This window comes from Ostrinia nubilalis, chromosome 3 (genome assembly GCF_963855985.1).
Source record: "Ostrinia nubilalis chromosome 3, ilOstNubi1.1, whole genome shotgun sequence".
Lineage (NCBI taxonomy): Eukaryota > Metazoa > Arthropoda > Insecta > Lepidoptera > Crambidae > Ostrinia > Ostrinia nubilalis.
In genome coordinates this window covers 7,565,104-7,709,282 of record NC_087090.1, presented here as the reverse complement: position 1 = coordinate 7,709,282, position 144,179 = coordinate 7,565,104, and the positions used below count along the sequence as shown (strand labels likewise).

Below are 144,179 nucleotides of genomic sequence, written 5' to 3'. Positions count from 1 at the left end.
AAAGAACTAACGGCCGCCCATGACTTCGTACGCGTGTACCCCGTCTAACCCCCTCAGGGTAGGAGTTTCGTAAAATCCGTTCTTAGCGGATATCTACACCCTATAAGGAACCTACCTGCCAAATTTCAACTTTGTAGGTGTTATAGTTTCTGACATTTTGTGATGAGTGAGTCAATCAGTGACCTTTCGCTTTTCTATAGATAAATACTAAAAAGTCATGTTATCTCTAAGTTTTGTTCACTTTTTTTGTGTGAAGTTACTGCACACTTTTAAATTAATAAAAAAATACATTATTTATGCAAAAACACTGCTTATTTTTATTCCAACATCATCCTAAATTAAAGCTCAAATTGGTCATAACTACGAAATAATTTAGATATTGGTGGAACAAGGGCATAAATGAACCCCTTCCTTGAAAAGAAAATTAATATAAAAAAAACTAAAAGCTTTTTATTCTTGCAAGCAATGCGCGTTAAAAGTATATAGTATATAGTTTATGTCATGCAAAGGTGGACCACTTTACAGCAATATTATCAGAGCTAGACCATATTAAATCCAATAAAAATCTTAAAATAGCTCTCCTGTAAAATTGCAAAAAGTGCAATTGTGCCCTTGTTCTACCGAAGGTGCGATATTGTATAATTTCAAAACCATAAATAATTCATGGTAAAAACATAGCCATAAAAATCACAAATAATAAAACAAACGTAGCGGACTGTCGTCGCCCCTCAGAGCGAGTCACCCCATTTATTAAAATTAATAAGTGGGCCCTTCGGCTGTATTAATGATCACGCTGTGTCAATATCGTAATAATATTCGCAAACAACGTTAACCAGACCATGGTTTCTTTGCCATGGGTTACGGGGAACTGATCCTGCAAGTTTGTGGGTTTCGTTAACTCAATTTGTAAAGAGTTTCTTAAACTTGCAGTGTTTTGAGCTCTTCTAGGAAAAAATGTGCAAATTAACTAAATATGACCAACTCAATTTTACTTTTCTTTTCTTGTTTTGTGAGGAGTAGATACAATAAAGCCCTATCTAATAAACCGAATTAAGTCAATGAAACGTGTGTAGGTACGTATTATAAATATGCCGAAGGTATTGGGACCAATCTCTACATCCCATCATGCGTAGCTCAATTATTAGCGTCCTTATTGTTTTTCAAAATATTTTTATCTTGGAACTGTATTAAATAATAACTTTAAACTCAACTGAAACTCAAATATAGATTCTGTGATTTATTTTATTTTATGTATTATACTTACAATCTTCTCTATACATAAGTTTCATTACATAAAAGGGAATTATAAGTTTTTGCCCATGTATTTACTTAGTCTATTTTAGGTGTTACCATTCTATTCTAAAAATAGACGTAAAAAATGTATTTCCTTATTACCTACATATTCTTATCGCAATTTCAACTACCTAACTAAATACTCATTTTACTAATTTACTGTCTGTCCATAATGATAATGTTTATTGTCCAAAAGAGCTCTCGAAAGGAGTATTCTCATTCAAGTACTTCGACGCTTTGATCTACTTATGTTTGCCCACTACAGTTAGGGCACGCAAAGGAGGGGCAATTTGTTTACTATACAAATATTTTCCATAAATGCACCGGCGTTATTTGGCTTTTCATTCATTACGACTGGTTATCCAAGTGAGAGATTTGTGGGTGGTTATGAATTTAGTATAACAGTCAGCTTTTTAAAATTTAATGAAGTTAGTTTCGAACATGCTAGTTACTCGAATCAATGTGAAGAGAAATTAAAAGAAAATTACTTGGACAATCTCGTGGAGCTTTTAAAAGGAAAAATGAAAATGAAAATTAATTATCTTTATTGCTACTACTACTATAACTAAAACTAAATGACATGTAGATAGGTAGGTAAAACGAGGAGATATACCCACACAATTTCTCTAAAGATTCTGTATCTAAGTAGGTAATCTATTTAGGTAGAGTGTATTTGGTAGGTAGATAGGTACCGTCTTTTTGTATTTATGTAATTTACATATCACATAAGAAAAAGAAACATTGTGAGTACCTGAATACAAGCAACGAACAAACTCTACATTTATAAATTACCTACTTCATGATTGACAAATTCACATAACTTTATGAATTAAATCATATGAAAAGCTCTTCTGTTCCTAAATTAAAGCACAACACAACAATCCAAATTATTTACAAAAAATATACCCGTACAAAATTAAGTTTTTTGATCGATAACCTCTATAAGCTCTCCACGGACCCCTAAAATTAATGTAGGTAAAAGTCGCACACAAAGCAGCATAACTTGTTACGTATTCTCCGGCTGCATGAGAATCGAGTTTCAGCGCGGAATGCGACGTTATTATTTTTGTGTGAATGCGCTTTTGCGGGTTAATGAGGTCCATTAAGAAGAAAGCGGGGCAACTGTGGCGGGGACCAGGCCTTGGGCTGGGAAAGATGAACGGTGTAGAAGGGAACGACTTGTCAGGGCCAATTTCCAGAATACCGTCATAAAATGCTGCCTCTATTGCTCTGTGGGCTGTGCGACGCATATTGACAACTTAGGCTCAGTTTCACCATTTTACTTTAACCGTAACTATAACCATAACCGGTCTTTGCATGTAATTTAACAGACTTCGGATGTTGCACCATGCTGGGTTGCACCATCGCTCAGTCTTAGGTGTGTAAGCATATAATATGTAGGTACTTAGTTTCCTTCAAACATATTGATTACGAAATAACTCGCGTATAGATATTTGTTTTGCACCTAGGGATAAACTGCCTACTTCTAATTTACTCCAATAACTAAACCTTAGTCTATTTTTCTACAAGGCAAAGGCAAATAAATCGTTGTAAATAATGTTCAATCTGCATTAAGGTCAGTCCTGTCCTAAATCATCTGATTTTCTGTTATTAAATGAAAACATAATTAATTTACATAAAATATAAATTATGATGATAAATAATATGCACGTCATAACTTTTTCCCGTTGCCACTGTATTACCCCTACTGTTGTAATAAGAGTATTAAAATGGATTGTCCTGAAAATAATATAAGTAGTTATTATGTATTAGAAAAACCCAGAAATGTAAAGCAAAAACGGAGAACGATCATAAATAATTTTCATCATTTTTTAAACGACATACGAGTAAGTATAGTTAGGGTACACATCATATCAGAGAAATATAGCATCTTTGAGGTTGTTTAATCTCGAAAAGCGAGGTTCAGTAGCTGAAACCGAATATGTGGCGCATGCCGCCCGCGCCGCCTCGCCTTTAGTCATGCTCGCTTGCTCGGGCGCAGCCGAACACGGCCATAAAACCATTTCAAACACCTTCCAAGCCCTAACCTTGGTTAATGAGGTAAAACATAAGTATGTGATGTGCTACAGGACATGTGATGACCTGAATTAAGTTTGACCTCTAAGTTCAAAACTATAATTTTTCAATCCAGAGATGTCCTCGTCCCATAGCCGATGCTCTGTAATTTTTTATATGCCAGTCACGGGGAAGCGTCATCTCAAACGGCCATAGCTTGAAATTTATTAGGAAATCTTAATTCGAGACTTTGTTTCGAGGAAGATATACTGTTCAACCTCCAAAGTAATCGTAATTTAAGAATCTAACGAGATGATTAGATAAAATGAATGTCTGTAATTCAATTAGTTAGACCTACTTACACCAGGAAAAATAAAGGGGTACCCACCGTTAAATTGTTCGCTTCCTCACATTTTTTCCTTGAGTTCTAACTAAATCCTATACAAAAACTATACCCTGACTAATTGTCTAAGTTTATAAAAAGTAACTATGTTTTAGTCACGCTCTTTTTACTGCTTCGATTACATAACATTTAAATGGTGTATTTATGTAAAGTATTTACATAGACAATGATAATATGTGTTTCAGGAGGTATTTTTCAACATCTATACGATCATTACAATACGTCAATCTGGCTGATTACTAATCGTCACAGATTGCGATAGATGCTGCGTTACAACAATTACTTAGCTCGACCAGCAGTTCCTACTGTTTATAACATGCTTCTTCTTAAAGTATGACGTCAAATTAGAACGTGATTAAAGAAAAACAACTGTGATTATCAGTAAACAGTAAAAACAGTCTTTCTTCTATTACACAAAAAGTCTAAATTAAATTATAAACAAACTAGCTTTCCGCCCGCGGCTTCGCCCGCGTGGAATTTTGTCTGTCACAGAAAAACTTTATCGCGCGCGTCCCTGTTTCAAAAACCGGGATAAAAACTATCCTATGTTCTTTCCCGGGACTCAAACTATCTCTATGCCAAATTTCATCAAAATCGGTTGCGAGGTTTAAGCGGGAAAGCGTAACAGACAGACAGACAGACAGACAGACAGACAGACAGAGTTACTTTCGCATTTATAATATTAGTTGGGATATTAGTTGGGATAAGCACAAGAAAATGACATATTAAGTAACCTTCAGACATAGGTACATAACAATGACTATAGCATCTAAGGCTACAACCATACGACTAAACAATATAATCAGTTTTGCTTTATTAAGCCCTCAAGAATAAGATAAATCAAAAGTAATTCACATAATTGTCGCCACCATGAACTCGAGTGGTCTTCAAATCATCAGGTCAGTATAGTATGATTATGCTATTGTCGCGCCCTTGTGCCGGATGCGCGCGCGCATCGCGTGCCGCCCGACCAGACCTATTACGCAGTATGGACAGCGGCACATCAAGTTATACACTGTGGTATCTTATTCCATTGTGATAGTTGCTATTTTGCAACAAAAATTGATAGTCTGACGAGCTGTTGACTCTACCTAAGGTTGCCAGATACATGCTCATGATAAGCAATTTAAATAAGAATACCCTATTAGATGTTGTTGTGAAAAATCACAAAGGACTTTCTGAAACTCGAACACTTGACAGACTTGACGACATGAGTGTAGAAGCGTAAAACAGTGCTTAGACCTAGACCGAGGTAATTCTAGGTTTTATTGTAATTTCCGACCTTGCCCCATAGCCTAATTAATATTCAATGCTGAATCTCAGACTGTTAATTGTGATTGTTTTGTTTCATAAATATCGATCATTACTATGTTGACGACTATTATTTCAAATTCGGTTTGGCTTGAAGGATGAATGAAACAAATTGCTCTACAATGCCATGATTTTTTCATATTTTTATATTAACTCTTTCAGTAAGCTTCTAAATCATCCCTGTGATTATCTTAAGAAGGTGCTAATGATATAAACAGCCCCTAGCCTAGTTTATACTCACGGTTGTAACTTATTTTGTGTAAATCACGAATACAACACAAATGTAGAGCCAAATTTTCTTAGCCTCGCAAAAAAAATTCAGGATGCGAAATCAACCCTACCAGGAAATCATAGCCGGTAGAAGGCTTGCAAATCAGGATGGGTCAGCTGTGGGGAAGATGAGCGCGTGCCGAAGCCCCGCAGGGCTTCGCGTGACGTCACCCGCATCTGCCCGACAGATGGCGCCGCGCCCCGCCACAGATAATATCGCACGCACGCCACTGTTGGGGACTTCAAAAACATCTATAGTCAAGATAGCCAATAAAAGTCTAATTAACAAAATTATTACCTTTTTTGTAGCAGCGCTAACCCGGTTTTAATCCTCAATATAAATTTTCGGTTATAGCTGAGCTGTGTAGTTAATCCAAAGTTAGTAGTCCTTACCAGGTGTATAAAATCTTAATGCAGAAACTAGCTGTGCCTGTGACTTCGTTAGTTCGTATGCATGAAAATCGTTTTTGAATGTGTATGATGTAGGTATTTTTCCGTTTTCGCAACTTTATAATGAGTTCTCTGCTCATGCATTCCTGCTGCTCCCATTGGTCGTAGCGTGATGGTATATCCAGGTCGTAGCGTGATGGTAATCCATATCCATTGACTTATAGAAGTAACTTCAAATATCTGTTTTAAGAAGCGTTCCTATTACAAGTCCTTTCGCTCAGTTACATTTATACAAATTAAATGAATGCACATTGCTTATTTTGTATGCACACCCCAGGTGAGTAGCTCAGCTCACCCCATTGTTTTTATGATCGGCTAAGTGGTAATTACTGTGCATCATCGCAGTAAGTGATTTTGTGTTATTGCCCGCCATATGCCGCTGCGCTGCGTTAAACCAATTATGCTTTGCGTAACTTCAGGTTAATTAACGATGATGATTATCGATTGTATCGGAAAATCATCTGAAAGGTAAGGATAGGGTTTGGAAAAATATTGCAACATGAGTTTACCTTTAGATGAATAGGTTAATTAAGCGCTTTGTCATCAATTTGCATCCATTGCGCATAAAATCTTATTATTGCGAGATGTGTTACCTTGACATTACCAGACTGAAAACACAATTTTGCAATCTTGCCCTCTGAAAATTTTAAATCCTTATTATACAAATTAAAGATTTTCACTGACGTGAACAATCGGCTTGAACTTTGATTGAAATACCTAAGTATACAAATTGAAACCCAGTAGGTAATAAGATTAAATCTTGAAATCATAAAAGTAACCAGCGTAGGTAGTCCAATTCAAGCGCAAACTAAATATACTATCAATGAGCGACCAAGGTCAAGGTTGATTTCGTATTAAAGAAAATGGAAAACCACTGAAAGAATTTCTTTTACTTATTGAGACAGAAAGAAGACAACAAAGTCAATTTAGATGAAATATGTTACAGACTCTGTGCCCGCGACTTCGTACTCGCGAAAATAGTTTGAATAATATTTCACGTTTTTGTAACATTTTTCTTTATGGCTGTAGGATAATGTTATAAACCTGAAGCCTTCCTCGATAAATGAGCTATCCAACACAAAAAGAATTTTCCAAATCAGACCAGTAGTTCCTGAGATTAGCGCGTTCAAAAAACTCTTCAGCTGTACAATATTTAATAGTATACATATTTGTTACCCAAATGTGTAATAGTGGAGTGTAGTGGCAGATACGCATGACTTACTATGTATTACATACAATAATTGTAAAATACTTTGGCACGTGCATAAAAGACACTAACAAAATATAGGTATTGTAAAAAAAATATAATTAAATGTGCCAGCTATGAGGAAGTTGTTTATAAAGTCATAAAAACGTAATTGTTAACCTCTCAACTATGCACAATGGAAAATCGATTGGATTCAATAACTAGTTTTGAATAAACTTGAAATACCATTAACGATATTTTTATATTCCTTGTATCTAGAAACTTCTTCCAAATTGAATCTGAGATATTTCGTCCTTATTTCCCTTTGTCCCTTAAAAAATTCAATTATCTTTCCTATAAAAATAAAACTAAAGTACCATTGGTAAATGAGTAGTGCCAAATTTAATGTTAATAGTCTGTTTAGATTTCTATTATAATGATATCTATTGAAGAGCTTATTGTTTCTGGCTCTACAGAAAAAGAAAGATTCTGAAATGCTATTGTCAGAAAAATATCATAAGCACACCGTCTGAAGAAAATTTGTGGCATTTGCGTCAAACTAAAGCGCTTTCGGTAAGTATATGATTGGCACTTGGCATAATAAATGCAAATAGGAGTCGTTCTCAGGCGGATTCCCGCGGCTTGCATGCACAATGCTCAATCGAGCTTCAGCGTTTCCACGCATGCGCGCTGCGCATCTATTACCTAGGTATTTCGTCCTAGTTTTGCATAATAATTGAATAATACAAAAAGTTGATGACTGGTTTTCTTTGTGTTACCTCTCTCTAGCATTTTAGAAATCTGTGGCCCTGAAAGCCTGAAAGACTTTTCCACAATATGCTTGTCTCAATAATATTATTAAAAACAGTAATAGTTAAGTACTTAATTCTAGGATAGTTCATACAAAATGACCTGTTTCTGTCACCAAAACATAATTAAAATGAAGGTGGTCAGTAGCTACATGCATAAATAAACATACAATGTATTATTTTAATGGCTTGATGATGTATTACCAAGTGCTCTATAAACGTATCGACCACGTACGAGTACAATGAGCGCTATGGATGGAGTCCAGTTCAATTTACTTAATTGCTTGTGTGTCTACATGTACAATGTCTGTACATTTAATGCAATGCAAGAGTGCCTCTATAAACACTCCTGCAGCTCTTTGTATTACAAAATAATCAATTTTGAACATACCTTTCCGTTTTACAAGACCTTTAGGACAGAAAAATAAAGGATAAGTTCACATTAAAATTAAACACAAGTAGGTAAATGTTTACTCATATGGTTTTCACTAAGTGGCGTAGCTACAGCACAGCTTAACTGAAACTCGGTCTAAGGTTTTATGGTAACAAGATGATTAGTAAAAATAATAGTAAAAATAGCGGCTATTAAGTTAAAAAGTCTTTGTGTTACAAAATACTAACGAACACTAAATGCGAATTACAGCGAAAATATGCTTTTTCCATTCGATATTCGAACGTAAACAATGATGTAAGTGCAAAAAGCGGCGTTCTCATGGAGGCACTCCGAGATTGGGCAAAAAGAATAATGTGTTGCGCGGGCACATAAAAACAATGAACTTTCACATGAGAAGCGGGCAGGTTGATTTAGCGTAGTTTATCGCGGAATCAAAGCGGCGGAGTCGGCTGCGGCGGCGTAATTCAATTTGGTAAACAATCCGTTTCCCGGTCTGCTCTACCCGGCCCGGTATGTGCACCTGTTCTTAATGTTGACGAGATAAATATTTGCGGCACGGGATTCCGTCAGTGCCCGAATATAGGGTATGCGCTAATAATATACCTAGGAATTTTGGTTCCTAGAAGTAAATTAATTGCTTGTCCCATGTACTGCATGCAAATGAGGACATGGTTTTCATGTTTTTCCTAATGAACCAAGTTTTCTAGTACAAATAGGGATACAGTAAAATTACAATGGATTGATGATCCGGTTTTCACGAAATGTATATTTCGATTATTGAAATGTTATGTAATACATATAGGGCGCTTTACCATAATGTAGAGGCTAATAATAATATCTACAGTTTGTACCATCAGCTCTAGCCGGTACCTTATTTATTCTGGGCTGGTATTAAAATGTTAAAATTGAGCAGCAAATTGTCCAATATCGTACATAGTATTTTTATCAAGGGCTATTTCATATTATAGTCCTAGACGAAAAATGTAGAGATTTCCAAAAAACAACACGGTGCGTATGTCACGCACGATTACAGACCCTTATCAAAACGCGGGCGCGTGCCTGTAACTTTTTAGCCACGAGAAAAAACAATAAGGCAATCTCTCACAAGTATCGGTTTCACCCGTCGGCAGATCAATGCGAGCCCGTGATAATTGAATCGCGAGGGTCAGCCGGCCCCCGGCTAGAGATACATTGGATTCGTATTCGCCTGGCTGGCCGAGTCAGAGGTAGCTTAAAGTCAGTTGATATTAGGGGCGATTCTTGAAGTAATTGCGTAATTTTTGTTATTCTTCTAATTAACTCATATTTATTTATTTGATCACCAACAAGGTTAGATTGTTGTGTTCACAAAAATAACTTACAAAATGACACTTGTTAAATGCAAACTTAATTAAAGGTGAAAACAACATGCATTCAAACTAAAGCAACAGCAATTAGGGGTTAAAGAACTGAAAATAATTATTATGGTGTAAAGAAGTCCCTCTATATTCCCCAACTATTTTCACGGCTTTGTGTTAAACATTTTTAATAGATGAATGGATTTACGATACCTATCTAATAAACGAAATTTTACAAAAACGTGCTTCATCCTATTTCAGATTTTCTTTCGGAGTTTGGAGATTTTGTATTTAAGTTTATTTGATGGAAAATAATTGAGGGCCCACGACGCTTCCATTGTAGGCATCTCATACCCGTAGCATAATTTAGAAACTTATGCCACGAAAAAACATAAAAACAAAATGTTCTCTCTCAGCGGGTCGGCGCAGTTTGTTTGCCGGGAGGGGGTTATTACCGAACTCCATTACACTTTTTGTGCCAAGTGTTTTGGTGGTATAACAAGGGTGAAAACGACCCTACAAAACGAATGACACGCTCTCAACAGCCTCAGTTTTTTATCGTTTGTGAGAAAAGAAAATATTTATCCTTCCGAATGATATCAAATTTTCACTAAGCTAATCTAGTCCCTGCTCACAATTTATTAGGGAAAAGGTTTGTTTATGAATATAATAATCAGACAGAGCTAAGTCATTACAGTACCTTACATTTTATTATTTCTTTATTGAACATGGGGGTGAGTTGGGTAACCCTATTGATGCTCTACCTCTGGGCTTCGGCTTGACACTTCATTTTGGGACACCCTGTATATCATAAATGATACCTTCGTTCCATTTCTTCAAAAATTTATAATTTAAATATTAAAATAATGCAATTTCTTTATCTAAAGTTATTGATAAACTCTCTTCACTAGAGTATTAGCGGTACCAAACGGATCGCAAATTGAAGTACTCTTTTAAGATAATCCGTTGATGGCGCAATGTAAATAAAAGTACCGCAGCTCGGGAGAATTTGCTCAGTGAGAGTGAGCTAATGAAGTGAAAACCGAATTGGGGTTGAACGACCTGACAACGATCCCACCTTGCGATTAACCGGCAAGAATAACTTAACGAGCCTTTATGTGAACCAGCTCCGCGAAACGGTGCGAAGCGAACACCTCTTTTACTTTTATTACGTTAACACCAACTTAAAAGGTTAGTAAGCGAGGAAGTCTGATTCTTGGTGGCCAGGTTTCACTCGAACCATTTAGACTGTCATTTGTTATCCTTTTGTCTCTCTGAAAAATGCCGCACTATGCCAAAATGAAAACAAAAATCAAAACAAATGACTACTCTTGAACAGCTTTTTATGCTCTACGTATTTGGACACGTGTATCGGGCCGGTTTTTATAATGAATCAAATCAGCACTCAAACTTATTTCGCGAGCTATTTGACTAAGTGATCGGATATTTACATGCTTTAATACATTTGAATGCAGCACGGAGAGAATGTCATCAATCTTGAAGGGGTCGTAGCGATAATGTGCGTGGCATATGGCGTCGTCTGCGCCTATAGCGGCATTATGCCCTGCCATCAGTGCCGATAGTGAGTACACATACCCTACGCATCGTTCCGGCTGGATGCCTACGAATAGCCCCGCTACCCGAGTGACCCGCACCTCATGGCCACCACTCCTAAAATCGAGATATCACGGCACAAGTGGACACTAGAGCAGCTATTGTTAACTATTGTAACAATGGTCTGATACATGCAGCACTTGTGTTGCTCTTTGCATTTGTAAGCGATCCGTTTGCAAATTACCCGCATCATATTTTGATTACTTTAAATAAGGTACCGACTCTTCTTGATTAAAAGTGGTGACTAATTTCAAGAAAATATTATAAAAGTATTTTCATAACCCTAATAATATTAATTTTCTTGCAGAGAAAAGCAGTAAGTAAGTGTATGTAAATGTAGAGCGTATTCAGATAAATATTTTACCAAATAGAGACACATTTGCGCTGTGCAAGTATGACAATACATTTGGCTTTAATATTTTAAAATGTGCGCCCATGTTAATGTTTATTGCGATATAAATATCAATGAGTGCGTGCGTACTTAGCGACATCATAGGTACAAAGGGTGGCGAGTAAGCGGCGGGAGGCCACATGTCACTCGCGTCGCGCTAATCTCCAGGATTTGCCATCCAGCCAGTGTCCCTCGTCGCCCGTCTCTTTCCCCCATTGTGCCCAACAATACATCCATCTCACCCGGCTCATTGAATATTATTGCTCTATGGGGATTTTGAAAATATGGAGCCGTTTAGCGAGAGCCGTACATTGTATCCATCGTGCGGAATTATTCAAACGCGGCCCGTTGCATTTATCACTTAATGGTATTAGCTATTAGACCGTTTAATCGCACGATTTGAGACTTTATGGCGGCTTAATGTAAATATTGCGAGATTTTAGTACAGCATCCTAGGCACTTTAGCCTTGACTGTTAGGTATCTCTTTTGAAAAAATGCATTTCTGGAAAACTCACAATTGGGAAATATGCGAAAATTGGCCTCATAGCATGCATTACATAACACAGAAAATTAAATACTTAGGTAGGGCGAGCGAGGCGGTAAGTCGCTTTAGGTTAGTTATAAAGTTGCAATGCGCGAGGCAGGCCTCTACAAAAGTATAAATGTAAACTTACCAATTATTATTTTTTTACTTTAAATTAAAAAGGAATGCGTGGTATAGTCAATGTATCACCAACATCTACCAAGGTCTGTACATTTAAATAAATAAATAAAATCAATTTGCATGTAACCTTGTGTATTGCTATTTGCGATAAACATAAAAGAAAAAATGCTCGTTTCCCTTTGATTGATTTTAATCGTATAATTCCCGACACGGTAGACAAGTCTATTGAGGCGAACCAGTCAAAGTCAATGTCTGGATAATGATTGCACGGACTGTCAGCGCACCATGCGGCATACAATACACATGGTGGCTTTAGCTATACCAACTTATATTGTGCAGTTGATGGATTTTTTATTTACAAAGTACAATGGTTGATAATCGTACGAAAAATTACGTAGTAAATGCATAGGAAATGTTGTAAAGCAAGCGCATTGTGGGGACTCCGGCTTGTCATTGCTTCCCTCGCAACCCTAAAATCGCTCCATTCTGCGCCGGACGAGCGAACAGGTTAACTTTTGTTGTTCTATAAAAGCAGTGCATTACAGCCGATTGTTGGCACAAATGTTGGAATTACAAAGCACTTTGTACGCTGACGATTACTTCGTTGTTTAATTCATTAGCGATTCCTTGTTTATTTAGAGTGGGGTCTGTTTATTTCGATAAAAGTAAACAAATTTGGCAGTTGATAGAGTTGTAATCTTGGAAAAATGAAGGCTGAAAATATTTCAGCCGAAAGTTGAAGCTATTCCTAAAACATTTTTCGAGTTCTTCCTTTTTGTTACGTTCTGACTTCTGGCTCTACAGGGTGTTAGGTAAATGGGTATATGAGCCGACACTAGCCCATGTTAACATGGTCATATAAATGGTATGGTGAAGTCAGAAAATTGATATCATCATTTTAATTTTTTTAATTTTCATACAAAATAAATTTTATAAAATCCGATTTGTATGAAAATAAAAATAATTAAAATGAAGATATCAATTTTCTGACTTCACCATACCATTTATATGACCATGTTACCATGGGCTAGTGTCGGCTCATATACCCATTTACCATCAAGTAGATACTAATAGATATTTGTTTAATAATTAGTTTCCATCTTTTGACGTCGCTTTTTAAGCAGACAGGTTTATTGGTTTGTTTAACAAATATAACCTAGGTAGAATGAAGTAGCGTCAAGCATGACTTAGACTAAAAATGTTACGTCCAAAAGTACGAACATAGTAAACGCCGCAAATCTGAAATTAAAAAGGTGCAGGTAAATCCTCTCCCCTGCCTCTTAATAAAGTCGTCTGGCTATTGACTTTCCATATCAACAAAGGAAATGTAAAAATGTTTCTTCAGCGAACGGTAAGTCAATAAGAGTTTGAGGCATTGCCCTCGAGGTGGTTTCGGGCGGAGGGAGCAGGAGGGATGTGCCTGGGGACGTGGGTACTCTTCTTGATTACAGACCCCCCTCCCACTCACCCCTCGAACCCCCCACTGCAGTACACATAAGCCTACAATGACGGCATAACTTTTGTTAATACCGTTGTCAAAAGTTCGTTCAAATTCCGATTGTTTTACGAATTTTGGCACCTGTTTGGAATAATGGATGCTGCAGTAACGGGCAAAATATTAGGTTTATATGTTATTATTGTAGGTATGTACATTAGAATAATAATATGGTTTTATGTTAACTCTTAATTATTTTATAGGTAGTGATTCTGAAAATGACGACCAATAAAAGTAACAAGCGCTATCGCTTCTTCATTAAGGACCTTCAGAAAAAAATCATTATCGTCACAATTAATGCTGAGCTAATATACGTATTACCCATAATATGTTGACATTTCTAGTCAGAGCATTGTTTGAAAAATCCCTAACAGTTTTATTATTATGTATAATGATAAAATAACATTATAATGTGACCGTGGTAATATCACAAGTCATTAATGACGCACGATCATTATGCAACAATCACTAATAAGAACAAAACATCGATGGGTTTTATAAAACACAACTAATTGAATTGCTGGATATAAGTAAACGGGTTAATTGCATGCCTGAAACTTAATAATATATTTTGTGCTTTTCAGAGGGTAAAAACCATTTTGTATTCGAAATTTAAAAATCGGAAATTGAAAACATTTTGAAACCCAGGATCTCCTGAAGTTCAGGCTGATTACAACTACGCAAACTCTACGTAGAAAATTATTCAGCACTTATTATATCCTTAATTTTTGTATGAAAATGTTCAAATCATTTTATCTTCAAAATAAGTAAACAGGGGTAAATTGGACCACCTTAATATTTTCGCTCTATCTTCAAGTTTTCCGTCGTTGCCCGAAGCAGAGCCGCGTCCGCCGTGATTCTCATCAAACATGCAGGGCGGGCCCCGCCCCTATGGGCTCGTAAAAATACATATTCTAGCAGACGGCCCTGCTTTTAATACTGGCGCGTAATGAGCAGCAGAGGTCGGGCGACGCCTTAATTCTCTTCTTAACTTCCCATTCAGGTGAATGGCTTCCCTTATTAAGTGCAGGGAGGCAATACCGCTTTACAGTTTACTGTTATGACAATTATGAATAAAGTTGCCATATCGATGGTTACTTAAGTAGAGCAGAGTAGAGACGGCGAGCAGGGACGAATATTAATTGCTTTTTTTTAAATGAAATTACAATTCGTTCTTGTTTAGACAACTTCATTGAAACCTTCAGTAAAAAACAAACACAAATTGCACGAGATATTAAATCGTGATTCAAAAAATACGATCATCGTCATAAAGTCGGAAACAAAACAAACCATTCGTATTAATAATAGTTCAGAACTCTGATTACTTAGCATGAAGTTGGGCGTACAATCAATTTGTGCGTAGTTTATAAGTCAAAAAAGCAGCCCGCTAACCGTGTATGCCGTAATTACGGCGCTCCCCTGCCTCCCCCATACTGGGGCGTATTAATAAACCGATGTTGGTTTCGAGACCGCTGCTGTTTTTGTTTACTTTTAATTTAAACTGCCTTCGAGTACCTACTTTGAACCCATTTTCAGCGTAATAGGAGCTATACATACTCCAACGACTAACTCTTTGCGCAGGATAAATATAAATGTATGTTATACACATACTAGTAAATGATATCAAGGCATTAATTCCGAAACGTGTCAGTATATTAGATTTCATAGTAGATTTACAGTGGAATCAATTAAATAATAAATAATGCAGAAATGTTTTACTACACGAAGTAGCCTTGATCTTGATACCTATTAGGTAATTAATGTTGTTGTTAAGCCACTGCTGTATTGCTGCCACAATGCATTTAGTACTTACGTAATTATTTTACAGAACCTTGTTAATGGATTGTAACCTAACAACATGCTATTTTTTACATATTCTACCGTTTTGTCGGCGTAATTAATATACATACTTCCACAAAATTACAGCTCTCTGGTGCCAATAGTTTCCAAGCAAAACCTCGGACAGACAGACAGACAGACATATCGAAACTACATATAAGGGTTCCTTGTCAGGACTACGGAACCCCATATAATCCTCGACCGAGGTCGGATAACAATACCAAATGTTATCTTTACAGGAAAATATTAATCTTATCGTCCATTAATATTTATTTATGACAAAGTAATTTGAAAAGGTATGAATATTGATGTGCCGTTCCCGAGAACGCTCTCCCAACTGAGAATATTCTCGGGAGCGCTCCCGGGAGCGTTCTCCTAAGTGAGAAAGGTTGAGAATCATGTTTATCAAATGGAAATAAACAAACTTTCTTAAGTAAATTAGTATTAAATTAAGTCGACAGATAAGTGTATATTAAACAATACACTCTATTTGCAGTGAAAGGCTATATTCCCAGTGTTCCCGAGAATATTCTCGGGAACTTTCCCGGCAATATTCTCGGCAACTGCACCTTTAATATATTTTATTTTTTTCGTCGTGAAATGTCGTTTTAATGATATGTAAGATGACAGAAATTTCTTTTTACACGTTATTAAATAATGTAACTGTCCATTTTTTCGTTTTAAACACGCTTTTATTAGGTCGTCGTGTATGTAACTAACTATGTAATGGAATCGTAGAATCTGAATTACACGTACTTCTAAGTCTTGTATCATCATGAAACTTGGCAATTATAATGTAGATTAGATGACAATATAATATTGTGGTACCAGCTGGTCTGATAATGGGACTGGAAGGTGGCCAAAGGAATTCCTAAACGAAACGGCGAAATCACATCGAGTTTGGGGTCATTGGATTTGTCTTTTCGAGATCTTTAAGTGCTAGATAATGTCCAGGTTCCTAATGATGGAGTCAGGAGGTGGCCATAGGAACTCCTAAACGAAACGGTGGAAACTCATCGAATTGGGTTCGTTGGATTTGTCTTTTTGAGCACTTTAATGCTAGATGATGTCCAGGGTCCTGATGATTTTTGGCCTTTTAGTGCTGTTAGTAATTAAAAGCGTGTTTTTAGTTTTTTAAACTATTCTTATTTGAAATTAAGGACATATTTCACAATCGCTTAGTAAGGGCCTGTTTCGCCACTTCTGGATAAGTTGTGGATAGCTTGTCTGACGGATCATTTGACACATTTTTATAGAAAATACGTGCTAGCTAGATTGATCCGACACTTACCGAATATATCCCGGACATTAGTCTGTACGAGATTAGAATGGTTCTCAAACAGCTGAAAAACAGCAAGGCACCGTAATCACGGCTGAGCTTCTGAAAGCAGGCGGAATGCCGGCACTAAAGGCTTTTCAGAAGCTGCTCGATTCCGTCATCCTCGAGGGAATAACGCCTACGGCATGGCAAAGAAGTATAATGATACTCATCTTCAAAAAAGGCGATAAGACCTTGTTGAAGAATTATAGACCAATTTCGCTTCTGAGCGATGTCTACAAGCTGTTTTCTATAGTCATTACGAATTGTCACGTTAGCAGGCTCGACGACTTTCAGCCCCCCGAACAAGCCGGTTTCCGAAAAGGCTTTAGTACTATAGATAGACCATAATAATATACGCTACGGCAGATTATATGGAAGATCAAGGAGTATAATCAGCCGCTTTGCGTTTGTGAACTATGAGAAAGCCTTCGATTCAATTGAGACATGGGCAGTGCTGCAGTCTCTCCAACTGTGCCAAATTGACTATCGATACATTAAAGTGAAAGGCTTGGACTGTCACTGTGGCGTATTTGTCCACAGTGACAGTCGGTTTCAAGACCAGGACCCGAAACCTATCCAGTTGCAGCGAGGGGTGAGACAGGGAGACGTCATCACCATCGCCCTGGAAGATGTTTTTAAGCTTCTGGGCTAGAGCGGATTCAGCATAAATATCAACGGCGAGCACATCACTCAGACAACAGACGATATCGTAGTCATGGCCGAGATCGTGGACGATCTAGGCACAATGTTCGATGGCCTCAATAGAGTCTCTCAACGAGTGGGTCTCAAAATGAACATGGACAAGATTTAAAAATCATGTCTAAAGACCGTGTTGCACTCACTCCTCTAAAAGCTGGAGACTCTACACTCGAAGTTGTTGACAATAATGTATACCTGGGACAAACAGTCCAGTTAGGTAGGTTCAACTTCGAAAAAAGGTCAATCATCGAATCCAGCTCGGCTGGGCAGCCTTCGGGAAGCTTCACGATATTTTCACACGGCGTCTCCGTCGCGTTGCCGCTCCGCTTTAAATCCGCTTTGAATCCGCTTGCAATCCGCTAGGGTGGCAAGGGCCTTAAAACTCAGAGGCACACTGATGTTCAAATACCGTAGGCGAGTCCTAAAGCCGCGGTACGCGTTCGCCACGAAAAAAATGAGCAAGACAGCAATATCACACGCACGTGTCGTGCCTTGTTTATAACGACTAGTCTTAACGCCCAGTTTCGAAACATTACAAATAATATCACATAAACAACAAAATTAAAACTAAATGTATTCTATCGAGAACACTGAGAATATTCCCGGGAGCGTTCTCGGTTCTCGAGAATATTCTCACTGGGAATATTGCCGGGAACGAGAACTTTCTCAGCGGCACATCTCTAAATGAAAGATAATGTAGAGCGCCTACTCCTTCAAAGCTTATACGCTTACAATAAACTTTACAATATACAACTAAGTATAATAGGAAATCTAGTGATATCGTCCTATCACGATAGAAAATTGCCGCCAAAAATGATTATATAACATTACATCTGACATAATCATACTGTATTACCTGTTACGCTCTAGCTAGGCTGTTCACTTACTCGTAGATTGATAGAGAGCCAATCGACCAACTAATACACGTAGAATGCACTTATTCCTAGTTCCTATTTACAACTAAGAATTAGGAATAAGGAATAAATAGGTACAGTATCTATATTTTCCGTCAGACGATCATAATATTAGTTCAAATGGGGCATTAAAGGCACATATCCTTCGCACAGAAACTTAATACATATTTGCACAACGCATTTTTTTCAATCAGAATCAAACTAACCAGTCAACACTCCGTCGAACCTCAACGCTCTCTGATTGATTAAAACGCTAACAAAGGGATAAAACTGATCAGAGGGCTCTGAGCCCAGAAGCCCTTTATGCCGTGTAATCAAAGAATTCCCTCTGCAAAACCACCCACGAAATTATGACTTTCTATATCGTATCTTTTGTCTGATGTATGAATGAATTTGGATTCGGGTGAAATGTTATGCCAGCATTTTAAAGGACGTAATTGCTTTTAGGGGTACAAAAATATTGTCTTTGAAGTCTGACGTACTACCTAAAAATAACAAAATCATTTTAAGACTGATTCGAGTTGCTTCACCAACAATAACCGGTGCATTTTGTATGGAGTATGTTTTTTGAGGTTTGTTAAAGTTAAAGTAAGTGCAACCCAGTCTAAGAGAGTGCATTCGTAGTCTTTTCATGCGTTACCTCAAATTGTTCACAATTTTGGTATACTTTCATTGAAATCTGCTGCGAAAAAAATATGTAGACCGAAAATAGCTTTTTTGGATACTATTAATCGAAAAATGTAAATCAAAAAGCGCAGCCCGCTCCCTGGGGCGAAGTCCATCATATCAGGTGGGCAAGGTAAGTCACGGTGTTAGGGCAGCCAACCGAGGGGTCGCGCCCGGCAGATGGCGCCCCCCGCTGGGCGGATGATGAGCCGAAACTGTGCCTCGTAAAGTTGCCTCTATTGTTTTAGATATTACGAATTACGATGTCTGCCTATAACCAAGTTATATAAACGAAATCTGGCCGACTGTTTGCGTTGGCTAACAATGAAAGTTATAAGTGTGTGACCCATTTTACACGATTTTGCGAAAAGCATACCACGACATTTTGTATTCTGTTTAGAATAGAACTAAGACAGGTAAAGTTTGTGAATGTGATGAGGTAAGCTAGAGTTCGCAAAACACGCTGTAAAAATATATTATAACTTATTATCTTATAAGATCATTTTTGCTACGATGTCAATTTATCTAAAGAATTGACGTTTGTTAAGGTACAGAAAAAAATAACAGGTTTTAACGCGATACGCGGATAGGTAACATTGAAATATTACCTGTATTTGCCTGACGTTTCGACCGAGTTGCACCGGCCGTGCGTTAAAACCTGTTTAAATTAAGTAATTCAATTATGCAATGCGAAAGTTTAAAATTAAATAAAATAATAACATCAAAACTCTACGAATAAAACTATCGATAAATCGGCTATAAAATTATCGAAATAAAAAGGACACTCAGCAACAAGTAAATTAAATTGCAGGTAAGTGTAACATGAACCTGCAGGCGCTATGGCACCGGAAGGAGGCGATTCTCCGCGCACGCGCCGCCACGTGACCGCTTCCGGCACTAATGCGCCGACATAATAGGAGACGTCTCCAAAACTACCGCCGTTTAGTTCAAACACTTGCACAATTTGTGGTCGGACTTTCTCACACTCTGAATTGAGTTTTAATTAAATTAGATACCTTTATTTTGATATATGCATATCAAAGCGTCAGCAGCAGGACTCATATATGCTAATTTAACTTTCTATTTAGTACTTTTCTACTTGTATTACAAAATAATAACAGGCAATGAACTTAGTGAATCTACCTGGTTTTTTTTTTTAAATTGCACCAAATACCTAATGTAGAACAAGAGAGCAGACTCTAGCCTGTAGCACAAAACAGACTTCTTGTAGCGTTTTTCTTGTAGCTAACTAGTCCAAAATTGAAATTCAAGCAATCACATATTTATTGATGAGTTATACAAGTGTAGATAATTATTTTAATAAATTCAATCCTTTTTCATCCATCTCATTTCCAGCTGTCGTAAAATTTTCTCACGGAAAATCGCTACATATTATTACAACCCATAACTTTTTTCTACTTATTTCCAACTGTTCTGCGGTAACAATACCAAAACAACATTGTTCCATGTATTACTGTGCGTCAGAGCCGCCGGCTAAACACACCCTAACTGCGTAATCATAGGCTTTCAAATAATAGAGGGCTGCCCATATAGAATTGCCATAAAACGGTAGTTATTACTTAAATAATTTCTAATATATTCGTACTTAATTATGGTGTGCATTTTGTGAGCAGTGATTGGAATTAAAATCGATAAGACAGCTGTAGAAGAAATTAAATAAGAGCAATAGATTTCGGTTAAATTTTTGAGCTGATGATGACATCAATCGCAGACCCAGTGCTTTTAAGACAAACATACATTTTAACTACGATATTTTCTCCCTTTGGTATAAGAATTATTCCTAAAATAATAATGAACAGAAAATATTCCTAGACCATTATGTGAAGGATTACTTATTTAAGCTTTCATTCAACGCCACATGTTATATTTAGAAGGCAGGTACCATCAACATTGACAACAATTTACTAAGTGCAACTTTATTGTTGTAGGTGGTGGCTGTTAGCTCTTGTCTCCGTTCCGATCGAAAAAAGCTCATCGACGCCCTGGCACTTGTAAAGAGCACTTAACTTGATTACTCGGGCCGATGTGTGTGTCCGTGAAAAAATTGAGGGTGGTATACTGAGCCACGCGCCTTCGAAACCCTAGCACGTGGCTCGTAGCGTGTAGCCAACGCGTCTACAACACTAAATGGCGATGGAACGCCTCTGCTTTTAAATCCGATAAATATGGATCAAGAACAAGCCTACACTCTATTTTAATACGAGCGTGTAACGATTACCTACACTGGTAACTGTCATTTGAAACATAAACTAACAAGTAACTAGTTGGTCCGTAAGATTCACGAAATTACCTATTATACGTGATTCACGCATTTAACCCAATAAAATATGACTACCACTACTACTGTTGGGGAGTTCGAAACTTAGAATCTCGAGTAAGTACTTAGTAGGTAACCACAAATTGGAAGAAACAGTTTGGATAGACAGATTGTAAGAAGCTGCTGGATTTTATCTAGATTCTAGAGCCACTAGATTAGAGAGATAAATGATAATGACCATATTAAACATTGTAGAGCTTGGCATTCCAAAATTCCTGAATCAAAGTAAGCTGTTGAAAATAATTTTGTTGAATATAAATATACGTACTTACCTACTTTCATTTCGTTGGAAGACTAATGCAGATAGAGCAATATTTTTTTCGTACCTACTTAGTAACCTTACATAAAGTATGTAATGTGTTTCTTTTAAAATTATACTGATCGGAAAGGAAGGTTGCCTAAACAAATAAAAAACAGTAAAGATCTTATGACTCAGCCTGTAGAAGTATATGTGCCTCGTATCATCGTATGGCAAATGTATAAGTAGAATATAAGTTGTAAATAAATAGGTACTTATTACAGGTTTTCACTTTTTGTACTATTTATTATATGATTCGCTTGATATCCCTTCACTTTTGGATTACCGGCCTTATTATTGAACTATCATGAAGTTAAAATTGTTATGAATCCATCAAGTTAAGTACAAATGTCTATTTAAATCATGTCAATGTTAAAATAGTAAAGTAAATCGTTTTACCTGTTTGTTAAACGTATTATTCAAGTTACTGTAACTATGCGGGATTATGGTTTACCCTATTCAGTAGAATACTCAAGTTAAAATACTGTATAGCATGTAAATACTTATCTACGAGTAGAACAAAACAATAATTTAATGCAGATAGAACAAAAACAATTAATTCGTTTCTTTAATCTATTTCTAAACTTGAATTTCTTACGGATTTAATGCAATGAGTAACAAAAAGTGAACTGTGAAGGCATCCGCTCTGGTTTTCAGTTATGCCTAAGATTGCTCGTATGGTAGGTAATCTTTCCGAAAGTCAGAGAAAGCCGATTTGTGCAAATATACCGTATAAAATATTTATATTACCACAAAAGGTTTAATTTATGTAAGTATAAATGGGATTGTTAAATTACTTGTTATGATCCACTTGCTCTACATGTCACAGAAATTGAAGCTAAAGCTAAACGAACTTAAAACATCATTGTATACTATTACTAGCTTTCTGCTCGCGGCTTCGTCCGGGGGTTTCCCGGAAATTATTCGAATTTTTCTCGCCGTAAAAACCATCCTTGGACTTCAAAGAACATAAAAAAAAGAATTGGTAAAATTGGTCCAGGCGTTGTTGAGTTATGCGCTAACCAACACATTTTGATTCATTTTTATAATAAAGAAGATGTAATAAGATAAAATAATACCTATTTAGATAAAAAAAAGTAGCAAGCGAGATTCTTACATATCCTAGGTATGTAGTTTCTTTTTCAGGTATGAAGTCCAACAAGAATAGAAATATTTATTTTAAAATCTCTAATTCCTTTGACAAAAAAACTTTAATGCGTAAATAAATTAGGTACCTACGAGTACAATGATTCTGTATTTATCAGTTTTTGTAGTAATGGTAATCTTACAAAGTCTAGTCCTCACTGATGTCATGTCTATGATTACATTTTGGAAATTCTAGACAAGTTTTTACACAGTAAAGTTTTTTAAACAGTTGCTATGGCACTTATAACCGTATGCAAATTTTAATCTAAGTCTTGCTTTAAAACTTGTTCATAATTTCTTAATTTTTGAGAGAGTCAACAGCGATTGTAAACAGGAGACTAGTTGTTTAGAAAGTTAACTGTTGAAAATCTATTAAATATTTGTTATTTTAGTATATCATCCTTTTTTGGTGTACTTATAGGTGCTTCCGGGAGCATATCGCCAGAAACTAAACGCAAAATCGAATCTTGCATTTTCTGTCCGAATACACCTGTAGGCCTAGGATGCGCGCCATGTAAACGTTTATCGAGGCATTTTATCGATTTTACGTGATACACCGTGATAAACCCGTACATTTGACGTCTAAAATCATCGACAAGATTTATCACGGCAGGATTCCTAGACCGTCTGGTGAGGAGGACTTTCATAGTCCTCCGTCACACTTACCTTCCAGAGCCTTGTTCCTTGCTAGCAGCGCGAGCAGCACATCGGGCGGCGGCGGGTCGAGCGCGTGCATGCCCTCCAGCGGCGAGCCCAGGCCCTCGCGGCGCTCGCACTCCTCCTCCCCGAACCCGCCTTCCATCAATCCACTAAACCCAAGCACTGTAAACATCCACCACCGCAGCCCGCGACCGCGCAGCGCATCCCGCAGCGCACACGTAAACACAGCACCTGGCCGCCGACTAGAACGCGGGCGGCACGTGGCGGCGCCGCCCTAGCCCGCCCTCGCCGCCGCTCCTCGCACCGCCCTCCTACCTCCCATTGAGAAGTCATTTTTCACCCCCCGAATCTGATAAACCCTCGGGCGACGCGCGGGGCTCCCCCGCCCCGAACTAATTTGCCCGAGTCGCACGACACACCCCCGGTGCTTACATCCATCTACAATATTACTCCAGCACGTTATCCCGTTCGCAGGGGCACTTCGTTTCTACTCATCTGGTATCGTTGCGAAGAAAGGGAATTCTGAAATTAAAGTCGCTTTCATGCTTTCTTTCGCGGAGGATTTTGTTAATGAATTCATCTCGTGCTCGTCATTTCGTTTTTATTTTAACCTTTTTCATCTGAATATAGGTATTTTAAGTTTATCTCGTGTTTTCCGTGCTTTTAATACACTTTCTTGAACACAGTTTCATTATTGTGTAGCTTTACATAAGAACTTGTTTGGTAAAATATAATTATTTATACTTTGATGTGTTCCCATTATAAAAAACTAAAGATGTCAATTTTAATCAACATGTAATCTGTCAATTTAGAACTATTTATAGTTCCAAAATACTGAACTGTCCTATCGATGACATTGACAGCGGGGCGCCACCGTCAATACCGAATCGCTGGTTCCGATTTTTGCCATGTTGGAAACCATAAAGTTGAACGATGGTAGCGCCCCCCTGTCATTGAGTTTGGCGGGACAGTTCAGCGTGGGTCATCTATACTGGAAATCGTTATATTTTTTATTTTTAAATAATTAGTATTTACAATGTCTACGTTTCAAAATATGTTTCTACGTCCTAAACCCGAAGAATGCGACCGATACAACCCTGATAATGTTTTCAGACGATTCAAAATGATAGAGTTTCCAACATCGTTTGTAGGTTTGTCGACTACGAAGGCTCTTGATGTCGAAGTTAATTTAACTGTGTCTGCTTACTTGAAGACCATGTATGATAGCAAACTGCTGGTAAATATTCGAGTGTTTTATCGTATTTAGATTATGTCAGTATTTCACAAAATGTTGAGTAATGTTTTTTGTACTTTGTGTAGAAATTCGAAGATGCCCGCGAAATATCAGCTGCTCATCGAGCATTCGATATGTCTCCAGTGGATAACCACACAGTATCAATCACTTTTAACCCGAAGAGCGAATGCATTTCGAAAGTGAAACATAACAAACAATTTGACAACAGATTTGTGTTCGACTTGCGGTTAATACAAGTGGATGGAACTCGATGCTGTAATAATGAATTTCACTCGGAAATCGGACGATACTATATCTGCGGAGAGTTCGAATATTGCAATATAACACACACCCCGTCTGTAGTAAACTTCGGTAATGTTATTATGAACACCAAGGTCACAAAGTATGTGCGCATCAGAAATGAATCTAATTTAATAGCTGCCAAAATGCAGTATGTTAGAGTGACGGGCTTTGAAGTAACGCCACAAAAGTTTTCGATACCACCGAATTCTTCTAGACGGCTGGCTATTGCAATAAAACCAACGTGCTTGAAAATCGGAAACAAATTAACATTTCAAATAAGAAACCCTCACGATATAGCAGACGAGATTACAGCTATTGATGACAATTATTTAATTTATGCAATCACACTTGAATCTAACGTTATATACCACAAAAGTCCGAAAATAGTGACTGTGGAATCTTTACACACGTTATGTGAAAAACATCCAAGATATACCTATTTGAACGAAGAACTTACTACGCACATGAAGAGAAAGGAAATTGCATGGAAATATCTAGAAATTTCTAAGTCGTTACACGCCAAAAAACCAGTCATAGAACGATTTAGTACTGGAAAAGATAAATGCACTTATGACATGCCTGTAGACATAAAAAAGGGAGATCCTAACTTTTGTAAACAAATAGCGGAGAAAATAAGTACCTACAGTCTTTTCGACGTTTTATTTTTGCCTTTTTCTGTTGATTTCGGTAGAGTCGGTTTATCGACTTATGGAGAAAAAGACCTTACGATAAAAAACAATAGTAAATACGATGTTGTTATTAATTTACTTAGAGACACTTGTGTATTATACACCGCAGAAAAAGTGTATACTTACCGAGTAAAATTAAAAGCTTTTGCAGAAACAAAAGTTACTATATTTTGCTGGGGTTTTGTTGAAGGAAACTACGAAGGAACATTTGAATATACGATTGACAATAAATATCTCCGAAAGCATCCTTATTGCCTTCAAGTTGGTAACCCAACCCTAATGGTATTGGAAAAGAGTTTGAAATTCGGTATGGTGACCACTGAAAGTTTTGTCACTTCCGTTTCAGTTCGAATATACAATTATTTCAATGTTAGTGTTGGTTTTTACTGGGACGAATTGCACCCAGACACCCCATTTGAAATAATTCCTTCTTCAGGCTTGATACCAAAACATACGTGCAAGATTTGTGATGTTATGTATGTGTGTAAAGCAACCAAAACCAAAACACATGAGGTTGATCTGATAACTGAAAGTAAAGTCCAAAAGGTCGTTCCTCTAGAATTGAGTGTTATAACCCGGAAGCTTTCAATCAAGTTTTTACAACCAGCAGTTATATTCAAAGATATCGCCTTGAATATAGAAACTATAGAAAGAGTGAAATTAGAGAATTCTTCACGAGAAATCGCGCTGTTTCATGTCGTGGAGCCACTTATTCCTGGTTTTCGGATTGAACCAATGTGTGGGACGATAAGACCGAAAATGGTGATAACATTCGAAATCATCGTAAAAATTTCATGCATATTGGAATTTTCCTTTGATATTTACGTAAAAATCAATAATAAAGAAAATGTGATTCTACCTGTAAGTGGGAATGTTGTGGAACCGAAGCTCATAATACATCCAAAGTATATTTATATGTCACGCGTCCCATGCAATATGATAACTTATATTCCAGTGACATTCCAGAATATCAGCACTCTGAAAACATTCGTGGAAGTATTAGATACAGGAGATGACAACATATTCAATGTTTACATAGCCGTAGGAAACGAGAAACAAAGAGTGTTTGAATTTGATGTTGAAGGCGGCCAATCAAAAACAGTTTTCATAAAAGTGTTTGATATTTTTCGTAGAGAATACGAAATGTACATTCCATTTAAAATCAATGGACTTTTAGGACCTCCAGACTTGAACACATGGTCAACTGAACTTCAGCACTATATTGGAGAATATGAACAGTTAGTAAACTGACATATTTTATTTTTATTTTACATAAGTTGTAGAGATTTATTGTATGTTTTGTTTATATTTCAGATGCTACGAAAATAATCCCAAGGTAAAAATTAAAACTATCAATAAGGATATTACATTTTGTCGAATGGCTGGCGTGATAACCGTACCTTGGATTCAATTTTCTCTTGAAAAATTTGAAATTGATTTTATTCCTCACTCTACCAACACAAAAGAATTCACTATGACAAACATATCCAAGTATTACTTGTATGTTACAATATTAACCTCAAAACTGGCGCCAAGTTTTACTCTAGATTTACGAACAGAAGAAAATCAATCTATCATAAATGAAACCAATATCAAATTCGAACTGGATCGCCAAAAGGAAGCTAGTTTTTCCTTAAAGTTTCATCCAAAAGGTCACGGAAAATTTGTGGCTACTGCTCTCTTATATTTGGACAAACATATGACAATACCTTACTACAACCTTACATTTGTTGGAAAACGACAAACACCTGCTTTAACTCCCAGTACTTACAGAATAGTTTTTCCACCTTATCACGTAGGGGAGAAAATAACTCGAACAATCACATTGAAATTGGAAGATAAATCGGATAAGGACTCATTCTCCTGTATTTCAAGAGAAGAAACAAACTTGAATGTGCAGTTCCTGGACTATGAAGTACAACTAGAAGGAGAACAAGTTTACACCATGATAACAGTGGAAATAGAAGTTTGCTGTCAGATAACTTACGCCAGAAATTTAACTCTGACATTTAATCATGATTGTGGCTCTGGTTGCGATGTGGAAGTATCATTCTGCTTTACGTATTGTCCTCTAACTTTGCATACAACATATTTTGTGAAGCCAACAGATAATCCTTACCCATACTTCCCTCTTAGTACACAAACTGAATTGTATGAATATTTAGAAGAATGCGCAAAGTTTTTGGAAAAGTGGATGTTTCAGCAAGGGTTTCGTAGAGATCTCTATCCAGTTATACCAGACACTTTCCATGCAATATCTTCAGCATTATCTTCGCAACCGGGAGGTACCAAATCAAAAGGCATCAATGTTTCTTATCTGAATTTTGTGAGAAGAATCGCAGGTCCCTTGATGAAGCATATTCGAAAAATATCGTAAGTTTCAGTTATATTTACTCATAACTTTTAACACAGACATACCTACCTCTTAGCTTTATATTCGTTTAACTTTCAGAGTGCATGGTATTGACGAGTCATTTAAATGTATTAAAGAAATTCATGACACCTACAGAGAAATCCTTAATTTGTTGAAATCACGTGGAGCAGATTTGTGGGTACTACAAGCAAAATTCTTGTTGAGCTATGATCAATTTGTCATTTATGCTGAGAATGTGACCCCTAAATGTAATGCTGACATCATATTGAATAAGGAACTCCTGGCTGATGTGAATTTATTTAACAGACTCAACAAACAAAGCTGGATTGATTTTATTCTCCAAAGTTATAAGGTGTTCATAATGGACAGCTGCTTCTTTGACTGCGTGTGTGTGAGTTCTCAACCTAGAGATATCATTAAAGTACTGATCGATTGGTACAATGAACAAATAGCAATACAGCATAATAAGTTACGGGGAAAAGATAAACCTGTTAAAGTAATCACTAACATCACAACGGACTTATCAGATGGCATTGCTATAGCATCATCAATTTTAAACTATTGTTCTTTTATGAGTGATCATTTTTTTATATTTTGTGAGATTTATGAAGATGACCCAAAGGGTGGTATCATTAACAATGCCTGCCTTATCATTGAAGCTATGAATTTACTAAGACTCTATTTTCCCTTACACAGTAAAGACTTTCTAGAGCCAAACTTTATTCAGATGTTATTTCTGTCTATTCATCTCTACGTGGTGCTTCCAATGTTTAAGCCAAAAGATATTATTAAATTCAATCCACCATTGTTACGAAGTTCTACGCGACAAGTAGCAATAGCACCTTCAAGTCAAGAATCGCTGATATTTACTTACATGATTCTAAACAACACGAGAAACAATTTCATAGTTGAAAAGGCTCCTTCAGGTGATAACGGAAAGAAAATGTTTTTGAGCGTAAAGTTTATCGCAAACTTTACAGACGAAGAAACATGCATTCTTCTCGTTCACGGATATAATAAAACGAGAATATTTGATACGTATATGATTTTTTTACTTCATGGTCACATTGGATCACTAAACCCAGTAAGAAAATGTAAAGTGACGGGTCCCTTGTACCGTCCAAATAAAGTGGATGTTTTGGTATCGTCACCGTTCCAAATGACGGCCTCCTATCGTGTTTATTTAACTGACAACGAACCTGTAATACCTGTGAAATTCGAAGAGGAACATAAGCCTAAATTTTATTTGAGGCGACTCAACCAAATAGATAAAGAAATCAATTTGAGTGGCTTACCGAAAGAGAGTGGACAAGAGGTAATGGAACATAAGCTTTACTTGCAGTTAATTTGCCTGAGTACTCAGATTGGGAACACCTGGATTTGGTTCAGGGGCGAGATTGGGGAGTTCTTCATCAAGGTGACGACTCAACCGCGATGGGATCTGGCTATAGACACGTTGCAAGCGCGGGTGCGCACTTGGCCTATGGACCCTTGCAGCTGCGGGGAAGCGTGTGAATGCTACAGAACGACTGTTCTTGTGATACCACATAAAAACGATCTCATGCTGAAATCATTACGTTACGCTTTACTGGAACACGCATCGGAAGTCATGATGCAAGTTTACGATCGACTCATAGGTAAAATAACTTCATATTTCATTTTATAGCATAGCAGTAGTCCTGTTATCACAAATGCGCATACTTATAGAGCATATGAAACGCGTTTACGCTCCATTTTCGGCACAATACAAGGTCTTATTGGCCCCAAAAAGATTTTTAAAAATTACAAATCAAATTTTGATTCTAATATACTTAGTGCAACTACTTCCTGCTTCATACCTGTCGCTATATCTAAACTTATAAGCTTTACTCAAGTGTAACATACTTTCCTTTCACTATATTTGGTACTTAATTGCAGAAACTGCAACTGGCAAGATAATCCTGGGCATGCTGCTAGCTGAAGGCGGCACCAACATGTCAGATGTTCAGCACATCTTGCGCACGGAGACCACGTATCGCATCACGTCGCGTGCGCTGCTCCCGCGCCTCGATCGCGTCAGGCTTGCGCAGCACACGGGGGCAATGCTAGCTTTGCCCGTCACGGTACCAACCCAAGACAAGTCGGAGAAGTACTCGGTCACATTCACCTCGGAATGCGGCATGGATATCCGGACCTATAGGATCTTGTTCATAGAGACCAGCGATGGTTGAAGTGAAATTCGAGTATAGTTTACAAACTTCCAGAATTCATAAATGTGTCGTGTTTATAATCTACTTACTTAGTATTTCGTATTTACCTATTTTAAGTTTTATAAGTAATGTTATGTACATTACTTATACATTGTTGTGATTGCCACTTTGTATCGCAAAGTTACTTTATTTATTTATGCTAATTGAATTATATCTCTGCTATTATTCTTTTTTTGAATATCAACAAAGTCCAACCTGTGCAATACAATGCGCATATTGATAATGCATTTTAAAAATAAGCAGATAAAGTCAATTTTAAAAGCGTTACTAGTATCAAAGATCGCGAAAAATTAATCGTTATCAGCCACAAAACGCAAAAGATGTCTTAAATTATCAGAGGTCCTTAACTCTACATACCATTTGAGATAAAAATGTCAAAGCAGCATACAGCTTCAGCCCGCAACCAGCAGTGTCTATATCTGAAAATGTGACTGACATTGAACTTAAGTAACGGGTGCGTAATTGTTTTGATTTTTTCGTTTTAGTAAAGTACCTTCTACAAAACAAACTACAAATCGTCGCGCTCTACGGCTCTACCTACAACGCAAATTGACCGTAGTAAGCAAAACAGAGAACAAATTACTTGAAGCCTTTGAAAAACTAATTTCTCTTGGTATATGAGATGAGCTCAATACTGTAGGAAATCTTAGAAGTGACTCCAATCTTTTTGACATTCATGATGCGAGAGATACATAGATAATAAAAAGGCTTACCATTTACTAAAGAATGAATAGTTAAATAACTTGATTATCTAGTATATTCATAGCGTCATATTTTCCGTTACGTCTTACCCAATTTTGGCAAGATACGCAAAGTTGCTAACTGCAATTTGAATTTAAAAAAATCCCAATAAACAATGTCTGTTCGAATCCAGTTGGTCCAGCGTAATAGAGCGGCTGACATAGCCTTGAAGTTACGAGTTAACTATTTTTTTTAATTAAACCAATTTATTTTTACATCCTGGTTCGTATTATAAGTTGCATAGGTTCAACAGGTTCATCCATATTGATCATAATTGTCATTACGCTAAACTGTGGGAAATAACCAAGAACACGCAAAAAGTTGCGTGGTTTTTGTATGCGGTTAGTTTTTTCTGATAATCTTCCCGCGAGATTCATTACCTATTGTGGAGATTAGATAAAATAATGAATATTAGATGAAGATCGTGCTGTATAAAATATTGTCATATTATAATAAAGGTTATTTTAATAAAAACATCTTGTGACATGTCTAAGCAAGGAGCAACTTAATTTGTTTATTTTTTTTACACGTTGCTATCCATCTTGATTTCAAGTTCAATAGCAATCATTATGTAACTAACCACAGTAACAAACTGATTATGTAAATTTTATTGTTTTTTTTATTCTGTCTGTCAATATAAAATATTCCGATGATATTTATATTAGGTTTTTCATTTGGTATTGTATTTGAATTTAATTTGTGCCATTAAATTGTTTAAACAATCGAAGATAATTGAGTTTTTTTCATTGCTCTAGTATTATTGCATTTTCTAGCCTTTAAGTAAAGTCATTAATGAGGAAGGCCAGGACCTTAGGAAGATACTTAAAAGTATGAGAATAATTAATATCCCTCGAAGCTCAGTCTTGTTTTCCAAATATGGGGGTGTAGACCAGTAGACCGACCCACTCTACATTTTTGCCTAAAAAATATGGAAGAGTTTTACGTATTATATGGTGGTGGACTGGTGGTGGTCCGGTATCACTGGGGGATCCCCCCACATCTGATTTACATACCAAATAGGTATAATAAAAATATTCAGTTTTTCAATATGTAGGGTGATTGCTACAGTTATTGGCCCTTTAAGAGCGTTGTGTAAGTTAACTTGTGTAAAATGTAACAAAAACTCGACTTTTGTTTACTTTTTATATTTTATTATGAGAAAACAATATTGCTGCTATTTAAGCTAGTACCTATTTGGTATCATACGATAAGAATTACAATAATAATTTTAAAAATATCAGAGATCACATTAAATTTAGCTATTGGCCCCAAAATCACAGTAATTGGCTCCTAGAAGTACAGTTATTAGCCACCGAAAAAAACCCATAAAAATCACTGAAACTTCACGCTTTGTAATCCTAACTCATTTTGTCTTTCCTTAAGATTAGCTAAGAATTTGTCATCAGTATCACTCTTATCGATTTCTTCATCTATCTCATCATCGTCAGTACATTCAGTAACATTGTAACAACTGTGACAAAGATAACTTTCTCCTTCTTCTTCAGGAATATGCTGTTGCACAAGATTTATGAAAGACACGGCATATTCAGAGCATACTAAAAGTCTATTTTTTATAAGCTTTTTGCAAATATTATAGATTTGATTGGATACAGATACATTATTCTTACTTTTTTTATTTTAGCAGTTTTCTTTTCTTCAGCTTTCCGTTTTCTGTCCTCTCTTTTATGTTCTCTTTCAATTTTCCGTTACCTTTTTTCTTTCTCGAGGATTTCTTTTTCTTTAGCTTTTTCTTCCAGAATCCTCTGATATTCTGGCCTGATAATAATATGTGAAACGGTAATCGCGATATATTTCTCTTCCCTTTTCGAGTTGGCTCTGGGGGAATCCGTAGAAAGTCCTTCAGGCTTGATGTTTTTTTTTGCCTGTTGGCGTGATGCAAAAAGTGATGAGATCAGCATAGCTTGCACTTTCTGCTTCTAAAGTTTCTTTACAGTTTTCGTTTTCTATTTCTATTAAATCAAAGTTGTTTCGTTCTATTTCTTTCACCTTAATGTACGTTTTAGTGATCATTGTCTTTTTTTCGTCAATTTAGCCGGTAGTGGATGTACTTCTGCTGTGATACTAATAAAAGTATTGGTAGTCCTTGTTTCAGTTTTTTCCAGGTCGTCAAATTTATTTTTTGTTGTGTTCTATTTTCAGATAACGCTGCTTCATTAACTGTTATTTCCTTTTCTTGGGCCAACGGTTCATCTCGTCGTTCTCGTTCGTCTACAAGTACCTATCTCATCTTCTTGGGTCCCAGTTTTAGGGTCTTTTGTCTCTCTTTCTTTATCTCTAGTTTGAAGTTCTCCTATTTCACTCAATGTTGAATTTTTCTCCCGACTTATAAGTTCAGGTTCATCTGTAACTTCCGCTTCCAATCCATTTTGCTTATAACAAATAGTCCCACAAACGATAGAGAATTAAAAAAAATCATTGTTTTGCATTTCAGGTATTATTTGTTTTATTTTTTTAAACTGTAACAATCTAGGTAAAGTAAATCAATAAAAATAGTTATTGGCCGTGCATAAGTGTCAATAATTGGCCCCCCGGCTAATTACTGATCCTAATACGTTAGGACGTTAGTATTTTAATAGCAAATATTTAAGGGTTAAATTAACTTAATCTTGAATAAAAATACAATAAAAGTAAAATTTAATTATTGGCCACCCATGGCCAATAACTGAAATAAATTGAAACGTGGTATAGTTATTGGCCGGTCTAATTTTAAAGTTATTTTATTCCAAAACAAAGTAACTTAATCTATCTACATAAGCTACCATTTATCTCTTTACAAAAAAACAGTAAAATTACTATAACAAGCAAAAACAATTAAATTACGAACAATATTCATAAATATTTACCTTAAAATTTTGACAAGCATGCGGCTACTCGGACGACTCGTTGTCGAAAGAAAGCTTCTGCTGTTTAGAGTGCCATCTGTTCTTACTCTGACATACTACATTGGACAGCGTATTGCTCAGAGAAAGTATTTGTGTCTCTTTTCCACTCTTAATAACGTACATATGCTTGTTTATTTTTATTTTAGCCAAGGTGGCCAATAACTATGTACAGGCCAATTACTATAGCAATCACCCTACCTTAAAATGTAAATAATATGATGATGATCCATCCGACCGATTTCGGCCATGGCGACCACTCCGACTCCTAGCTGTCTTGGCTGACAAAACTCTTAAACGAGAGTCGGTAGCGGAAGCGATCAGGTGCCGGGTACTGGGGGGTACTACCAGCTTAGTACTACCACGTGGCGCGCGCGCTGCCTTCACCGACCCACTCGACCGTGTCAGAGGAAAAAGGGTTATACCACTAATTAAACATGGTAAGTATCCAAATTAGATTCCAAAACAAGATCTTCATTCGTAAAGTATAAACTCTAGTATTGAAAAAAAATTTTTCTTTAAAATAGGATTTTAAAAATATATTTTTCAGTCTGAACTTTTAAAAGACTCCTTTTAGAAGACAGGTTCAGCAGGACTGGTAGCATTGTGTTCTTAGATTTCAGAACTACCTATCTAACTGACGGGTTTACCTTACTATTAATTACGTATGCATTAACCAAGCAATTGTTTGTTTTGTTACATAATACACACAGGCAATAATAATACAATATATCCAGGAGGCTATATTAAAGAAATATAACCTCCTTCTTTAAGGAAGGCATCTTTCCCTAAGCATTTCCTGATCTGGATTAAATATAGTCGTTCCGGTATTCCCATCGGAGGTATTGTAAATAACAAGGATTATTTTGCACTAAATTAATTACATAATATATGATTAGTTTCCTTATTTTCAAACTAGCGGAAATATTGGAAAAGTGTGCCATGAGAATTTCGCGACGGGTACTAGGGCGTACGAAGTTCGCGCTCTACGACCGAGGCCGACCCATGCAGTGAGTTGTGACAGCAAATGATGATGCTCTCGTTGCAGTACAGTGTCTTCTGTTACATTGACCCACAGCGACATCATCCTATTGGTCCCTCTACCTGTCCTGCCTGACAATTTGTTGAATTTAGCTTTTTTTAAATCTAGATATAGATAATATCAATAGCAAAATGGTCGAAAGTCTATAACGACTTTTGTTTTTTATTTTGCTACTTATATTATTATCGATTTGATATCATAGACTTTCGAACATTTTGCTATGTCGGATTACATAGGCCTGCAAAAAAAATATTTTTTTTTGGTGCAGCTCTTTTTGTTTATACGGTCGATAAAATGGGTATATAATATTATATTCACATACTTCATTTCAACTCATCAGCTCTAGTTTGTCGACTTCCCTCATTTTAATTTTTTTCCCGCCTTGTTAGCAAATAGTCATTATTACATTAATATCGATAAACTTTATGTTACTATTTTAATATGGCTAGTACGTCCAGATGTTGCGTTAACGATCCTGATTCATTTTGATAAGTTTTTGGTGAATACTACTGAAAGATCAGCGTCAAACCATTCAAAACACGGTAAATCGTTTGTATTTTGCTCACTTTGGTATCGAAATTCGGCACAAAAATTAAGTGTAGCTGCTTCATATAAATTGTATGTAAAATATGCGTTGAACATCTGCGACGATGGGAGAAAGGCACACGTAAGTTTTTGAAGCTTGGAGTGCCTATGATATGGCAAAAATAGTCAATTTTTGCAGTTAATTTCACAGAATTTTCGTGGTTTAAGTACTGAAAAACTTAAAGAAGGTAGTTTTGACGGACTTCAAATAAGTCTATTAATAAAAGACACCACTAAATTTGAGATTTCTATGAATAATGAGGAACGGCTTGAGTGGATATCTTTTGTAGGTACCAGTTCTACAAAATTTCCTCGGAAAGAATAAGGCTGACAACTATGTAGAGTAGTATAGAATGTGCTAGTTCAATTCAAAGACTTAGGCTGTTATATGGGTATAAAATTAAACTATCTCAACAGTAACCCAGACCCACTCCAACAAAATTTAGGAGAACTAAGCGAAGAACAAGGAAAACGTTTTCACCAAGATATAAAAACAATGGAGAGTAGATACCAAGGAAGATGGGACACTTATATGATGGTCGACTACTGCTGGGAATCATGTGAGATTGCCCAAGCAAGTTTCATTCGAAAAGATCACTCAAAAGACAATTTCTTGATGTTTAATGCTAATAAAAATAAATATTAATTGTGAAAATTGTTTTTCAATTATCTCATGAACTAGAGCTGATAGAGAAAAACTGATTACATTTTCGATATCGCCATGTAAGACATAGGGTCATTTCGCCTGTTCGCGTCCATCGCCCAATTCGCGTCCATTTTGCCGATCTCCTTTTAAAAATCCTCGAAAACAAGTCAACTAACACACCAATCAAACGAAAAGTTATTACCGCTAATACCACAGAATACATAATAGTAGCAACAGAAATTGCACTCCTTTGTGTAGGATCAGATGCCGACATTTTAACGGTAATAATAATAATGCAAAATATCCAACGCACATGGTGCATTCGAAATCGCACCTTACTACTACGCTCACAAGAACGCATTTTTTTTGTGTTTAGAATTGATCTACGTCACCGCTCAAGCGTCAGGGTTGTATGAGCAAAGTAAAATAAATAAAAACTTAATTTTAAGAAGCATTTATTGTATTTACGATTAGAAAACTTTAATCTAGTGGAGTTTGTATAATCGTACCATCTCTAAAGTACCTATTAATAAACTTCAGTGTTGCGATAATTCGAAATTAAACAGACAGTTTTAAAAGGTGTAGTGTCGGAAAATAAACACGGTGAAGTAAAGTTAATGTTTTTATTAGCTAAAATAATTTTTTGCTATAGTTTTTTGTCATAAGTATTTCAAAATAATTTATTATTTAAAAAGTGTAGTTTTTTTATTATTTAAATCACTACAGTTAATTATTATTCCTAAATATTACAATTTTTCATTAAAGAAGAATAACAGTGCTGTTGGAACAATAAACCTTGATTGCGACTATGATCGACCGAGCGTGTATAGATACGCGTGTACAAACAGGCGCGTGGCGGCCCGGACTGATTTGCAACTTGAAGTTGTCGCGCGCTGTAGGTAATTAACTCGGCCGGCATAGGCGAGTGACGGAGGCCTGCTAATACGTCAATGTATAAGAGGCACGCACACATAGACAAAAGTCCTGTGCGTCCAACCATTCCTGTTTAGAAAAATAGTTAGTCTCGGCTGTTCAACAAGGAAGCTCACACGCGCTGCATGTTTAGATAAAAAATAGTGTGCAACGGCGTGTTTGATGGTAAGTTTTATATTGTTTTATGTGAATTTTAGGATAGATAGCTATTTCTACAGTTTAATGATGAAAAAAGGTATAATGTTTATTATGAATTTGGTAATGTTTTTTATATTTAACGAATAAAATAAGGTGGACGCGAATTACTACATCGATTTTACAAAACTTCCACTTTGCGTCCACAATGGACGCAAACTATACCTATCCCCTAAAATAATAAACCAAATTGCGTCCACTGTTTTCGTTAAATACTTGCTTATAAAAAAAATTTAAAACATACTGTTTAATATTAATGTGTATAGGTAAGGTCATTTTAAGAATACAAGTTCGCCCATCTGACCCTAAGTGAGCTACTTTTATTTTAATTGATATTTTTGTTTTTGTTTAATTTTTTCCAAAATTTGACCTACAAACTGCCTAACTTTTTTTCTCGCGTGTTTTTAACCGCTTTTGTTATTTGATATTAATATCGAATATGTCTTTAGTCAAACAAATTCAATTTCAGATCCAGATAATGATTGAATAGCTAGTTACGAGCCGCGAAAGTTTAACAAAGGTACAAACCACGATAAAAATTTCAACTTGGAATTCGATTTAAAAAAAATTAAAGGTGATAGTGGATTGCCAATGATCTTAAAAACATCTCTAGCTTCTCTTCTTTCCAATGATATGTCACGTCATGTAGTAATTAGATATTGAAATTCGTCAAAAATTCAAAGTTTAGGGAAGAAAATGGAACAATAATACAAAAGTAGTTGATTGGCTTCTTAACATTTCTAAATGTGGATTTCCAGTAAAAAGCAAGAATTGTTGGATACAAATAATTTCAAAGATGATCGTCCAGGTCAAAAATTGTTTGAAAAATGTTTGGCCAGAAATAAAGAATTTTTTACTTAAACCAATGTTGAGAAGAATTATTTTTATTTTTTAAAGTGAGTTTTAAATGATGATAATGTTGATTTTTAATAATTAAGTTTATTGTTAAATAAAGAAATTGTTCAAATACAATCTTTCTTTATTAATTCTTAAAAATATCACCCCTATATTCCTTTTCTAAGCTGCTGGACGCTAAATGGTCCACGGGTGGACGCAATTTGGATTTTGTGGACGCAAACTGGGTATAACGCCTAATTCTGAAGTTTATCTATTTTAAAAGAAAACACAAGATGTTTCTAATACAACTGAAAGTTAATCTTAAAATAGAATATATAATGAATACATTACACAAATTTGTCATAGAAATGAGTGCTGGGGCATTTTTATTATCGCCGTCAAACTTGCCAACTGCACTAAATGGACGCGAACAGGCGAAATGACCTTAAAATCAGGTCTTAAATCCCCGGCACCAAAATGGCTGTAGGCCAGTGTTATTGCTAAGTATCCGATTGCACCAACCACCCAGGATTAAAGAATTTCGATGTCACCTGAGAAAAATTATTAACTTAAAATAATTAATGAGAAAATGGATTAAAAATCCATCACTCCAAAAGCAAAGATCAAAATATAATTTGAAATACGTTAAAGACTCTTTGATGGATAACAAAAATCTATTCTTAAACTAGCGGCCGCCCGCGACTTCGTACGCGTGGACCCCGTTTTACCCTTAGGGGTGAAGTTTCGAGTTTTTTAGGGTTTACCCGGAAATTATTCAAACTTTTCTCGCTGTAAAAACCATCCTTGGACTTCAACAAACATTTTAAAAAAAGAATTGGTAAAATTGGTCCAGGCGTTGTTGAGTTATGCGCTTACCAACAAATTTTGCGATTCATTTTTATATTATAGAAGATAGGTGCAATAAGTTATACTCTGCTGTTTATTAACACTAACTACTATAGACACTTAGGCGTTCAGAAGATTTATTCGGGATTTATTAGGACAAATTATTTTTATTAATCAGTAACAATCGGCAGGTGCCCTAAATACCTAAATCACTGTGCATCATAGGGAGAAAAGCTGTCTATAGACTAGGTAACTAATTAATTAATTTATGTGAACAATATTAATTTATTTCATTATTTTTATCAATAACATACTTAAATACAAAGGTAGATCTGCAGAATTATGCGCAAGATCACGAAGAGGATCTTAGGCCTAGAACAGACTACTTGATGTTAGTTATGGTTTAAGACATTTATTTCTCTAAAAGAATTACATTCACTTACAAGAGAAATACAAAATTAACCTTAAAACTATAGATTAGTTACATATAGGTATTACTTTTTAGGCAATACCAAGCCTATTAACAACTAAATTACTAATAACCGTTTGAGGTATGATGTAACTCAGTTAATTTAGTTGGTCAGAAAATTATACAATAGTTATATTCAAATTGTAATGTTTTGTGCCGCTCTCGTAAAAGGTTAACCTGTGTAACGAGAGTCAGGCTCAGGCTCAGTCAAGAGAGTAAAGGATGTTATGCGGGTAGCAGTGCGTCACGGGGTTAATTGCATTTACTTGACAAAAATCCCTGTTACATCTTTAAGCACAAAATAATCTTGTGGTTTGCAGGCGTTTCCTGGTCTATTTACCTATTAACTATCAATGCGGGAAAACGCACTATGACTTATGACATAATAGGAATTTAATATCCTACTTCCTACTAACATACCCAAATGTGGAAACTTATGAGAAGGATAGATGTATGATTTTTACTCTTTCACGCAAAAAGCAATGAATGGATTTTCATTAATTTGGCATAAAAAAAAATATGTATAATAATTTTATAATCATTAAAGTATGTCGACTATGTTGTCAAACAAGTACCCATTCATGCCAATCGGTTCCAAAAGCGTTAAAAGTCCGTTTCGTTGCAGTCGCGTCGCGTCGTGTGCTCTGCGCCTTAGCTCCGCGCCGTCTCAGACTCGCAGTAGAAAGCCGACCTGCGCTTGCGCCTATAAATCTACCTCGGTGAAACGGTGCCACCATTGTCTCACAGAACGACATCCCAACACCTAGTGCCTGCAACCAGTTCAATAAAACCTATTGCTTTATTAGAATAATACAATTAGTTCAAAGACTAACAGTGGTACAGTGTAACAGTGTTGTATAATGGATTCCCAACAGTTTCGGGAGTTCGGGAAAGCCGCCATCGATTTGGTTGCAGACTACATTGACAATATTAGGGAACGGTAATTATTTTAGATTTATTTGTTCAAATTAATTTAATTAGGTAATTAATTATTTAGACTAGTAGTGATTCCAAACAAGTTCCAAGTATATCCCAAGAAACGTTAGAATGGTATTAAATGAATACCTATTGAAGAGGATCGTTACGAATACTAGAGTCATAATCACAGTACCACAGTGGGTATCAGGTTCGATTCCTGATCGTTGCAGAGCAGAATATTTTTACATTGTACTGTAACTGTACCTACCTATTAATAAATAAATAAATTAATTAATTAATTAATTAATAATTTAAATTTAAATGTATAGACATCAGGCATCAGCACAAAAGGCGCTCTTGTTGTTTTAAAACATTCTCACCCAGTCAACCTTTGTAGTTTATTTATTTGTAATATACCTAAATCATCATTTTAAATAATAGGTAGTGTAATAAAATCCTTTTGTAACAACCAACGCAAATGACCCAGTTTGAAGTTTACGTCTAACATTATTTTGCTAGGAAACTTTGAACTTAATTTAATCACAAATGCGAAATGAGTTTTCTTGTACAAATTAATTTTATTTTAATTTACTATAATTAACAAGAAAACTAAGCATTACTTAATCTGATTTTAAAACTATATGAATGAACTTTATAGTGTGTTAGCAGTTCACGCAACGAAAGATAACTTAATAAAATTAAGGTTCTAAGTTTTTATAAACTGATTTTCACTTTGTTATTGAACAACAGCAAAAAGTTTAATGAATTGTTTTAAATACTTTAATCTGATTTTAAAACTATATGAATGAACTTTATAGTGTGTTAGCAGTTCACGCAACGAAAGATAACTTAATAAAATTTAGGTTCTAAGTTTTTATAAACTGATTTTCACTTTTTTATTGAACAACAGCAAAAAGTTTAATGAATTGTTTTAAATACTTAGTTCGTTTTCTATCACACGTGATCTATCACACGATCTTTTCTTAGTTAACTCGTGTCTGGGTGTGATGGGAAAGCTCCCGCCGGGCTAGAAGGATGCGTGCCGTGATATACTCTTATTGTCGTCATAACGTATGGGCAAATTCGATAAAAAGGCGTGATAACCCCTTATCGCGGCGAACATCCTAAGCCTAGCCTTCATGTGTTCATATTTTAGATATTTTTATTTAGGGTAGACCGGGGACAATAGTACCATTTTTTGGAAATTGTTCAATATTGAGAAATCTAATGAAATATAACTTATTCTGTTAGTATGCTGTAAAAACTAGACTCCTAAGCTACAAATTTAAGCATGCAGAGTTGAACTATTCTTTCGAATACTTAATGAAAAACGAGTTTGAACTGTACGATGTCTCATGTTACAATTGACCCCTACAACGGGTCAATTGTACCAATAATATATGAGGCTATAAAAGTCGTTATGTTTATCTAATCATCACCTTTATTGGTATTCTGTACTGTTAATCTCCTACAATCATCATTCTTTATTAATTGAGATCGAAAATATTTAGGAACAAGTATGAAAAATCAACTAAAGCTTTAAAATAAAACAATAACTTTTCTTCCATAAAAACGAAAAAGCTAACTGTTTCTACATAATATGTCATTTATTTGGCTCGGATATTGCTCCTGAAACAACAATAAGCATAATAACAATGATAGAATAATCAAAACTTAAAAATCTATTTTTGTATGAGGGTACAATTGACCCCTGGTACAATTGACCCTGATTTATTTATAACCTACTAATGCTTCGCCCTTTTAAAAAATTTTCATAAGCCTGTTCATAAAGGAATAGATCCGTTGATCCGTGATCAGTACTTTTAACTACTTAGTTACTTACTGAATTAAGCTAAAATGTACATATTCAGAAGGGTTTTAGAAACCTATATTAAAATATTTTAAGTAGGCATTTAGGTACTTATATCACCTTCTTATCGACATGTACCTACTTATTTAATAAAACACATTAACTATTTTTTCAGTAGGTAGGTATGCCTATAATTATAAAAATATAATTGTAAAAATGTAAAATTACCACGTGAATGTTTTATAATAACTTATTTTATTATAAGTATAGATACTTTAAAACCAATTTGTAATATTAAGTATAAAATAAGGTTCCGGGGGTTAATTGTACCACGGGGTTGATTGTACCGCTACAATTGACCCCATGGAGACTGGTACATTTGTTCCAAGTAGGTAGTCAAGAGAACTTCACCTAAAATTCAGTCATTTTCACAGTGAATGCCAATAATTCGCTATCGATACAAAGTTTAGAGCCTGGATAAACTATTGACAACAATACTTTGGTAACAAATAGCATATTAGGCAACTTATGGGCTCATATATTTGACATAAAAACTTACTGCGGCTGGGCAAAAAACAAAAATCCTTCCTGTACACCTACGTTTTTCAGCGCAAGCGCCGCCGACTGGTGAGCGGATGGAAACACAAAAAGCGCATATTCTGACGCTATGCACACAATCTAACGTCGCTTGTATGAAGAAATATCGCCGATGGTACTATTGACCCGTGGTACTATTGTACCCGGTCTACCCTACCTATTTATCTGTGGTTGTATATTAATAGTTAGACAAATTAAGTAGGTAATGTCGGCTACATTACCAAATGATAGGTACAAGGGTTAATAAATACTTACATTCAATTTAATAACAAGAAATACTGTTGCACACTTTTGCATTGATCAAGAGCAAACAAAAAGGCCAATCTGCATCATAGTATGCATAATGCTACGCATGTTATTGACACTTTTAAATATAATTAGATTTTTGTATTTTATTAGCTCTTACTAAGTAATGAATAGGTATGTAAAATCTAACAATTTAGTTGACAATTAACATAAAATTACCACTTGCAAATACTGATTTATGATTGTGTATATTTTACATAAAGCAGTTTGTATCATTTGAGAATTATTTTGATTCATAACACAACGAGATAAAGTACAAAATAAAAACAGCAATGATTTAACATCCACGTGTACCGCTTCACGAGAAGATTCTGTCGACATGAAAGATGTTAAACGCGACACGAAACACTCCACCGATTATACAATTACGCCCCGATTACAACATAGTTAATTATGAACAAAGCTAATTAATAAATGGTATTGTATTTCGATGTAATTTTCCTGTTATTGTGCGTTTTACAAGCCCGTGAATGGAATGCTAATGATGGAACTTGGCTGTTTCTAAATCTACAAACATTGTAATCTGTCCAAGGGTTCATTAATCATCCATTGTCTCATCTCAAAAATATAAGGCATCCCACAAATGTGAAGCCAAAATTTTTTGCTATGCCTATTCCTATTTCCGCTTCTGAATTCAGACGTTATTATTAGTAGTGCACAAAAATAGGAAAATTTAAATTGTTATCTGAAATTATTTCGAAACTTTAGATTTAAAAGAATACTTTGTATTCTACTTTGTATTAAATTGTATTATTTTTAATTATTATTGATTTACTTTTAAATACAAGTAGATAAGATAAGCATGAAATATGAATATTTTGAACACAAACGAAAACTTTCCTTAGAGTTCAATTAGATTTATGAAAATCATTCTAGAAATAAAATAAACAATTTTATTTTTAATTATCGTTATATTATTTTATTTTACAGGGATGTCCTGCCTTCAATAGAGCCAGGATATTTGATAGATATCCTGCCTGAAAATGCGCCAGAGGAACCGGGAGACTGGAAAGACGTCATCAAAGATTTTAACCAAATTATTATGCCTGGGGTAAGTGCATCAGCAATCTCTAACTACCTAGATATGAAAGTGAATTGACTTGAATGGTTTTATTTATGAACATCCTTATTATACTAGGTTTTCCATCACTCGAATCTGTTGAGCACAATAGTAAGAACATCTTATTTCCTGGTTACTACAATTGTATTATGATTCACCTTTTTTTTTTTTCATTTTTATTAACTAATGTTGACAATAGTTTGATGAACGCCTAACATCCTAAACATACGCTAACTTGGTAATATAGGTGTACCTAACTACTATATGGTTTAGCAACCAAATTCACTCAAAGAACTTGGCCTAACTTAGCCTAATAATAACAGGAGGTTTACTGTTCCATCCTACTACCTAATATATCCTACATCCATCCAGACATCCAGATAAGTTTGGATGTCTGGATGTCTGGATGGATGTTTGTTACTCTTTCATGCAAAAACTAATGAACGGATTTTGATAAAACTTTACAGTATTATTGTTTATAATCCAGAATAACATATAGGCTAATTCATGACGATATGTGAAAAACTAAATTTCACGTGGGTGAAGCCGCGGGCAAAAACTAGTAATAGATAATAGTTCCAACTATATTGCGCAGGAAAATAAAATAGCAATTTGCTCTTAAATTAACGTTGTTTTCTTCTTGCAGGTGACGCACTGGCACTCCCCCAGGTTCCACGCCTTCTACCCGACAGGCGCGTCGTATGCGAGCATGGTGGGGAACATTCTTTCAGATGGCCTCGGCGTCATTGGTTTCAGCTGGGTTAGTATTGAATGTTCACATAAAGATACGCTCGAATGCGGTTCCTCATTGGAAATGTGCCTAGTAAATAACAATAAAAATTTCGATATAAACTGCTGATAAACGAAAACTAGAAGTAGGTAATTAAAAAACTTGTAAGGAAAAATTTTAAGAAAACTACTTTACCTACTTACATGCTAAAAGAGACTTCTTAGTTCTAGAGATGGCAGTTTTTACATCAAAATTATTCTAATCTTAGATTCTAACCCACGGGATCTTACATTTCTTTTTCCGTAAAAATAATAACGGAATCAATGATTTCCAACACCTATCTTTTTCACTTTTCCTCGTTTTATTTTTATTATGACTTACTCATAAGTAGGTAATTAGGCCTACCTATGTAACTATTATTTTTTCCCTTTCTAGCTATCCAGTCCTGCTTGCACTGAGTTGGAGGTGGTTACAATGAACTGGCTTGGTAAAATGCTCGGCTTACCCGAAGAATTCTTGAACTGTTCGCCTGGACGAGGTGGTGGAATTATTCAGGTCAGTAATTTTATCACTGTAGTGTGAAATATAAACAGTATTCTATAACACGGATAATAATCAGTACTTATTGAAGTCTTAATTAGTTTGAAGTCTATCTAGATTACTTAATACCTAGGTACTCATTCGTATTAAAATCTTTTGCAGGGCTCTGCAAGTGAAGCGACCCTTGTTGGCTTACTGGTTGCTAAAGAAAAAACTGTGCAAAGGCTCTTGAAGCAGAATCCTAGCCTCGATGAAGGTAGCATCAAAGCAAAGCTTATCGCCTACACATCAGATCAGTGCAATTCCTCGGTGGAGAAATCTGGTCTACTCGGATCCATGACAATGAGACTACTAAAATCGGATGCTGACGGAAGACTACGCGGAGACACATTGAAAAAAGCCTTTGAAGAGGACTTAGCTCAAGGTTTAATACCATGCTACGTTGTCGCAAATCTTGGTACTACAGGAACATGCGCTTTTGACCCCCTCTACGAGCTCGGACCAATTTGTAACGAATATGATGTCTGGCTGCATGTAGACGCCGCTTACGCCGGAGCAGCGTTTATTTGCCCTGAATACAGACACTTGATGAAAGGAGTCGAACTTGCAGATTCTTTTGATTTCAATCCCCACAAATGGTTACTCGTGAACTTCGACTGTTCGGCTATGTGGGTCAAAGACGGTCTTGAGTTGATAAAAACATTCGACGTACAGAGGATTTACCTGGATGATATTAAAACAGACACCAAAGTCCCCGATTACCGTCACTGGCAGATACCTCTGGGACGCAGGTTCAGAGCATTGAAGCTGTGGACAGTTATAAATATTTATGGAGCAGAGGGTCTAAGAAAACACATTCGTAATCAAATAGACTTAGCGCAGCATTTCGCAAAATTAGTCCGTAGTGATGACCGGTTTGTGATTGAACCTGAACCATCTATGGGCTTAGTATGCTTTAGGCTGAAAGATGGTGACAAAATAACAAAATCTTTATTAGAAAACTTGACTAAAAAGAAGAAAGTCTTTATGGTAGCAGGTGCTTTCAGAGGTAGATACATAATTCGATTTGTAGTATGTTCTCGGCTTACGAAAAGAGAAGATATCGACTTCAGTTGGAACAATGTCAAGTATGAGGCTGATCTGATCTGCAAGCCAGAAATTCATAATAAACCTAAAATTCCTGCATTAGAGCATATCGAGACGATTACCATCTCAGAGAAATCGAAATAGATGGTAGGTAGGTAGTTATTGTATGTAAGCCACATTAAAATTAAAATATAGGTACAGAAATAAATACGAACTTCAGTGATTCGTACTCGTATTTAATTTTAATGTCGACTTTTTACTAATTTCATTAATTACAGTAAGTTTTGAACGATTAGTGAAACAAAATCTTACGAGTAAGTAGTTACCTAGACCCGTAACTTTGTTGCGAAAATGTAACAATTCTTTCACGCAAGGACTATTGTAATGAATTTTGATGCAACTATCCAGTAATATTATAGCTTAAACTTACATCGAAAGAACACGAGGCTACAAATTCATGATAATTTTGATGAAATAGAGGCAAGATTTTTAAATTGTGTCGCCTGCGGTAGTGCGGTAAATAGTTAAGTACCTACTCGACTCGTAATTGTAAATTAATACTAGAACTACTTAATCCATGTTAAATCTACTACGTAAACTTATTATGTGTGAAGATTATGTTAATAATGTGGGTTAACTTCTAAATCGTGAACCAGTTGCCTAGATTTTAAATAGTTAAAGTTAATTATTTAGCTACAATGGTACCTACCTACCTATCTAATAATAAGATGATTGCTTTTAGAATAGGTTTAAATAATTGATAGGAAATTCTTGTGATAAAATACAAATGTGATTTAGCTACTTTTCTTTCCTTGTTATGACGTGTAGGTACATTATAAAGTGAAGGATTTTGTAAATAAAATTATAAGGTTACAAATAAATACAAATAGTGAGAAAATAAATTGGTTTTTTTTTATTATTGTAAGTCATCATTCTTTATTTGAATTAAGTAATTATAAAATAAATAATTCTAGAAGTTTCTACGCGCAGCTACATACGTTGTTGAAACAAAGGCCGTACGTGTATCCCTTGGGAATACAATGGCGCTGGCAGTCTTCATCGTCCATCGGGTCTTCGCTTGCATTGTGACATCTTACTCTACCAGGAATATCGGAAATCGCCTTTTCTGTGAACAATTTAAAACAATAACGTTTAGAAAAACATTTGAAAGACAATACGCTAGTTCCTAGTATCACTTCGTCATTATTTCTGACTAAGTATGACGTAGGTAATACCTACTTTCATGTGATTTCAGAGTTCTTTGTTCACCAACTACGTACTTAATTCATTTGAAATTTAATGCTGTAAATAATTAATTAATTTTGTATTTAATCAATACTTTGACCTGTTACCTATGGACACGTTCCTTAAAATTCAACCTTGGTGGGTAGTAGTAAGTAATCTACCTACCATATACATTAAGTTTATTTTAAGTAAATACAACATCTTAAATCTCTCATTCGCTTTGAAAGTGATAGTAATAAGTGTGATAATCTCAAAAATCTCACCATTAACCTTTGCAGTCTCCAATGCTAGCGTATCTTGTATTTTTTTAATAACAGTATCATTGATTTCAACAATTTCGTCATGTTTGGCCAAATTGCTTTCTTTTGGTTCTGGAAAACTACTGGCAATGTGTACAAGACAAATCAGGAGTACGGGGAAGATCAAGCTAACTTTGAACTCCATTTTCTTACGAACACTTTAATTTAGCTAAACACACTGATTGCACGTTGGCTTACTACCGTAACTGTAGTCTGACTAAGTTTATAATGAGTAACCGTATGCAGGTTTCGTAAAAATAATGACTCATTATTTTACATGAGCTGGACTGGACATCACAATGAGTATGCATCTACCTACTTTTAATTCAGTAGAATTTAAAATGCTCCAAAGGTCAACAGCGTCATGAAAATAGATACGAATATATTTTATAACAACGGCGGCAATCTTAGCTGGATTCGATTCTACTCTACTCGTAATACAGGTGTTTAAACGTGTGAATTAAATAGGGGGTGTTTCAGAGCCGAGTACCTACCTAAGTACTTAAAATTATATGAACTGGACATAAAAACAAACATAGGATTAGTTAAAAAGAAAAACAAAAACCATGATAAATTCTAGTTAAGCTGAAAAAGAATTATTTCGGGGCACTACACCCTATTTCGCTTTGATTCTCATTTCATACTTAATATATTTTTTCAAAATAAAGGTTTTGCCATTGCTTGGCTTGTCTCCAAAAAAAGTAATGTTCGCGAAATACTTAGCTGTATGGCATAACGCCTTTGCCTTTTCCTGAAAAAGGAAAATATCTAACCAGAAACAAAAAACATCGGACTTCTTGGCGGGAAAATGAAGCGTCATGACGTTCAGAAGTTTGTGGTTTGGTTTTATTTTTGTTTAGCCGACTTTTCAATTTTTGTGTAGGTGAATTAAAGTAAGTGAGGCAAACGAAACAAATTGGTTTAATTTCCTAAGAAATCAGTGCAACATAAGCTTTCAAATCCTCTCAAGAAATCCTTAGTTCAGTTTCAGTAAAGCACCATAATATTACAATAAATTATTCTTTAAATATCATTTAATTAGGTTAGTGTAGGGTAATTTAATTATAAACTAACACAAATAAAAACTGAAGATTTGCCTGTATAATATAATGCTTTTGCGTGTACCTGAAAAGGAAAAAATCAAACAAAAAAAATTTTTGGTCAACTGTCAATCAAACAACTGTCATTGTCAAATTGTTGTCAATGTCATTTGCCAAAAAAAAATGATTATTTCTCAATTTTCTCATCTGTTGTTCTCTGATTTTGATTGAATTAATTTATTTCAATAACCTAACCTAACCTACTGTTGTGTTTAATAAACACAAATTATTGTTTATTACTAGTTAAAGTATCGGTCAAAACCGACCATGGTTTACTTACACTTTCCTTCAAATTTAACAGAGGAAGAATTGATGCTACAAGCAAAATACCAGAAGCTGAAAAAGAAGAAAAAAGCTTTGCAGGCATTAAAAGCACCTAAACAAGAGCCTGAGAAGCCTGTGTTGCCGAAACGGCCTACAGAAGCTCGTGACGCACGTGAAATTGCAAGGAAACTGATCAAAAGTGGAGCCATTCAGGCTATAAAGAGTCCACCTCCACAACCTCAAAATGCAACATTCAAGCGCCCACGAGCCGGTTAGTTGGATATAAATTTATACAATCTTATGTTTTACAGTTATCTGTGCTGATTTCATAAGCGTTCAATGCAAGAAGTTATTAACCCTTTACCTACGGGCCCTTGGAAACCCAAAGTCGCCTCTCAATACGGGGTATTTTAACCTATAAGATTGTTTGCTCCACTTTACATCAAGATATTTTAAAAAGTATGAGACTTACGTTATTGAAATTTGGAATATTATATTCTGCAACTAATGTAGTTTCAAAATTACAAGCGCATTTTACACTTAATTTGCAATTTTATTGTTTTTTTGTCGTAAACCGTGATTTAGTATTGGCTTTGCCAAAATAACAATAGATGCCACCCGTATTGAGAAGTGACTTTTGACTTGGCAACTATAGGTGCCTCCCGTAGGTAAGAGGTTAAATATAAACATAACTTGTTGATTTAGCTTGACAGATTTTATTGTTAGTGTTTTTGTATTTCAGGACGAGAGCGCAAACTCAGTGGATCTGCTAGCGCAGCTGGTGGTGTAGCCTCTTATCAACCATTTAGTGCTTCTCAAGAACCCCCTCCTCCTGAAGAGAAAGCAGCCCCTCGAGTGAAATATTTGTACGATTCATTTGTGACAGCCAGAGAAAAGTAAGTTGCCTAATACCAGTTTTTTGCTTAGGTTGGTCATGGTGTGTATTTATATTATATTCTATAACGAGTCCTATCTTATGTTTCTTATACTTCTATACTAAACTATATCCCATAACACAATTTTTTTTTTTGAAGCCATCAGACAGAATAATATATTAATAAAGTTTTTTTTAATAAATTTTGCAGGGAAGAGCAGGCAAGTAAAACTCCTCGCAGCCATGGCAATAATAGTGACAGTCCTGCTCCTGCAGGGCTCAAAAACTGCACATTGCAAGTCACGGGGGCCCGGATTACTGAAGAAGTCATGAGGCGTCGCTTGGCTACATTTGAGCCATTCACATACACACAGGAAGGAGATGAAGAGAAGTATGCTACAATTATTCATTATTTCCTGTACTCTGTTGCTCTCTAAAACTTGTTCAACCTACCAAAAAATTATAATACCTCAATCAAGTTCAATCCTTATGATAAGGTCAAAAGTAAAGTTCAAAAAACATTAGTGAAAATTGTCATAACTGACTTAACTGTCTTAGCTTGGTAACTCGTAACAACCTGCTAGATTTCCCAGCTGGTGACTGTACATACAACAATAAATATTCCCTTTGTTTTATTGTTTCAGAGTTTTCTTAACATTTGAAACTATAGAGATAGCAGGGCATGCTCAAACAGCTTTAGAAGGGACTGAGGAAGGTTGGAGAGTAGTCCCAGCTCGCAGGCCGCCTCAAACTGGAGGCTGGACCCCCGCTGCATCTCCCCGCAACCCACCACCACCCAAGGACATGAAGCGCACATTACTGACTTATGATGACATTTTTGATTGAATAAAATACTTCGAGTTTCTATTTCATTCATTTATTTTAGTCATACAAATAACTCCCCCATAGCAAATAAATAAATTGGGCTAGTTAGTATTTATTCTGTGCTTTAAATCAAGTTCATAATTTGATTTGACGCAAGGGGTTTGTCTCAGAATGCTTTTCCAAAATGCGCACTTATTTAAATGTAGGTATCCTACATTATATAGTATGGGAAAGTGCGCATTTCGCGACCAACCGGATGCGGAACCATGTCCCAACCGGAAATAAGTAATGAAACTTTTTAGGAGGACTGTCCCGCGCTTAAGCGCGTATAAAAATCATGAAGCTACAGATAAAAATGGAGGCCACACTCCGAATACCTACTTGAAGCACAAACTAAGTATCACTATCTCGCTCTCTGTGGGCAGACTCGCTCTTTCTAAATAAACAAAAAATATAAAATTGCTCAAATTCAATGAAACCAATGTAAAATCTTTATTTCTTGACATAGGTATCATTAAAAATGATAAGTGTAATTACTGGTAAAACGTTTTAGGAAGAAATTACTGTAAAAAATGTGAAAAATGTTTACAATGATCCAATGTCGGAAATCACGAAATAAACACTTACGCGTGGAATCTTATGTCACTTCCAGGACACCACGTACAACCGCAACCACGCACTACAAAATTTTGCACCAATTCTTGTGATAAAACAATGATTATTTCCTGTAAACAATCTCAAACGAAATTAACTGCTTAATAAACAAAATAGTAAACAACCGCCATGATGGGCCGATGTTGCCACATGGTACCGATTACCCAGGAATTGGGATTGTAATTCCCTGATTCGCCAACACATTAAGCCTAAATGGCCGACAATTTTGTGATTTTTTATTTAACTAGGAAATCTTATTTTCAAATATTAATTATTTATTTGTTTAACTTCTGATTTGGTTAGTGAATTGGCTATTTCGAAGAATTTACAAGGAGATTTAAATCAGAAGATAGCAAATAGCAATACTACAGTTCACACTAAAAAGAGAGGTAGGGCCGCAGAGAGCGAGATAGATATAAGTAGGTATTTGACTCAAGTTTTTGTTCCAACTCTGCCCTCCACATTTTTATCTTTAGCTTCATGATAAAAATCGACAATGTACGGTTAAAACTTAAAAAAAAAGCCATCTGTCAGTGTCAGCTGTTAAATGTCACTGTCAGTCAGTCAACAAAACAAGATATAAATTTTTGCCGAAAAATCTATAAAAAAAAGCGTAAAATGTTTCGTATTACGAGAAAAATTATTCCTACTTTGAATAAAACATTGTTATCAAGATCTTCAGTGAAGGATAATGGGAAATTGGTATTATTTCAAGTACAAAGACCATTTTCTGCTAAAGGTATATTACATCAATACTGGATCAATTATGTATTTGTTGTGCAACTTTTAACATGTTTCAAGGAGACTGGAACATGGTAGTCTTTTTGTCTACATATTTACTTTTTAATAACTACGATGGTTGTGGTTGTGTATATCGTATTACTTTACACCTACACATTAGAGGTTATCTCGTTTAATCTTACATTTTGCATTTACCAAAATAAATTTTGATAAATTGGTACCCTACACTTACTTAAAAGACCAATAATGTTACATAGTTATTTTATTTTATTTATACTATAATAAATATCATGGTATTTCAGGGGACGAGAAATTTTCAATAAAAACAGAGGATGTCGGCCGCCCATTGTACTTTGATGCTCAAGCTACAACGCCTATGGTAAATTTATTTTGTGATCTTATATGGGATAGCTTCCATATTATGGTATATTGAGAAAACCATGCCAAAAATTAACCAGAATTTATGATTTTAGGATCCTAGAGTACTTGATGCTATGCTACCGTATCTTGTGAGCTATCATGGCAATCCACACTCTAGAACTCATGCTTACGGCTGGGAAAGTGAAGCTGCTGTTGAGAAAGCCAGAGAACAAGTTGCAGACTTAATTGGAGCTGATCCAAAAGAAATCATCTTCACGTCTGGTGCCACCGAATCCAATAACATTTCCGTTAAAGGAGTTGCCAGATTTTATGCTCCTAGGAAGAAGCATGTTGTAACCACACAAATTGTAAGTTGTATTTTTGTAATATTTTTATAATCAACTATGATGGACTTTTAGACCAAACTTTCTAAAAAAGGCTGTTGTTTTTTGTAAGTTCATGAAAGTTATTATTATCTTTACTCACAATAAATTTAACATACATTTTCACAGGAACACAAATGTGTATTAGATTCTTGCCGTGCTTTGGAAGGGGAAGGGTTCAAGATAACATACCTACCAGTGGGCACAAATGGAATAATTGATTTGAAAGAACTGGAAAGTTCTCTAACACCTGAAACTAGCCTCGTTTCCATCATGATGGTCAATAATGAAATTGGTAAGTAGTCAAAATCTTATTGTTATAGACTGTGGTCAGATAACTATTGATAGAATCTTATGTAGCAAAGAAATATGAATGGATACTTACATGTTTATTGCAAGAAGACTTAAAAACTGTTTAATTTTTGCAGGTATAAAACAGCCAGTTGAAGAAATAGGTGCCATTTGCAGAAGTAAGAAAGTATTCTTCCACACTGATGCAGCTCAAGCAATGGGCAAAATACCCATAAATGTGAACAAAATGAATATAGATTTGATGTCAATTTCTGGACACAAGGTTTATGGTCCCAAAGGTGTGGGTGCACTGTACATTAGACGCAGACCTAGAGTGCGAGTAGAGCCAATTCAAAGTGGTGGAGGACAAGAAAGAGGCCTGAGGAGTGGTACAGTTCCAACCCCATTGGTTGTTGGATTAGGTAAGTTTGAGCATGTGTACCTATTTAAAAATACAATGAATTATTTTTTACTTGAATTGGAGCTCCCCAACAGGACACTCCTCATTCACCATTAATTTGTCACCAAGTATATTGCAGATGAGCACAAAAAACTTGGAATATAGTCAACCTTTGTGTTTAATGTAATCTTTATTATTAGGTGCTGCTTGTGAGCTTGCTGGAAAAGAAATGGCGTATGACCATGCATGGATGGAGAAGTTGTCTCAAAGGTTCTTGGATAAAATATACTCAAAGCTGACACATGTGATCAGGAATGGAGATCCTAATCATACTTATCCAGGGTGTATCAACTTATCATTTGCATATGTTGAGGGTAATGTATACTTTGTAAAAATCAAAATTATCTTTATTTGTTTAAACTAATTAAATTAGTACTTGCAAATCGTCAAATGCTCTTAAGGAGCCTATACATGTCTCATTCTTTATTTGCAAATAATGAATTTTTGTAAATAATCAATATTAAATAAGATGATAAAGAATAAGTAAATGATCCAAAGCAATCACATTTCCACATCACACATGGAAGTCATTGGGGGAGGCCTATGTTCAGCAGTGGACGTCTCAAGTATTACGTAAGCAGATTTCTTACCATTTTTTACCCCCCCGCCCCCCTTGTCATCAAAAGTAAGCAAAGCACTTACCCCCTCCCCCTATGCTTACGTCATTTTTAGTTATAAATGTTTTTTATATTGACATTTTTAAAATAGGAAAATTCATGAAAATATTAGGTTTAACTGATACACATAGAGTAAGGGACAAAAAAATATAATCAGAAAAAAAGAACATAACAAACATAATTGCATCAATTATGCATCAACATAAACACAAATGATAACTTTGAAAGCTTACAATACGTTTAGTATCCAAACAAAACATGCGCGCGGGAGGCCGGCCTCGCGTATAATCATATGCGGACTACGACTCTCAAATTTCAATGGGCAGTGTCGGCACGAGAGTTAATTATTAGACAAGTGAATAGCGCACGGTAATTCCCCTAATCAGATCTCAAAGCGAGTGCCTACGCATATGTATTATTTGCGGGAATCCCCGAAAAAACGTAAATAACTAACGATGACGTAATCATCATCTAGACCCCCCTACCCCCCATGTCATCCAAAATAAGCAAAACAGAGACCCCCCCACTCCCCCTTGGTGCTTACGTAATACTTGAACGGCCCCCTATGGCTGAAATGATGATGATGATGATGAATCACATTTGTTTTTTAAGTCATTACATACTATTGGTAATATACCTACTTATTTGCTAAAACATAATTCTTGGTTTTAGGCGAATCACTATTGATGGCGTTGAAGGATATCGCACTTTCTAGTGGATCAGCATGCACATCTGCTTCCTTGGAGCCATCGTATGTGTTGAGGGCAATTGGCGCTGACGAAGACTTAGCACACAGTTCAATAAGGTATGTTTTTTAAAATATACATAGTGGTGCGTCTTATACCTGCATTATTGAAGTTTTTTAGAGTGGCGAAGTTTTTTTTGCAATATCCTATTAGTATCAACATCATAACTAATTCCCAAATTCAAAAAATATATTTCCTTTTTTCAGATTTGGTCTTGGTAGATTTACCACAGTTGCAGAAGTCGATTATACAGCAGAAAAAACTATTAAGCATGTAGAAAGATTACGGGAAATGAGTCCTCTGTGGGAAATGGTACAGGAAGGCATTGACATAAAAAATATTCAATGGTCTCAACACTAATAAATTTTCTCATAGATTTTATTAATCTGACGTAATTCCAATTATAGTTATAGGCAAAAATATTTTTCCTATCTATCTCAGTGAAAAATTTATTTAAAAGCTGTTTTTTGAAAATTACTTATTATATTTTTTTCCGGTATTTAATTACTTGTGAATCTTAAAAAATATTTGTGATGTTTGGTTTTAAATAAAAATGTATTTTTAGAGTAGGTAGGGAGATGTGTCTCATAAAAATTGCACATGTCTATTTTATGTATATCATGTAATTGTTAAGCTCTGATTGAAAGTGATATTATTTTGTTAAATAAACACTGTTTTGCGACAAATATCAATGTGTTATTATTTATTATCAGAAAACAAAAAGCTAGCAACTACCACATCTTATGTCTAGGTTAAATAACAAACATGTATTAGTGTTTAGTCTTAAATATATAAAAAAAAAGCCATTTAGCACCATAAAAATAAAAATCTACACAAAACAGTCATCCTTGTTACATTTTCTTTTTTTATTATTAGTAATTATTAGAAAACAAACACATCTTGGTCCATATGATAAAATAAATAACAAAATACAGCAATTGTATATATCTGGCCTAACAAAATTAAAGCTTTATTATGTATTACAAACAAAGTACATACAGGTCCACATTAATATAGGTACAACATGTAATAGTGAAGACTACTAACTACTGATCAACATAAATTAATACTGAATGAATATAAAAACAATAAGATAACTTAAAGCCAAATGGTAAAAAGTTTCAGCAGGTGTTTGTTCGTAATAAATAATCAATTTTCTTAAGCTTTGTATCAATAGATATTAGTGGTGATATCAACAGCTGCATGATGGTTCCTCGGGTGGATCAGGGTTGGATATTTTGAAGCTGTTGTGATCCAAAGTCTGCAGTTCCATCCTTGACCTATTGGTCTCCACCAGTTGTAAAGCAATGTCTGAAAACATCTCTTCAACCCCTTTGCCAGTTTTGCAAGATGTCTTGTATGTAGTATTGATGAGATTATGGCATTGCTCACTGCAAAAGAGTAATAATAAATATGATTAAGTTACAGATTATTTAAAGTGAGGGGGATGTACAAAATGTTTTAATACTATCTTAGTTAAGGTTGATAATAAATTGTATTAAGATACAAACCAGAAAGATTCAATATCAGCATCAGTCACTTGCGGTGCAGAACCTTCTAAATCAGACTTGTTTCCACATAAAAATATTTTGGCATTCTCTGCATATGTCACGATGTCCAGCAAATGCTGGCTTAACACATGGAAGGATGAAGAATTATCCAAAGAAAAAACTAGGATAGCTGCCTCAGCAAACTTGTAATAGCTTGATGTAACTGAAGCGATTCGTTCCATGCCTCCGGTATCCCATAACTGTAACTAAAATAGAAAACAACATAAGTATAACATTTAACTAACTACATACAAGCTGTTTTGCTGAATTTGTTCAACATAAAACTGACCTTGACATCTTTGTCTCCCACTTGATATACTTTTTCAAAATGATCTAATCCCAATGTTGATCGTCTATCTGAGTTGGGTATAAATGTGTTATTGATAAAACGTCGAAACAAGGAACTTTTACCAACACCGTATTCACCACATAATATCACTTTGAGCACAGGCGTTTTAACTACGGCCATTGTTGATATTAATTCAATTACGTCTTGGTTAAACTCCACTCCACTTCATGGACAAGATACCTAGCAGTGATGCCATATCTACCAACTTTTTGGTAGATCTACCACTTTTCACTTCAGTCTACCTATCTACCACCCTAGACCTAACATCTACCTATTTTTTTAATTTTCACATATCACCACAATGTCGCGTCTATAACCCGACAATAAGGCTATCGTTTTAGCGCTCACCAGTTGGCGCCACTGTAGAGTAAGGTCCTGTCAATCGCCAGGGGTGCCAACTGTTAAGTATAAAAACGATAGCCCTCATTAGCCACCCTGTTCTCTTCTTACTACTTAGTCTGTGGCCCAAACGTGTGAAGCCAAGTTTATAAAAAAATCTGTGGTAATTATTTATTTCTCTCTCATCTGTGATGATCTGTGTGTCGTTTGGATTTGGATTGTGTGTGTGTGTGTGTGTGTTAAGCTTGCTATGTTGCGAAATATTCAAAATTATGGGAGAAAGATAAGGAATTTGCAGGTTGGCTTCTAGAAAGTACTAAGGGTGAAGGAAATTTTTATTGTAAATCATGTAGGTGTGATCTAAAGTGTGCCGGTGGAAGATTTATTTTAAATAAACATGCAAATAGTTTAAAGCATGTAGCATATGTTAAAGGTGACTTTCTATTCCATGGTTTTATGAAACTTAATTTTTTTTCTAAGTTGAGGTGGTAGATCTACCAATTTTGCATTTTACATTCTACCAACTTCTACCAACAATTGGCACATAATCTACCAATTTTCCAAAATTCGGGTTGGCAACACTGCCTAGCATATCGTACGATAATTTACCTAGGTACTACTATGGTATTAAATCGAAAAAGCCCTATTAATTTTATAGAACACTCAACAGGGTATGGAAACTTCCATACAACGGTCATCGAAGTGAAACTTGCTTCCAAACAGCGACATCGGTGAATAAATTCAAATACTTTTTAACTACCCTAAAACGCTCTAGATGTCGCTGCTCCTGTTTCCTTCATATTTTCATTTTTTTCTTAATTAAAATATATTTGAGAATATTGTTAATTACAATGTGAAAACTTTTTTTAAATGAAATTAATTTGTTTTAATTTTAAACTGAACATTGACATTTTTGTTATAATTTACATAATAGAGTAGTAGAAATTACTATTTAACATATGGCAACTTTGTTTTTCCTCCAAAATGGCCGGTGTTGTTTTTGTTATGTTAAATGCATTCTTGTTTTCTTAGCCATCATTTAAGTTTTCTGTGGCCCTATTAAAGTATTGAAGAGTCGTCGAGTCAAATTCAAGTTCATTCCTTCGTACCTGCTGCTGTTCTGGTTCATCGGAGTTTTGTTCGTTCCTTCGTGAATCGCGAAGAAACTTTCTGTTATGTTCACAAGTGATCTGAGTTTTCTCAATGTGCAAATGCTTTTTTAGTGTTGTTGAAAACTTTGCGAAAAGACGCTTTTGGTGTATAATATTATGTGTGTTCATAAATAAAGTAAAATTATTAAATTCAAAAGTTTTTGTTTACTTATTTGCATTTCCATGTGCAATGTAGAATTTTTCCAAATCCATTGTTTTGAAAATAATACAATACGTACACCATAAAGATAAATATTTTCAAAATAATGGATTTGAATAAATTCTACATTGTACATCATAAAAACAATAATTCTTTGAAGGTTATGAGGGCCTATGTGTGCGTGAACTGTGTGTATGTGTGCGTGGACTTTATGTATGTATGTGTGCGTGTACTATGTATGGATGTGAGCGTTACGTACGTAGGATAAGTACAGGGAATTTAACACCAGGCTGTCAATTAGTAGGTTCAAAAAATTGACAGAGAGGGTTCTCTATTTCCTATGTATTACTTTTCTCTATGACACTCAACACCAAAGAGCATAAAAGAGTAAGAGACGGCACTCCATAGATATTTTTTGAGCTCACGCACACATATGCATTTTAGAGAACGACCCGCAAATCTTTACCAACCGCACAAACTACGGGCGGAGCTACCAACATAATGCCTTATTTTCTGACAGTATTAGTGACGTTCGTAATAACTTATCGATTATCGATACTTTGCTAGGGTTGTAATTGCATATCGATATCTAGTATAGGAACCTTCAATATTTTAATGATTACTATTTTTATTTTATACTATGTGTAAGTAAAACGAAGTTTTGTAACGTAAATTATTTATTTCGAAATAAAATAGGTATATTACAATAAGTATTGAACATGACATAGCAGTTGTAGGCATGAGGAATTATTGAAAATTATAACAAAGTACAGAAATGATAATTTTGTAAACTTTTATTTTCACAACTTTTTCTAAGAAAAAATAGGATTTTTATTTATAAACATCTTTAATTTTCTTATCAGCTGATCGAACCTCAGCCTCAAGATTACTTTTCAATGCTTTGTTGCTGTGCTTTTTTACTTTTGTCAGCAAAATTGTTTTCACTTTTTATGAAGCTGTCATTAATGATTTTACAACTTTTTCTTAGAAAAAGGTAACTTAATATTTTAAACATCTTATCATAAATTTCTTTATTATGTTGTTGACATTTAAACCAACTAAAATTACAATTTGTACTCAACATTAAGAAAATGAATTTTCCAACATTTTCCATATATATCTGGTCGGCAATATGGTCATGATAAAATTGTTTAGCTTCATTTACGGTGGTACATAATTGAATTGTTGGATAAACGAGACTTTTTTTATCATGCCACCATTCGCGAAGAGATATATATGCATACAAATCATTGTCAACAGGAGTTTTCACGCTCAAACACTCTTCACAAATTAAACAAGAACTGTTCTGTAATAGTTTGGCAGCTAAATACCCGCTTACATATACTAGGTACTGGTTGGTTTTCAAGGCTACACAAATTTTCAATAGGCTGTTCTAAGTTTTCAGGGTCCGGGATAGACAACACAGGATAAAATTCAGTGTCTGTGGAATCTTGAACATTAATTTTTATTTCTGTTGTTTTTAAATTAGTTTTTAAAATGTCTTTATATTCCAGCATATGTTTATTGTTGTCTGCTTCACAATTAGCACTTCTGCTATGAGGCACTTTCAGCCCAGTAACCATGCTTGTTTTAAGCGCTGCAGTAAAGTGCGTGATAGTGGGATTTCTATTGGTTACACTGTGTTGCCTAATGATTCCAAATAAGTTTTCCAGAGAGTCTTGGTTAAACTGTCTAAGGTACATATATTTAAACCCTTCATTCTTTAACTTTTCCCAAATATCGTTTAAGGATTTGATAGATATTTGATATCCCTTTACGCATTTAACATTTTTTAGTATCGTGTTTTCTGCTGTTATAAATTTTATGGTTTTTAACTTATCAGTATAAAAGGTCCAAGACTCAATGTGATTACTTGATGTGGAAACATTTTCCTGGATCCCTTTCTTTACGTCATTTAAAGATGATGGACCATTTGTACAATCAAATAGTTTATCTAACTGTTCAATCACAAATGCTGTATCATTGCAATCAGAAACTTCTTTCCATGCCATCATTTTTAAAATAGCTGCCACGGTATTACTCAGAGCATGCGCAGCATACTTCACCCTCATCTTAGTTTTGAATGTTGGATTTACAATGGTACTATTCAGTTTTTTAAAATTTAAAAAAATTCTGTTGTGTTTTTCTGCAACTACCAAATGCCTCCATTGTGCAATTTTTCCATCGAAAGACATATTTCCACTTTTAAAGAAATTGTTTCGTAATGATTTGAACAAGTGAGGGATGTCATAGATTATAAAAATTTTGTCATTATTTACAGAGAAAAAGTTGCTATCTATGCCTTGTCCACAGTTTCTTTTTAACATGTTAAGAGCTCCTATATTTGTAGATCCCTGATCACAAACTGTTGTTAGAACCATAAATCCGATTTCTTTTAATTTTTTGATGATGTCCGATATAATTTTTGCCAGTTTTGCTGTTGATATTGTGCCTTCCACAAAATAGTGCGCAATATATTGTTTGTATTTATGTTTAGCACCCTGTATCATAAACACTAACGCATGGTCTGCAATTTTCTTTTCTCGTCCCATGTTCTCGCCCTCTCCATAATCCACGTAGCCATCCACTTTATCAGCAATTTCGTTATAAATTATCCGTTTCTTTAACGCCATCTCGTCAAATATTAACGAGCAATATTTATTTTCCTTTGGCATACTTGATGCTTTTGCCTCTAACATATCAATTATATTTTTATTTATACCAGGCTCCATTGGTATATTTTTTAAAATCCTTTGGAGCGTTTTAGTGCTTGGTAGCGTAAACAGCTTTTGCATATAGCGGTATGCTTTAGGGGACCGTTTAAATATAGCCAAAGCATATATTTTGTTGGCTAAAGTCCACCTTTTTCCTTGTGACTTTTTTTTGTTATTCTGCACTACATCCTTTACTAACGATGTCAGCACTTCCGAATCTAACTTGTCTAAATTCACTCTTGACTTCGCTATATTCCTTATTGTTTTTTTTGCATTTTGTAACTGTCGCCAAAGCCTCTTCTCTTTAATTGTAAATGTTGATGAAGTGTCTGTAATAAAAACATTTCCATTAGTAAAAAAAACAACATTAAAGCAAATTGAATTGAATATTGGTTAATTAATCAGCAATTTTACTTAGTTTTTTAAATTAGGTATGTTTTATCTTACCTTTCATTTCAATGTTTTTCTTAGGTCTTTTATAACTGTGGACTAATATTTCTGCCTGTGCATCTTGATGGCAAATGTTTTTATCATCTGAAATATTATAAATATGCAAATAAGTTTAAAATTTATTTTGTTGTTTTATGAAACATATTATTTCCAAATCAATCAATCATTATCAAGTTTTAAAAAAATGCAAAGACAGGATAATGATAGCTCTTCTCATAAAATATGAAGCGTGGGCCCACCTTCAATAACAATGACATAATATTAAATTAAAGGCATTTAGAGGTTTTAATGTTCTGCATTCTGGATGCGGTCTGCGGGTATGTCAAGACAATCTGTAAGTGGTCGTGATAAGGCAATCAGTCACGTGTGCTTTGCGTTCTTTGTTCGTATCCGCACGGTCAAATCGCATTAATATAAAATGTACAGAAACCTAGAATGTTGTACATATAAGTTCATTTTGACCTGACTGCAGACTGCAGAACGCATCCAGGGTGGCATTCTTTAGTTTGAGGGAAGGCATATTTTAGAAGGTAAATAATTAGTTTGTACACTTACCATGAGTAATGGGTTTATAGGTCATATGTTCTGGTGCATTGGAAGTAGAAGGAAGAGGTTCAAAAGTTGTTTTCGCAGAAATACCAGAATCTGGTATATCCACAGCTCCCAAACATGTTGAATTTAGTTGTTTGGTTGTAGTTGTAAGGGGAACTGAAAGCAGATAATGAAATGTGAATTGGGTAATAAAATGTCATGTTCTTACCCAACTTTAGGGTACAATCAGTCTAGTACATGTCTTGCTCACATTAAAAATTACTAGCTTGTAAATATTATTAAACTAGCTGACCTGGCTAATTAATGTAGATTGCCTAAAATTTTTCAAATTGGTCCGGTACTTTTTTTGAAGAATTTGTATTACACAAATTACTAAAGTCCCTCTAACTCAACACACATTCTAAGCTAAATTGTGTTACGAGTGGGTTTACTACAATATTCAAGCTGTGGGGTTCTAACCCGCACTTTAGGCTATCTTGGCTTCGAGTTACGGAGCCGATCAAATACAAACAAACAATTAAATATTTCCTTTTTATATTATTAGTATAATTTTAGATAAACATACCTCGTTCAACTGGATTTGACTTCTTTGGAATGCAATATGAATGATCATAAAGAACTGTAACAAAGTATAGATATAATTAATAATTGAAATTATATATTATTTATTGATAAGCATACAACACATGTTTGTGGTTACAAAGAAAGAACCTTGTTAAATTGCAATCGGTTGGTTTGTTTTGGAAACCAAAGAAAATTAATTAAGACATCTAAATAATTCAGAAAAATTGATAGATAGTAAATTAAATTTAAAAAAAATAATTGAAGTCATCATCATACCTGTCTTGAGGTTTTCTTTATTGGAGTCTTTTACATGAAGAGGAAACTCTGTCAAAACTTCATCTGGCAAGATGGGATTGCTCAATTCCAGTGTTGGAATAGCTGAGTTCTTCAGCCGAGTTCCTTTGGCATTGAAGGATTCAGGAGTGAAGTGCCCACCACAAACAAACTTCAGTTGGTGTAACTTTTCAATAGGTACATATGCTAAGTCTTCTATGCCAGCATTTTTAACCCACATTCGACAACTGAAATAAGAAATACCTATTAGAAAAGAAAAAGAATAACAAACTGAAATTTATTCATCAACTAATTTCTTTTAGTATTGTTATGCAATTCATTTACAGAGTACGAAACAAAATACTGAAATTAAAAATTGGTTATGGTTATTTACTGTATGATTAAAAATATTAATCCCAGCCTTTAAGTTTACACAATCAGTAAAATTATCTTGTAATAAATGAGTGTTATTAGAAACTTACCGGTCAGAATCCAGAGGAAACCTACTCAAAAGTAAGGGTGATCCACCACGACTTCGCCTCTTATTACAAATAACGCACTTCTTGTTGTTTCTACTCTCCATTATCAGTAGAAGCCTAAAATGAAATAGGTATTAATTAAACAAAGCCTATAATTTCTCTCCAACCAGTGTCAATGCCCTGGTTCATGCATTTACCAGTTTTGAAAGTACATTTACATTTTCATCACATAGGGTTGTTTTTAATGAAAAATAGATTTGTAATAGATCTAATATTTCAAGTAAGTAGATAACATACCCATTAAACAGAAAAGTAAATAAGAGTTTAAACTTCTGTAGAAGTTGAAACACAGCTTATTTAAAAGAGTCTCTATCTCACAAAAAACATAACACTGAACAGCAAACTTTATCACGCCCGATACGGAGGAACTTAATCAACTCAACGTAAACGACAGAAAAGTTTATTTACAGTAATATTGCACCAAATCTGAGAAAATAACTTCACACGAATCAATTCGCCGGTTTAAAACTCAAACTCAATTGACAGACATTTTTTTTCATTTGTCAAACTAACAATACTACCAACATAAGGACACTAACAATTATTTTTAGTATGGTGGTATTGATCCGCGGGTTCCCCTGCTATAGTGAAATCAATCCAAAATGCACTTTATTACTTAAGGGATAAGGTTGTATATCAATTGCTACATATAGAGACTAGTTTTTGTATGAGAAGTGTCTACCCACTGCTCAACACACACAACACAACTAGTTAGTACGACAAGTACATAATGACAGAAGAAAGCAGATTGATGTAAAAATAATGCCAGATTATAGTATTTATATTTTGAATTACTGGTTAATATGGACATGCAAACTTCACACTTGGCTGCGGCTTTGATGTCGGGTACGATCCACAGTGGGTCGACACAAGAAGCTGGTACAGTACAAAACCTCGAAGTAAAGGAATCTAATACGAAACCTGCAAAATCAAGTGATACTCAAAGTCAGAAAGAAGCTCCTGAAGAGGAAAAAGAAGAAATGGCTAGTGGCGAAGACTTTAGCGATGAGGTTAGTAGTTATTACACATACATTTGCACGACGGTACTACTGTATCACATACTCTTCAGAAGATTCTCCATACTCTTTTGGTCACCTATTTAATAATAAAGCTGTTAATTTATCAGTACATTTGACAAGCCAATTTTGGCTTAGGATGTTTATTTGTATTATATTTGTCACCTTTCCCTAATTTCAGGAGTGTGAGACGCAGCCAGGCAGTAAGTCTATCCCTGGGAGGGGTGTCACTCTTCAGATGTTGTTAGAAGAAAAGATGTTAGAACCTGGCATAGCAGCAATGACTATTGAATACTTGGTAAATAATAAGCTTAGTTTCTTTTCTTATTAAATTAAAGCAAACAGCTTTTACTGACAGGGGTACTCAATATCTCGAATATTTGCATACACCTTAAGATTGGCTAAGCTCAAATCAATATTATTATGATCTAAACTGTCTGGTATTGTAAACTCAATTACTTTAATATTTCAGGGCCAAAAATTTGTAGGGGACTTGCAACCAGATGGAAAGATTAAGTCACATGAAACTGAAACCATATTCTGTTCTCCATCTGCCTGGGCCATTCACTGTAAGAGGATTATCAATCCCGACAAGAGATCTGGCTGTGGGTGGGCCTCGGTCAAATATAAAGGCAAAAAGCTAGATACTATCAAAGCAACTTATTTGCGTAAGAAGCAGCTTCAAAGAGAGAATATGCACTCTGATGGTAAAACACAATTTCCTGATTGTATTGCTTTGCAAAATTGCTTTAAAGCTAGAAAATTATTGATCCACTTGTAAAGACATTTAAAAAGTGTTTCTGCCTGTAGACTAGTTAACACACTGGTGTTTCTAAGCTTAGAGCTTGTCCAGATGACGCATTATGAGCTGTCGCGCGATCGAGGTTCTTAGGTAAAACGCGCGACTGCATGTGGACAGAACATATGAATGAACTTTTAGGACCTCACTATCGCGCGAGTAAGTAAAAACGCGTCATCTGGACAGGCTCATAGTTTGATTTTACTTAATTATTTTGATTTTTATTAATTTGTTTGTCTTTTTTGTTTCAGAGGAAACTGAAATGGAAGTAGAAAGCCCTCCAGAACCTCCACCACAACGGATTGTTATGAAACACAACACTGTGCCAAATAGAATGATGCAACAGTAAGAACAATACTTGTAACTTTAATTCTTATGTATTTGCGTTTAGGACTTCATATTCTATATCATTATATTTTCAGTGATGCAAATATGCTGATAGAAGCTGTATCATTTTCTTCTGTGGGAAAGGTACAACCATTTTTGGTATCAGTGACTTCTAATGCTTGTTTGGTACTGGATATTCATTGTCATTTGAAGAAAGAAGAAGTTTATGGATACTTAGCTGGAACTTGGGATCTCAATAGTCACAGTAAGTAGACTTTTTAAGCTATATTTAAAAAATAATATAACAAACACAAGTGGAATTAGTTATGTATTATTTATATTTCAGATCTCTTGATAACACATACATTCCCCTGTCTAATTAATAAAAACGACACAAGACCTAGGGTTTTGGTCGAATTAGAGATTCAAATGGAGATCGAAAAATTGGGACTTACTCTACTGGGGTGGTATCATTCCCATCCTACAAATCCAGCTATGCCAAGTCTCAGAGATTGTGACAATCAGTTGGAATATCAAATCAGGATGAGGGGCCCTTCAGAAATTTCATACATTCCTTGTATTGGTGTTATTTGCTGTAAGTATTCTCAGTTTATTTTTTGCAAAAATGATATTTCAACATATAGTCAATATTGTTTCAATATTATTTTCTATTTTCAGCTCCTTATAATCCAGAGAGTCCAGTTTTGGAGTCATCGTTAACCTTCTTTTGGGTTATGCCGCCGCCTGAACAACGCCCGACGGAGTACCCTCGACCACTCCTACTGCAGTATAATATGATACACGACAGTCATCTGTCCACCCATGCCATGGAACAGATAAAGAAAAGCATTAAATATTACTTCAATTTCGCGGATGACAACTTTGTAAATTTCAAAGATAGCTTCAAACCTGATATCTCATACTTGGACAAATTAAAATGCACTTTAACTGCTAAGTTTCCTAGGGAGCAAAGTGATGGTTTGCTATGGCATTTCATTCGTGATGAGTTAGGATGTTCATCAGAGCAAGACGACAAAATGGATTTGGATGCACTTCTGGCTGTTCCTCAACCAATACCGGTGTCGAAGCCCAATCAGACTACGACTGTGCCTAACTTCCCTTCTGTCAGCACTCTGCAGCAAATGGTCAGTAGACCAGCTGGAGTGCCTCCTATCAACGTGTCTTCAGGCATTGGTTCTAGCTCGCCTCATAAATTCGAAACTCCACAGTTGAATATTCCCGTGCTCCCATCTTCCACGAAGTCTTCGAAATCCTCGGCACCTGCTCTTCCCTCTGGCTATCCTACTGGTTTAGATATGCTTACAAGCATGGCGTTAGGTTTGGGTACAGGAAATATGCCGTTATCTCTCGGTGCGCCTAGTTTAGAAAGTTTGGCGGCAGCTAATAGCATGTTGACGGGTTTAACTCCGTCTATGTCGTCTAGTTTGGCAGCTACTTTGACGGGTAGTAAGCTTCCCGACCCACCTTCCTACGCAGCGTCACTGCAGAATTTAACGAGCAGCATTGGGAGCTACGATAAAACTTCCACTAGTACCTCAACAAGTACCTCCACAGGTGCTCCAATCCCTGCCAGTATAGCATCGAATCTCATGATGAGCTCAGCAGATATTGCTAATGCCTTATTCTCGGCAAGTAAATACTCCAGTGCCGGCATTTTAGGCATACCCGACCCAATGTCGAAGTCAACCTTAGCTGCTAATAACATGTTCTTATCTCCATCCCTGATGAAAATGCAGGAGTCTCTCATAAAACCGTTGTCAAGTAGCAGTCCTATTGCTTCGAAAGTGGGCTTGGATCAAAGTGTATTGATGAAATCACCTCACGATTTATTGAAGGGGAATAAAGATTATCTTCCTCCTGATTTTGGGAGTGTTGGCAAAGGGAAACCTGAGAGTTCTCCTTTAGATCCGATGAAGCTCATTGAAACAAGTACATCGGGCAAGGAGTCTTCCAAATCGGAAGTCTTAGATACTCAAGCCACCGATTTTAGTATGCCTTCACGTGTGGGAGGCGAGTCGTTTTTGAATCAGATGTTGGAACTCACCAAGAAAACGACAATGCCAGATTATATGCCAGATTACAATCAACCTTTGAAGCTATCTAAGACCGAAGAACTACCTCCGCAATCATTGCCTCCTTCTAGTCATTCTTATCCGAACACTTCAAGCATTGTTGATACCATTGCCCAAGTGGCTATGGGCAATTTTTCCAAACATGATGAGCCAATTGATTATGGCAAAGAACAAGACTATATGAGTCCCAATAAAGGTTCAAGTACTGAAAATGAAAACTAATGTGAGTATTTTCTCTCCCAATCTATTATAATAACATAGGACAAGTTTTTTGACTGATATTTTATGATCTTTTTTCGTGTTTTATCATATGTGTGTAATACTAATTTGCAAAAATTACATTACACTTTTAAAATAAGTTTTACTATACCTTGTGCTATTGACTGCTTGGATTTTTAAGATAAGATTTAGACTAGGCGCAAACCACCGATTTTTAGTTGGTCGATAGTTGTGCCCGATTTTAAATTGTATGAAGAATCGGCCAAATCGAATCGGTGTAATGTGCGCACTTCTATACATGCCCATACTGATCAACTGCCCGACTAAACTATCGATGGTCTGCGCCTAGGCTTAGAGAAAATGTTTCAATCGACAGATAAGTTTTATCAGAGGAATTAAAATTTAAATGTACTTTTATAAAAAGGGAAACCATTCATTGGATATACTATCAGTCTAAATCTTATAACTAACATTTTCAATGTATCGCTGTTGGTTTCTATAAAATAAACAAATAAATAATTAAGTTATGTTCTACTGAACATTGCACTGCGTACAGCGCTATTCACTCTCCTGTGACTGTGAATGAATTAAACTTTTACATATTTTTTTTATAAAAAAAACACAACGTATGTCAAAGACTCAAAGTAAGCCTGCCGATAAAAGCTATCTGGCGATCAAAAATCTGTCCTGAATTACGTGGTAGCAGGGATAATTTTCTACTATTTTGAATTGAAATGTACTTTAATCAGTATTTTACATGTATGACTATTTAAGCTTATTTATATTAATTGGAATATAATTTTAAATACCTACATAACGTTCTATTATTTACTAATACTAAACAAATTTCAGTTAATTAGTAAACATACATTTTCCTTTCAAAATCAAAATCAATCAAAATCAAAAATATTTATTCAGTTTAGACCACAAGTGGCACTTATGACGAAACGATTCCAATTTCGGGGATACCCGTATATCACAGTAGGATTAATGGATAAAGATTAGCCTCAAATTACGTTGATAAGAAAAAATAAAGATATAAGGGATTTTTTTTAAATCCCCGAATACTTTAGTGGTTCGAGGTTCACGTCTCCTTTCGTTAGAAGTAGAATCGTACTTAAACTGAGGAAATATCGTATGGTTTGGCAGATGATGTTACTTTATTATATTTTTGATTGTAAGTAGAAGGCCATAAAGGTCAAAATAGTACATAATTTTATTGAATGTTGAAATAAAAAAGTTAATAATTATGTTGTCTTCATCAATTAGAAAATAAAGCAAATGCCGCCATTTAATGCAAAAATCACGGTCAAGATAATCCCTGATTGAAGATTACTTGGTAATCAAACTGATACGGCAATGACGAAAGACTGATATGATAATTATTTTCAAGTAAAGTACTTGAAAGTAATAATGCATTATTATACAAAAGGACGTCTTGCCGATAGTACCTGAATAATTAATAGATAGTGGCTAAGTTCGCAATTTGATGGAACAGTGATTTATGTGGCTATGGTGATTTGTGCACAAATAAGGAACTCATATTCTAAGGTAAGCATTTATTTGGTTCCTCGGTGAAGTAAAAAAAAAAGGTTTTATGCGACGAAGTTAGCGCAAGGATCGATCAACAGGACTAAATAATGTAACAGTCGTTCTACAGTTAAAATCTATAAAGTCGCATTATAATACACCTTACTTACGTCTAATTTTTGGTATAGGTCGCGCAACGAAAGTTGAGGCAAGTATCGATCAACAGGACTAAATATTGTAACAGTCGTTCTACAGTTAAAATCTATAAAGTCGCATTATACACCTTACCTACGTCTAATTTTTGGTATAGGTCGCGCAACGAAAGTAGAGCAAGTACTTACATACACACTGATGTAATATTTGACTACAGAACCAGAACGTACAAATCAATTTGAATGCGCAAGACGTCAGCGTGACCAGCGTAATACTGATACAAATCTTTGCTTGTGTTGATCGCCTCAACTCTTGCTGCGCGACCTATACGTAATTTAAGATCCTGAACTATAGCTAGAGACTTCCTGCCGTAAATGTTAGTACATTCGAATTGGATGCCATAGAAAATGTTTAACAGTATTTTTTGAAATATAAAATGATGGCAAAATTATATGCTTTAACATTTCAGACACGGAAAAGATGAGTTCTTCAGGGAAAAAGCTATCTCGTGACAGCGATGAATCCGATACTGAAATTACTCCATTGTACGACGATTTCGACGACCCCGAGTATGTTAAATGTTGTTTATTTACTTTTTTTTTTACCGGATTTAATTTACCGAATTAAGCTCTACTTGAGTAAGATGACGATTTCGAAAACGAATGCTTGTAGGTATAATAAGAAGTATTTATCTATCTACCTTCGTATATTATAAGGGATTATGTCTAGCGTAGTGGGTGCTTGTTTATGAATACTAAGCGCGGGGAGGGGAATGAATACTCGCCATTGAATACCTACTTATACACAGAAAAAAGAATTATTTAAGTTAGGCGAAAAAAATACTTTGTAGGTACTTACTTGTTAAATAAATGTACGTTTTCAAACATTAGGTATATTTTTGATTACAATCAACATACCGTTATAGATAACATGGATTTAACAATGAGTCATTATAGCATGGAAAGAAAGAATGCGAATGCAATTTGATTGAAAATTACTTCGTCACAAGATAGTTTTAGAATAAAAAATAAGAACTGGGAAACATTGAGTAAAATATTTATTTTGATGTTTTATATGTTTTTGTTATCACCATAGTCTATTAGTCTAGTTAGCACGCATTGCATCCATAATGAATGCTTTGTATTGTTAAGAGGGCACTTTACCTAGTGTAAACATGTAAAATAAATGACGTGTTTACCTACTTGAGTGCTATCTATTTTGTTATAATTAAGTACCCTTTGATATAGGTGTGAAAAAAGTTAGGATAGAGGCTTAGAGGTACTTAAAGTTGTGATTATTTAAAATAAAGCCCCTAACAACTTAAAACTTCATAAAAATAGTAGTAGAACTAAGGTTCTAACGCTTCTAATTAATTACAAAATGTTCTTACAGTCAGCGAACAGCCCAAGAAACGAAAGGATGGAATCTCTTCCGCGAGATCCCGGTCAAAAAGGAGAGCGGTTCCATGATATCAACAGAATGGGTCGACACCAGCGTGAAGATCTTAAAACTGTTGGCGTATATCGTGGTCTTCCTCGCAGTGCTCGGGTCTGCGGTCATTTGTAAAGGCACCCTGCTCTTCATCACGTCACAGCTCAAAAAGGGCAGAGAGATTATACATTGTAACAGAGCGATAGGTACGTTTAGCCTCTTAACACATTCACTATCTACAAACGGAGGCCTTGGTCTATTTTGTTTGTAGTATATGGACTGTAAGACTGTTAAATTGCTAGTTATTAGATTCTATAGTTTACAGCTCATCATATTTTTTACAGCATTAGATCAACAATTCATAACAGTTCACTCCTTGGAAGAACGCATCTCATGGCTATGGGCAGCTGTGATAGTATTTGGCATTCCAGAAGTTGGGGTTTTCCTCCGATCAGCCAGGATATGTTTCTTCAAGACAACTGTGACGCCCACAATCATGCAATTTTTAGCGGTAAGGTTTTTAGACCACTTAATTTTAATTCTTCCTATAACCCTTGGGCTACAGACAAATGCAAAATTTTTATTGCATATTAAGTGTTTACAATTGGGTCTTAATCTAAATTGCGATAACCCGAAGATTTGCGCTATTTCTATGTGTAGTCAAGTATTCGCGTAGGTATACTTCGGTGCTTCTTTGCAAAGTCGCAAGACTTCGCTCCACTGTCCAATTTTATCGCGATGTGTGTGGCCCAGTGGTCAAAGAGGCAGGTATAAATAGGTTCTCTTATTCTCTTTTGTTTATTTCCAGGCTTTCGTAGTTGAAACATGTCAAACCATTGGAATTGCCATGCTAATGCTTTTCATCCTACCCGAACTGGATGTGGTAAAGGGAGCCATGTTGATGAACGCTCTATGCTTCATCCCTGGTCTTCTAAATATCTTCATGAGAGATCGCACGCACCCTCGATTCTTCCTGTGGCTGTGTTTGGATATTCTGGCAATATCGGCGCAAGCTACGGCCTTTGTTGTTTGGCCATTGCTAGAGGATAATAAACCGATACTTTGGTGTATTCCTATTGCAAGCGTGCTTATATCTCTTGGCTTTTGGGAGAACTTTGTGGGACCGGTGGACAAACATTCTTCAGGTAATAAATTATATTGAATAATATTATATTTCTATGGTCGAAGTGTGATAGAATAGAATAAGTATACTTTATTTGAAAGAAAAAGATGTAAAGATCTGTCTGATGATAAACTGAAGTATGTACTTATATCTAATTGCAGGGATTATGGTTACATTGGTAGAACTAAGAGATGCGATGAAAAAAGCACGGTACTACACGTTAAGAATTTTATCTCTATGGAAAGTAGTGGTTTTCATGGCTTGCGTGCTGATTTCGTTGCACATACAGGATGACGATCCGTTCACTTTCTTCACATACGCTGGAGAAACGTTTGGCGAACGCAATTACACAGTTTACGAAGTAAGTTCGCTTTATTATTTTTTAAATATGTATGCAACAACTCAGGAGCGCGAAACAAATGACGCACCTTATTATTCTGCGCTCTTGTGCTGCTGTCGCGTTTTATTAGTATGCATGCATGCTATTTTTTATTTGTTTAACTACTTATAAGCAGATATTTGAACACAATCTTGACTGATTTTATTATTTCAATGCGTAGTCTAGTAAATACGTTTTCAGTCTTGAAATTTTGTCACTCATTAGCCATTATAACACAAGCATTCTTTTCAGATTCAAGTTATCATAAACGACATATACAATGGTCTGTTTGACTATTCCATAATGGGTGACACCTACATCTTGCCTTCATTTTGGGCTACCTCTCTTTGGGTCGCATTAATACAAGTGGGCTCAGCCTATTTCTGTTTCGGCAGCGCAAAGCTGGCCTGCAAGATATTAATTCAGAATTTCAGCTTTACATTTGCCCTCAGTTTAGTTGGTCCATTGACAGTAAATCTTTTGATTGTATTCTGTGGGATGAGGAACGCAAATCCTTGTGAGTTCAGCAACACCATACCAGACTACCTGTTCTTCGAAATACCACCAGGTTAGTACCCCCTATTGTTTGTTCACAATGATACAACTCAATGAATCTGGCCCTAAACCTCGTTATAAAACTTGCGAAGTTAACTTCTCACCCCCATGTAAATCTTGTAGATGTTGGCTTGCCACAGCTATTTACATAGTGGTAAATAGCTCGCGGAAGTCAACTTCTGCAAGTTTTATTGCTAGTCTAAACCTCGCATTAGATTTTTTCCTTAGTAAGACACACATGATATATGATACGCTATTTTTGGTATCTATTTTTTTTTAGATTATTAGTAATTTGTATTGCACAAATTACTAATAGTCCCGTTAGTCCCTCGTGTTAAGCTAAATAAGTTAGTGTTATTTATATCTACGCTACAAAAATTAACCTATTCTAACATCATATTTTCAGTGTATTTCCTAAAAGATTACGTGGGCCGCGAGATGGCCTGGGTATGGGTGCTATGGTTACTATCCCAGGCGTGGGTATGCGTACACGCATGGCAGCCGCGCTGCGAGCGTCTGGCCGCCACTGAAAAGTTGTTTTCGAAGCCCTGGTACTCCGGACCGCTTATTGACCAGTCGCTGTTGATGAACAGGACCAAGGATGATTACATGGATATGCAGCTAGAGGTAGAGTACTTTATCTGACAGATAACTTTCTACGTTATCAGGGCCTTCACCAGAGAAGTTGTGAAACGCGAAAGATTGTGTGGATGGATGGATATTTGTTACTTCTCGGTATAAGAATAGCACATGGGTTGTACTTGATTAATTAAATTGTTTATTGCAAAATAATTAATACAAATTATCCAGCTAAGTACCTTGTATGTACAGTCGCGGAATGAAAAGGTTCGTCACTTTAGTGTCGGTTTTCGCTTGCACTAGGTACTGTAAGAGTCAAACCTGCCAACATAACAGTGCAAGAAACAGTGCTGCTAACATTTAAATAAATATGACGTTTGCTAACGAATAAGGTTTTGCTTGTTTATTTTTCTATCCCATCAATGCAATGCAATGATGACATTGACCAATTGACAATAGTTTTTTTTATTTAATAGAAATAATAATGGCAGCTTGAACCAACAAGAAGGTTTTAGTTTATCAATCATAATAATCTTCTTGACAAGATAAATCGTCAAACAACTTTGATCTGAATAATTTTGAACTTTACTGACGAACAGTTAAAGATCATTTTCTCTAACTCGAGATTATTCTGTAACATAGTTTCAAAAGGTAATATGTGCTCGCGATTCGTTGAAGGAATCAATTTGAAAACTGACGAACCTTTTCATTCCGTGACTGTACTTATCACCTACATTTTGAAAATGTTTTTGCATCATTGCATTACGAGTATGTACTCGTATGTACGTCACTATTCCAAGTTTATTGAAATGCTGCGTACTTTAACAACGCCGCTAACCTACGTATTAATATTAATAAACAACTTGGGCATGGTTCCGTGATTTTAAACGTTTAGAATGATAAGTTAGATAAGATAATCGATTAATATTCCTTGCTTCCGTTTTAAAATATTTTATATTCCATACAATAATAAGAAATTCTGAGGAACTGTATTTTATCTGATTTACTACGTTATCTTTTAAATACATTTGGTAGCTATATCTTTCAAAATATCGAAGTGATGTGCTGATGATTAACTTAAAATAACAACGTATAGTTATTTTAACTAATTTTTCATGAAACTTATATTAACTATCATGAACATGCATAAATCTTATTTGTTTTTGGCTCATAAACATAAAAGGTATGAAGTATAAAATCAATTTTAATCCTAAATAATCTAATAAGCAGATACTTCTCTATCCAGATATCTACGCAGTACAATAATAATAATAATAATAATAAATATCCTTGGACATTTTACACTGCGCTTCTAGTCCCAAACTAAGAAAAGCTTGTACTATGGGTACTAGACAACGGATATAAACATACTTAAATACTTTTTTTTTGTAAATACATACATATTACACATAGAAAACACCCAGTCCAATACAAACATATGTTCATGCACACAAACATTTGTACTGTGCGGGAATCGAACCCGCAACCTCCGGAATAGTAGTCCGTTTCGAACCACTACACCAAACGGCCAACTGAACAATCACATTGGTCATTATACTTCTAAAGTCAATGCACAGTACGTAGTATCCGTATCTATGTAAGGTGATTATTCGCGGGTATTTTATTTATAGATAAGACAAGTATGCTTATCAAAGCCCTAAAAATAATCATGCATGTTTACGACCCGTGATAATAAATGCATATTAAATATATTCACTCATATCTTATTTTAATCACGTTTATAAATATGAATACGTAATACAGGGTAGCTGGCTTCCAAAGCTAAAATGAAAAAGCTATCATATCTAGTAGTGCAGCTAGCAACAACTAAAGAATTTCAAGCTCATATCATCCGTTTTCCTATGTATTACCCACTAAACAATGTTTTTAATGACAGTAAAAATGTTTACAGGATAAATCTGAAGGGGACAATGTTTCATTAAATAGTATGGACCAGGTCAAGGATACTAAACCTTCCGATCACACTACAAGGTAATTTCAACAAACAGGATATCGACTTAAGAATAAAATCTTGAGTGGTAATGTGTGGAACCACATGATATATGAATTTGTCTTGAATTTTTAAGTCAAAGTCAAAGTCAAAGTCAAAATTTCTTTATTTGTTTAGACTAATAAATAGTTCTTACAAATCGTCATTTTGCTCTTAAGGAGCCTCTACATGTCTCATAATCTTTTTACCCTACCAGCGCTTCGAGACCAACATTTGGCAAGTGCTGAGAAGAAGCGCCGCAACAAACTCAGTCACCACTGTCTGCCGGTTAATATAAATAAATATAAATAGTAGTAGTAGGTACATTCGATTCAGGAGCAGTTCACTGAATTTACCATGCATTCTTGTATGGTGTTATCTTATAAGAATGGGTATACAAGATTGCGTGGTATATTAAACAAGGTAGTGACGTGCTAATATCTAGACTTACATATTAAGATACTAGTAGAAATGACTCGCATACATAAATTTGAATAACTTGGATTGACCAGTCCCCGAAAGCAGCGCCTGTTCACAGACATGACGAGTGAACCAGCCATCGCTTCACTCGACCATATTAGAGGGAATGTAACGACCCGCCTCACTACGCCACCACCCCAGAGACATTTTAGTGAGAATGACAATTCCAAGTTATCTCTTTAAAAAAAAAATTAATAATAAAGCTAAGTAACAGTCCAGATTGAGAAGCATGACACTATAACATTTGAGAAATTATTATTATTAGTTATATTTATACATTACTTTCCATTTTAATTATTTTTAGTGCGAGCATGAGAGGACCATAATCCTACTCCCAGGATGACTTATCATTAAGAAAATCTCGAGTTGTATAATAGGCTTTTTTAAGCATGTGATCTTTAACTATACCTTTAAATTTATTATACGGTAGCTCTTTATATTTATCAGGGACTTTGTTATAAAAATGGATACCTTGTCCCATAAAAGTGGCAAACACTTTATTAAGTCTAAAAGCGGGTAAAGCCAATTTATTTTTATTTCTAGTGTTAATTTGGTGAATATCACTTTTCTTTTTGAATTCATTAATATTTTGTTGAATAAATAGAATACAGTTTAAGATGTATTGTGAAGCGGCCGTGAGAATGCCAATTTCTTTAAACAATTCTCTAAGGGACGCTCTTGCTTTCATTTTATACAAGTATCTTATCGCACGTTTTTGCAAAATAAATATTGTTTCAAAATCTGCAGCTTTGCCCCATAGCATGATTCCATATGACATTAAGCTATGAAAGTAGCTAAAGTAAACTAAGCGAGCTGTTGAAACATCGGTTAATGACCGTATCCTTTTTATTGCAAAAGCCGCTGAGCTGAGCTTTCCCGCCAGAGTTTCTATATGGGGGCCCCACTGGAGTTTTGAATCCAGGGTAATTCCCAGAAAAACAGTAGAGTCTACCAGATCGATGGCATTATTATTAAGTTCTATTTGGGTACTAACTGTTTTTACGTTAGGCAAAGAGAATTTTATACATTTTGTTTTCTTTGCATTAAGTTGTAAATTATTTGTAGTGAACCAACTTAAAACTCTTGTTAGTGCATTATTTACATCGTCAAAGTTATTTTTACTTCTATCAATATTAAAAATCAAAGATGTGTCATCAGCAAATAACACGATTTCGCAAGAGTCCTTAACAAAATATGGTAGATCATTAATGTATATAAGAAACAAGAATGGACCCAGAATTGACCCCTGCGGAACTCCCATTTTCACAGGTGACCCAGAAGACAAAACACCATTTATGTCAACTTTTTGAACTCTAAAGTTTAAATAGGATTGTATTAAATCCAAAGCCGAGTCCTTCACCCCATAAAAGTGCAGTTTGCGAATTAGCGTTTGATGTTCTACGCAGTCAAAAGCTTTTGAGAGATCACAGAAGACCCCTAGTGCATTTTGAGAATTCTCCCAAGCCTCGAAGATATGTTTAAGTAGTGCAACCCCGGCATCGGTGGTGGAACGACCCTTGGTAAAACCATATTGTTCACTATGAAATAGTTTATTAGAGCCAAAGTGAATCATAAGTTGCTCCTGTATGATTTTTTCAAAAATCTTGCTCAGAGCGGGCAAGATAGAAATGGGTCTATAATTGCCAGGGTCGGTTTTACTACCAGACTTAAATAATGGCATTAGTCTACTATGTTTCATGAGGTCGGGGAAGATTCCCTTCTCTATGCAATTATTGAATATTATCGCTAACTGTGGGGAAATTATATCAATAATGTGTTTGACTATCTTGACAGAGATACCCCAGATATCAGTTGTACTCTTTACATTTAAAAGATTAAAAGTTTTAGTGATATCTAAAGGAGTAATATGTTTAAAAGAGAAGTGCGAGTCACAGGGTGTCACGTGGGTTTTCAATATTTCTTCAGCCTCGGAGGGAGATGACTTTAAGTTGGCAGTTGTTGCTGAAGCTATATTACCAAAAAATTTATCAAAAGCTTCCGCTACATCTTTATCTGCAGATATCAAATTATCGTGAACTTTGAGAGAAAAGTCATTATCTCTTGGTTTTAGTTTACCAGTCTCTCGGTTGATAACATTCCAAGTTTCTTTTATTTTATTACTGGCGTTCCCTATCTTGTCCCGAATATAAAAAGACTTAGCCATGAAGCAAACTTTCTTAAAAAATTTTGAATACTTTTTTACATGCTCAAGAAAAGATATACTATTATTATTATTATTATTATACACTGTTATAAGCTGTCTTTTAAACACCCTGTATTAATAGTTCGTCTTCTTCGTAGGATTTACATCTGCGCGACCATGTGGCACGAAACGAAGGATGAGATGATTGAGTTCTTGAAGTCTATCTTCCGACTGGACGAAGATCAAAGTGCGCGGCGCGTCGCCCAAAAGTACTGGGGCATCGTCGATCCTGATTATTATGAGTTGGAATGTAAGTTTTTTTATGAGGTTTCTCGTTCACCAGTTTGCCAACTGACTTTCAGGATAACCTGTCGATAAAGGTCTTGTCACTTGGCTATTGGCGCCAATAACGAGTAAAGACCTGTCACTTGACAGTGGCGCCATCTGGTAGCCCTCATAGTCCAGAACTGAATGTTACTTATCGATATAATTTTTTCGACAGTATTATACAATACAGTTTATACAGATAGATGAATTTGAAGAAACTAAAGTTTTGTATGAAACTACTTTAAAAAAAAAATTCAAACAACAGCTTCATATGAAAATGCTGTTGACAGCACATCAGGCTACTTTTTGTTGCAAAATCATCTCAAATGTAACAGCAGCTCAAGACCGAACGCGATGGAGGACTGTTGTGGACGCCCTTTGCCCCATCTAGGGGACATAGGACCATAAGTCAAGTCAAAACTGTCTAAAACGAAGTCACTGAGTTCAACACAGGCGTGGTCTGTAAATTCAAAACTTGACTATTGTTTTAGCTCACATATTCATGGACGACGCTTTCGAAGTGTCAGACCATAGCGCAGAAGACTCTCAAGTGAACCGGTTCGTCAAATGCTTAGTAGACACAATAGACGAGGCTGCGTCCGAGGTTCACCTCGCAAACGTCCGACTGAGGCCACCAAAGAAATACCCCACCCCGTATGGTGGAAGGCTGGTGTGGACCTTACCAGGGAAGAATAAGTTGATCTGCCATTTGAAGGATAAATCCAAGATTAGACACCGAAAACGATGGTCTCAGGTATGCCCTTTTAACAGCTGTAAATCTGAATCTTTAAGTTGCTGAATCTAAGGATAAAAGTTACAACATTTTAATCTGCTTTGTATTATAATAAAAATAGGACATTATCCGATTTCAATTCCAGTTTTAGATCCACTGTTTTTTAAATTAATCATTCAATAATCTTAGTCACCTATATTGATAATTTTATAGGCCACAATAGTACTTCGTTAATCTTGACGCTTAAAGGCGGATAATCTCTAAATAAAGATAAATCGCATTTGTGCTGTATAATTGGCACATGTTATGGTAACAAGAATTATTGTATTTTTTTACTAAAAATCACTATCTTCAATGAATTATTTCACATGTTGTAAATAAAAATGTTAATTTGTTATCTTTCTAGTCGCCAATAGTTTACGATTAATTATTTATGTGATTTAATTATTAATGGGTTATTTTTGCCTATATTTGACAGATAATAATCTTTTAATCCACATTAGATTTGTTTTGATTCGGTTTTTTATTGATCATCACTTATCGGTCTATTCCACTTGGATCACCTGAATTTGATCACCCAGGTGATCAAAGTGGAGTCCAGGCGACGCTGGTGTCCTTTGATCACACATGGATAAGATCACCTATGTGATCAAAGGACACCAAGGTGTCTCTTAGAGTCTACTTTGATCACCTTGGTGATAGACCAGTCTCACCACCTTAGTTCAATATCGTCATTATAATTATTCATTTATCATTATTGATCATCTTGGGTCCACTGCAGGACGACCGTCTCTAATTACGAGAGCGAGGCAAATTGAGTATTTAGCTTACACTTATCACGCTGGCCGGGATGTTCGCATATTTGTCCTTTAGTTGCCTTTTGAGATATCCACCGTAACGTAAGGGTAGGGATGGTGTTATTCTATTGTCCTGGAACTACACGGCATAGTCGATATCGTTTGGATAATATTTGAAGTTTTTAAGGATTTATTAATATTTTGTGCAGGTAATGTACATGTACTACTTCCTTGGTCACCGGCTCATGGACCTGCCTCTCAACGTAGACCGCAAAGAAGTGATCGCGGAGAATACTTACCTTCTTGCCCTCGACGGCGACATCGATTTCAAGCCTTCGGCCGTGACGCTGCTGATCGATCTGATGAAGAAGAACAAGAACTTAGGAGCTGCTTGTGGGCGTATTCACCCGGTGGGATCTGGTAAGTGTTAGCAGAGCATAGCCGTGCTGTAATGAGGGCTATCGCTTTTATACTTAACAGTTGGCACTACTGGCGAGTGACAGGACTTTACAGAGGCGCCATCATTAGGGTGTCCCATAAATGGCCGAAAAAAAATTTTTTTTAGATATTGAAATGCATACCCTCTATTTCTTTTAGTACTACTCAGACTTAGTTAAATACAAAATTTCATCTTCCTACGTCAACATTAACCCGTGCCGACTGAGCTCTGAAGATTTTGAAAAATGCTGGTTTTACCCCTTTGGTTATGTAGCTTAATCAATTAAAATATTTAAATTTTATAAAATATTTATATAAAGAAGATATCAGACAATATATTTTACCTTTGAGGGTCCCTTTTTTACATTCTGGATACAGATTTCCATGCTCCTGAATATTGGCCTGATTTTTGCTACACTGTGCCTAGCAAAAATAGCTTTTTCTCTTCCTTTGCAGTGATCAAACAATGTAAATCTTGCATAAGCTTTATAGCTCTCTCAGCTGTATCATTAACTACCCTTAAAGAAAGCACTTTTTTGCTTTTAAATAGGCAACATCTTCATCTCATTTAGAAATGGGTCTCAGGGGAAAATTCTTATCAATTTTCAATGGAAAAAATAAATGTATAGTCTTGACAGACACTAAATCACTCAATGGGTTTCCAGCAACAATAAATAAGGCAGTATTATTATCAATTCATTAAAAACATGATAAAAAAATTAGTACTAGTCCTATTTACCATAGAAATTATCATACCTTCTTCAGATGGAATGTATATCTTCCCAGAATCATACATACTCTCTCTTTGTACTTTTACTACAGTATTGACGGTGTTTGTTCATTACCTTCATCATCAAAGAGTGATAAAACGGCAATTTCTTCTGACATGAAGTAACAAAGATTTTGACTAAACTTGCTCAAGGCTGCTTTGGAAATCAATTTGTCAACACTCTCATATACCTTTTGGAAAGTGGATGTCAAGAGTTCCTTAAGGCTTTCATCAGAGCTGGTAAGTTGGTCGTGATGATTAACCGCCGCCGCACCGCTACTGCCGCGCAACATGTTTCGATGCAAGTCGGCACGGGTTATCGTACTCCAAATAAAGTAAAAATTTATTTCTGAGTGTTTTAGAGGCAAACGAACAAAACTAAGACCTATGCGTTACAAATTTAAAACTTTGAAAATTATGGGACACCCTAGCCATCATGGTGAGTGCAAATGCGATAGTCCTCTTACGGCTTCGGCGCTCACCAGGTGGCGTCACTGTCTTAGCCACTAGAAAGGGAAAATACTGAAGTAACGTCAACTAGTGTGCGCTAAAATGGTAATCCTTATTGTAAGGCTCAATTCACACTGAAATAGCAGCGACGCGGTGAGCAAGTGGAGGCCGGCAGTGGTTTGCAGCGAGATTACACTCTTCGACTATTTGTATTTCTTGATATTGCACATAAAGTTTATAATTGAAACTACTCGTCGCATCGCTGCGAGTCACTGCCAATTTAGTATGTAAGTCACTAGCTGAGTTGCTTCATTTTAACTTTAACCTTAACTATAACTTTAACCGGTGTATTTATATTGAGTTTGACAGACATTTGAAGTTTGTTATACTTAAAGTATGATATTCACTATCATACTTTAAGTAAGTTAAAGTATGATAGTAAGATAAGTCTTACAAAATAATACCTGCTGCGCGAAACTAATGCTTAACACTTCTAGGTTTCATGGCGTGGTACCAGATGTTCGAATACGCCATCGGTCATTGGCTGCAAAAGGCGACAGAACACATGATCGGCTGCGTACTGTGTAGCCCCGGCTGCTTCTCTCTATTTAGAGGCAAAGCGCTGATGGATGACAACGTCATGAAACGCTACACGCTGACGTCACACGAGGCGAGGCATTACGTGCAGTACGATCAAGGTGTGTATAAAAAGCAGTAAGCTAGTTTCTCTTGAAGTAAAATAAAATAATTCCGTTACAAAAACTTAGCTTACTTTAAGATTATCAAAAATTAACCAACAATCACTAAACAAAAATAGTGTATGCTCACACTATCGTAAGCCGTAATCTAAATTAAAACATATGTTACTGAGTCGGTATGTATTTGACTAACTGTTAGTGTTCTCAAAAAGAATTTGTTCTATAATATATATTTTCTTTCCGAAAAAATATAGGTACATTTGGTAAAACTAGGTGCAATTTTTCTACAAAAATAAAATGTAGTCTCATGTTCTGTCGATAGTACGTACGAGAGCACATAAAACTGTACATTTTTTTTCGAAAATAGCACTTATCACAACGAATTAGGATGCCTTAGCTTATCTTTTAATTCTATCATCAGGGGAAGACCGTTGGTTATGCACGCTGCTACTCCAAAGAGGGTATAGAGTAGAATACTCGGCCGCGTCGGACGCGTACACTCACTGTCCTGAAAGATTCGATGAGTTCTTCAACCAGCGGCGCCGGTGGGTGCCGTCTACCATGGCCAACATCTTAGATCTGTTGGCTGACTCCAAACGAACTGTCAAAGTGAATGACAACATTTCCACGCTGTATATTATGTATCAGGTGAGATTCGATTCCTTGTCTTTGATTTTGATGTCTGTTGTTGTGACAGTAACACAAATATGGAGAAAATTAGTAGTGCATGTCTACAAAAAGATTAATTCGATATTAGGTCTTGGACTCCTATAATGTGCAATATGAGTATAGGCTCGAAAAATAGTATGAACAGTATAGTTCTCGCAACTCACGAAGGCGAGTGAGCTTTACTTGTGTGAAATGAAAATGAAATGAAAATACTTTTATTAAATAAACACTTTTAAAAATTTTTTTTTGTGTGTGTACTACATGCATATAACGATAGTGTAATGTCTGTCAAAACTTTTCAAAAACGAACAGTAGCGAGCCACCACACATGTACAGCTTTCGCTTTCGTGAATTGCAATAACTATACGTGTGGGAAACCCGTCTCACGCGTCCGCGCCACTCTGCGCTGATTTTACCACTACCAGGCCTGTTCATCTCCGTGAGTTTACATCGAAAACAAAACACGCACGATGGCCCACCTACAGGATACTATTCGACAAGGCCTCACATACGAGCGAACATTGACTCACGCACGCGTATTCTTGTGTATGATGGAAGAAAATAAAGAAAATGGTGTACTAAATACTGTGCAGTATTTAACTGCCTAAATAATAATAAAAACACAGAATGTACTTTTTTAAGTTGCCTCAAGACACTGAGAGGTAAATAAGTAGTTAATATTATTCATGATAATTCATGCTAAATCATGTATTTCCTCCGCCATTTTCCGCAGACTGGCACCTCACGTCACATCATTTTACCGAAGTCAGCCCTATAGCTTCGGCGCAGTGCCGATCACTGACGTTGGTCAACAAAATGGTGCTTGACTCTTGAGACAGGCTAAATTACACCATATTGTTAATGACATTGAGCATACATTTTTTTAAATACCTTCGCGAAGTAAAACTTCTGTACGTAGTACTTATTATTATTCTGTGCTACTACTTACAGACACCCCTGTGCACCCGCGCAAATTTTTGCGTCCAACCTAAAACGAATGTCATTGTTTTCATTCTATGTTGATGGATTGAGTAAAAAGATACGAGCCAGCTACTAATAATTTGAAAGAAAAAAAGAAAGAAAAGTATTAATTCGATGCAATTTGAATTTGTTTCCAGTCTATGTTGATGATAGGAACAGTCCTCGGGCCGGGCACCATCTTCCTGATGATGGTGGGCGCCATCAACGCCATCACCGGGCTCAGTAACATCCACGCGCTGTTTCTTAACTTGGTGCCGATCGCCATTTTCATCATCGTCTGCATGACTTGCAAATCTGAGACTCAGGTAATTCTGATAATGACGATATGTTGGAAAAACGGTATTGTTTCTTGATAAGGAGATACGTCGAGATATCTCCAAATTTTGTCATAATAAATGTTATTAATTAGTATTTAAAATTGAACTTACTTATGCCGAGTGACTTTATTTACTTTCTTCACCTTTTAATGCCATAAAATGATATTTTTTATATTATTAAAATAATTTCTAATTTAAGGTAAACTTTTCATAGTCAAACTTATAGAAGAGATTTAAAATTATTTCAAATGAACACCATATAAACCACTCAACTTGGCCGACGAATTCAATGTATATTTTACGTTCCAGCTTTTCCTGGCTAACATCATAACGTGCGCATACGCCATGATAATGATGTTGGTGATAGTCGGCATCAGTCTCCAAATCATCGAGGACGGTTGGCTAGCGCCGTCTAGTGTCTTCACAGTGGTGACTTTCGGCTCGTTCTTCATAACAGCAGCGCTTCACCCCCAGGAGATTATATGCTTGCTGTACATAGCTGTGTACTACATAACCATTCCCAGCATGTACATGTTGTTGATCATTTATTCTCTGTGCAATCTGAACAACGTATCGTGGGGCACTCGGGAGGTGGCACAGAAAAAGACGGCTAAGGTTTGTTAACATTTTTCATTTATAATAATAATCATTATTTATAACACAACTAATTTAAGCTAATCATTTGGGTAGTCGCACTATAGTAAATTAAAAGAATATAACTTGTATAGCAATAGCAACCGTAGAAGGATGTTACTTCTCTTACTTATTTCGAGGCAACTAATAGCTTTATAATAGCATTCTAATATAATCCAATTTAGGAAATGGCAATGGAAAAGAAAGCAGCAGAAGAAGCTAAAGAGAAAATGGACGCCCAAAGCGTCATGCGATTCTTCGGCAAAGGAGGCGAGGAGACCACTGGCTCTATGGAATTCAACGTCGCGGGCCTGTTCCGTTGTCTATGCTGCACCAACCCCAAGGACCATAAAGAAGATTTGCATCTGCTACAGATCGCACATAGCATGGAGAAGATTGAGAAGAAGCTGGAAGTACTGTATGTTATTTCTTTTGATCGTTATTAGAGTTTATTTACACGGTTGAACGTAGTTCTTATTAACATTTTGGTCTTCAGTATAATATCTTTAATTAGGCAGAAGATATACACTTTGTCTTGAACCTAGTTTAATTGTGTCTCAGACATCAGTCTATAGTTATTACACTTATTTGATTTGATTATTATCGGAACATTATTCGCTGCTTTATTTTTAGCGTAAGGGTAGACAAGTTCTAGACAATTTAGGGGATCTTTATCATTTATTGTACCTGGTTATTTTGATAAGAGCCTTTGCTAAATTGCTCGTATTTTTTATACATATATTATCCTTTTTTCATAGACATTGTCCTATTTTCAGTGGCGCACCACCAGACGTGAATGAGTCTATGACCCGCCGCCGCTCCTCTATGGGTCTGCGCGGAGACACGCTCTCAGTGCTCCCTGACTATGACGAGGAGGAGAGTGAAATGTCTGCTGATATACCGAGGGTAGGGAAAAACATTTGTGTTTTTTGATAATGACAGTGGTCGTTATCACTATTAAAAATAATAATTGAGCTTTGAAATATTTTCCAGAAACAAAAAACCTTTATAAAAATTGCAATATGCTTTATTTACGCTACTTACTATGCTTTATTTTCAGTAAATAATTACTTTCAACAACCTATTAAATAATGGGATATACATTACCACGTGACGTGCAATGCGTGACTTATACGTGTGCAGGCCTCTGCGAAGAACAATTGAAATTAACACACATTTTACAAACGCTTTTTTTGTCATCCAGGAAGAGCGAGACGACCTCATCAATCCGTTCTGGATAGAGGACCCCAACCTTCAAAAAGGTGAAGTGGACTTCCTGACCACGGCTGAAACGGAGTTCTGGAAAGACTTGATCGACACCTACTTGAGGCCCATTGACGAGAACAAAGAGGAACTGGTAATTAAGCATTTTTGAGATGATGATAATGTGTATTTTATCGTATTTTTTGAGATAGTGTAAATGTGTTATACCATTTAAATAGTACTTCCTAATTGAAATCAATCAAAGTGAAAATATGAACGCTCTGTGGTCGTTATCTTAATTTCTGGGAACGAGCGTGTTGATTCCACTTTCAGAGATAGTTTTGACAACTACCTAACTAATAGTAATTAAGCAAATCAAAACGTCAGTAAGACTTAAACGGGAATATACCCCCTTAATCACCGCTGCAACTCCTGTGTAACCAGGATCTACAGCTTGACCGCCAATAAAAACCCAACCAGTGAAGGTCAAGTTTGTCCCGGGGGAAAGTTAGATTCGGTCAGTGAGACTTCAGATTTATATGCTGTGTCACGTCATAATAATTCGTAATACGTCAAAATCACTCCTCCCGTGCCGCTCCCATACCTTGCCACTAACTGAGTTGAACCCTTGACCACAGAATAATAATAAGTACTACGTACAGAAGGTTTACTTCGCGAAGGTATTTAAAAAAATGTATGCTCAATCTCATTAACAATATGGTGTAATTTAGCTTGTCTCAAAAGTCAAGCACCATTTTGTTGTCAAACGTCAGTGATCGGTACTGCGCCGAAGCCATAGGGCTGACTTCGGTTAAATGATGTGTGACGTGAGGTGCCAAACTGCAGAAAATGGCGGAGGATATACATGATTATGCATAAATAATAATGACCACTTATTTACCTCTCAGTGTCTTCAGGCAACTCTAAAAAGTACATTCTGTTTTTATTATTATTTAGGCAGTTAAATACTGCACAGTATTTAGTACACCATTTTCATTATTTGTATCCATCATACACAAGAATACGCGTGCGTGAGTCAATGCTCGCTCGTATGTGACTTGTCGAATAGTAATCCTGTAGGGTGCCATCGTGCTTGTTTTGTTTTCGATGTAAACTCGCGGAGATAAACAGGCCTGCCTTGACCTATAACACCTATTTTTCCTCTCAGGCCCGTATCAAAACCGACCTAAAAAACCTGCGCGACATGATGGTGTTCGCGTTCGTGATGATCAACGCGCTGTTCGTGCTGGTCATCTTCCTGCTGCAGCTTAACCAGGACCTGCTGCACTTCAAGTGGCCCTTCGGACAGCAGGTGGTGATCAGTTACGACGAGGATGCGAATCTTGTGAGTATATGAGTACTAGCGGCCGCGACTTCTTACGCGTGGATCCCATTTAGGGGTTGAATTTTGCAAAAAAGGAACCCCCATGCAAAATTTGAGACTCCTAGCAGTTGTAGTTTCTGAGATTTCGTGATGAGTGAGTGAACAGTCAGTCAATCAGTCAGTGACCTTTCATTTTTATAGATATAGACGAGCTTTATATATTATAGATTATGATCGTTTGGTGATCTTAGGTTGCTTTGATAAATCTCACCAGAATATCACACAGTTATAAGAAAAAAAAAATCATTTCAATTTGCAAAAGACTTCTATTTAAAATCACTTGTTTCCGACAACCCGAGGAGGTTTTTTGTAATGTAAAGAGTAAAGGCGGTAAATAAATAGGATTGAAAAGAAAATGGAAATGGTACCACATAAATTACCTACCCTCTTGAATTTATGATCTGTATTTTTTTGATTTCTCTCTGTTCATCTGTACCAACGATTTTGCCATTTCATTTTACTGTTACAAATGTTGACCGATTTCAATTTGACAATATGCTGATTACCGATTTCCACTTTACAAAGTGCTCAACCTATCGATTTCAATTTAACAAAGTGTTATTTGCCCATTTCAAGGTGACCCTGAACCGCGACTACCTGATGCTGGAGCCTATTGGGTCTCTGTTCCTCATCTTCTTCGGGTCGGTGATGCTGATTCAGTTCACCGCCATGTTGATGCATCGCCTCGGGACCCTCAAACATCTGCTGTCCACTGTGCAACTCAACTGGTACTTCACTAAGAGGGTAAGGGGACATTGGTTTTGAGTTGTCTGTGTATTGTTTATTCATAGTGATAGAGTTTGGACCATAGGTCATTTACTAGAATGGCCCTTTAGGTCTTAACGCTGTAAATGGTGAAACTAGTTGGAGCCATGTGTAGTCTTTTAGACTGGAATTATATGAAAACCAATTTTTAAAATTATGAATTTTAGCCCAGAGAACTCAATTTATATTATCAGTCAACTTTGTGTATTAAAAAAAAATAGTCTGCAGCCTGTAATTGAGTCAATAATCGTTTATTGATTTTGATTGAAACGAGAGATGATTATTATATTAAAATGTATAAGAGGCCGCATTTTGACAGCTGATAATGACATCAATTTATTGCTCAAACAATTATAAATATAACATTACTTTCACAGCCGGACGAGGTCACACAACACGCTCACATCGAGAAGAACGCCATAGAAATAGCCAAAGACCTGCAGAAATTAAATATGGACGACTTGGACAAGGCGGGCGTGGACGAAAACCACGTGACCCGCCGCAAGACGCTACACAATTTGGAGCGCGCGCGAGAAACCAAGACTAACATCATGAATTTGGACACCAACTTCAAGCGGCGCATGATGAACCCCGAGCCAGGTAACATACTGTAACATATTTTTCTTTTATAAGAACGTGTGGGCAACGTGACCTAGCAGTCATGGATATTCATGACATTACCTAGGAGAACATTCTGGAATCAGACGATAAACAAATGAGAATCGTGAAGACGTATGGATGCACCAAAAATTGACGAATCGAAAATTCATCTGTGAGACTGTGACTCGACGATGCCCAAATGTTCCTTTAACTACTGTCAACTATGAAAAACACTACGTTTGCCGTGACTTTGTCTGTACTTGGGAATCTGTTTACTAGTCATAGATTCTTAGACGAATATACACTCGCGAGCAAAACTATGGAATCACTTACATGAAGTTGTTTCCACGCGAACTTGTGTACTAACGAATTTGTTAGTAACAAAAAAAGTGGCACCATTTTAAAGATTATACTTTTATCTTTAAATTGATACCAAATTCATTTAAATCACACCAGTATTAAAAAAGATATCCCGGCTGATGTGAAGAAGTAACGAAAAAGACATGTATGAACTGTTTGATACGTCGCGAGTTGCAGCCTATTTAGCCCCTATAAAAGCACGCGTTTTTAGATTTTTGCTTTCACACGTTGATTCATACACATCTCCGCTTCTTTTGACACTTTACCTGGGATTCTACACCTTCAGAAGCAGCACAAATCGTTGCACTATTGCAAGAAGGGCTCAGCCAGCAAGCTATCGCACGTCAGCGCCACATAAGCCAGTCCTGGGTTTCGAAAGTTTTAAGACGCTTTCGGGAGACTGGTGGCTTTATCCCGAGACCAAGTTCTGAACAGCGCCGGCGCACATCGCAGAGGGAAGACCGTTTTTTCATGTCAACCTCTCTATAAAATCGTCATTTGACTGGAATCGACGTCCAGTAAGAGCTCAGAAATGTTCGTAGGATAGCTGTTAGCGAGTAGACAGTTTGTCTAAGACATAAGCAATAGAATTTAACTCCAAAAAGGCCTGCCACTGGCTCGAAACTGACGGCAGGTCACCGATAAGCACCCTTTCAATTTGCTCGTACACATCTCGATGGGAAGGCGAGTAATGGAGGCGAGTTCTGTTCTCCGATGAATGCAAACTGTGTTTGCAGGGCAGCAGTCGAAGAGGTCGGGTTTATAGGCGGCCTGAGGAGCGATTTGTGCAGTGCTGGTTCGCTGAAACAGTGGCTTATGGGGGTGGCTTGCTCGACTTAACATCGAGATGTGTACGAGCAAATTGAAAGCGTGCTTATCGGTGACTTGCCGTCAGTTTCGAGCCTGTGGCAGGCCTTTTTGGAGTTAAATTCTATTGCTTATGTCTTAGACAAACTGTCTACTCGCTAACAGCTATCCTACGAACATTTCTGAGCTCTTACTGGACGTCGATTCCAGTCAAATGACGATTTCATAGAGAGGTTGACATGAAAAAACGGTCTTCCCTCTGCGATGTGCGCCGGCGCTGTTCAGAACTTGGTCTCGGGAAAAAGCCACCAGTCTCCCGAAAGCGTCTTAAAACTTTCGAAACCCAGGACTGGCTTATGTGGCGCTGACGTGCGACAGCTTGCTGGCTGAGCCCTTCTTGCAATAGTGCAACGATTTGTGCTGCTTCTGAAGGTGTAGAATCCCAGGTAAAGTGTCAAAAGAAGCGGAGATGTGTATGAATCAACGTGTGAAAGCAAAAATCCGAAAACGCGTGCTTTTATAGGGGGTAAATAGGCCGCAACTCGCGACGTATCAAACAGTTCATACATGTCTTTTTCGTTACTTCTTCACATCAGCCAAGATATCTTTTTAAATACTGGTGTGATTTAAATTAATTTGGTATCAATTTAAAGATAAAAGTTTTATCTTTAAAATGGTGCCACTTTTTTTGTTCCTAACAAATTCGTTAGTACACAAGTTCGCGTGGAAACAACTTCATGTAAGTGATTCCATACTTTTGCTCGCGAGTGTAGCTGGAATAGTGACATAGGCTTACTATATTTTTGACCATGTTTGTTACTTTGAGGTCATGTCATGCCATGATCTCGTTCCAGTTTTTATAACAAAGACAACCTAATAAGCAGTACATTTATTTTATTTTCAGAGATAATATCACGTCTGTCTTCGCTGGGCGGTAACGCGAACACGCGGCGAGCTACGCTACGCGCCCTGCAGACGCGGCGCGAGTCAGTTATAGCTGAGCGACGCCGATCGCAGATGGAGAAAGCGAGGGAATCCACCTCGGCTTACCTTTATGATGCACCGAGTAACAACGTAAGGGTTTATTGCATTTACCCGCTTTTTATTTTGTTTCCACAGAGTAACTACATCTTGTTGCTACGCCACTACTGGTCAAACGTTGCGTTCTGTGTGCTGAGTGTGAGATTTAGTGAGCGCGTTTAAAAAAAAAATGAAAATTTTAGTTTTTGAACGTTTCCCGCTAAGGGCGCTGTACAATCCGTCATACATTTAATGTCATTTTTTGACGCGCTCACTAGTGAGTGCGTTTGATGTAAACTCACACTAGGCCCTCTGGATAGCTTTTAGTATCTAAAAGTTTGCACCGGCTCTGTGGTTTAGTAGTATGACCACCTGACTCAGACCCAGAGGTCTCGGGTTCGATTCTCAGTGGGGGCATAATTTTCTGATCGGTTTGGTTGGCGATAAGGCTTGGTTTAATTCTCCCTGGCTAGCGATAACGATCTTACCTGTCTGCCGCCATAACAACAATGTTAACAGTAGGTATTGTTGTGTTTCGGCAGTTGGAGGTCGGTTTCGGAAGATTCCGGACGAAGCCATGAATGCTAGGATAGTTACAGGAGCCCTATTCCAGTTGTGATAGCCAATTATCACTACTAAGATCTGGAGTAGCCTAAGATAAATTATTAACAAACTTGGACATAGCTTTTTTTCTATCTACCTACCCTGCATCACGTTTGTTTCATTGTGAATGTTTTTAAATGGGTATTTATTATTATTGGTTTTTGGGCCTTTATTTGCGCCAACTCGACCAGGTTTGATCTATTGTGGCAGCCCTTGTCTTTAGAGTTCACTGCTTAGTCCCGTTGAGTCTATAAATTTCCAGATTCTTTGGAGCGTGATATCTGCTATCTCATCCGGGTGCATGATGTGTCGCCCGAGATGGATACTTCTTTTGCTCATAAGCGGGAAGCATGAGCAAAGAACATGCATGGCCGTTTCTTCTTCTGTATGGCAGAATCTGCACAGAGTTTCCTCGGTCATGTTCATGTTCGATTTATGTTTGTTTAGTTTGCAGTGGCCGGTCAGTATTCTAGTCACTGCACAGGCTTTGTATCTTTTGAACTTTAGCAGTTCCTTAGTTGCTATATCCCTGAATGAGTGCTTTTGAGTGTTTTTGTCCCGATGTAGACTTCCACCACTCAATAGCCTCTTGTTTGCAGAGGGCGGTTAGTAGCGTGGTGGTTTTAAATGGGTAAACAAAGATCTAAAAATTGAAACTTTATTTTCAGCTAAATGAGATGGGCGGGCGGCGGTCGACGCTGGGCTTCCTGAACAAGGGCTACGAGCCGGCGCTCGACAGCGACGAGGACGAGGGTCCGCGCGCGCGGCCCAGCGTGCGGTTCAAGCAGGACTTGTGATCACATACTACAATTATTCTTATGTTATTGTTGTAAATAAATCATACCTATTTAATTTAAACTTTCTTTCATTATTTTAATTCATTTTAATTATTGAGATACATATTGATGTAATTTATTTAGAGAGAAAAAGTATTTAAACAGACAAACAGCATGTATCAAACAAGGCTGTATGTTACTTTAATAAAGATAAGGCTGGTTTTTGTAAGCGTTTTAGAGTAATGCGGTCCGGAGGAACCGCTCCGCTCCCTAGAAGTTCATACAGATTGGCCGTGCGGAGCGGGTCCGCACCGGACGGTCCGCGTGACACTAAAACCAGCCTAAGTCGTGCCTAAGTTGTGCGATATCATCATCATCATCATCATTTCAGCCACAAGAAGTCCACTGCTGAACATAGGCCTTCGCCTTCCCCAATGACTTCCACATCGCACGGTTGGTAGCTATAGGTATCTAAGAGATAGTAATAAACTAATAATATTTTATTTTTAATGAAATGAAGATAACAGTCTCACTTTGATAAAATTTTTGAAACCTATCTCTCGGAGATGGAGCATCTAATTGTTTTCCTCATCTTGCCTGGGCTAAAAAATTAGTATGATTAGTCCATGTGTTATTTTGATAATTGAAATCGAAAAGGCAAGTGCCGATAGGTGCCGATGTAGGGTTTGGCACTAGGTAAAGACCTACAGACCTTGTGTCCCGTGTCCCTGTCGTAGACTTTGAAAATCTTCCCAAACTAAACAGATAACAAAATGTTTAAAAGGTAGAAAGCAGATTTGGCGAGATGTAACAATATTTTTTTATAGCTCAAGTAATGTAATCAAACTGCTTTTTTTTGTTGGTGAGATATGAGTCTGGTCTAATCACTAACAGATAAAATCACCTACGAACGGCTACCTATTAATTATTACGTGTCGTGTAGATAATAATCACTGATATACAAATATTTGTGCATATCAATAGGAAACAACAAGTGAATTGGTTGCGTTAAAGGTAAATTAGGTATTAATTTATAGACACATTTTAGCAATAATTCATTCTGAATCAGAAAGTTAAACGTCCTGAGTCCTGACTGCTCTACATTAATCGTGATAAAATATAAATAATATGATGCTTTATTTTTATAATTGTAATTCGTATTGATGCTAGTTGGCTATTAAATAGGTTTATTTTATTATAATTTATTTTATTTACTAATTAAGTAACTGTGAAACAGAGGCACGTTAATTTACTTTAAGACTATGTTACCTACTTCATTATTATGCAAGCATTTTTATGTTACAGGAACATTTCACAAAATGGTATCATCATTGATACTGCTAAGTTGCATGTTCATGCTTGGGATTTTATTGCTGCAATTTGACTATTCCTTTATGTGGTCTTGGATTGATGACCAGCTTTTCGGACAGGCGGCGACTGGCATTCTTTACGATGTGGATGCAAACGTGGTAAGATTTAGTTTTTTGTGATAGATAGGTTTAACGCCCGTATTCACAAACGATACTTGCACAGTGAAGCAGCAAATCAAACGCACAGCGTAGAATAGAGCTCTAATTGGTTCGTGTTTCACCCTGTACGTCCACGCGCACTGTGAGACCTCATAGTAATCTTTGTGAATACGAGCGTTAGTATTGGCAGGCTAAAGAGATGGGAAGGATTTAGGCAAGTTTTTTGCCAACTTATCTTTGTAGTTCGCTAGCAACAGCTAAACCGCTTACTTAGCTTATGGTACAGTGAATAAATAGGTACTCTTATCTATGCTTCTTTATTGCTTTATTTAGCTTGATTACTTTTTAAAATAACACACTAGAGCCGTATCAACAAAACATGCTAGCTGGGTTTGCGCAGTATTTCTTTGCTTATCTACTAAGTATAGCTTTTTTAAGCTTCTTAGAATTACAGTTTATTTCCCATTTAATATTTTTAGGTGCACATTGATCGCACGACCGCAAGCTGGTCGATGATGTGGCTGGTCCTGATGTTTTTCGGAACAGTCTTAGTATACCAGTTCGGTATGATGGTGTTCTACCAAATACGCGGCTTTCAGATGTTGCTTCATACTGGCGGAGTGAGTAGTAACATGTATTTATATTCTGCAAAATATTGTAAACGAATACAGGGTGTTAGGTAAATGGGTATATGAGCTGACGACACTAGCCCATGTCAACATATGCATATAAATGGTATGGTGAAGTCAGAAATTTGATATCATAATTTTATTTTTTTAAATTTTCATACAAAATAAAATTTATAAAATCGTATTTGTATGAAAATTAAAATAATTAGAATGTAGATAAACAAACCTGTATAATGTAGATAAACACCAGTGAGTTCAAATAGTGAATTAGCGTCTAGAAATTCAAAACTGTCTGCTCGTCTTAACTCTTCTTAACTAATTGTTTAAGTAAGTTACCAACTGTTTTAAAACTTGAGTGGGTACTTTTCAAACTACAGATTTTTCATTTTTGTATATTTAAAGTTCATTTGAATATTCACAGCGAGACGAAAATAACCATCTAACTAAGGAAGCCATAAAGATTGTGAAAGAACTTCGGACCTCTAACGACGGGCCCCGTATGAAGACTCTCCAAAACCTGACGCGAACCCGGAACCCTCGAAGACGGCTTCAACAAAATAAATGATTAGACATGGTAGTTCTATAAAAGTATGTTTCATTCGTTTCGACTGTCAGTATTTTTCAATATCATGTAAAACTTTTGTTTAGCAAGCCTAATGATTCTCATCGCGTAACCTCCATTCGTGAATGATAAATATTATATGGCATTAATTTACTTTTTAAATTACATTAAAATTAAGTGACTTTTGGAAGAGATAACGAACAGAGAAGATTTATGTCAAAAAGCTTCCTTTTCTCGTAAGTTTAGATTCAGGATTCAGCGGCTAGTGAATGAATTATTTATTTTACTACGCCTTGTACCTGGTGTCATTTCAGTCAAAGAAAAGAGTGAGCGAAAAAAAAAAATGTTTTCCTCTGCTTTTAGTAAATATTTAAAGTAAAGTTAATAAACTCTACATTTTTATAAGAAGCAACGCGACCAGTGAGAACATCTGCATAAACACCACCCGATCATCAAAATCGCGATGTTATTTCCAAAATCTGGAGTTCAAATTTGAAAATCCGTTCATACAAGAATGCCTTATACTCAGTGCCTTAAAGTCTGTACGAGATGGAAAGCAAGTAAGGGGTCGTAAGTTTGAGCGTGTCGGTCGAGAGTCGGCGCGGCCGCAGTGAGCGCGCGGCGACCCGACCGAGCACAGGCGCCTGCGCACAATGCGCACGCACGAACTCCCGCGAGTGACCACGAAACACAACAACACAGTGAAGTGACAACACCTGTATTTCCTTGGATTTATTCACCACTCTTCCTTCTCCAACCCTCACGGTAAGCTCTATTTTACTTCAAATTGCTCCTGCTACCTTCACCAACAGCTGACCTTTCCGGCCCGAGGCTGTACACGATCAGCTACGAAAGTATGCGAGGGTGACTGCAATTGGTGATCAATTGCATAACTTAGTCTTGTATCAGGATCCGTACTTGCTAGACATCGAAAGTAGATTCTAATGAATGACAGTAAAGCTTCTATTAACGGCCGATTGCATGATTTCTTTTTCGAAAGTTTCGAAATCGCCTTGTTTTGTGAAACTTACGCGTACTTGAGTACTGCGGAAAAATTACTTGTGACAGCTCGTAAATGCGTATAAATTGATAATAAATGGTCTATTGAAAACTAGCTTTGGCTTGGTTTCGCGTGTTACTGGGTACATATTCGCAATCGTAAACAAAAGTGAATGTAGGCGGCGTTGGCATGGGAGAAGTAATAATGGAAAACAAAGAGCTGTAGTTTTATTCGTACAGCTCGGCCTCTAAATTCATTAATATTAGGTATATTAACATTTAGATGTAGATAAAACATGATAAAGAAGTTGGGCTACGTGTCTTGTTCCACTGGTAATGGTTGAAACAATTAAAAAGACAATCCAATGTTGCATACATAGAGAAGTGACCTTCGTGACATTCACATTTTATTTAAATGCCAGTAAGATCTAGCCTATGAATCGATCCTTACATTTTTTTTAGAATCGTGATGATATCATTGGCTTTGGCGAAGCTTTACAACCACAACAAAGTTTATCTATGTATCTAATACATTCATTAATTATATTGATCGTCTGTTGTAAAGGCCTGTAATTGCCTTCACAAAACACACTGAAGTAGAAAACCAACGCGTCGTTACCCTAAGGCCGCGAACGCATCCGGTTCCGCCAGAGGGTCGTTCTCAGTATACGCAAAAGAACAATTTGTGATGCAGACGTAATTAAAACAAAATTAGCTAATTAATAACATTATGTTGCGCAGTCCGACCTGTTCTATGTGCAATACTGACGAGGTTTAATTACATTCAAGGAATTTCGAGAATACTTATGACACTATTAAGCTGGACCTAGAAACGTGGCCGACCGTGATACCAAAAAAATCTGATCTCGTTTACAATTCTGTTTATTTTACTCGTAGAACGAAAATACCTTGTTTCGATGAACTAATAAAGCAATATTTATAAGCTCATATACCTAGTACTTATTCTCGTTTTCTAACAGATTCCACAAAGCATATTGTGTATTCGTGTAACGAGAAATTCGTTATCATTGAAAATATAATGACTATAATGACATGGCTCTTCAACTGGCATGGCAACTTTGTGACGTATTCGTTACATGCGTTTTTATTAACCATGACCTATTTTTTTGCGATGTGTTGTTAACTAGAAAAAAAAGTTTCATTGTTGAAGTAACTACATTTGTTTAAATATTTATTAGGGAGTGACTAATATGTGTTTAAGTAATTTTTGCATAATATTTGTGTGCAAATGTAGTTTCACTTTTTTTCTTTTCGTTCTCCTGAACACACTGAACAGTAGCTCTACATATTTCATTCAAGATTTTTACGACTGTATAAATAATCGTTGACTCAGTTGAGAAATAAAGCGAAATAACTGAAACACTTCACTTCCAAAACCTTCAACCTAATCATATTAAAATTCGTGAATTTTTTATTACTCCATTGAAACTTTTTATAGCCAACCTTCATTGCACCGTTTGCCGAAACACGATGTGGTCATATTCGCATATTTCCCAAAATCTTGGTGTGAAATCACTAGTGATTAATACGGCTATGCTTTTTCAGAATGCAATGGCTTGTAGAGTCAAGTTATCTAACTGTAGGTTGCTAAAAGTAAGGTACACTTTACACTGCCATGTAGTGTTAGCATTTTGATCATGCCGCATGCCCTCATGCATCATATTCTTATGCTAGTGGCATTACGAACGATAATCAGTAGTAGGTACAGACCAGCAATTATGCATCATAGCCTTGACTAGCTTTGACCGGAAGAAAGTGGATTATGATTAGCATTAATAATGTATTAGAGCGAACAATGAACATGTTTGTGTAAAAAGTGTTATCTACAATCAGTCTTTAGTTAGAATGTATTATGTGTCGAAACGTGATGACAAACGCTAAGTTAAAAAGTCTATTAATTTATTTACGTTAGATACTGATACCTAGGTGTCAAAACCTGTTGAAAGATTCAGAAATCTAAACATATTTTTATTTTAATAGATATAAACTTGCAGAATTAGGATAAACCTGTTTCCAACAATGTGCTATTATAATGCGATATAATAGCGAATGTAGTAATGCCTTAGGCTACGTCATACGAGCGGGCGTGTTGTAAGCGCGGGCGCAACAATTTAATAACGATCGAACCGCTCGCTCTACAAAAGACTTCAACGCACTAGCGTTTTGACGTTTTATGTTGTTTAGATATAATCGTTTTGAAATAAGGTGGCGTTGCAAATTAAAAACATATAAAACAAATGAAATCACTATATATCGGATAATTTAAATAAATATCTATTGGAACTTTAAAATAATCATTAAAAATAGGTAGCAATTATTTAGGAGGTATAGGATAGGTACATAAAAAAATCAATATTTTTTTATTGTCTCACGCGCAGTTTTTTTATAGTTTTGTACATTATGTATTTGTGCCCACGAAATATTCAAAGCAAAAACCATTGGCTTCAAACGTTCGTAGGCCATGTCCGCGGTGTCGGCCGGCGAAGGCCTACTTTCTCTTTTTTGTATGGATTTTCTTGCTCATGGCCCATCGGTAACTCGACCACAACAAAAAGTAAAACTAAGGTTTACTTGTTTCATGATTTTTTGTTTTATTCAAGTTTTATTTCAAGGTTTGAGCTTATAGCTGAGGTTTGATATTTTACCGCCACAGTACTTAAGTATTTTCTTTCAATTAAATTTCAGTTGGTCAAAAACTGCAGAAAACACAAATTCTCAATAATAACACAAATAAGTAACCGAAAAAGCACTAATCAATTATCTACTGCGTAAAAGATATGAAAGTTCCGCAATTTTTTGATGAGCAATGACACTCTCATCAAATCATGTAAATTAATTATTGTACCATAATTTATTATTGTCAGTTTTCAATTGTACTTAATAATTTTTATATAACTTCACTGTTGCATAAATTGTTACAAACATTCGAATATAATTTATAGATAAAAAAGAGCTCGCACAACGTAATTTTATAACTAGGCTAAAGAAACGATTCAGAAATACGAGTATCATATTAATAACTTAATAATTACTTGCTACAAATATGTGATATAAAGAAAGAAAGAAAGAAAGAAAGAAAAAATGTTTATTCAGTAAAGGTATGTAAACTTAGTTTTTTCATTACTCGGCTATTTTATACTCGTAGATAGGTACCTGTAAAGATCACAATTGAGTACTGGGCCTTTTGTAGAGTAAAACTTTAGTATACCTACTTGTGTACATATCTGAATAATAGGTAGGTGATATTTCACTAAGGATGCGATACACTTATGAACTCGTATGTAGAGATTTTACGAGTATTATTTTAAAGTAAATTGGTAAACATAAGGAATACGTAAGTTTCCTGTTTGACTATTGACCCTAACTGCAAATTATATAAATACGATCATTTAATGTGTTCAAAAATCTTGTGCAAATATGACCCGAAATTTGGGTGTGTTTGGGTCCTTTCCGGAAGATGCCGAGAGGTTGTTGCTCGCTACATTAAGGGAACTGGTTTTTACAACTTGCAAAGTGCAAGGCTTATCATAATCATCAGCATCGTTTACCCACAATGTAAATGATTGCCATTTTCTCGTAAAGTTAAATGCTTACTTTTTAAAATATACACTTTAATGAAAGTAATGTAGGTATTGATAAATATTCACATTTATACTCAGGCTATACCTACTAAATATAGTAGGTAAGTAACTCATTAATTGCTCTACAAAAGAATACTTATCCCCAATGAAAGCGAAAACTGTAAAGGACAATGACCAAAAGTGGTCCAAATGTCCACCACTAATGAGACCTATATTGGCTTATAGTCCATTAAATAGAGAATAACTTTCAGTATGGGACGAAAAAAAAATAAGCTGTCAGTAAAAAGTTACGACAGTTTGAAAAATTGTAGTAGTTTACGCGCTAATCTCAGGAACTACTGGTCCTATTTGAAAAAATATTTTTGCCATGGATAGCCCATTTATCAAGGATGGTTTTAGGTTATATATAACATCACCCTACAACCAATAGGGGCGGAGCAGTAAAGACAAATGTTGTAAAAATGGGAAATATTATTCAAACTATTTTCACGCGTACAAAGTCGTAGGCACAGCTAGTATAATATAAATAATTCGTCTATAACCCAGTGCCAGTTGGAAAAAAGACTATTTTTACCCCTTTCGCATATTTCAAAGTATTCCAATATTGTTGTCTTTCTTCTGAGTTTTTTTTTCTTTTAGCGAGAACCTAACACGGCACACTAAGCGACATGACATAACATGCATAGATTAGTCCAAAATGTGCGATGGATAGACTGATATCGAGAAAATTTTTCAGATGAAAAGGTGAAAAACATGAATTTTACTTCAGTCATAACTTTTTACTGACAGCATATTTTTGATTCCGTTTTGTTTATAATGAATCAGTATTTAGTAGACTATTTTACTACATAGGTCTCGTTAGTGGTGGACATTTGGACCACACTCCATACATACATTTTTGGTCATTGTCCTTTTCACGTCAATTAAGTATGGGCAAAGCAAAGAATAAATAAAGAGCAGAAGAAAAACCTCAAGGGAAATAACTTTAATTGACGCAGGGTCTAATAAAAAGATTCAAGAATTCAAGTCGTAAATAGAATGAATAACGGCATAGCTACAATTTGAATTCGTCCAAAGGTGGTATATGCAAGGTCGCATCTGCTAGGGCACGCTCCAGCAGTTTTCTGGCGCGCCGTTACGTCCAGCTGATACGCAGGTTACACAGACTTGATTTATTGATTAGAGACAAATTGCAACTACAAGTGAAAAATTATGAAAGGTGAAGACTGTGTAGGTGATGTTTTAAAGTTGAAAACGAGTCTTTTTTATATGTTCCAAAACTTCCAAAGTCAAAATTCATCAATATAATATGCAAAGTAAAGTTTGTTTATGTTTCAAGATAAACTTTTAGAATTATCCAGAGGGATTGTACAGAACTATCGATGCGGGATATAACCGTTCTTTTACGTAAATTAAATGTTTTCACGTCGGTATCCAACTGTAAATAGTGTAAAGTAGAGTCTAGTTAGTAGTTTTTTCAATTGCCTGTACAATTTCCATATTCCATTAGCGGGTACGAGTACATTAATCTTCGACTATTTATCGTTTCTGTAAAATATTGTTTATGAAAAGTCTTCGTGACCAGTGTGCGCATTTTGCAATCAGTTCTTATAGAGTTACAAATAAATTGCAAATGACTCTTATGTAAAGTGTAACGGAAAATCTTTTACACGCACGAACGGCAGGTTTTTTCAATAAGCTAAGCTTGCATTACTTAGTAACTGTTTAAATTGTTAATAGAATGAATGATGTATTATGTGACAAAATGCAACGCTGTTGAGTAATGGCAGTTGTGTTGGTATAGGAACTGCAGAACGCCCGTATTCACAAACGATGCTTGCATAAGTGAAGCAGAAAACCGAACGCACAGCTTTGAATAGAGCTCTGTGATTGGTTCGTGTGTCACTCTATGCGTCCACGCGCACTGTGAGACCTCATAGTAATATTTTTGTGAATACGGGTGTACAAGTACATGTAGTTGTATTTTCTTGGATTGAAATGTATCGCCAAATTATTAGCTTTGCTAACTATACTAGCGCTCGTGAATGCTAAATAACATACTACTTCTCCGGAATAACATACTACTTTCCTAGGAAATAGGTCGCTCGCAAGCAGGTCGATTCAGCTAAAAAAAGGTATTTCTCTCAATCACTTGTTAGACAACTATTAAGTTATGAATGTAAGGCAGTGTTGCGCAGTCGCAGGCAGAACATGGCGGACGTGGTAGGGGGGATGGGGGGGGGTCTACCAGCTGGCGGCCGCCAACAGTGAAAGTGAGCCTGCGCGGGCGCTGCTGGTACAAATATAGGGATTATAATTCTTGTTTAAACCACTTATTGACGACAATATGGCCTTAAGATACAGAGCAGTGGATTACTTGTTTGTGCTTTTGTGCAAGCTGACACAGACAAAAGATAGCAAGTAGATTAATAATTTCTCGTTATTCTCGTAGCATTGTAGTTTCGTAGTAGAGTCTACGGGACGCTATTACACCTTTTGTATCGCATAAAAATAATCTTATTATGTAGTTGATTTTCAAAGTCTAGCTTTTTACGTTTTATTTTGAACATAGGTAGTAATATTTGGCCGCGTAGCATTAGCAAATTGGAATATGACGTAACCTATTTAGATACGTTGTAAATATTGAAATCGATTGTAACCAATATGTTAACCCGTAGTTTTCTGATTTATTAGTCACAAAAATATCTAAAGTGATTCGGTACCGAAGTACTTTTAGAAAGTGGATTACGCTATCATTACTGCTGTTAATCAACTCATTATCTACAACTTCATTAGGATCTGGCAAAAACTTGATTGGCAGGGTTTTAATAAATGGGCTTTATATAATTTCTATTATAAAGCAATTAAGGTATACTTATTATTGTAGGTACACATTTTACGTGGTTATTCTTACTTACATCTTTGTTTATGGATAGTTAAGTTGTTGTTCTAGGCATGACCACAAACAATTTTAACTGTCAAACCTGCTCTACCATCTTAACTAGTACAAAATAATGTTCTAAATATGTGGTTTGTATTTAGCATAGTCATTAGGAGAGGGGCTTTTCAAATCTAACGTGCAACTCGCATCTTACAATGTAACGAACGATCGAGCCTTAACATTTACTATACAAGTATTTTTCCATGGTATCAAGTAATTCATGTGACAAATTAAATATAATACCTATGTGCATTTGAAATAACAGGCATGTAAGTGTTTGTACCTAAATATCAGGGTATACCAGTCGTAGGTTGCAAAAATATAAACTTGGGGTCATTGTCCAAAACACTTAATTTTTCGTCTTTTTTCCGGAAACGAGAGACGTTTTCTTCATTATGTCTTTTCCTCGTACAAAGGACTTACAGTGCTAAGTTTAATTAGTTCATCGACCTATATTATCATTGCGGTTCTTAATTTGTGGGTTACTAAACTTCATTCTGATACATTGAACCTATTTTTTGGGAAGTTTAATTAACATGAGTAACGTACATTATATCTTACCTACCTAGTTAGGATGAAGGTAATACGAACGTGTGTTTTCTTGTTACAAAATTGATAATTTTTATGATGATTTACTGAAAATATTACCGAATGATAAGATTTGAGTTTAGACGTATAGTCTCTTAGACTCTATGTATAGAGACTGAATAATATTCGTTCCTAAAAATAGAGTACTTTAAGAACAGATATGGTGTTGTGAGCTGTACAACTCTGTATGAGATTGAATTCAAGTATTGTCTATTATAAGATAGCACAATGGAGGCTTGTAGGCGAGCCATTGTCCAGCGGGTCAGAGCCTCCGAAGTCGCTGACCTTGAGCCTCGCGCCCTGCGCCTGCGCTGGTCTTATCGCTGAACCAATTCAGTCTGAACGGTTATAGCCTTAATTCGCTCTTTATAGAGGCCATAATCGCAAGCATAAGACATGAATGTTACAATGTTTCAGTTTCAATAGATACAACGGCGCCAGTACGGATCTAAAATGGAATGTGTTTTATTGCAGCCTCTAAAGGGCTCTACATGAAAATGTATATGTTACAGTCAAAACCACTTTTGACTGTTAAAATCAGTCAAAAGTGACTAATTTTTGCAGTCACAAGTGGTTTTGATCTACGCCTACGCCCTTGGTCAAAACCACTTTTGACTGGAACAATCAGTCAAAACTGATATTGACCAAGGGCATCAGTTAAAACAACTTTTGGCTGGTTTTGACCGATGATGGTTTTGACTGTAACATAGAACTGTATCAATAAAACTGAAACGTATACAATACTGTTCATGTAACTTGTTTCTATTGAATTCTAGTCGTACAAAACCAGGTGATGATGTGTATTGCATAAAGGTTATCATCATCGCGTGTTTAGTAATGTTTGCGTTGCAAAAGTAGCTGATGTTAGTTACAGCAGCGAAGCTTACTAATTTAATTTAACTTGTTTCTGCCTGCGACTTTCCTTGCGTGGTTTTTATCAGTCACAAAGTCTAATGACACATGACCAAAAATATAAATATTATTATTGTTCATCTTAATATTCCCTTTAAGACCCTTAAAAGGATAAATGGAGGCTTCCACTTCCACATAAATGGCTCCCTTTCAAAGTTTTTTGGAGACAAAAGATAGCCTTCGTATCCTTTCTCTAGGCCTAACCTACATAAAAACGTAACTAAGAAACTCTCAGAAACTGACAGTGTTGCAGCGTTTGGAAGTTATTAATAATAAAGATTGGTTCCTATACCTTTAATAAGTTATCTACTTATAACCTGCGTTAAAAATTAACATAGTGTTCGTAAAGGGCGAGTTTTAAACTTTGTGATATTGACCTTGGTGTTCTGCATCAAGGCCCCTTTCGTGGACTGAGGTTACAAATTTAACAATGGAACGTCTATCCGTTTATATTTAAAATTTTAACAAGAAAAATGAATCAGTCGTTTTATTTACTCAAATGGCTTTGCTCTATCATCCACAAACCACAAAGCATATCTGAGAAAATAAAATTTATTAAGAAAATCTGCCTTGTATGTAATGTAATGTAATGTATTAATTTCGATTTCTAAGTATAGTGCGTAACTATGGAAGCTTATAGTAGTTAAAAAGTTAGTGAAACCCACTGAAACCAAGGATTGATGGATTTCAAATTCATGTAGCTTTTACTAGATTAAATTAACAAAGTGTTCAGAAATGCAACAAAGCAGAAAATTAAGTAAAGGAAAAAATCTGAGAATTGTGTACGAAAATATTTGATGTCCTAAAATTTAAAAGGTACTTCTGCATAAAAGAAATTGCATACTTACGTACCTATTTAAAGCTATAAAAAGCAAAACGATACACTGAATTTAAATGGTGCTTTTTCGAAGTAGTTACCCACTGGTGCAAGGGATGAACGACCGGCAAGGTCGGAGGCTTGCACGCGAGGAATGTGCTTTGTGCGGTCGACAGCATATCAGACTTTACATTTTTGTTGTAAAATAGCACCTATTACAATTGAATAAAACACTGCATTGTATAGCTTGACGTGCTGATTATACGAGTGATTAACGCAAGGTACCTACCTTGGATCAACCAGTAATGCTGAAAAGAGAATGCTATTGAACGCTGGATAAGTATTGTGGGGCTATACGCGGAGTCGATCAAATGAAAGTAATACGATACAAGAAATAGAACCAGGATTTAATTGTTTTACTTATACCTAATATTATGAAACGACGCTCTAAACTAGATTCAAACTCAAACTTCGTAGTAGTAAAATTTCAATGTTTAAAACACAAACTTGAATTTCTTTGAGTGTCGAAAGTTTTATGCTTTTCCTTCATATCATTTGTTTGCACTTAGTTTTTACCTCGCGTTACACCAACATAAGTAATACTTACCATACTAACGGCCGAATACTGAAACGCTACTCAAATCTTTCACTCAGCTGACGGGCTCCTAAATTTAAGTATCCTTCAATTTTAAATGGTATTCTCAAACGCCACTCAACGGATTTGAAGCCGTGATCAGCTAAGCAGCTCTCAAATGTTTACATAATGGCAACATTTACCAAAAAAAGTATGTTTTCATTTACACAAATGATAACTTTGCGTTTTTTATCCATTACACGCAGCATCGTTTGTTTATGTATTGTCTTTTATGGAAATATACTCAATCAACTTAACATAGAACAGTTTATTTTTAGTTTCTATTATATATAAATCTCGTTTTGTCATATAAAAAAATTAATGCTTGCATTTTTATTTAATTAAAAAAATAATTTTAAAGGTAATACTTTTTATTGTTGAAATCTATTAAGTGGCGATCGTGGACCGAAACGTAACCACAATTGACATTTATCATTGTTGACAGAGCATCAAATTGACAAATCAACAACTCTTGGAAATGCTGCTACGCGATGTCCCCTTATTCCTCAGAAATAGGCATATTTATGTATTGCGATTTCATAGCAGCTATTTTGGTTGTTACTTCGTGCACTATACGATGCACAGTTGGCTGTTAGATGTGGAAGATATCACCTAGTACACGTTCATAACTTCCCGTTGCGTAGAACAGTAGGGTTATAATAAGTATTTGGTCCACTGGTTGTATGGCGTTTGGTGAGGGGTTTCAAAGAGCTTCCAAATTATGAATCCAGAAACAACACCGTTTCTTTAGAGACGCGGAACCTCGCTCGGAATTGCATGTCATTATAATAATATTTTTCAATAGCGTTCAGCCTTATTGCGTTCCTGCGATTAGATCTAGGTATTTCCTCAAGGCTCGAAAGAAATGATAACGATGACACACATTATTTACCACTATTTAGGTCGATTTAGGTATAAGAATAGGATTTAAGATACCGGGCAAGCACTCTCAAATTTAACAGCTGCTTAAGACGATTTGACAGTTGTTTGAGTAATGCTTAGCGTTGAATGGCGTTTCAGTATGCGAAAATTCATTTGAGTGGCGTTTAAGTGCAACTTAATTTGAGAGGTGCTTACAAATTGAGAACTGCTCAGATATTGTTTTGAGTATGCGAAATGTAAGTTTAGGAGCTGCTTAACTATTTGAGAAGCCGTCAAATATTTAAATGGCGTTTCAGTATTCGGCCGTAATACTGCCAAACCTTCACGTAGGTACTACGTTAACGCTTTCAAATGTTGATACTAACTTCGAATATTTCTCTAACTAGCTGCTTTATGATGTTGATATGAACAATGAAATTGTTAACTGAATGGGAACTGATTTTGTCACGATTAACTTGGGTCACGTTTGCAAGTTTAATCGTGAGAACTGGAGCAGTACCTGAAAGGTTACTGTAATGATTTATTGAAAAAATATATGTAATTAAATTTGCCAATACTTGAAAAGAAGAATCGCAGTTGTTACCTATGTTAGGTACTTAATTAATATGTATCCCTGAATCGTAAAATTTTACAAATGATATCCAACATTAATTTTCTTAGCTGTGAGGTAATTCAGGCAATGCAATATCATAGAACGAGTGCGTACTCGTACACTTGATACATTAACTGTTACTGATAGACCATAAACTCCACCATAATTTGATACAATCTTCTTCTTCTTTTGTCTCGGGACAAACAGTTACTCGGTCGTCTTTTCCAATCATGATATAGGTAAATGCTATATTTTCTAATTTTCAGGGTTGTAAACAAAGATGGCGGCGTCAGGAGGGAAGCGCCGCGAGGAGGCGAGCGACAACTCCGACGACGAGCTTACTCCGCTCGCTAATGAGATCTATGGGGGCAGGTCAGTTACTTACAGTATTTTTAAACTTAAGAGTTTTCTTTTCATTATAATTATAGAACGTACTTGTAAATAAAGTTCAGTAGTTTAGTATTAGTATAAAGTGCAGTACACTATAGCGGAAATTACAGTTTATAAGAATTTATTTAAGACTCTACCTCAGATACAAACTACTTTTAAGATCTTTATGTAAGTATGTACTATCGATGTAGGTAGACTTTCAGTAGCCCAAGTAATTAAATAAATGTATTATAAGTAGGTAGGTATAATTAGGCTGTATTACGCTCTATTTCATTCAATAGTTACGTTACATTTTACGTTAATCATCTCATTTGTCTTACAATAAGATAACCAGTATTCTACGAGTATTTGAGTAGACTTTACATTTATTTAATTTTCCTTCAATTGTTTTGGGAGAATTGCTACCAAAGAATGAATGTTTTTGTAGGTAGGTACTCGTACCTACATAACTGTTTGGGAGGTCGATGAGACTAAACTTTGTAACGGTGTGGGTGAGCTATACAGTTGGTCGCTTACGTAGATGTGCGGAGCGGATTCTGTGCGCAGTGACATCATCATGGAGGCTGAAAATTACGCTGACACGTCATCGTAATGCCGCGTCAATTTCGGTTTATCTCAAACTATAGGCGATTAGGTCATTCCTACTTGACTTGAGGTCACAGGCAATCGGATATTGACGCATTTACAATTTCACTTTCGTCACTTTATTTCAGACGACTTAAAGATAAGTTTGGTAGAGTGCATAGCGATATATTCAATAGAAGGAATGAGTTCAAGAATCGAGTGTTTTTTAATAATCTAAAACACAATTTTGTGTCTAAAAGCAGATATTTGACCGCAATCTGATGTTAATTAAGTCTTTCCCATAGAAGGAAATAAGTTAGGTATTCCATGGACGAATGGATTTGTGCATTACATTCTATGTACGTACATAATGTAAAACCCTTGACTGTAGAGTAAATGTAATTTTATTTGGCGACAGATTTCGCTATTTACCTACTCTAACTAAGGCATATTTGCGGGAGCTTAGTTGAAGACTCTCAGTAATAGTCAGAGACACCTCAGATTGTTACTACAAATTCATTTCAATGTGCAAATGCGACTAACGATGTCGTTATAGATTGGCTCACCACATTAACTAGTAATGTGCACATAACAAAGCCCTGAGTAAGGTGCATCGAGAGGCATGTAGTGACGCATTATATAGCCATCAGTCTTGGCTCTTGGGCAATAAGTCTCGAGACGAGATGACACGCGTTAGTTCCGCTTCTCCGACTACTCTCACTCACGCGTTTCGTTGTGATTTTATCGACATGAATCGACAAAACCTCTGTCGGAAAATCTCGACATCATCCTCTATTACTTTTTAACGACGAACCGTGGTTTTGAATGTTACGTCAAACGTAGACTGGTCAATGTACTCGTAGCGCAGTACTAGTTACAGCTTTTACATGACTTTAAGCGCGCGTGACTGATTCGTTGTTCAAGGTTTGAGATTTAGAAGGTAGCTAATTATTCTTTATTTGTTGAACTAAGAACTCTAGAACTCTTTTTGCACTAATATATTTTAGATTCATTACATGATTGAATTTTTACAGAAATACCTACATGAAAGAAATTAAAGGGGCGTATTTAGTTTTTGATAAACGAAATAATACGATATGCACTTATTTGTTATTTAGCAAGATTGATTAATTTGCGCTTCATTTCCAGTATAGATAGAGCCTACATTATAAAGTTTTCAGTCAGAACAAAGACTCACATAATATTCGAGTCAGCGTTATACGTATAGGAATAAATTCAATAAACTTTTATGGGCGAGACGAATACTGGTGCTTTGGTACATTATCTAGCAGAGGTCGTCTCACGCTCGCCGGGCCCGGAACCCGCACAAATGCCAAGGTTGACAACTCTGACGACACAACTTTCGATCAATCGACTGCGCCACATTTTTGCGCCCCACTTCGCTCGCGGCCTCAGACAACTCAAGACTCTACTGCTCAGACCAGTCTAGGCGCTGATCAGTGACAAAACACGATGCGAGATGCAGAAAACGACGTTCACTGAAAGCAAATCATAGATTTTTTCCACATTCAGTGAGGAGTCAGAAACTCTACAATATCGAAACATTGAATAAGATATTAGTTTATTATTTAAAACTATTATTTACCCACTAGACCACCACATTAACATACAGCCAATATTCAAGTTTCCATGAATTGATTTGGCAGAACCGTGATACCAGTAAACCAGAATATTAAGTTTTATTTTTTAAACCTTATTAGTCACGTCCAGACTGAGAACTCCGGTACCAGTTCAAAACGAGCGTTTCTTTCGAATACTAATCTTACTAGTTAAGTTATAAAGGTTAAATTAAAATGGGGAATGGCCATCGTTTGTGGGGTCAGCCGTGATCTGAATATTGGATGACAACGGTCCGATGAAGTGCGGCATGAGACTATCTAGTGTTACACTTAATGCCTGGTTACTGTATATTTCCAATCAGTCAACATATTGAATTTAAGTTAGTGACGTAATATCTGAATCAGTGCAGCAGACATGGAAGTCCGTAAGAATTTATCAAGTGGTAAGCTCGCCCAAACAACGGCGGTCGTTGACCTCGGTCACGCTGGGCATGGGGCAAATGAGCATGGAGGTGATGTTTTGCATGACAACTAAGTACCTTAATGCTAAAAACGTTTGGACTTTTACATTCTAGGGCCTGCGTCTGTTTAGTGTTTTCGTATTGGTATGAGTATACATATACATAAGTACTATTTCTTTATACCTTCCTACATAAAGACACTCATAATTTTTTAGCTAAACTACTTTTTCATTGAAATAAACTGATAACTAATTCAGTTCCTAGCTATGAAAACTGTACTTTATGAAATAATAATCCAGCAACAATAATATGTATGGAGAATTTGACAAAGCTCATTCTTCAACAATTTTATAGGGAATAATAAAATATGTAGCTAGCATAATTAGCTACATAAAATCTAGTCCTACTCCTTAACTCATTAAATATGTAGTATATCCGGTATAGGTAATGATTTATCACTACAGTAGTACAACATACTGGGTATCATAATACAGTAGGTAAAAAATGAGGTTAAACATGTCATGCTGTTAACTACTGTATTATGGACCTACTCATAGATCAGATTAAACGTTACAAAAGTGACTTTGTAATGTTTTCGCAGGTGAACTGAGAAAGCAAAAAGTATGCGTATGCGTGTAATTTTTGCATTTACATTGTGGTAGAGTCGAGTGTCTTCAGAGATCTTTTCAGATTACGCTACCTTCCTTTATTCGAATTTGCCCAAAAACCTAATAATTTGGAACAATTCGCAGTAGGCGTTCTCTCTATTAACACCAAGTGTCTATAAAGTCAACGCTTCTTCAGATCAACATCATCCCACACAATGTTATTCGTTTTCTTTTTAATCTTCCGAGAAGAAATTCTACTGGTTTTGAACTGGTATAATTCGAAATCAGTGTTTGAAAGAGTCACCAGTCTGTCCCTTACTCCTGTGTTACGGCCGCCTAGGCCGTGCGACACTGGCCACTAAGAAAACTGCCTTCTTTTTCTCGACGACCCATTTCGATATTTTTTTGTTTTTTTTTCTCATTCGAGTATCGATTTCTCACGTTGCAATTTCACTTTGTAAATAGTTTAAAGGTAAGTATTCAAGTTTTACCCCGTATATCGAGTATGTTACTTATATCTACGATGCCCCAAAGCACTCACGAAACACAAAATTTAGGCTCATTGAACCACCACTACCCCCTGTAGACTGTAGAGTTTGATCTTATCGCTTAGCCCGTGAACTGTCAAGAATTGACAGCCTTTATCATAGCATTTCAACATTGTCTCTAGCGGCGTGTGCTGCGTTTGTCAGGCTTTCGCAAGTTTTCGTGAGCTCGAGCGACATTGAGCGAAGTATTGTTGAAGTGCGCTAGCGCAGGCTCCGCGGCGCCGCTGCTCAGACGCCTATTAATAATCCGTCTTAATGTTAAGCACATTCTTCAGACATTTTTAGAATAAATAAACACTCAATTCGATCTTATATGTGATGCATATTTAAATACCTAATGAAGCAGGCTAGATAGATTGCAATTTAATGTGGGTTTTAACCAAAAAAACATCAACAGTTTGGAGACGTGCATCTATTTAAAAATACAGGTATAGACAGCATAGCACTCGCTGGTCTGGATCGTGTGATAGGAAGGTCACTGCAATTTATTATGCCACGATTTTCGATTGGGTGGCAACGTTTAGAGCTATAAGCTTTGTAGTTTTACAAAATCCTGTTATACTAGTCAAAACAAGTTTAGTAAATCACTTACATTAGGTTTTTAAAGCAGATTTAGTTAAAATTTGCCTTGTTGCATCGTACACTGTAAAGATTGTTATAAACAAATGTAAGTAGGTGATATCATATTCAACTAGCACTTTCAGGATGCTTTGTCAACTTTTATTTACGAAAAAAGTTTAATTAAATTACTTGCAGTGATCACTTATTAAAGATAAAATAAATAAAGACTAACTGAAAAACGATGATGGGCCTTTTTTAAATGGTAGTAATTATTACGTATGCAATACAGACAAGTAACACCTATGTTGTTAACGTACAAACAACTTATAAAAAGTTACTTTCATTTGAGTCCGCGTACGGGACCACTATCGTAATTACCGATCCAACAATATAATTTCACATGGCCACTGCGGCAGAACGAAGAACTCGCCACACAATGGAAAACATTCGCTTAACTTTAGACAACAAAACGGTCATTTTTTTATTAAACTTCTTAATTTATAAGATAAGCTAATTAGGTAATTGACGCTGCAGCTACGCCTACGTAATGTTAATTGGCAATGTAGACAGAAAAACATGAGAAAACGTTAATTAACCTTCCTTACATATTTTTTATAGCCTTATGAAATCTTATTTCCCATTTTCAACTAAGTTTTTCATGGCGGTTTATCTACTCGATAAATTAACGATCTATGGCCTAATAAAGAGAAATTAGTAAGTATATCGTGTGGTATTTATTTATCTTTTTCGCATAGATCTCCCAAGTGGAGTAAGTTTATTAATATTCACATTTTGTCCGTGCGGCACTTGGTATACAATAGCGTATCACTGTCCGCTGCGGCCGGCGCGTGCGGCCCAGTCGTTAGTGCGATCGCTCCGTTTGCTGTCCTAACTGACGAACGATGAGTTATTGAATAATAACCGTTCAAACAGGACACATTCTAAACCATCTTCTTCAGTTTAAACAAAAAAGAAATGTCTAAAAATCTCAAAAACTTGTGAAGTGATGTGTCGCTATTTTCTCTATCGCAAAGTGAAATCTCTTCAAATGGCTGAGTGAAAATCGGTGAAAATGAGTGAGCACGGTCGAGGGACATATTGTGAAAAGGAGCCAGAGGAGCCTGTTTATGTGGCGAATAACAACAATTCTATTTATAGCAACGGTACTTTACACTACGCCAGTATTTACAGGTAATTCGGTTACTGGATTACGAATCGAATCAATTTGCGCCAATCAGTTCAGCTTTGTTAGATATTCTGTAATTTCCGCATGCCAATCAAATATTATAAGTGTATTTAAGCAATTTTTCATTGAGTTATAGAAATCTATATATATAAAAATGAAACCCGTTTTCCGTTGTCACGACATAACATGAAAACGGCTTGACCGATTTGGCTGATTTTTTTTTTGTAGTTTTCTAATACTCTGTACAAGGTTTTTACGGAAAAAAATATAAAGAAAATCTCTACGCTAAGGCGGTACGAAGTTCGCCGGGTCAGCTAGTTCTGTAATAAAAATGGCACTTAACGCACTTAAAATCCATACTTCAACGGATGATTTAATCAGCTCTACGCACTTTTAGCACTATTACCAAGTTTATTATATACATATAGTTATTTTCACTAGAGAGTTAACGGTCAGTATTTTACTTAATTATAATGAATTGTATAAAAATATACAATTATCTGAAAAATTATGTACATCACGAATCGTTACAAATAACAGTTATCATCACCTTTAACTTTCTATTACAATTAAGGCATGCGATGATGCGACATACCAATAAAGCAACCGCTGATGGCGCCACAAGTTTGTTTATTGTTCAGTATTTTATATTTTATGATTTGAAAACTGCAAAACTTTATTTTATCTAGGCACATAATTGCGAGTCAATGAAGCATTTACTTTGAATTCAGTATAAACGCGTATGTAGAGCAAATTCTTTTCAATTACTTAAATACCGATTTGTGATTTACCGTTCACCGCGTTATTTTATTTGAAATTAGTTTGAAAAAATAATGAAATTTTGACTCGATGTGCATAATAATTGCCAGTCTTGAACGTCGTATGTTAGGGTATGGGCGCACGCGCAAGGTAGCTGCAACGTCTAATTGGGTTACGGCGTGCCCGCTCCGTTACCTACCTTACGTAAACACCACTGTCACAACGACAACGGCCGTGTCGAAACCATGAGCCGCCCCTAACAATATACCTTGTTATCATCTAAGCAATGTTAATGTTACTGTATTTATTTACCCATAGCCTTGTCAACGACCGCGTCGAGTCAAGAGTTAAGGTGTCCTACGAATGGTTAGGCAAAACACTTGATAGACAGATCACGCCGCGTTACCACAATATAAATAGTAGGTTACATTACTTTGTGGGTGAAATGAGCACAATGTTAATAACATTGGCATTTACAAATGACACAAAAAGTATATAGTAATTTAATATGCTACGAATACTCAAGTACACTTTTTAAGTTTCAATACGTTCAATGTAAAGGTTCCCAAAGTAAGCCTCTAAAAAGCCTCAACAATTAAATGAATGTTTATACACCTATAATTAATTATTTTGTGAAAATGTATAACGTCAATTTGTGACGGTTTTGCTACGAATAAAAGAAATGCTTAAATCATGGAAATTTGTCAGACGACAAACAAGTACGTAGTTACGTAGTGTGATAAATCGAATGTAATTTGTTATTGATTGTAGACATTTCATGTTAGAACGATTGTACCCAAAATAGTTATTGATATAAAGTAAAGTAAAACAAAACATTTATTGCCTTTAACTATTAACAAACAAGTTTGTATTTTTAGCGGCTGCTGCACTAAGCCACTAATGTGTTTGCGTTGCGGCATCCATTTCAAAATTTGGACTGACGCTATGCTTCTAGCATTAATTTAAAAAAAGAATATAATATTTCCCAAAGGTTTTCGGTAAAGTTCATTAAAAAACATTAAAAAATAATGACGCATTATTTTTTGCTTGATGTGAGAGAGTTACACCTCCATTTATCGCAACCTCTATTTTGCATGCCTGTGAATGGACCTGTTTTCATAATTTACACAATGGAATGATGTTAAGACTCAATCAAGTGAAGAGAGTAAATAATTACACACATTTTAGCTGTTGGCAGTTACATATTTGTAGACAAAGTTAGGCACTAAGAAAAAAAGTAAGGAAAAAGAATGGGAAAAAGTTAAATATTCTTTTACGTTTTTTTTAACATGCATTCTTCCTCAAAAGTAACAAACACGTAACCAAAACATTATGTGGTGTTACGGTAAAAAGCTCAAGGTTACTCGGAAGTGTATCGGAAGGAAGTGTACCACGTTACCGAGCTACATACTACATACCGTTGCCTCGGATTTCTCTCTCGCTGATTGCCGTGTGAAAGTTGTTTTTCTTGCTTCAATACCGTCTGCGCTCATATGTAGCGTGCAGGTGTAAAAACTAAGAACAATAGTAAAACGATCTAAATGCTTACTGAGAACAGTACTTACCAATTGAATACTTGATACAGTGTGGTGCAAAATAATGAAATTCTTACGTGGTTGTATTTACTTTACTAATTTGATAAATAGGCTCGATCAAATAATATGATTTAAAAGTAGCTTTACGCAATCGTTAACGAACCAATTTGCAGTTCTATTGAATACGCGGTATTGTTGTGCTTTTCTTACCATCCAATTAGTCCAAAGAACACACGCATACGTTGGCAAATGTATTTGCCCTTTCCCCTTTATCATAACAACCATACTTACTCGTATTTATTTTAAATTTCCAGCCAAAGAACAGTACAAGAGACGAAAGGATGGGACGTGTTCCGAGAGTTCCCGCCGAAGCAGGACAGTGTTTCCATGGAAACGCAGAAATGGTTGGAGTGCACAGTCCGCTTACTCAAAGTCCTGGCGTACTTGGTCACCTTCATCGTGGTGCTTGCATCTGGCGTCATAGCCAAGGGCACGGTGCTCTTCATGACGTCACAGCTCAGGAAAGACCGCCGGTTAGCGTATTGTAATAGGAATTTAGGTAAGCGATGTTTTTTGTTTCAATTTTAAGTACCTCGGCGCCGTTATTAACTAGTGGACAGTCCAACCTATCAAATAGCAATTCAATGAGTCATCTAATAAGATGGTAGTTCTAACTTCATAGGTAGCGCAAACTTATCGACTAACATTATCGTGTTTGTGATTATTTTTCGTAATAAATTATGCTCATGTGTTTTTATTACGAAATCGAAACTTATACCTACTGTATTTCAAATTTCAGGTAGAGATAAGCAATTTGTAGTGAGTTTACCAGACGAAGAGCGAGTAGCGTGGATGTGGGCTATATTGGCGGCCTTCGCGATCCCTGAAATAGGAACGCTCATCCGATCAGTCAGAATATGTTTCTTCAAGTCTTCGAAGAGGCCTTCGTTCACGCAGTTTGTTGTGGTAAGAATAACCAAAGAAATATTATTCGTACCTATTGATTCTTTTCTAATATAATGTTATTAAACTGTTGGCCTTTTTTTTTTCAGGTATTTATAGCGGAATCTTTACATACTATAGGAATGGCCCTCTTATTCTTCGTGATACTGCCCGAGCTTGACGTCGTAAAGGGTGCTATGTTAACCAACTGCCTCTGTGTTGTACCAGCCATTCTGGGACTTCTGTCTAGGAATTCGCGTGACAGTAAGAGATTCGTGAAAGTAATCGTGGACATGGCAGCAATTGTAGCGCAAGTCACTGGTTTTATTGTGTGGCCGCTGTCTGAAGATAAACCGGTGTTATGGCTCATTCCAGTGGCTTCCTTATGCATATCGTTGGGTTGGTGGGAGAATTACGTCACACGGCAAAGTCCAATTGGTAAGGTTTTCATCATTATTTATCATTGATACACTAATGCACAAGTAGGAAAAAAGTTAAGCATGGTTCAGATCATGCTTCTGAGACGATAATTTATTTATTTATTTATAGTAACCAACAGCGATACATACATAGAAAATATTCATTTTCCATTTCCTGAAGTCTGAAAATAGATTTCGATGTGAATTCACTGTTTAACTTTTAACCTAGTGTAACCTTGTATAGGTATACCCAACAAAATTAAAGGATAACATAATTTTTATGACTTTTTTTTTAATTTCAGGTGTAATAAAAAGCTTAGGCAGACTAAAAGATGAGTTGAACGTTTCAAGATACTACATTTACCGATTCATGTCTGTTTGGAAGGTCCTGTTGTTCCTGATGTGCATTCTCTTCAGTATATGGATGGAGGGCGACGAGCCATCAATGTTCTTCCAAATGTATAACATAGGATTCGGGCCACACAACATAGTAGTTGAAGAGGTTTGTTTAATTTAATTAGTAGGTATATCTTAATTCCCCTTTCTGTACATAACTTCAAGTAATTTAGGTATCTGATTATTACTGATCTATTGATCAATTTTTTTAATGCTGTAATTTTGTTCCAGGTACAAGCTCAGCTTGGTGGTACCATTATCCCAGACTTAGCGAATGTGACGCTTACTGGAGATTCCGTCGAAGTCCCAGCTGTATACAAATCTGCATTCTACGTGATGCTTATTCAGATATTCGCAGCTTATTTCTGTTACATCTTCGGAAAGTTCGCCTGCAAAATCCTTATTCAGGGCTTCAGTTACGCTTTCCCTATAAATCTGGTCATTCCTTTAGTAGTTAATTTCTTGATAGCAGCTTGTGGATTGAGAACTGGTGATACATGTTTCTTCCATGGAACGGTTCCGGATTATCTGTTCTATGAAAGCCCACCAGGTAATTATTTGATAAAGTGTAATCATTCTTTGCTTGGCAAAACTAGCTTACGTATTCTAATAAATCTTATTTTTATTGTAGTTTTCACTCTAAGTGATTTCATTACACGACAAATGGCTTGGGTGTGGTTACTGTGGCTACTGTCACAAACGTGGATTACGATACATATTTGGACGCCCAAAGCTGAACGTTTGGCATCAACGGAAAAGTTGTTTATAATCCCAATGTACAACGGGTTACTGATAGACCAGAGCATGGCACTCAATCGAAAGAGAGACGACCAAAAGGACGTTAAGACTGAGGTAATACTTTAAATTATATTTAAAGCTTTTCACTTATTTTCAAAATCTAACAATATCATAAAATAATGATTTCAGGACCTTGCCGAAATAGAAAAAGAGAAAGGTGATGAATACTATGAAACAATATCAGTGCATACGGATAATACGGGTACAACTCCGAAAACAGTGAAGTCGTCAGATCAGATCACGAGAATATACGCTTGCTGCACTATGTGGCACGAAACGAAAGATGAGATGATGGAGTTCTTGAAGTCTATCCTTCGTTTGGATGAAGATCAGTGCGCTCGCCGGGTCGCTCAAAAGTATTTACGAGTAGTAGATCCTGATTATTATGAATTTGAAAGTAAATATACTTTAAATTGTAACTTATTAGTAATATAATCAAAGTTAAAGTAAATGCTAATCGATTAAATTCCTTTTCAGCTCATATCTTTTTAGATGACGCATTTGAAATTTCGGACCACAGTGACGACGATTCCCAAGTGAATCGATTCGTAAAACTTCTAGTGGACACTATCGACGAAGCTGCTTCCGAAGTTCACCAAACGAACATTCGAGTTAGACCACCGAAGAAATATCCAGCACCGTATGGAGGAAGGTTGACGTGGGTACTTCCGGGTAAAACAAAAATGATCTGTCACTTGAAAGACAAAGGAAAGATTCGACACAGGAAACGTTGGTCTCAGGTATCTGACCATAGAACCCAATATAATCTAAAATCTGAATATTTTTGTGTTCCAAGCTTTATTTTTATTCATGCGTCTTTTATCTCCAGGTCATGTACATGTACTATTTACTTGGACACCGTTTGATGGAACTGCCCATATCTGTCGACCGAAAAGAAGTGATGGCCGAAAATACATTCTTGCTAACTCTCGACGGGGACATTGATTTCCAACCGCATGCTGTGAGACTGCTTATTGATTTGATGAAGAAGAACAAAAATCTTGGTGCTGCTTGTGGACGAATTCATCCTGTTGGCTCTGGTAAAATGACCTCTTTTACTCTACCAATAACAGCAATTATTGAATTTAGTTCATGTGATCTAACATCTAAATCATCTTCTAGGCCCTATGGTGTGGTATCAGATGTTCGAATACGCTATTGGTCATTGGCTGCAAAAGGCGACTGAACATATGATTGGCTGTGTACTCTGTAGCCCTGGATGTTTCTCACTCTTCAGAGGAAAGGCTCTTATGGACGACAACGTTATGAAAAAGTATACTCTACGATCCGACGAGGCTAGGCATTACGTACAGTACGATCAAGGTATGTATTGGTCGAGTCTATTTTGAATTTACTTACTTAATTCTGTATTCATTCGAAATCGATGTTAATCGATTGTTTACTTTCACTTTTCAGGGGAAGATCGATGGTTGTGTACGCTTCTACTGCAACGTGGTTATCGAGTAGAGTATTCAGCTGCATCGGATGCCTACACGCATTGTCCAGAAGGTTTCAGTGAATTCTACAACCAACGTCGTCGATGGGTGCCTTCCACTATTGCCAACATTATGGATCTACTGGTCGATTACAAGCACACGATTAAAATCAACGATAACATTTCTACGCCTTACATCGCTTACCAAGTAATTACCTGTTTCTCAAATACCATTTATAATTAGCAACAAATTAATTATTAATGTAATTAATGATTACGATTTAGTAATGGTAATTTAATCGGCAATTAATTTATTTTTAGATGATGTTGATGGGTGGAACAATTCTGGGTCCCGGAACCATATTTCTTATGTTGGTGGGAGCTTTCGTGGCTGCCTTCAGAATCGACAATTGGACTTCCTTTGAATACAACCTGTACCCTATTTTGACCTTTATGTTTGTTTGCTTCACGATGAAATCCGAAATTCAGGTAAACATTTTTTTTTCTTCTCTTTTTAGTTTTTCTTTCTTATCCTTATGATATTCATTCTTGTGTTTATTTCAGTTACTGGTGGCTCAGATATTATCGACAGCCTACGCTATGATAATGATGGCTGTAATCGTGGGTACTGCTCTACAGTTAGGCGAGGACGGTATCGGTTCTCCCTCAGCTATTTTCTTGATAGCTCTCTCAAGTTCATTCTTTATAGCAGCTTGCTTGCATCCGCAAGAGTTTTGGTGTATTGTACCTGGTATCATTTATCTGCTATCTATACCTTCTATGTACTTGCTTTTGATTTTGTACTCTGTTATAAATCTGAACGTAGTATCATGGGGTACGCGTGAGGTACAGACTAAGAAAACGAAAAAGGTAAGAAAAGTCTCAATTAGAGATTAGGATAAACAATACAACGACGTTCACGTATTTAAATAAATGTTTTTGTAGGAAATCGAACAAGAAAAGAAAGATGCTGAGGAGGCTAAGAAAAAGGCCAAACAAAAGTCATTGTTAGGTTTCTTGCAAGGAGTCAATAACAATGAAGATGAAGGATCAATCGAATTTTCTTTTGCTGGCCTTTTCAAATGTATGTTCTGCACACATCCCAAAGGAAATGAAGAGAAAGTGCAACTTTTACACATTGCCTCTACATTAGAAAAGTTGGAGAAGAAATTGGATGTAGTAGAAAGGTTTGAAGATAACATTATTTTTTTAACACGTATTCGTTTAGTTTTCACAGACGATATTGTAATCAAATTTTGTTTATAGGACTGTAGACCCACATGGTTTGAACAGAGGCAGAAAGTTGTCAGTGGGACACCGTGGCAGCACTAATGGCGACCATCAGTTAGATGCCTTAGCAGAAGGACCTGAGGATGAGCACGATTCGGATTCTGAGACAGATACACTCTCGACGTCACCAAGGGTAATAATAATAAAAGATCAATGAATAAACAAGCATTATTAATTTTATTAGACGACAATAAAAATAATCATGTGTTTTAGGAACGGAGAGACGATCTGATAAATCCCTATTGGATTGAAGATCCCGAATTGAAAAAGGGAGAAGTAGACTTCTTGAGTCCTTCTGAACTACAGTTTTGGAAAGATCTTATTGATAAGTACTTGTATCCCATTGATGCTAACAAGGAGGAAGAGGTAATTTGACACCATTTTAATAATACTCGTATGAAGCATTTACTTTGCTTCATACGAGTTCATGAAATCATCTGTAAACTATTTTAGTAAAGAAATTAAATAAAATACCTATCTCAAAAATACTTCAAGCAATTAAATACTACTATGAAAATACTTTCAGCTGAGAAATACTTATATGTATCTGAAACCTGAAATGATTGGTGTCATAATATTTTTTGATTTTTAAATGTTTATTAATGTGTTTTATTACAGGATTTGGACTTATAATGTTATAACGTAAATGTATAATTGAGATTGATTGGGAACATTTAAGTCGGGCTAAAATCGTATCAAATCATACAACAGTATGCCAAACTTTTATGTTTCCATTCAACCTCCACTGCTAACACCCAATTTCCCATAATTTTAGGCCCGTATATCCAGAGATCTGAAAGAATTAAGAAACTCTTCCGTTTTTTCATTCTTTATGTGCAATGCCCTCTTTGTGCTCATTGTATTCTTGCTCCAACTGAACAAGGATAACCTTCACTTTAAATGGCCCTTCGGAGTTAAAACTAACATTACGTATGACGAGGTTACGCAAGAGGTAACGTGAGAGTCAACTTTACAGCGATCGGCCTTCAACGATGACTCGGGACTTCGACCAACAGATCTACAATGTAAAACTCCTTAAACTCCTTGTCCCACGAACAACGATCCCAGTCACCCTTGAATGCCGACGCAATTTAATTAAACATATGCTTTTTTATTACATTTTACAGGCTCGCATAGCAGCAGATTTGATAGAGCTTCGCAATAAATCAGTATTCGCATTTGTCATGTTCAATGCTTTGTTCATATTGATAGTGTTTTTATTACAACTCAACAAAGATCAACTCCACGTGGATTGGCCTTTGGGGATAAAGACAAATATTACGTTCATCGAGGAAACAGGCGAGGTACAGCCGAATGTTACCACTGGTTGTGTGTCACTTCACAAGTCTAACGACCTTCCTCTAACCGGTCTGTCTTGGGATGGCACACCAGCATGGAGTCCTGGCGATAGGAGACTACAACCTGGGCGACACTTTAATGTTTCCACACAAACTCTAATTAATATCCAAGCCCTTCTAAATTCCCGACCTTTTACCCGAGTATCGGAAATGCTGACTAGCAGCGTAACACACCTCTATCTGTGAAGTAAATGTACATTGCGCAAATACTATTGCGTTATTTATGTCATTTACTGAAATATTAATATTCTTGGCAACCTGTACTCGTAAACACACCCAACTACCACTTATTGCACTCCACACTACTCGTACTACACACAGAAAAAGATGTTTTTCTGTTCTGTCTATTACGGTGGCGGAATTTCTTCTATTAAACACGGTATCGGGGTAAATGGTTTCCCTTGTAATATATGTATAACACAGAAGACCTGGTGATTTGAATAACATTGGAATTACTTTGTCTTCAATGTGTTCATTACAAACACAGCAAATAGTATGTACTTATTTGACAAGATTAGTACATAATTATGTACTTACTTGAAAAGTACAATATTATTAGCTGTTGCAGTGAATATGTATTAATATTATTGTGTCATTTGTATATCATTTGTTATTTATAAAATCATTATTGTTTGTATGTGTGTATGTTTAACCTATTCTAATTGCATTATATCAAAATTATTTATGAGTACTTTTACTAATAAATTGTATTCATCTTACAGGTATTAATCTCAAAGGAATACTTGCAATTGGAACCAATCGGTTTAGTGTTTGTGTTCTTCTTTGCATTGATTCTGGTGATCCAATTCACTGCTATGTTGTTCCATCGATTTGGAACGCTATCGCATATCCTATCATCTACAGAATTGAATTGGTTCTGTACAAAGAAGGTAATATTACCTATATCAAATTATCTTATATTACCTACTTTTAAATTACTTATTGATAATCTTACTAAATGCGCCGTTGTACATCTTTTCACAGTCGGAAGATCTATCTCAAGATGCTCTACTAGATAAGAATGCAATAGCAATAGTGAAGGATCTACAGAAATTGAACGGATTGGATGATGATTACGACAACGATTCGGGCTCAGGACCGCACAATGTCGGAAGGAGAAAGACAATCCATAACTTAGAGAAAGCGAGACAGAAGAAGAGGAACATTGGCACTTTGGACGTTGCGTTCAAGAAGCGGTTCTTCAATATGAATGCGAATGATGGGCCAGGTAAAATTATCAAACATTTAAGGTCGATTTTTCAATGGCATTAATGAAGAAATCGACAATAGACAATAATACAAAGACAAAATAATAATGCCGGTTTTCATGTTTCAGGAACACCAGTGCTGAATAGAAAAATGACGTTACGACGCGAGACACTGAAGGCTTTAGAAACTAGACGGAATTCCGTGATGGCTGAGCGAAGAAAGTCACAAATGCAGACGCTCGGTGCTAATAACGAATATGGAGTCACAGGGATGGTAAATAATTTAAAAAATCTGATAAAACTTCAGTGACAGTTGGTTGCAGAACCAACATTTAGAGTAGGCGCACACCGTTGATTTTTAGTTGGCCGATAGTTGAGCCCGATTTTAAATTGTATGAAGAATCGGCCAAATCGAATCGGCGTAGTGTGCGCACTCCCATACATGCCCAATTGCCCATACTGATCAACTGCCCGACTAAACTATCGGCCGACGAAAAATCAACGGTGTGCGCCTACTCTTACTATGTTCAATACGAGACAGCATAGGGAACTATCAACTAATTACTACCTAACTATAGACCCGCGAAGGATAACGATATCACGGTAATAATATAGTATCATCTTACACCCTCCCCTCTAAACCCCCAAAAATAGCCCTGGGGAGGTAAAGTGTGTTTAGGTCAAACGCATTCGATATCGACTGCATTAAAAATATATGAAGATGTTAGTTCTTGAAAGTTTCCGCCAGGGGCGCTGTACAATCCATCATCTTACGTTTACCGAGTTTACGTTCTATAGTATGACCGGTTAAATGAGACCTCGCCTGCGGAACGCGGGGGCACAGGGGCGGGACGAGAACGGGGACCGTGCGGGGTGCGGGCGGGGATGATATAAAAAAGATTAAATTTCACTAGATAGTTCTCAAGATATGTGACGTCACAGTGAAGTGGTTAACGGTAAACAGGTGGTGATAAATTTTGTAAAATAAATTATTTTCTAATAAAGAAAACAATTTATTTTATAAAATTTTAATGAAACAATTCATGTCGTAATTCATGTAAAATTTATTGTGTGCAAGATGTACGTATCCAAATTATTAATCAATCACTTATGTCCATATCAATATCAGTAGAACTTGATTCTTCACTTTCAAAGCAGCCATCATCCGAATTATCTGAATCATCGTGCACATTAATAATAAAATCAACAACGTCATCTAGAACTCCGTCATGTTCGCAGTATTCATCCTCGACTTTAATTACATGGTTAATACAATGCTCCCACTTTTCTGCGGAATATTCAGCAAATAAATTTTCCAACATATTTTTTTTCTAGTCCAAATTGGAGTCGATACTTTTTTCTGCTAGCTGTCTTTTAATATCACCCCAGACCAACTCAATTGGGTTCAGGTCTGGGTGGTAAGGAGGCAAACGCAACACTTCATGGCCGTTTGCTTTCAATAACTCATCAATTTTATATATGTCCTCTGTGTAATGGCTTTTAATTAATTTGGATAAATCATCCTTTTTTAATTTATCATCAAAAGGCACCTCATGTCGTCGTAGCCAATCTTGCATTTCTGGTTTGGTAGAGGCCATAGTCGGCTTTTTTTCTACTCTAACCGAATGATAAGCTGCATTATCCATTACTATTACTGAATTTGGTGGAATATTAGGCATCAGCTTTTCATTTAGCCATTTACTAAAATTCACGAAATTCATTGTATCGTGATAATCACCTGTTTTACATTTGGATTTAAATATCACAAGTGCTCCATCGACAAATCCAGTGTAGCCACCACAATGTATGATGATCAAACGCTCTCCTTTACCAATATGAGACAATACTCCGTGTTCATCCTTTGATTGCCAACATTTTGAAACGTTATGAGACGCATTGTAGTCCAGTCATTATAGTAAGTTCACCTCGGAATTCGAGATACCCAGCTGTAAGTCTGTAAATACGTGTATATTGACACCCTAAAAGTTGTCTCAAAACCTACATATGGTAGGGTGTAAGCAACTATTAAATTTCAAGGTCAACGGTCACAAAAATCGGTTTTTTGCGCTTTTTTTAGAAATATCTCATTTCCTATGGGTTTTTTGCTATTTGTATTTATGATCAATATTGTAGAATACTAAATTCTCTACAAATTTTGTTTAAAAACTTTTTTTATACGGTGAACCGTTTTCGAGATAGAGGGCGGAGAGCGCGCGGTCACTGCATCACTTCAGGTCTACTTAAGCGGTTTAGATTTTTCACACAAAAGGATTTTCCCGCTAATTCCTGTGGGAATTTCGGGAATTCCTTGTTGTAACTAAGCTTTGAGTTTACTAAGGTACCTACATGCCAAATTTCAAGCGTCTAACTTCCGTTAAGCGTTTAGATTTTTCATACAAAAGGATTTTCTCGCTAATTCCTGTTCCCGTGGGAATTCCTAAGTATACTATAACCTGCCCAGGTGTATGAAGAATAATTGTACCAAGTTTCGTTAAAATCCGTCGAGTAGTTTTTGTTTCTATAAGGAACATACAGACGGACAGAATTCTATACATGAAATATATTTTCAAAATAACTATCAGGGGGTGATTAGTGATCGATACTGATGCCAAAAATGCAATCAGTAAAATTTTTGTGTCTGTCTGTCCGTCTGTATGTTCCTTATAGAAACAAAAACTACTCGACGGATTTTAACGAAACTTGGTACAATTATTCTTCATACACCTGGGCAGGTTATAGTTTACTTAGGAATTCCCACGGGAACAGGAATTAGCGGGAAAATCCTTTTGTATGAAAAATCTAAACGCTTAACGGAAGTTAGACGCTTGAAATTTGGCATGTAGGTACCTTAGTAAACTTAAAGCTTATTTACAACAAGTAATTACCGAAATTCCCACGGGAATTAGCGGGAAAATCCTTTTGTATGAAAAACCTAAACCGCTTAAGTTGACCTGAAGTGATGCAGTGACCGCGCGCTCTCCGCCCTCTATCTCGAAAACGGTTCACCGTATAAAAAAAAATTTTAAACAAAATTTGTAGAGAATTTAGTATTCTACAATATTGATAATAAATACAAATAGCAAAAAACCCATAGGAAATGAGATATTTCCAAAAAAAGCGCAAAAAACCGATTTTTGTGACTTTTGACCTTAAAATTTAATAGTTGCTTACACCCTACCATATGTAGGTTTTGAGACAACTTTTAGGGTGTCAATATACAAGTATTTACAGACTTACAGCTGGGTATCTCGAATTCCGAGATTCTTACCTAATTTAAGCTTAAATGACTGGACTATTGACATAAGTTTCATCAAGATATAAAATATGTCTTCCTTCTCTACGATACTTTTTAATAGTATTTAGATATTTCCACCTCCACGATGTTATATTTGGCTGTTCAATAAGGAGTTTCCTTTTAGATCCGCATTTTTAAAATTTAAAACCTAGGTCATGTAATAATAATCTTAAATATTCTCTGCCGCAGTATAATACATTATCTTCTCTAAGGGTAGCGTTCAAAGATTTCAGAGTTGGTATTTTTTTAAAAATTGTGTAATACTGAGTAACTTTTCTTCTTACCACGCCTTTTTTGAAATCATCTACTTCCACCCTTTTCCTGCGGCTTTGTTTCAATTTCTTCGGTGATTTAAATTTTTCATTATTTTTAATAATTTTCCTTGTTGTACAATTCTAGATACAGTCTTTTCCGATAGTCCAGTAACGTTTGCTACGGTTTTGTTTAACGGTATATCTTGTTGATATTCATCAGAATTTGGATTCAGTTTTTTTTTTCTAAAATATTCATAAACGTTAAAAGCTATTTGCTTGCACTGACTATTAATTTTATGTCCGAAAATCTTTCGACTCATCTTAAAAATGTAATCTCATGTATAGCCCTCAAAAAGCGTCCGTAACAAATAACACAAGCGTTCGCTAGCCGCATCGCCAGCGAAATGAATTTTGACAAGAATGCGCCTGCCGCCCGCACCCCGTACGATCCCCGTTTTCGTCACGCCCCTGTGACCCCGCGTTCCGCAGGCGAGGACTCATTTAACCGGCCTACCTATAGTAGCGTAGCGCTCGCTAGTGACGTTTGATGTAAACTCTCACTAAGCCCTCCGATCAGTGAGTGAGTGATTGAGTCAGTGGTAATCGAGCTTTACATGTTATAGATAGATTACTCGTAGTATGAAGACGACCGTCCGACCTTTTATTCGTATTGATTAATATTGGTATTTACTTCCAGCTCAACAATAATTTAGGTGTGCCAAGACATCGGACGTCTACCGCCAACATTTCAGTGAAGGATGTGTTCGCCGAGCCCAATGGTGGGCAAGTGAACCGCGCCTACGAGACGTCACTGGGCGACGACGAAGACAACAACTCTATGAGACTGCAGCCAAGACAGAACCAAGTCTCATTCCAGAGATATTCATGAGCTCGCGAACATTCGCATCTTCTACAAAAATAGATAGGAGCAGAAGACAATCTACATACAAAGTGCGCTCGTTTAACGCATACATAGACAACGCTCACGGACACGAAACGCACGAAATGTCGCAAACCAATCTAAACCAGTGCGAGCGCGAATGCCGCCCGCTTGAGACACCCGTCTGTGTTCGTCAAAATGAAGTACATAGAGCTGATTGTCTTCTGGTACTATCTACTTTGTGCACCTTCCTAGAGCTGCCAAACGTACTTATAAGCAAAGTACCTAGCTTAAACAAATGTAGATACTCATTTTATATAATAGTAATTCTAATGGACTTTCGAATTTTTTATTAATTATACAAAACGTCATTATTGCTTGTGATATTTTTGTACTCTACTATTTTGAGCGATGACGCAGGTTGATTGCAAAACCACAGAATACCATTTTAGATAATTTACAGCTTTATTGATAGAGAGTAAGAACTTATTGTACACTGCCACTAAACATTAGTTAAGAATGTACTTTTTACGACAACCCTTATGATAATTACAAAAGGAAACTGTAAAGATTGTTTACTTTTTTACCAACTATACTTTTGTTAAATTAATTAAACATCACAGTTACAGTTTATTTTTTTAAATTACGAAATGATATACAGCATGACTTAATAAAAGTTTAAAACTAAATGACTTACTTAATTTTCTAAGAATGACACAAAGTCGGTGAGCTTGAACAGCTGGTCTTCGCTAGAGGTGTGGAGAGGGGCGGGTTGTGTGGGAGGGACGGGGTTCACGGTGACTCCATCTTCCTTTATCGTCCACTTGCGGTCGTGGCAGGCGTGCATCACTGCTTCCTTGTTGAGCCCAGTCATGGACACAATAGTGTCAATTGATATGGAGCTGTATGAACGACCAATCAGGTTGAAGGCCCTCTCGCGGATTTTATCTGGAAACATAGAAATGGAACATTTTTATTTTCTACACTTACATCAAATTCTTCACAGTAAGAATGAAGGCCATAGGACAGAGACAACTGATACTAAACCTATGATAAAATATATAAAATATTAATAAACCTATGATGATTTTGGTCAACAGACAAGGAGTAAGGATAGCATTTTATGTAGAAAAAAAACTTTATAACATAATATGGTCCTAAAAGTAACAGTAAAGTAAAATAATAGAAAGTACAGTCCTTGATAGTTCCAATATGCTTGATAATATTTCTTCCTAAAACAGTGAAAATTAAAAATTGTTTCTCATTGCTTAGTCTACCTTATTTATAAAACCCAAAGGCATACAAACCATTATTTATATTTATAATATTTATTATGTATAATATTATAAATGTGAAAGTTTGTATGGATGTCTGGATGGTAACATGTTCGTTACTCATTCATGCAAAAACTACTGAACGGATTTTGATGAAACTTTACAGTATTATTGTTTATAACCCAGAATAACAATAGGCTATAATTTATGACGCTCTGTGACAAACTTAACGTCACGCAGGTGAACCCGCGGGCAAAAGCTAGTTATTTATAATAAAAAAAGGGATTGTATGAAGCATACATACTCCAGGACACCAGGACCTGTCACACTAATATGACTAAAATAGGTAGTTGCCTATTTTGCAGTATATGCTAGTTTAGAATTGATCAAAAACTCTGAGCAACATTATCAAAATATGAAAACTTAATTAGATCTAATCTTACGTACCCTCAAGAGCATTAATGATATTTGCTACTTCAGGTTCTGACCAGTTATAAGCTACTATAGCATGGTAAGTCCCAGCTAGATCTTTCTTCCAAAGCTTCTGTCCGATGGCCCATATGGCTGCAAGTTCTGGGTTGCTACTCGTAATGTTTTGTGGTATCCTCTTCCAGAGAAACTTGGCATTGCACCTGGAATGTTAAATTATGTAGGTTATTTATCAAGTTTATAATAAGCTTTAGCATCTGTATTTTCAAAGAACAATGGTTTTATAAATAAAATAACACCACCACTGTGCACTGAGACCTGAGTTGTCTGATCTTATAGTTTGATTATTACGCCTAGAGAAATGTATGTGGGGTTAGATTTCAGTGTTTCAAGTATACCCTAATACCTATTACCTTTATTAGACTTATTAAGCATACATGCAGAATTACGTTTGAGTCACCATACAAATAAAGAATAGACTTAGAAACAAAAAGATTAAGTGCATGAACTACATGCCATCACTCCTTAGTAGGTAAGTGTGTACCTGCTTAATTTTAAAAATGTTTACTTACAAATCATTTTGGTACAAGTATATGGCCAGCAATTGTGCATAGGTTGAGGGCGATGCTACACCTGTAGGAGCCTGTAAAAAAACATAAACAGGCATGTATTTAATTGTTCTAAATCGAAAATTAAAGTGAGAAGATAACCTCCAAAAGTGGAATTTCTTGAAGTGCTGCTGCAATTAACGTCTGTCTAAACTAACCTCTAATTCTTGTTTTTCCAAGTCTGCACAAAGTTTATCAAAGTTTGTAATCATTTTGCTGAATATTAACTACTTTCTAAATACAAACAAACAAAAACACTGGAAAAATCGGCGTACGTAAATGTCACTGTACAGTTGTCATTAGTGTCAAAACTGTCACTGTCACTGTCATTATATTTTTTTAATACTTAATGTAGACAAAGAAAACTAAAATATACAGCCATTTGGATCTATTTTTTTATTTATAACAAAGAGGAAGCTTATTCCTGGCATGCATCTCATCATCACATTCCATCACCTGATTGAAAGTGATGATCAGGCCGAAGATGGAAGCGACCTTCACCCGGAATCTTCAACTACTGACAACAGACTTTGATAAGATAGTGGTAGCTTGCCAGGCGGATTTAAACCAACCGAACAGAAAAGCCTACTTATTGCGAATGGAACCCGGGACCTCTAGGTCTGAAGCCACGCCAGGAAGTAGTATTGGAAATAACTGGAAATTGAACAGTGAATGAATATTTTTTTCAGATTTTAGGGCTTTTTTCATTGTTTTATTTTTTATTGTTAGGGCTAGTAGAATTTGGCTTTAAATGAAGTATTATGGGCTCATCCTTGTCAATAACTGATGAACGTATGATTGGTAACTAACTTTGAAACTATTGAAGATAATTATTTATCTCATACCTTCGAACCACGAATATTGGGCTGTTGTACTTATTTGTACACAATCGTGATTGTGTCATAAAAAAGCTAGGCTGGGTGACCCCATTTTTTATAATTGAATTTAACAGCTCTTGACGGAGGGTTTGGGCGGGCTCGCCCGTCTACTTGTCGACTCGCATAGAGCGGCGTGACGCAAGCTCACAATACCCACACAACCGGAGCTGATGGACCGCTGAGTCACCCTTCAATATTGTCGTCCATAATGCTAATTTCTCGTTATGCTTGTACCAATTTGCATTCTAATACATTTGATAAGTGAATTGTTTTGCTTTTTGGTACATACCTTACTTAATAGTGACTAGTGTGAAAGAGAGTTTCAAAAAGTGCGATGTATTAAACGATAATAGAGATTTTCATAATGCAGAGCTTTTTGTCCGTAACTTTACCTCGTAGTGTCAATCATGAGAGTAATTATATTGTCTTAGATATATCAAGAAAAATCTCTTGCCTCATCGCTAAAATGATGGGGATACTATTTCACTAAGAGCCGCAGTTCTCGTTATTCGTCAAAATATCCCTCTCCTGCCACTCTCCTTAATGCGAGATTAGGCATGCTTGATAAGTTTGTGTAATTTTCCTGGTGAAAAAAATTAAGTATCAAGTGTGGTGTCTGAAATGGTATTCATTGTAAGTAGGAGGTAATAACAATCAATTTACTTAGAAACAATTTCTATCAGTGAAAACTATCAACTGAAAAGGTAAACAAAGAGCAAGGTTAGTTAAGTTTGACCTATTTGATGATAAATTTGCGCAAGGTGCTTAAAGAAGAAACATTGCGTCACTTTCACTTGTTGCTGGTTTGTCCAATGGTACAGTTGTCACGCTCCGTCGGTAACCAATGGGCTTGCCCACCGCCCCGCCTCGGTGGATAGGCGTGTTGTGGCAGCCGAGATAACCGCAACTGTCCCACGACAATAATAACAATAGCTCAGCGAAATACCTAGGGCCTCCCTATTGCTCGGAATTCAACGAACGTCGCACACCTTGCGCTGTGCCCAAGTTATTAATGGCTGTTTAGGTTTCGCTCCATCGCTCGGCTTGAGAATAAAGGGACCTCGAGCTTTTAACTTCGTCCTTCGAGCTTTAAAGCACTGTAGTTTTGGAGACGTAGATTTTGATTTAGAATCGTTTTAGACCGTTAAGGCAGGAATATTATTGTATTAGGTATATTTTGGGAAGTGATGGAAAAAAACATTCTAAATAATTATACTTAATAACCATTTTTAGCTTTTTGTTTATTAATGTAAGTGTAGAGTTACGAGATGTAGCTTGACACCTCCATCACCCCTTTAAGTTGTATTAAGATTGCAACGTCTGATTGCAAAATGCTGATAAAATACGAATATTTGATGTCACTATTGCTTATCACATTCCATCTTAATTCACCAAATAAACATATAATCTTACATCAAAGTAAATATCTGCGTTTTCTCGTGTAGCAAGTGGTACTTTGTATGTATGTAGGTAGATTACTCCAGAAAGTTTACTCTAGTGAGATTGCATGTATAATGCGGTCAGCCGGTTAGGGCAGCCCCGAGTGACCCGCGGAGCGAGGTCGCAGGCCGCTGCACCGACAACTCTGTGCAAAATCGTTAATTGCATCCAATGCGGTCGCGCTTCACGCTGAATACAGCGGGTCTACTTCGCCAAACTTTTCGATATACCATCTTAATCTGCCTCTCTCACTCATCTTAAAATCCCAGTGCATATGAACGTGACAGCTAAGTAGAGCAGAATAAAAAGAAATCGCCTCGCAGTCGCAGAGTAGACCCCCAAAGCACACACGTGCCGGGACCACTGATTTGTCATTTTCATCACGAGGACTTCTGATTAAGCTTGCATCATGATGATTTACAGCTTACAACAATGGTTTTTTCACATAAATAACACCGCGGCGGTACTTTGAGAATCAGTTTATGGGGTCGAGCGATGAGTGATGAGAGCAATTTATTTATAGCCACATCCGATTTTGTATCATTAGTAAGTTTTTATTCTGAAAAATTTTCAGAGGAAAGGCAACGAGATTATGTCTCTACCACGCAAGTTCTCAATATATGACCAAGTTAGCGTTTAAAAATGACGCTTTTGAAATGTTTTAATCATAACAACCCTAAATACTTGTTTTTATAGTTTCACTTTCTGCCTCAGTTTTGTAAAGCTTGCCAAAATCTTTGATAAAATAAGGTTAATTAAAAAACAACAGCAGTTAGGTATTTTTCATTTATTGGGTTTTGTAGTGTCAAATAACAGTTACATAGTGTTTACCACCACTTTAGAGCAATACCATATTAAAATGAATAGCACAAAATTATGATTTCATACAAGTCCAGCGGTTATGAAAAGGGCCGAAACTACATGTGTACGACGCATCCAAACTTAATGGGCATTAATTAATACAATTAGCCCACGGCAAATTATACGTAAAGACTGTAGTAATGAGCGTAAATTGAGGCAACTTTACACTTCTGATTTATTGTCTTGCACTTGCATGATTTCGTCGAAAGAGAAAACAGACCAGTCGAGACGGATATTACGGACAGTAAGTATAAAATTGATAATGAATATTTATAAAAACTTAATCATGTCCCAGCGCGTTTTCCAGCGGGTCAACGGGAGAAACCATTAATCAGAACATTTCCACTTAATCATGCAAATGTGGCCGCTTTTTTGTCCTGTAATTATATTTCACTTTAAATCCTAAAGACCTACCTATTTACTGAGTAATTGTTACTCGGAAATTGGTCGTGGAAAGTCGATCCAGTGCAGAAAAACATAAACTAATAGAGCTTAAATAAGCTCACCAACACGTGGAAAATTATTAAGGATTAGAAAAACGGTTAGATAATTTTCTTAGAAAATGTGTAATAGGTAGGTTTATATTATCTGTCATCTAATAAGGCGGGTATACGATACGCCCAGTTGTATCCCGTTATTTAAAATAATAAGAGGCTTTGCCATCATACACCATGCAGTCAGTCGTCTTGTGTAGTACCTATTCATTTTGAATAGCTATAACTATTTTACAATCGCTGTAAACTAAAAATCTGAATTCTCTAGGTCATCTGCTTTTTAGACATGCCACTTTACATTTTATACTTGTCGATAGGTACGGCTACGGCACATAAAGCTAAACGCTGTGGAACCTATGTTACTTGTTACAAGAGTCATTTTGCAATAAAATATAGTGTGATGTGTCGACTGTGCACCAAGGAGACTTTTAGTCACAACAGTAAGGTATTTGAATACAAACGACTCAATTATTTTGATTTGCATCGTTTATGTCCTATCTATAATTTATATCCTTTAATATACGTAATCTTTTAAAAAGTACCTATTATCAAGTTCAAAGAGCCTTATGAATTTTTTACCCATGTGTCGATACTTCCGCTTAGCAGAGATAAATTATTTAGATTTTTTAGATAGATAAATTACTTAGATTTTAGTTTTTTTACCTACTCGTATTAAATGCGAAAGAATTCTGCCTGTTACATTTTCCCTATTCCCTCCTGAATTTCAGTACGTGGAGTAGATGGAAATGCTAAGTATACATAGGTATTTTGTTGCAAATGTATAATATTTGTATGCTTTTAGTAGTAAATAAAGCGGTTTTGATCGGAGAACGAGCGCAATTTCTTTCAGTGTCAGTCTGAAAGCCTGAAGCCGCTGTCAAAAGCTTTTGTTAACAACATTTTGAAGATAGGTATAAAACTGGTAGTAGATAGGCTATGCATTAATAAATTTAAGATATTTTGCAAATGTTTACTTATGAATCTTCAATGTTTCGTTACAATAGGTAGGTGCAATAGGTAGATACAGCCTGCAATAACATTAATTAGCAATGGCTTTGTGGTGACTTAACTTCGGTATTATTCATCAATGACGTAACGTCTGCATCGAGCTTTGTGGGCCATACAAACTGCTTTTCCGTAGTTCATACGTAAGTACTGGTTACAGAAAAAGTTACAATAAAAGCTCGTATTTGTTGACAGTTACAAAGTGTCGCAATGGTGGGCCTAGCGTGTTTCCATGTGTTATCAGTGAACATTTAATAAAACGGCTGTCCGATGATGGAGTGGCGCACTAAACACCGATGGAATGGCCATTAGCACCTGACAGTCGGTGAGCGATCGCCGGGCAGCTTCCGACGCCGACGCCGCATTGTCAAGAACAATGGCCAGCGAGCTATCTTTAATCACCACAAAATGGATTCTAATTGGATCCGCGAACTATTTTTTGTCCGACCGTGTGGACGCAGCCAGCTAATCAGTCAATCCAAGGTTGCGATAGCGTGCGATCGTGAAAGCTCGCTTTAATTGAAGCTTATTTGTTTGTACACCTTAAACGTTGGAGATCAGATATTTATTATTTTTAAAGTACCACAGGTGTTTTGAATTATAAAATTATGCTTGACATTTCCAAGGAACTTGGTAGATTATTTACTAATTGTAAGACCAACATAAATATGTCAGATACAGAGGTGTGATTTTTAACACATCGCCTTTTAATTAAGCCGAACGATACCTTTGATGTATTTCTTTTAATTAAAAAATGTATTGTCGCATGTAACAAATATTTGGGTCGATATGTTGAACATTGCGCCATGATTCTCGCCTCATTAACTTTATTTATGTGCATTCAGGTCAATCCATCGATAAATGTCTCCAGGACAGAAAAAATGTGAAGTTAAGAATTTCACATTGATTAAACTGACTGCGCCTATAATTTTGAATGAGCTTAATGTTCACCAATTATTGAGGCTGCAACAACACCTCGGAAATGACAAAGCTTGATCTGTGACCTTTCTTTTTACCAATCAATGCAACAAAATACGCAACCTTCTCTATGTCTTATTTAATCATCTAGGTAAATCTCGGATTACTTCATTCTGATTTTGGAAGAAGGTTTTAGGCATGACATAAGTTAATAAGTACTTAAAAGCACAGTAGATAAACTGTGTTAATAGTTTGGAAATGTAAGTACGTTCTCAAAGATTTTTTGGAATTTTCCGGATGCGTGTAGTCTATGCTAGGTATTCCTATTGTAAAAAATAGTGTAGCGTCCTGTTAAGATGGCTTGTCTACCTAACGACATATTTTAATTTGATAAACTCTTTTTCATGAGCGGAAAAACTGACATTGTTGTGTTGTTATTAACATCATACTTATAAACAACTGAAATAGGTAGGTAGCTAAGTATAGGAAAAGAGACGTGATAGTCACCTAGCAAACTGACTAAGTGGTAATGAGTTCAAAAGCATCTCACATTAATCATCGGCATTGGCAGTCCCCGCGTGAAATGGTCAGTTACAGCACCGCGTTATTTGACGACGAAACGGAGGGCGCTCGTGACCGTGCACTCAGCTGCACTGATGGAGTCCTTGTGGTCCTTGTTCTTTAAGTTTGACCTTTACGCCCCCGACATAAGGACACAGGGATAAGCCAATCATTGCGACTGCATAATATACTTCATTGCATGGCTCTCAGTCACGAGTCGCTCTGCTGACCCCTAAGAGCTCGATTCTTAAAGAGCTAACGGCTAACTAACAAAATTTTGAAAGATCTTCTGCACTAATTGTTCAAAATTAGATTTAAGTCCGGATACCTTAATCACTTTAGTTAATTGGTGTCCATAATAAGAAAAGGACGTGCCTGCACCTACTACCTACTTTCTACTCTTAAATACGAGGACTCTACTATGCACTTAGTTCAGACTTATTTCAAAACAAAGACATTGCTTTTATATAAAAAATATATATTCAAACCGATGTTATAAATGTACTTACAGGAATAATTTCCCTGTAATTTAATAACGCCTCTGCTTATTTCGTTTCATATTCATCACCGTGCATCCTAAAATTGCCTCATTAAACTTGTGCCAGCCCTGGCCATAACGTAGAATATTTATAAACAGTGTGCCTACCATGAGTTTACGTTAGGTGTGCTCGCTAGCGACTGCGTAAAAAAATGACATTTAAATGTATGACATATTGTGCAGCGCCCCTAGTGGCTACTTTCAAGAAATAAAATCTTCATAGAATTTTTTGACGTATTCGCTAGCGAGCTCACCTAACGTAAACTCATGGTAGGCACACAGGTGTCGCGAACGATAATGAGCCTTTGGATGTCTTAATATTAACTATTAATAGCCGTTGTAAATTAAACGAAGCTCGAGTGCATTAGACGAAACAGCTAGCTGCCTAACTGGGTGCATTAAGTAAAATGTCGGCATACGAGTGCAATTTTATTAACATTTTAGTGAGGGCAGCCACGGCTCGCCCGCGCCTCGAGACTGCACAATCAGCAATCAGTAAGCAAGTAAATTGTATGCAGGTACATAATACGCTTAAATTATCAAAGCTGCAGTTCCGACATGCACTGAGGTTTTAATGCTTATTTAGACGTCCGTATTATAAAGCTATACGTTTTTGCGTAACTTACTAGTGAGATACCTATTATGGCAAAATTATCGTTAGGGCTTTGTATTTCAACAAATAACTAAATCAAAATAACTAATAATTTTGGTTATTATTATTAATTATCTACATTTCTTTTTCAAGTTTTTCAAAACAAGTTTCGATGATAGCAAAACCAAATGCTAAATTAATGGGTTTGTTTTAAAACTATCTAATTAACTGTATTAAAAATGTACGCAAAAAATTTTTTGTAGGTAACATCTGAAAATATTGCGTTACATATAGAGAGCGTCGGCAGAATACGGAATAAGCACGTCAAATATTTTATTGTAGAACCGTATTGTGCAGCCAATTTATCTTAACGGAGTAGGCGTTTGCCTATTACCTACCGTTAATCTGAACCAGAGCAGTCCTCGCGTCTGCGGCGTTGGGTGCATGCATCATTTAACAGGGCCTGGGCTCGCGCACGCTCTCTTCGCTCTTACCTATAAATTATCACGAAGATCATGTTCCGATGTAGCAGTCTTGTGCCGGCCTCTAAGTAGCATGGGAAACTGCACACGACACGTTTGATGCAAACCATACGTTGTGTAACGTGCAACAGTTTGCCAAAGCGTTTTTATTGCCCGTCTGATTTGAAATGGCTATTATTGCGGCAAATATCTGCATAATATTTTTGTTCAGTGACATTATAGACTTTAAAATATTATGTTACCTATTATGAACAAAACTGTAAACCATTCATTCGATTTTAGTATTAGTGTGTGCCCGAATCGTGTGCTGTGGAACAGGTACAAATATGTATGTTTTTTGCCAATATTAATTAACTTTTTAGTAGGATTTGTGTTCGATGTCATGGCGTACTTAATTTAACTCGTGTAGTCACATCCTTGTAACTTTCGATTCCGTCGTGACAATGCATTGAACGTGTGCTTATGTTAGAAAAACAACTATCGATTAGTTCCGTGCTTCAGTAAAAGATGGAGCTATCTTCATTTTAAAAGGCAGTATTATTTATTATGCATCGATTTAATTAAACTCAAAGGGTAGATATAGTTAAAATTTAACGGTTTCATTGTTGTACTTCAAACCGTAAAGCGTTCGTCTAAATACGTCGAGCGTAAGTGAGCCGAGGAACTGACTATTTCTTAAAGAAATTAGTATGTACAAAAGTACTTTGACAGGTGAAGTAGCTTCTTGTTACAAAATAAAATAAAATATTTGGTAAGATAAAAGACAAAGGCTTTGGTGATTACTAAATAAAATTAATCATTATAATTTTTAATTAATTACTGCGATATCATATCTTAAGTATTCGTAGTCGTCACAACAACATGTAATTCTATAAAATGTACGATGTGGTCATAAATCACTCTTTTGAAATCATAAAATTGTGACATAACGATTAATTAATGGCATGAATAAAAGATTTTAGTATTAAGAAACAAAAAATTGTTAGTAATAATACCATCACAGTGCAGGAACGTCCTTTCCAATTTCGAGGTCGTCTTCTTTCCTAAATAAACATGTAGATATGCAGATTTATAAGAAGCTTCATAAATAAACCGCTGCTATGTAATTTCCGAGACAAAATTGCATGTCGTTCTAGGGCGTGGCGGAGTTATTACGTAATTATGATTCGGTGATTTATAATAACACCTCCGTATTAAACAACGCCGCGTTTCCCCGCTGGAAATCGGTGCAAGTTGTGCAACTTTAAATCCGTTGCGGTTCGTGGTAGTCACGTTACGGGTAATCTTTTATTCGCGAATCTCAAAAAGCTTTTAAGGGGCGTCCGTCATTCGGGAGGTCGGTAATGCATTTTTGCAAGCAGATCGGGCGCGTTCTTACGCAAGGATGCCCAGAACTGGTCCGACCGGCCGGCCGCGGGATCTGGGGCAGCTCTCCGCTAAGATACGCCGCTAATAGATAGCGCGCGTCCAGCCGCTAGCCGTCGCGCCGCCCGACGCATTCAATTTACTTTTTATATGGATTGTCGGCTTCTGCAATACACGTTTACGATGTCTCTTATTATGATACGACGCTACCTCACCTAACTTTGTATTGAATAACTAGATAACCATGAGAACGAAAGTGCATTTGCAATTTAGGTCTTGCGATTTCGAATATAAATAAGTAAGCAATATCAGAATGGTAATGTTTTAGCGTGATGCAATCGTTCTTATTGTTTTCATTACGAAAACAGATTGTTAATATCAGAGGGAAGGACGAGAATGCGGTTCACCTTACACAATGTTATTTCAGTTACTGACATTTCATTAAAATACGAGTATATTGAAATCGTGAAATGGGGCTTGCATCCCATTGATTGGGGCCGTCCGCGCCGAGCTGCTGCGCGTGCGTCGGTCAATACCCGATATTGATTTGCTTGGGTCGTGTCGTGTTACGGAATGGATTATTATTATGACTAATGGTTAACTGTAAGATACTGCCTTCCTTACGCGTCAGTTTCCCTTTAGAGCCATTAAAGCACGTGTAGTAGAGAATAGGAGAAAGTGACATAGAGTCAATTAAAACGTTTCATTCGTTGAATGTAAGTAGGCACGTTTGCTGAAATAATACAATTGCAGCCAACAGGTTCTGAAACTTTGTAATATAAATCTCACTCACGTACGAAGGCACCTACCCACTTGATAAATCTAATTTATTGGTAGCTCGTGCAATCATGCGCATGTACCCAGTAAACACAGAGTTTATCTCTGTAAATAACTAGACAGCGGGGAGATTCATTAGGCGTCGATCCGTGTCTGCCCGCGCTGTAATCGAGGCAATTGTTCTCCGGGGAAATTCAATTATTAGCCCGTTGCGGCGCGCGCGCGAAATATCGTCTATGGTGCTATTGGGCAACCCGCCGCGCGGCGTCGTTAGGAGTTAGAAATAATTGTTCGCGATTTATCTTTCGTTGGTTGACTATAATTAAATGCTTAATAATTGGAGGAGCGCGTTAGTTTGTCCGAGCAATAAATCGCGGGGCGCGAGCGCGGGCGCGGGCCCGTGCGATATTGCCGCGGTCGCCGGTCGTGCTTCGTGCCCGTTGTAATTTCGATCGCAGTCGAACCGAGGGTAGTTCGCTCTCACGCTTCCAATGACTAGTGTAATCGTTTCATGCGACCTGTTGTTAAATTAGCTGTTTCGATTGTTCCTTTCCAATATTATTAATGGCACAGATAAATAAATGGCTAGGTGTTTTATGTAGATGTGACGCGCCCAATTTAAGTATTCGATTGTTCTCTTCGAATTGTCTAGCTCTAAGTTTTATTTTTATGGCTGTTGTCAGGTAGTAAATCAATAAGCGGTATTAAAATCTACAATATATAGGAATTTTAATCACCACTGCGCCTTAAAAAAATAAATAAAATTTGCAATTCATAGGCAGTGGCTCATTTAGCTGAAACGAATGAAGTAGTTATGCAAGTTTAGATTGAGTGGCCGCATCATATTTAATTTTGTGTGTGACTTTTTATCTGTGTATGAAAATTGTTTGTTTCCCGATTATTGATATAAAATTAAAATAAAATAAAATCATATCGATTGTAAAAAAAAACTAATAATATTATACATAATAATTAAGAATCAAACGAACTTACCTGTGATGTTTGATATCTAATTATACGAGTGTCTTGACCGAAGATGATTATGTTTTACATGCAGCAGTACCTGGGATGATGCCGTCCTTATCACACTTTTAGAGAATATTTATTTAAAAATATAAGTTTTAAATATAATAAAGTACGTGTTTTGACTCCTCAGCACCGTAGTACATTCCGCGGTCCGCCATATTTCTTGTCATTATTTTAGAGCAAATTTTTTCGATCGGTTAAGGGTAATTATTCTCGGGTGAGGTGGGACTGTAATCATCTTCGGTCAAGACACTCGTATAATTAGATATCAAACATCACAGGTAAGTTCGTTTGATTCTTAATTATACTTCGTATCTCTCCCGAAGATGATTATGTTTTACATGCAGATGTTTAGAGCATCGAAAAAATTACAACCGTAGAAACTATTAACTTGTTCAAGGTATTTTAGTAAATAAACAAAACATTGTTTACTTTCGTAATAATTAATGATGGTTTTGAAACGAACAGTTAACAAAATCACAATCACACAAAAAGTTAAATTAAGTAAGTTTCTAGTCTAATATTAAGAAATGCCTACTTGACAAGATTCGGTCCACCAGCTTGCAAGCCTTACGAATGACTTACAAATTTTAAATTATTATTAATAAATTAACGCCAGCCCGGTGGACGCAGACGTAGCCCGTATGGCGGGTATTATGAGCGCTATAAAAATCGATATTATCAAATTTGAAGTTCCACTGAGTTACCACTTTTTAAGTGGTTTTTGGTAACTGACAAAAAGATTATCATCTGTGCGTACATACCAATAGTCCTGTCAATGTAAGATTTAAGTGTTGTGGCTGGGCATAGTACAAGGTTGTCTATAATGTACGGTAATATATAGGTACAATAATAAATGGTTGATAAAATTAATCGAGTCCGGTTTTAATGTTTTCATCAATTTCATCTACCTACTTTAATTTATATTTAGTCTGGACACAATAAAATATTATTAGTAATATTATTAGATAAACTCGGAGTATTCATTATCTGTGCAGAAACCAGAACTAGAAGAGGTATACACTTAACTGTAATTTTTTTCAGGGAAATGATAATTTAATACCAAGTAGTGTCATATTTAGGCGGTCTGAGGCGAAACACGCTTTTGAGAAAACGTTTAATACAGTCATTAGTAGTAATATCCTGATATAACAGTATAGAAAAAGTCAAACGGTAACCATTGAGAGTACTGTACTGTAACTAACACGAATAATTTAATTTGTCCGTTGAGTATTCCAATAAATGAGCTGAATTGGAATTACAACCATGATTTTAGACCTGAAGTATATTGTATAATATTAGTATGTACTATCTGAGAAAGATGTCATTAACATATCCAGAGAATTAGTAGGTGCGCCTCTCCTCAACTGCGATTTCCTGATAAGTTGCCGACCATCAGGGTTAAATCCGCATGGAGAGGATGATCAACTCTGAAGGGCGAACACAACAGATTTTTGTTAGGTTCGAAACGTATGACTTTTGAAACGAGGAGCTTTGAATACAATAGGTACCACGGTAGTAGGTCAGAATGGTACTACTACTATGCCCTTAGCGCCATTCTTTTTTTTTTTTTTTTTTTTTTTTTTTTTTTTTTTTTTTTTTTTTTTTTTGTATAAAACTTTAGAAAGTTACATTAAATGTGAAAGTATTAATAACTTCGGAAATATGGTCTAACTCCCAGGATGCATTCGTAGAACATTGGTGATTTTGAATAGTAAATGTACTTGCAAATAAGACGAATTCTGGAATACCAAAAGGTAATGTAATTTCTGTAAATGCGTAGTCTGCTAAATTCATAGTACGTGTCTATATTTGATTGACGAGATTCGAAATCTGTGACCGCGTTTTCACACCCAACCACACCAATTCCATAACTCTCGAACAGTATTATTTAAAGTGTGCTGTACCTATACTACCCCCTTTTTTTTTATTAGGCAATAACCTTTGTATTGTCTATTCTTAATAAGTAGGTGAGATGCAAATGTTTCAAGATCATAGAGCGCAGCGAGCAATTCCAGGGTATTTAAATGTAAAAGTAACTGTAACTGGGACCAATTTCCGATGGCTGTTACACGTTGCGCGATTGCGGTTGAGGTTGACCAGTGGTTGAGGCATCGAAACAAATCGTTTGATTGCACGGTACATGATGTGCTGTGTCAATGTAATCCCTCCAGTCTCGACTATGCTAAATTATGTTTTAAATACTTGGCAGATGCATTATAATGTTTATTGTAGTTATTTGAGTAATTGAGTGCCAAGATGTTTTTCCCGGTAACTTCGTGTACATCCAGCCGTAATTTTAACGGCGGGGCACGCTGAGGTCAATAACCCCAAGAATGAAGCAAATTACTGGAGTGATATTTTTCGTAGTTTTTAGCATTACTAGTGTTTTGCACTTTTGTTAAGTTAAATTAATTTCTATCGTATTAAATGTAAATTTTAGAAATGTAGGTAACATTATTATTTTGATTAGATAAAAAATCTTTTGTCCTCCTACCCTAGTTGCTCTTATAAATCTCCCGTTGTTTGAATATTATTCCAGCATTCTGACCGTTCCAATACATAAAAATTGGTACAGGTATTGG

At 36.1% G+C, this 144,179-nt stretch overlaps 9 protein-coding genes and 1 long non-coding RNA gene across 14 annotated transcripts; 8 read left to right on the top strand and 2 right to left on the bottom strand.

Annotated features, from left to right (window-relative positions):
• The first annotated feature begins 24,511 nt into the window (after window positions 1–24,511).
• Window positions 24,512–30,430, top strand: LOC135087811 (uncharacterized). The gene is made up of 5 exons (XM_063982610.1): window positions 24,512–24,752; window positions 24,836–26,979; window positions 27,056–28,114; window positions 28,194–29,752; window positions 30,033–30,430. Exons 1-5 carry the CDS (start codon window positions 24,552–24,554, stop codon window positions 30,323–30,325), a joined length of 5,256 nt encoding a protein of 1,751 aa, XP_063838680.1. The 5' UTR covers window positions 24,512–24,551; the 3' UTR covers window positions 30,326–30,430.
• Window positions 30,431–40,275: 9,845 nt separating this feature from the next.
• On the top strand, window positions 40,276–46,774 carry LOC135087810 (3,4-dihydroxyphenylacetaldehyde synthase-like). The gene is made up of 5 exons (XM_063982609.1): window positions 40,276–40,498; window positions 44,120–44,240; window positions 44,896–45,009; window positions 45,415–45,534; window positions 45,682–46,774. Exons 1-5 carry the CDS (start codon window positions 40,419–40,421, stop codon window positions 46,747–46,749), a joined length of 1,503 nt encoding a protein of 500 aa, XP_063838679.1. The 5' UTR covers window positions 40,276–40,418; the 3' UTR covers window positions 46,750–46,774.
• Window positions 46,775–49,461: 2,687 nt separating this feature from the next.
• On the top strand, window positions 49,462–51,254 carry LOC135088293 (negative elongation factor E). The gene is made up of 4 exons (XM_063983160.1): window positions 49,462–49,784; window positions 50,256–50,409; window positions 50,599–50,778; window positions 51,032–51,254. Exons 1-4 carry the CDS (start codon window positions 49,517–49,519, stop codon window positions 51,231–51,233), a joined length of 804 nt encoding a protein of 267 aa, XP_063839230.1. The 5' UTR covers window positions 49,462–49,516; the 3' UTR covers window positions 51,234–51,254.
• A 1,157-nt stretch (window positions 51,255–52,411) lies between these two features.
• Window positions 52,412–56,152, top strand: LOC135087808 (cysteine desulfurase, mitochondrial). Its single transcript, XM_063982607.1, has 8 exons — window positions 52,412–52,605; window positions 52,910–52,986; window positions 53,081–53,335; window positions 53,480–53,645; window positions 53,779–54,063; window positions 54,242–54,415; window positions 55,391–55,523; window positions 55,671–56,152. The coding sequence occupies exons 1-8, from the start codon at window positions 52,485–52,487 to the stop codon at window positions 55,822–55,824; spliced, it is 1,365 nt and encodes a 454-aa protein (XP_063838677.1). The 5' UTR covers window positions 52,412–52,484; the 3' UTR covers window positions 55,825–56,152.
• A 250-nt stretch (window positions 56,153–56,402) lies between these two features.
• Window positions 56,403–58,366, bottom strand: LOC135087809 (ras-related protein Rab-30). The gene is made up of 4 exons (XM_063982608.1): window positions 58,288–58,366; window positions 57,304–57,543; window positions 56,976–57,220; window positions 56,403–56,855 (listed from the first exon to the last, which is right to left on the bottom strand). Exons 2-4 carry the CDS (start codon window positions 57,481–57,483, stop codon window positions 56,657–56,659), a joined length of 624 nt encoding a protein of 207 aa, XP_063838678.1. The 5' UTR covers window positions 57,484–57,543; window positions 58,288–58,366; the 3' UTR covers window positions 56,403–56,656.
• A 6,490-nt stretch (window positions 58,367–64,856) lies between these two features.
• On the top strand, window positions 64,857–68,908 carry LOC135087807 (MPN domain-containing protein CG4751). Its single transcript, XM_063982606.1, has 7 exons — window positions 64,857–65,115; window positions 65,303–65,419; window positions 65,594–65,828; window positions 66,172–66,265; window positions 66,343–66,512; window positions 66,594–66,842; window positions 66,926–68,908. The coding sequence occupies exons 1-7, from the start codon at window positions 64,909–64,911 to the stop codon at window positions 68,560–68,562; spliced, it is 2,709 nt and encodes a 902-aa protein (XP_063838676.1). The 5' UTR covers window positions 64,857–64,908; the 3' UTR covers window positions 68,563–68,908.
• Window positions 68,909–69,973: 1,065 nt separating this feature from the next.
• On the top strand, window positions 69,974–93,334 carry LOC135087806 (chitin synthase chs-2-like). Its single transcript, XM_063982605.1, has 24 exons — window positions 69,974–70,110; window positions 70,712–70,811; window positions 71,635–71,879; window positions 72,018–72,184; window positions 72,482–72,818; window positions 72,958–73,157; window positions 73,428–73,743; window positions 74,137–74,357; window positions 76,222–76,301; window positions 79,081–79,232; window positions 79,741–80,003; window positions 80,989–81,199; window positions 82,934–83,134; window positions 83,556–83,782; window positions 84,922–85,089; window positions 85,411–85,716; window positions 85,920–86,152; window positions 86,511–86,640; window positions 86,939–87,091; window positions 88,106–88,282; window positions 88,898–89,065; window positions 89,464–89,686; window positions 91,758–91,927; window positions 93,145–93,334. Exons 2-24 carry the CDS (start codon window positions 70,723–70,725, stop codon window positions 93,271–93,273), a joined length of 4,566 nt encoding a protein of 1,521 aa, XP_063838675.1. The 5' UTR covers window positions 69,974–70,110; window positions 70,712–70,722; the 3' UTR covers window positions 93,274–93,334.
• An 866-nt stretch (window positions 93,335–94,200) lies between these two features.
• LOC135088292 (uncharacterized) lies at window positions 94,201–95,916 on the top strand. Its single transcript, XR_010260996.1, has 4 exons — window positions 94,201–94,266; window positions 94,558–94,721; window positions 95,201–95,341; window positions 95,772–95,916. It is a non-coding gene; the product is annotated as an uncharacterized LOC135088292 (long non-coding RNA).
• Window positions 95,917–96,514: 598 nt separating this feature from the next.
• Window positions 96,515–129,035, top strand: LOC135087803 (chitin synthase chs-2). Of its 5 annotated transcripts, none has more exons than XM_063982601.1 (23): window positions 96,515–96,677; window positions 108,146–108,251; window positions 116,386–116,630; window positions 116,871–117,037; window positions 117,124–117,451; window positions 117,735–117,934; window positions 118,060–118,378; window positions 118,460–118,680; window positions 118,756–119,023; window positions 119,104–119,366; window positions 119,456–119,666; window positions 119,749–119,949; window positions 120,043–120,269; window positions 120,383–120,550; window positions 120,626–120,931; window positions 121,007–121,248; window positions 121,328–121,484; window positions 121,565–121,717; window positions 122,479–122,655; window positions 123,432–123,599; window positions 123,694–123,937; window positions 124,046–124,191; window positions 128,164–129,035. In XM_063982601.1, the coding sequence occupies exons 2-23, from the start codon at window positions 108,160–108,162 to the stop codon at window positions 128,353–128,355; spliced, it is 4,695 nt and encodes a 1,564-aa protein (XP_063838671.1). In that variant the 5' UTR covers window positions 96,515–96,677; window positions 108,146–108,159; the 3' UTR covers window positions 128,356–129,035. The 5 variants fall into 5 exon arrangements, with proteins under 5 accessions (XP_063838671.1, XP_063838670.1, XP_063838672.1 ...); XM_063982600.1 differs by lacking the exon at window positions 122,479–122,655 and adding an exon at window positions 122,127–122,303; XM_063982599.1 differs by lacking the exons at window positions 96,515–96,677; window positions 108,146–108,251 and adding an exon at window positions 113,440–113,782.
• LOC135087804 (COP9 signalosome complex subunit 8) lies at window positions 128,788–130,955 on the bottom strand. Its single transcript, XM_063982603.1, has 4 exons — window positions 130,816–130,955; window positions 130,622–130,692; window positions 130,068–130,252; window positions 128,788–129,294 (listed from the first exon to the last, which is right to left on the bottom strand). Exons 1-4 carry the CDS (start codon window positions 130,867–130,869, stop codon window positions 129,044–129,046), a joined length of 561 nt encoding a protein of 186 aa, XP_063838673.1. The 5' UTR covers window positions 130,870–130,955; the 3' UTR covers window positions 128,788–129,043.
• Window positions 130,956–144,179: the final 13,224 nt, after the last annotated feature.

Coding starts and splice junctions, on each gene's coding strand:
- LOC135087811 (XM_063982610.1), top strand. CDS start 24,552: ATGTCTACGTTTCAAAATATGTTTCTACGTCCTAAACCCGAAGAATGC. Junction 24,753..24,835: donor TGTATGATAGCAAACTGCTG/GTAAATATTCGA, acceptor TACTTTGTGTAG/AAATTCGAAGATGCCCGCGA. Junction 29,753..30,032: donor AGTTTACGATCGACTCATAG/GTAAAATAACTT, acceptor ACTTAATTGCAG/AAACTGCAACTGGCAAGATA.
- LOC135087810 (XM_063982609.1), top strand. CDS start 40,419: ATGGATTCCCAACAGTTTCGGGAGTTCGGGAAAGCCGCCATCGATTTG. Junction 40,499..44,119: donor ATTGACAATATTAGGGAACG/GTAATTATTTTA, acceptor TTTATTTTACAG/GGATGTCCTGCCTTCAATAG. Junction 45,535..45,681: donor GAGGTGGTGGAATTATTCAG/GTCAGTAATTTT, acceptor AATCTTTTGCAG/GGCTCTGCAAGTGAAGCGAC.
- LOC135088293 (XM_063983160.1), top strand. CDS start 49,517: ATGGTTTACTTACACTTTCCTTCAAATTTAACAGAGGAAGAATTGATG. Junction 49,785..50,255: donor ATTCAAGCGCCCACGAGCCG/GTTAGTTGGATA, acceptor TTTGTATTTCAG/GACGAGAGCGCAAACTCAGT. Junction 50,410..50,598: donor TTTGTGACAGCCAGAGAAAA/GTAAGTTGCCTA, acceptor TAAATTTTGCAG/GGAAGAGCAGGCAAGTAAAA.
- LOC135087808 (XM_063982607.1), top strand. CDS start 52,485: ATGTTTCGTATTACGAGAAAAATTATTCCTACTTTGAATAAAACATTG. Junction 52,606..52,909: donor AAGACCATTTTCTGCTAAAG/GTATATTACATC, acceptor ATGGTATTTCAG/GGGACGAGAAATTTTCAATA. Junction 55,524..55,670: donor TTAGCACACAGTTCAATAAG/GTATGTTTTTTA, acceptor TCCTTTTTTCAG/ATTTGGTCTTGGTAGATTTA.
- LOC135087809 (XM_063982608.1), bottom strand. CDS start 57,483: ATGGCCGTAGTTAAAACGCCTGTGCTCAAAGTGATATTATGTGGTGAA. Junction 57,221..57,303: donor TGGGAGACAAAGATGTCAAG/GTCAGTTTTATG, acceptor TTTCTATTTTAG/TTACAGTTATGGGATACCGG. Junction 56,856..56,975: donor GCTGATATTGAATCTTTCTG/GTTTGTATCTTA, acceptor ACTCTTTTGCAG/TGAGCAATGCCATAATCTCA.
- LOC135087807 (XM_063982606.1), top strand. CDS start 64,909: ATGGACATGCAAACTTCACACTTGGCTGCGGCTTTGATGTCGGGTACG. Junction 66,266..66,342: donor CCAAATAGAATGATGCAACA/GTAAGAACAATA, acceptor TTATATTTTCAG/TGATGCAAATATGCTGATAG. Junction 66,843..66,925: donor TTGTATTGGTGTTATTTGCT/GTAAGTATTCTC, acceptor TTCTATTTTCAG/CTCCTTATAATCCAGAGAGT.
- LOC135087806 (XM_063982605.1), top strand. CDS start 70,723: ATGAGTTCTTCAGGGAAAAAGCTATCTCGTGACAGCGATGAATCCGAT. Junction 70,812..71,634: donor GACGATTTCGACGACCCCGA/GTATGTTAAATG, acceptor ATGTTCTTACAG/TCAGCGAACAGCCCAAGAAA. Junction 74,358..76,221: donor ACATGGATATGCAGCTAGAG/GTAGAGTACTTT, acceptor AAATGTTTACAG/GATAAATCTGAAGGGGACAA.
- LOC135087803 (XM_063982599.1), top strand. CDS start 113,664: ATGAGTGAGCACGGTCGAGGGACATATTGTGAAAAGGAGCCAGAGGAG. Junction 117,935..118,059: donor ACAACATAGTAGTTGAAGAG/GTTTGTTTAATT, acceptor ATTTTGTTCCAG/GTACAAGCTCAGCTTGGTGG. Junction 121,249..121,327: donor AAATTGGATGTAGTAGAAAG/GTTTGAAGATAA, acceptor TTTTGTTTATAG/GACTGTAGACCCACATGGTT.
- LOC135087804 (XM_063982603.1), bottom strand. CDS start 130,869: ATGATTACAAACTTTGATAAACTTTGTGCAGACTTGGAAAAACAAGAA. Junction 130,253..130,621: donor TACTTGTACCAAAATGATTT/GTAAGTAAACAT, acceptor TTAACATTCCAG/GTGCAATGCCAAGTTTCTCT. Junction 129,295..130,067: donor TATCATTAATGCTCTTGAGG/GTACGTAAGATT, acceptor CTATGTTTCCAG/ATAAAATCCGCGAGAGGGCC.